This window comes from Raphanus sativus, chromosome 4 (genome assembly GCF_000801105.2).
Source record: "Raphanus sativus cultivar WK10039 chromosome 4, ASM80110v3, whole genome shotgun sequence".
In the NCBI taxonomy this organism is placed as follows: domain Eukaryota; kingdom Viridiplantae; phylum Streptophyta; class Magnoliopsida; order Brassicales; family Brassicaceae; genus Raphanus; species Raphanus sativus.
Window position 1 is genome coordinate 36,468,372 of NC_079514.1, and position 141,827 is coordinate 36,610,198.

General features: G+C 33.4%; 15 protein-coding genes, 3 long non-coding RNA genes and 1 pseudogene across 38 annotated transcripts; 11 read left to right on the plus strand and 8 right to left on the minus strand.

Moving 5' to 3' along the window:
• Positions 1–574: 574 nt before the first annotated feature.
• LOC108853878 (glutamate receptor 2.7-like) lies at positions 575–6,617 on the minus strand. The gene is made up of 5 exons (XM_057008502.1): positions 6,320–6,617; positions 2,513–3,825; positions 2,103–2,415; positions 1,373–1,767; positions 575–1,259 (listed from the first exon to the last, which is right to left on the minus strand). The coding sequence occupies exons 1-5, from the start codon at positions 6,600–6,602 to the stop codon at positions 717–719; spliced, it is 2,847 nt and encodes a 948-aa protein (XP_056864482.1). The 5' UTR covers positions 6,603–6,617; the 3' UTR covers positions 575–716.
• Positions 6,618–8,288: 1,671 nt separating this feature from the next.
• On the plus strand, positions 8,289–9,938 carry LOC108852394 (uncharacterized). Its single transcript, XR_008944072.1, has 2 exons — positions 8,289–9,554; positions 9,717–9,938. It is a non-coding gene; the product is annotated as an uncharacterized LOC108852394 (long non-coding RNA).
• A 1,464-nt stretch (positions 9,939–11,402) lies between these two features.
• LOC130511513 (uncharacterized) lies at positions 11,403–12,575 on the minus strand. Its single transcript, XR_008944993.1, has 2 exons — positions 12,079–12,575; positions 11,403–11,734 (listed from the first exon to the last, which is right to left on the minus strand). It is a non-coding gene; the product is annotated as an uncharacterized LOC130511513 (long non-coding RNA).
• A 2,557-nt stretch (positions 12,576–15,132) lies between these two features.
• On the plus strand, positions 15,133–16,010 carry LOC108850872 (uncharacterized). The gene has a single exon (XM_018624333.2). It carries the CDS (start codon positions 15,228–15,230, stop codon positions 15,882–15,884), a length of 657 nt encoding a protein of 218 aa, XP_018479835.2. The 5' UTR covers positions 15,133–15,227; the 3' UTR covers positions 15,885–16,010.
• Positions 16,011–28,026: 12,016 nt separating this feature from the next.
• LOC108851717 (small polypeptide DEVIL 13) lies at positions 28,027–28,657 on the plus strand. Its single transcript, XM_018625176.2, has one exon. It carries the CDS (start codon positions 28,225–28,227, stop codon positions 28,549–28,551), a length of 327 nt encoding a protein of 108 aa, XP_018480678.1. The 5' UTR covers positions 28,027–28,224; the 3' UTR covers positions 28,552–28,657.
• A 3,659-nt stretch (positions 28,658–32,316) lies between these two features.
• LOC108854517 (pumilio homolog 3) lies at positions 32,317–36,831 on the minus strand. 4 transcript variants are annotated; one of them, XM_018628096.2, is made up of 10 exons: positions 36,678–36,831; positions 35,762–36,411; positions 34,401–35,680; positions 34,174–34,315; positions 33,996–34,103; positions 33,683–33,895; positions 33,501–33,611; positions 33,232–33,426; positions 32,961–33,135; positions 32,317–32,874 (listed from the first exon to the last, which is right to left on the minus strand). In XM_018628096.2, exons 2-10 carry the CDS (start codon positions 36,401–36,403, stop codon positions 32,828–32,830), a joined length of 2,913 nt encoding a protein of 970 aa, XP_018483598.2. In that variant the 5' UTR covers positions 36,404–36,411; positions 36,678–36,831; the 3' UTR covers positions 32,317–32,827. The 4 variants fall into 4 exon arrangements, with proteins under 4 accessions (XP_018483598.2, XP_018483600.2, XP_056864369.1 ...); XM_018628098.2 differs by having other exon boundaries at positions 36,750–36,820; XM_057008389.1 differs by having other exon boundaries at positions 36,769–36,809.
• A 5,596-nt stretch (positions 36,832–42,427) lies between these two features.
• On the plus strand, positions 42,428–43,959 carry LOC108849726 (tropinone reductase homolog At2g29260, chloroplastic). Its single transcript, XM_018623326.2, has 5 exons — positions 42,428–42,777; positions 42,849–43,056; positions 43,153–43,369; positions 43,446–43,552; positions 43,635–43,959. The coding sequence occupies exons 1-5, from the start codon at positions 42,581–42,583 to the stop codon at positions 43,821–43,823; spliced, it is 918 nt and encodes a 305-aa protein (XP_018478828.1). The 5' UTR covers positions 42,428–42,580; the 3' UTR covers positions 43,824–43,959.
• A 189-nt stretch (positions 43,960–44,148) lies between these two features.
• On the plus strand, positions 44,149–46,128 carry LOC108848591 (tropinone reductase homolog At2g29300-like). 2 transcript variants are annotated; one of them, XM_057008414.1, is made up of 5 exons: positions 44,149–44,428; positions 44,808–45,013; positions 45,081–45,297; positions 45,366–45,472; positions 45,579–46,128. In XM_057008414.1, the coding sequence occupies exons 1-5, from the start codon at positions 44,338–44,340 to the stop codon at positions 45,726–45,728; spliced, it is 771 nt and encodes a 256-aa protein (XP_056864394.1). In that variant the 5' UTR covers positions 44,149–44,337; the 3' UTR covers positions 45,729–46,128. The 2 variants fall into 2 exon arrangements, with proteins under 2 accessions (XP_056864394.1, XP_056864395.1); XM_057008415.1 differs by having other exon boundaries at positions 44,149–44,415; positions 45,579–46,125.
• A 5,632-nt stretch (positions 46,129–51,760) lies between these two features.
• Positions 51,761–56,981, plus strand: LOC108848590 (tropinone reductase homolog At2g29310). 5 transcript variants are annotated; one of them, XR_008944902.1, is made up of 9 exons: positions 51,761–52,000; positions 52,092–52,299; positions 52,376–52,592; positions 52,677–52,783; positions 52,878–53,070; positions 56,122–56,213; positions 56,341–56,501; positions 56,625–56,722; positions 56,827–56,981. XR_008944902.1 is itself a non-coding variant. In XM_057008412.1 (6 exons), the coding sequence occupies exons 1-5, from the start codon at positions 51,936–51,938 to the stop codon at positions 53,067–53,069; spliced, it is 789 nt and encodes a 262-aa protein (XP_056864392.1). In that variant the 5' UTR covers positions 51,762–51,935; the 3' UTR covers position 53,070; positions 54,972–55,110. The 5 variants fall into 5 exon arrangements, 2 of the variants coding, with proteins under 2 accessions (XP_056864392.1, XP_018477487.1); XR_008944901.1 differs by having other exon boundaries at positions 56,625–56,981; XR_008944903.1 differs by lacking the exon at positions 56,122–56,213 and having other exon boundaries at positions 56,625–56,981.
• On the minus strand, positions 52,913–58,677 carry LOC108848592 (uncharacterized). Of its 6 annotated transcripts, none has more exons than XR_008944905.1 (5): positions 58,449–58,677; positions 57,897–57,985; positions 57,364–57,631; positions 56,607–56,673; positions 52,930–53,050 (listed from the first exon to the last, which is right to left on the minus strand). It is a non-coding gene; the product is annotated as an uncharacterized LOC108848592 (long non-coding RNA). The 6 variants fall into 6 exon arrangements; XR_001949065.2 differs by lacking the exon at positions 52,930–53,050 and adding an exon at positions 55,010–55,206; XR_008944904.1 differs by lacking the exon at positions 52,930–53,050 and adding an exon at positions 56,140–56,156.
• A 2,681-nt stretch (positions 58,678–61,358) lies between these two features.
• On the plus strand, positions 61,359–64,334 carry LOC108854096 (receptor like protein 24-like). Its single transcript, XM_057008409.1, has one exon. It carries the CDS (start codon positions 61,460–61,462, stop codon positions 64,124–64,126), a length of 2,667 nt encoding a protein of 888 aa, XP_056864389.1. The 5' UTR covers positions 61,359–61,459; the 3' UTR covers positions 64,127–64,334.
• LOC108854099 (3-hydroxyisobutyryl-CoA hydrolase 1) lies at positions 61,709–84,644 on the plus strand. Its single transcript, XM_018627606.2, has 15 exons — positions 61,709–61,845; positions 76,198–76,278; positions 76,362–76,442; positions 76,514–76,582; positions 76,666–76,809; positions 77,142–77,225; positions 77,327–77,411; positions 77,501–77,586; positions 77,767–77,891; positions 78,070–78,130; positions 78,305–78,403; positions 78,488–78,589; positions 78,652–78,693; positions 78,769–78,813; positions 84,334–84,644. Exons 2-15 carry the CDS (start codon positions 76,255–76,257, stop codon positions 84,427–84,429), a joined length of 1,143 nt encoding a protein of 380 aa, XP_018483108.1. The 5' UTR covers positions 61,709–61,845; positions 76,198–76,254; the 3' UTR covers positions 84,430–84,644.
• Positions 84,645–85,422: 778 nt separating this feature from the next.
• LOC108854098 (3-hydroxyisobutyryl-CoA hydrolase 1) lies at positions 85,423–90,682 on the plus strand. Of its 4 annotated transcripts, none has more exons than XM_057008411.1 (13): positions 85,425–85,583; positions 85,661–85,741; positions 85,814–85,882; positions 85,966–86,109; positions 88,266–88,349; positions 88,452–88,536; positions 88,626–88,711; positions 89,313–89,434; positions 89,644–89,704; positions 89,867–89,965; positions 90,044–90,145; positions 90,234–90,275; positions 90,356–90,682. In XM_057008411.1, exons 1-13 carry the CDS (start codon positions 85,560–85,562, stop codon positions 90,494–90,496), a joined length of 1,140 nt encoding a protein of 379 aa, XP_056864391.1. In that variant the 5' UTR covers positions 85,425–85,559; the 3' UTR covers positions 90,497–90,682. The 4 variants fall into 4 exon arrangements, with proteins under 4 accessions (XP_056864390.1, XP_056864391.1, XP_018483106.1 ...); XM_018627604.2 differs by having other exon boundaries at positions 85,427–85,583; positions 89,310–89,434; XM_018627605.2 differs by having other exon boundaries at positions 85,427–85,583; positions 85,661–85,684; positions 89,310–89,434.
• A 3,001-nt stretch (positions 90,683–93,683) lies between these two features.
• Positions 93,684–96,157, minus strand: LOC108851968 (tropinone reductase homolog At2g30670-like; annotated as a pseudogene).
• An 11,412-nt stretch (positions 96,158–107,569) lies between these two features.
• On the minus strand, positions 107,570–109,170 carry LOC108851785 (beta-glucosidase 15-like). Of its 2 annotated transcripts, none has more exons than XM_018625254.1 (6): positions 108,946–109,170; positions 108,467–108,800; positions 108,347–108,378; positions 108,105–108,207; positions 107,930–108,026; positions 107,570–107,779 (listed from the first exon to the last, which is right to left on the minus strand). In XM_018625254.1, exons 1-6 carry the CDS (start codon positions 109,135–109,137, stop codon positions 107,599–107,601), a joined length of 939 nt encoding a protein of 312 aa, XP_018480756.1. In that variant the 5' UTR covers positions 109,138–109,170; the 3' UTR covers positions 107,570–107,598. The 2 variants fall into 2 exon arrangements, with proteins under 2 accessions (XP_018480756.1, XP_018480757.1); XM_018625255.2 differs by having other exon boundaries at positions 108,467–108,834; positions 108,946–109,084.
• A 1,401-nt stretch (positions 109,171–110,571) lies between these two features.
• LOC130511333 (beta-glucosidase 15-like) lies at positions 110,572–115,411 on the minus strand. The gene is made up of 8 exons (XM_057008264.1): positions 115,110–115,411; positions 114,941–115,010; positions 114,326–114,384; positions 114,149–114,224; positions 113,982–114,059; positions 113,425–113,512; positions 113,233–113,264; positions 110,572–110,576 (listed from the first exon to the last, which is right to left on the minus strand). Exons 1-8 carry the CDS (start codon positions 115,254–115,256, stop codon positions 110,572–110,574), a joined length of 555 nt encoding a protein of 184 aa, XP_056864244.1. The 5' UTR covers positions 115,257–115,411.
• Positions 115,412–118,603: 3,192 nt separating this feature from the next.
• Positions 118,604–119,884, plus strand: LOC108852084 (tropinone reductase homolog At2g29320). 2 transcript variants are annotated; one of them, XM_018625571.2, is made up of 5 exons: positions 118,604–118,730; positions 118,839–119,046; positions 119,132–119,348; positions 119,417–119,523; positions 119,615–119,884. In XM_018625571.2, the coding sequence occupies exons 1-5, from the start codon at positions 118,666–118,668 to the stop codon at positions 119,804–119,806; spliced, it is 789 nt and encodes a 262-aa protein (XP_018481073.1). In that variant the 5' UTR covers positions 118,604–118,665; the 3' UTR covers positions 119,807–119,884. The 2 variants fall into 2 exon arrangements, with proteins under 2 accessions (XP_018481073.1, XP_056864393.1); XM_057008413.1 differs by having other exon boundaries at positions 119,632–119,884.
• Positions 119,885–132,316: 12,432 nt separating this feature from the next.
• On the plus strand, positions 132,317–134,129 carry LOC108851868 (tropinone reductase homolog At2g30670). Of its 2 annotated transcripts, none has more exons than XM_057006861.1 (5): positions 132,317–132,462; positions 132,568–132,775; positions 132,866–133,082; positions 133,562–133,671; positions 133,769–134,121. In XM_057006861.1, the coding sequence occupies exons 1-5, from the start codon at positions 132,398–132,400 to the stop codon at positions 133,958–133,960; spliced, it is 792 nt and encodes a 263-aa protein (XP_056862841.1). In that variant the 5' UTR covers positions 132,317–132,397; the 3' UTR covers positions 133,961–134,121. The 2 variants fall into 2 exon arrangements, with proteins under 2 accessions (XP_056862841.1, XP_018480845.1); XM_018625343.2 differs by having other exon boundaries at positions 132,409–132,482; positions 133,769–134,129.
• A 2,232-nt stretch (positions 134,130–136,361) lies between these two features.
• Positions 136,362–139,608, minus strand: LOC108849765 (3-hydroxyisobutyryl-CoA hydrolase 1). 2 transcript variants are annotated; one of them, XM_018623368.2, is made up of 12 exons: positions 138,878–139,594; positions 138,738–138,806; positions 138,511–138,654; positions 138,345–138,428; positions 138,163–138,247; positions 137,987–138,072; positions 137,644–137,768; positions 137,354–137,414; positions 137,074–137,172; positions 136,894–136,995; positions 136,789–136,830; positions 136,362–136,712 (listed from the first exon to the last, which is right to left on the minus strand). In XM_018623368.2, the coding sequence occupies exons 1-12, from the start codon at positions 138,980–138,982 to the stop codon at positions 136,572–136,574; spliced, it is 1,143 nt and encodes a 380-aa protein (XP_018478870.1). In that variant the 5' UTR covers positions 138,983–139,594; the 3' UTR covers positions 136,362–136,571. The 2 variants fall into 2 exon arrangements, with proteins under 2 accessions (XP_018478870.1, XP_056863061.1); XM_057007081.1 differs by having other exon boundaries at positions 136,894–137,172; positions 138,878–139,608.
• Positions 139,609–141,827: the final 2,219 nt, after the last annotated feature.

Genomic DNA, 141,827 nt, shown 5'->3' on the forward strand with positions numbered 1-141,827 from the left:
TTTTCGATTATTTCGCATTGTCTTTTATTCCTAGATCGTCAAACTCTGCTGCAGATTTACTAGCTAAATCTTCCCTCTGTAATATTGGTTCCTCCACAGGATCACTTTCTTGTGACGTTTGATTTAATATAAGTTATGTTGTTGTGTTCCAAAAAAAAGGCTGAAAAGAATACTCCAATTCTAAGAGATAATTTGGTTACAAACTGATGTGCATATAACCTGTTTTTATTAGTTTTCTCTGTTCTCTCAAGCTTGTGACCTTACCACTGGGCCCCGTTAAATATGTTAAAAGAAAGCTATTTAAACCACCCACGTCCTTGAGGCTTGAACCATAGTCTCTTGAAGCTTTAGATACCATTGAAGCACTTCGTATTTCCAAATTTCTAATATGGTTTGGGTCTCGTACTACACAGATGTACGAGACTTCCTAGTCCTTCCAAAAAACAAGTTTGTACTTTTGCAAACATGATTTCAAATTAAGAGTATTTGAAATCATGATTTTAAATTAACTTTTGTAATATGGTTTGGGTCTTGTACTATAGAGCTAAGAGTATTATTAAAACATGATTTCAACTTAACTTTTGAAGGAAAGAATATTTGATTCCAAATATAGAACTCTTATTGACGTAAGTTTGTAAATAAATACACAATACAGGATTTTGCAATAGAAAAAAGAGTAGCAAACCTGTCATGCACTTTTGCAACTTCTCTCTATTTCACATTGAAGATTCATCATCTTCATTTTGTGCCGGTTGCAGGTTCAAAAGCTCTCCGCTTGGGTTGGCAGATACTCTTATTGGCGCAAACTCCCTATTTGGTGACGGACTTCGTGGATATGGTGTGCCCTGCACTGTTGAAGAGCTTGGAATGGCTTGCGTAATAGGCGAACTCACGTTATGAACGACACTGTTCTTGAAAGTATGCGACCTTGCGTCTTTTTCATCAAAGATTCTAAGTAAAAACATTGACTTTTTCCATAAGGAGGTTTCGGAGTCTTGAAATAGCTTTTGTCTATGTTCGTACAAAAAGTTGGCTATGAAGATGAGGAGTGCCAAGAGTGAAGCAAGGCCCGCGATTAGAAACAGACCCCAGAAGCTACAAAGGCTGAGATGGTGGGAGGAAAGAATAGTGTTTTGATCAGAACAATCACTCTGTTTCTTGAACCATTTGTCCTCAAAGTGTTGCATTTCATCGCCTTGAGTAACATTCAAGATTGCCCTTGAAACATCATCCGTTAGAGGTGAATTCCTGGAGAATACCTAAAGAAAAAAATAAATATTACAAACAATGAAAATACCTGAATATTCAAAATACAAAATTCTAATGCTATTTTGTAAATTTAATGTCAAGAGGAAATAATTAAGCAACTTACAAAGCCAAAACCAGCAGTCTTGAAGGTAGGTTCAACCATGGCATATCTGGAGCAATTTTGAGAGAGGATAACTTTAAGGTAGGCCACTTCGTCAAAAGAAGCTGCAATACTGCCATTGGAAAAAAGCTCCTTACATTCTTCATCGGAACCATAAGACTTAAGCTGAGATTCATGAAATCCTTGTTTCTTCAAAAGGTTAACCACGAAAGTGCCACGCTGAAAGCCTACGGATTTGTTATCTTTTATGAGATCTTTCCAATCTGTGACCTCTGGTTGGAACCGTTGTACAGTGAGGAAAGATGTGAGATTCGCTGTATAGCTCTGAATCAGCACAAGAACCACGAAGCACCAAACTGTCACTACAAACCTGGCTAAATTGCTAACCACCTTCTCGCCTATACGCACATGAACAAGTTGTACTATAACAGCAAATAGGAATATAATTTACTATATATAAGCAATATAGACTATTTTCACTCTGCCCATTTTTTTGGTAACCCTAAGTAGAAACTCATACTCAAAAGTTCAAAAATACATTCACTTTTTTTTTTGATAAAGGGCTTTCAAATTTAAATAACATAAATTATAGTTCATTTTTTTCTAACCCTTAGTATACCACTATGGTACGGCTTTAGTTCTCAATGCCAAATATTTTAGAAATGAAACCCTATAAACCACAATACTTATCATTAATTGTTGAATTCTTGATTATTGTTGTAACGTAACTTACGGTGGGCAAAATTCATAGTGGAGAAAGAGAACCAGAAACTTGTGCCGATCTGGTGGTGAGGTGGTCCACGAAAGTCGGTGTTGACTCTGTGCTCTAAAATCCACACGATAAACCCAATGAATACAAAGAAGCAACCAGTTGTGATCCATAGGTCATAGCTCCAAGGTTTAAGGAACACCCATGTGTTCTTGTTCGTGTTGTCTTTGAGCGGTACCATCATAGACACTCCAGACTCTGTGTACGGTAACGTGAAATCAACATAGGAAGACCTGTTTGCTATGATGGTTACATCTCCCACAACAGCATCCCACCTCTGGCTCAATTATTAATAATATGTTAGACATAATCACTATTTTCGTTTGTTACTTTTACGTACAAATAGGAGAGAGAGAGAGAGAGAGAGAGCTAACCCCTTTAAAGACTTGATACACCAAGTCGTCATAGTTCTCATCCGGAGAGTCGAAAGCATAATATTGAGGAATGACGGAGTAAGGCAACTTTTTAAGAGTAGCTTCAAAGACATCTATACAGTAACCGGTTGGGGTCATTGCGTTACTGATTGGATCTATATTTACCTTTACAAAGTTGAAGAAGCCTTTCTTCACTGGAACCCCCACTCTAAGCTTCTTTCCGCTCGATGTAACCTCCCATCCTTTTGGAACAACATTTGACTGTCCCGGCCATTCAACTGACCCGAACAATGTCGTTTGGTTCGATTTTGCATTCACGAGTCCATTTCTTGGTGTCCAGAATCCTATCGTTTTCTCTTTATTTCCAATAATATTGATGATCTCAAATGTGGATGACTGGAGCTGCATCTCAATGAGTTTAAACTCTCCCGCTAAACCCTTGAATCTAACATCTGAGAGTGCCTTTCGAAGACTTGGACCGTAGCGAGAGACCCCTAGGTTCCCAAGATCTGTCCTGTTATTTGAGGAGGAGCTAGGGTTAACATACCGCAAGTTCTTTGTTCTGGTTGTTCTTTCCACGGCCATGGCCAGTGCGGTGATCGAATCATATGCCCATATTGCGAAAACGTTCAACTCTGTATCATCATCCCCCATCAATGGATTCTCCTCGTAGAACTTTTTTTTCCATCTCAAAGTGAAATCTTTGAGCTCTTTCGATTCGGGGATATGACTCCTCACGCCCAACACCCCTTGCATATTCTCCAAGCTGCCACCGCCTTTAGATCTCATCAAGTTCATTATTCCATCAGTCAGTAACCAAACATATCCTTCCTCCATCATCCCGATCTCTCTAGCTTTCTCAAAAAAACGAAAACCAAGATTTGGTGACATGTGGACAACGTATACTCTTGTCGGCATCGTCATTAGCTTATAGAGCTCCTTGAGAATCTGATCATCATTAGCCTTCTGAGGGATCAAACTTCTATAGACTACAAAAGCTTGCACGTCTTGTAAAGCATCAGCCAGGTAAGGTACTATTCCTTCTCCAAATTCGTTGTCCTCGTTAATGGTGATGACGTTTCTCCAGCCGAACGATTTGACAATGGCTGCAACGGCTTTGACCTGGGATGAGTCGTCGACAGTGGCTCGGACGAAGTATGGGCTGTTGATGGATGTCAGAAGAGGGCTTGTTGCAGAGAATGTGATGGCCGGTACTTTAGATTCGTCGGCTAGTCTGATCACAAACTCTGCTTGCATAGAGGTTCTTGGTCCAATGATGGCACTCACTTGCTCGTTCTTGATTAGGTCCAAGGCTGCTTGCAACACAAGCAAACACGAAGAATAAGAAAAATATGAATTTAAATTTGTAATAGTTGTTGGATAACAGTTGAATACTTGACTAGACAGTGTTACAAAAAAAAAAGAAAAAAAACTTGACCAGACAATAATTGCTTTCACATTCTTCTTCGACTATCTATTTGTCTGCCGTCACCCACACTTCCAAGCTAAGCAAGAAAATAAAGACTTTGTCTAATACATCTATGTAGACCACATAAGAGTTTTACACTTGGATTTTGAATTTGAATAGTCAATCGAATGTTTGATATCTATTTCGATAAACCATGTTCACATAAATCGCATCTTTTGTTTTTTGAAAATATAAATCGCATCTTGTTTCATACGTTTAAAAGACCAAGTCCTGACAATATATATATGTAACACATAAAAGAAAAATTATATATATAGGTCTTAGTTGATGACAGTTGTTCCAAAAAAAAGAAAGGTTTTAATTGGTGACTATATATACCAAGCATGTAGAGGGTATATTTATTTGAATAATTGATCCATGGGCCATGGCCTATAAATATAACGGTATATTTTTTTTTGCACTGAATATAACGGTACATTTAGCTCAGTATTTTGTAACAAACGCAAAAGTTTAGTTATATTGTATTGATTTTTTTAACCGAACTTTACAACCGACAATTTTAATCGCTTTACATAGGACAAGACTTAGGGGGTGTTATTGGATTATGTATTTATAAAAAGTTATATAGATTTAGATTTTCTAATGATTCTAGTGTTATTCAATTATGACTTTTCAAAACTATATCAAAATCTGATGTTATTAGTTTATGAATTTGAAATAAGTTGTCATGAGTTTTTAAAAGTCTGGAGTTATTGGATTTGTTATTTTACCAAATCAACAAAAATCTTGTGTTATTCAAAAAAAATGAAAATAACTGTTTTTTCATGACTTAAAAGTCTGTTGTTATTCATTTGTGATTCTACATATTTTTCTTCACAAAATTTGTTTAGCAAAGGTTCACCCCCTATGGTGAACCTTTAAATTCACCACACCATTTATGACCAATAAAAATTACATGTAGATAATTAAATAAAACATATTAAATTTATTTTAAAATAGTTAAAAAAGAATAATGACAATTCTAAACCACAAATCTTAATTTTTAAACCCTAAATAGTAATTTCTAAATCTAAATCCTATACCCTAAATCAAAATTCTATACCTTAAACCCAAATCCTAGATCCTAAATCCAAATCCTAGATCCTAAACTCAAACCAAAATTCTAAACCATAAACCCAAACCATAAATCTTAAATCTAAACCAAGTACCCTAAACCCAAATCGTAGACCCTAAACCCAAACCTTATACCCTAAACCCAAATTCTATACCCTAAACCCAAATCGTAAACCCTAAACCCAAACCGTATATCCTAAACCCGAATCCTATACCTTAAATCCAAACCGTAAACGCTAAAATTTAAATTTAAATTTAGGGTTTACGGTTTAGGTTTAAGATTTAGGATTTGGGTTTAGGGTATACGGTTTGGGTTTAGGGTCTAGGATTTGGATTTAGGGTATTAGATTTAGATTTAAGGTTTATGGTTTGGGTTTAGGGTCTAAGATTTGGGTTTAAGGTATAGGATTTTGGTTTAGGGTATAGAGTTTGGATTTAGAAATTAGTATTTAAGGTTTAAAAATTAAGATTTGTGGTTTAGAATTGACATTATTTTTTTTAAACTATTTTAAAATAAATTTATAATATTTTATTTAATTATCTACATGTCATTTTCATTGGTTATAAATAGTGTGGTGAATTTAAAGGTTCACCATAGGGGGTGAACCTAAGTCTTGTCCCTTTACATATATCACCGTTGTCGGATTTGTCTGCTGCAATCAAAACTCCTCATCTGTCTTTTAGTAAATGTAATCAACCAAAACAATTCAATAATAAGCTTGTTTTAATAAAACCTTTTAGTAAAATTGCAACTAACTTTTTTTTTACATATTGTACTCCCTCCGTTTCATATTAAGTGTCGTTTTAGAGAATTTTTTTCGTTGCAAAATAAGTGTCGTTTTAGAGTTTCAGTGCAAAATTTATTAACTTTATTCTCCATTCTATTTTTCTATTGGTTGAATTGTATCGGTAATGATGTTTTTATATTGAAAATATGCAAAATTAAATGTTTTCTTAATCCGTGTGCACAAGTCTAAAACGACACTTATAATGAAACAGAGAGAGTAGTAAATATGTATGATTATTTTACCAGAAATTCATCAATTCTTAACATCAAACAATGAAATAAGGCAATGATTACACATTCAGTATTCCATTTACAATTATTATAAGAATGACTACCCTTATAAATCTGCAGCAACAGTAAAGTTGCTACCAAAAGAATTTTATGTTTTAAATATTCTGTCAGGCTTAAGTTTAGCCCTTAATTCTGAAGTAGAAACTAATAATAAATCGGACAAGCAAAAGACAAAGAAGAAAAGAACCTGCAGCTGAAGCTTGAACAACATTTTCCAAAGAATCTCTAACGTGAACCACAAGTCGTGTGTTGTAATGAGCACGGTGCTTGTAGAAATTGGACAACGATAGATTAATGGAAGTGAGGCAGATCTTAGAAAAGGGAGTTTGGAGATCAAGCACTACTCCTACTTTGATTTCATTTGTTTGTTTTTTTCCTAAACCAACCTCCACTAACACAATAATCCAAACGAACAGAACAAAATAACCCAGAAAGATATTTTTATTTTTTACAAGGTTCAGCATCTTCATCCAAAGATTGAGGAACTTTATGTGATTCTTTAACTTCCCCTTATATTGTTGGATATATAAATAGGATTCAAAATCCAAGTAGAAGGAAAGTGACATATGTTAAGGTCTACTTTCAGAGAGGGAAGGAAGATCACGGAAAATTCAACAAAAAAAAAACAAACTTCTTGGACATTGTTAAATAATGAAAAATGCAAAATTCAATGTTGTTTTGCGAATATTTAAAATTTTATATCTAGGAAGAGTTCATACAATTTTGTAATATTTAAAACAGCTTTTAAGAGAATTGGTTATGCAATTTTTGAAGTAAAATGGAAAACTAAACCTAAAATATCTTAAATTTAAACCGTGATTTACAACCTAACATAACCAACGACGGGGTCAATGTGAGACAGGGGGGAGAGGAGATAACGGATAGAAGTCAAGTCAATATAATTGCTTAGTGACAGAATGAAAATATGCGACCAGGCTAAAGAACGTGGCTATAAATTTTTTTTCAAAAGGCTTGGTAGTCTTTTATATAACGACCCATTTCTCTTCTTTCTTTTTCTAGACAACAACGACCCATTTGTCTTTGCTACATAAAATAACTGCAAAATGGAAACTTCTGTGCCGAATCCAAACTTTCACTATTTGGTATTTACATACGGATTGAACCTTTCAATAAAAAGATGCATTTTTTACCTTTTCAATGTAACTATTTAATGAAAAATTGTTAACTTCAAAAAATTAAATAGTTCTTATTGAATTTCTATTGGTTAAAAGTTATGGGAAATTGTTATTCACAAAAATAATGCATTTACAATCAAATTTAATGTGTTTTTCTTAATATATTTGAAAATTTTAGGTTATGTATCTTTTTGATATATAGGGAGTATTATTTAAGATATGCTATCTTAGGGCTCGGCAAAAAAACCAAACCCAAAGAAGCGAACCGAATCTGATCTGAAAAAGTAGTACCAAATCCAAACCGAAATTGTTTAAATATCCGAACGGATTCAAATTTTTGGTATTTAAAGAACCGAAACCAAACCCTATCCGAACCAAAATATTTCGGGTACCTGAATATATCCGAAATAATTAATATACTTATATTTTTAGATTTAGTGTATACTAAAAATCATCCAAAATATACATGATACTTTTAAAATTTCTAGAATACTTGAAAATATAATCAGATAGTCAAAAGTACATGTCTAAATAGTTAAAATATACTCAAAACACCACAAATATTTAAAATAGTTATTGATTCTCTATCCAAATATTCAAATCAAACCAATTTATATGTTAAGTTTTGGTATTTTAACACAAGTTATTCAAATTTATACGTAATATATTATTTTGTTTATACATTTTGTGAAGTTTAAAGCATATAATGAATTTTAAAATTTTTAAAATAATTTAAATGGGTTATCCAAACCTGAACCAAACCTGCAAGGATCCGAATCGAACCAAAATTTATAAATACCCGAATGGGACTAAAATTTTGACCCCGAAACCCGAATAGATCTGAACCGAACCCGAATGAGTACCCAAATGTCCACCCTTATGCTATCTTTAGAGATTAAATGCTGAGTCTAAATAAATTCTAGTGAATAAATCTAACAAACTTTTGTAAATAGATTTTTTCATAATGTTTCTTATTTAATAGTATAGATATCTATATATATAAAGAAGGGTTGGTTCCCTCTTGCTGACACATCAGCATCCAGCACAACAATTCACAGTCTGAGCGTCTACCACGTGTCCCGTCTCCTTAATACGCTGCGGTTCATTAACTTGAAAATTTCAGTTGTTTGGGCATATTTCGTAACAAGTCTATTCTGAAGTGTTTTGGGCTGAAAAATCAGATGGCCCAATAGAATGACTCTTGATGCAGAGAAATAAAGCTTTAGTGTTCGTTTCTGGTCTTCGACGGCGCCTCTTGATCTTTATCTTCATTCCAATCTCCGAAACGGTCCGAGTTAAAACTTTTTCGTGTTTAATCCTATTAATTCAATCAACCACGATGAGGTATTGAATGCGTGGTTAACATCCGTGAGTCGGTGTATTTGCAAGTATAAATAGGACTCTGATTCTGAGTTTCTCAAAGAGAAAGATGTTAAGGGAGGATCTTGCTGCGCCACGGCACTCATCAAAGACGGGAATCTCGGTGTCCAATTCCGGCGATTGCCGTGCTGTTTTGAGCGTTGGAGGACTCGCGGAGGCACTGACTTCTGACCACCGCCCTTCTAGAGAGGATGAGCGGTACAGAATTGAAAGCTCGGTAATAATTCCTCTCTATAAACACCTGATGTTCCTACAATCGATCCCAAGGAAGGTAACTACTGGTACTCTTTAACAGTTCCTACAAACGATTTTTTTTTTCATTTTGCTGTAGTGGTTGATGGTAAGCAAATTTGAAGGCCAACCATTGTAGCTCCACCGTTGAAGAACTCTTTCTTCCTTCTCTCTTTCATGGTTCTGTTTATTGAAACTATATCATCTTCATTACTGAGCTGGGAAGCTGTGTGTTCTTCTGTCGACGCGTCAATAGTTTAGAATTTCTAAGATCTTTTAAAGGAATCCTTTTGAATAAAGCCTAAACCTTTGCTTATATTGTTGAACATGATGAATGGTTCCTAAAGGTATTTTCTGTTGCTATTATTGTTGTTATCTCTCAAGTCTTTCTGTATAAAAATGGACTTCACATAGGGAAAATAATGTTGTTATAAGATGAGAACATGATAGTGTAAATTTGGTTTCACCAGTTGACTTCACCATTCTGTTCTTCCTGTACAAGCTCTATGCTATCAACTGGTCCCACTATTTTCATTTGGTTTCAGTCTCAATTCGTTCATTCATTGCAAGAATTCGGAGTAGTATATGTTCAAAGCACCTACAGTTACAGCCAAAATGGTTCTTCCTCTCTGTATGGTTTCATACTCAACCGGCACTGGCCTCTCAATTTGTCATGTGAGTCTCATTACCCAAGCATCTTCATGTATTATTAGGTTAACCTTACTGTCTTGAAACTCTTATGAGTCAACTAGAACATTTTGGTAAATAATTAAAGATAAGTTAAAATTTCTTGATTTGATTTTTAAGCTATGTTTCTCTATCCTTTTTGGCTTACAGAACAGCTCTGTGGTAAAAATGCATCCATTTTCCGCAATGTGTGATTGGCAAGTTTGGCATACCCGCAATTTTGATCACTCCATGAGCTCTTCTTCTTCTTTACTAAGCTAGAACTAAAAATTAGTATGATGTGTGAAGAAACTAAAATTTTTGTGTATAACATCTTCCATATGCTAAATTATCTTATTTGCTAAAACTGAGAAATGACAGGATTAACTAAAAGTCATACTCCCATCAAATTGATATGTGATTTAAGGTTTACTTATTCAGCCGCCTTAAAACATTTTACTTAATATTTTTTACTTCAGTTTGCATCATAGCCGACTTATTTTTCCACCATTGTTCGTCTTGCACGGCAAAGGGTTTCACTTTCAAAATATCCACACCAAGGGAGTCCTTTCACAAACCAGTGGACATGTAAAACCGAAATGTTATCTTTCATGCCTAGATGTCTTTCTTTAATTGTAATTCTAAAGTCTCTAAATAAGTAAATATTCATTTCTGATTAATAATTGTTTTTTAATTGCCAATGTCCACGTCTCTTAAAAATGTCTATTTTTAAACAAAAAAGGTTCGTATAGACGTGAAAGAGTAAAAAAGTGAATTTCTTATAGGAGTTTTTAACACTATAAGTCACTTTTCAACATTTTATTACTTGTTAGGACACTTTATACTACTGGGACAGTTTTTTGTGCTAAAAAGACTAAACTGTCCTCAACTTAAACATTTTCTTGTTGTTCCACGTGAGTTTGAAGTTAAATTTAGTTTGTGTTTTTTCTCACGTTAGATCTCATCTTCTCTCTCTATTCTTCTGGTCTGAACAAACAATAAAGCTATGTTTCTCTCCATGGGTCAATCCTTCTGTGTCCTGGATCTTATATCCTAAACGTGAAAAGAGACAGTTAATTTATGACAGCGGAAAATATATGGCCGGGATCGGAGTTTCTTCAAAATTCCGTTTCGAAACTCTTTTTCTGGGTGGATCGGTTCACAGTCAGCACCCAATACCTTCCCCTCCAATCATAAGTTGCATAATTTCTACCTACAAAACACCGATTAAAGTTTGATCCTTCTGAGAAACTCTTTGTTCTTTGTGAGTTATCCATCTCATCTCATCTGAAAGCAAGTGAACCAAATTTTTTTGGAACTTATGTTTGAACATTTATTTAAAAATCAAAGTCTTGATTCAGTTGAGCTGTGACTATATAAATGTATTTTTTCACCAATAATTTTTTTTATTACAAATCAGATAATTTAGTTCTGAATTTTGTTTTAACTCCACATAACTGAAGAGTATGGAATCATAGGTTACTAATTTTGTTTGAAGATGAGCCTGGGAAACAAGTGAAGATGAGCCTCTGAAAGGTGAATGGGTGGGCTACACACAGAGTTGTGACCATTTACTTATCGAAAATGTATACATATGTACACATATCAATCGGTATACGTGTACATTGTTGTAATTTAATGCACATGTACGCCACTATTAACGCAGTCCACAAAATTCTTTACTTGAATAAAAGTCATTCTTACTGCGGTTCGGTTTTGCTGTTCAGTTCACTTAAATGATTAATCTTTTTAATGACTGAAGATGAGAAGTGGCGTCTATGTGTACGATATGCTGGAGTGTCCACAAGATATGGGCATACATGTGGACATTTTAATGACTAGAGATTCACAGATCTATAACCCCAACGCCATGCGTTTATGTACCGTTCTGAGTTTAGTGATGTACAACACTATGATATTGATGTACATATGACCACCTCTGTACACTGTGATATTGATGTACACATGGATACTATACAACTGACACATTTCAAAAAGGTTACAAAGGTGGCTAGTAAATAACTCTTAAAAGACATTGCATCTCAAACTTGCCTTGTCCTAACAATTTTGTCTCAGAGAAGTCATTGGTGGCTCTAGCTAGCTCTTCTTATGTGAAAGTTCTTTGGAGAAGCATAGCAAAAGCCATGGAAAGAGTGGGAAAAGTACTAGACAATCTGAGTAGTCGGATCCTGCTCATGAAAAGTACTAGACAATCTGAGTAGCTGAAAAACACAAAAACATTCTAAATCTTAAAATAAGATTTTCAATTTTGGAAAAAGATTGAAACTTTGTAACCAAGGTTTTTGAATTGGTCTGATTTTCTTTTTAAAACCTCATAGTCATCTATATGTTTGAAGAACCAAATATTCATCATTCCTAATTTCCTAGAATACTCCATATAAATTGATTTTCAAATCCAAAACATGATACTAGAATGAAACACCTCTCTAAAATTGATATCCTTCTCAAATCCCAGTGTAAATGAAGAATCTATGACTGAAACCTCAATTTTACCCAATCCAAAAGTATGTACCTTTCAAGATCCGTCGTTCCCCATCGGATATTGCAAATGAGACCACTTTCCATGTCTGAACCTTGAAAACTTCACATCCCTTGCACACCAGATCTCCAATAATCAAAGCAAACCAAACGGGAATATCCCCCTTTCCTTTATAGATAAAACTCATCATGCTGGGAAATTCCCAGAAAAACTCTCCATCTTTGTCCCAAACACCTCTTTTCCAAAAAATCCTTTGATACGAATCCATCTCCAATTCCGTCGAAATCCATCCCCTCGTTGATTCTAGTTAAGAGAATCACAAAGATCCTCCCGATCGATTCAATCTTCACCGTGATTAAAAGATCTCATTTTTTATCGCCGCCTAGGGTTAGAGAGCGTTTTTTAAATCTGATATCAATATATTGATATCCACTCAAAATCTTGTGACAGAAAAAAAATGTAAATACAAAATCAATTTAGAAAGAAGGAGGATATCATGGTAATTTTATCTTCCTCTATATGTGTAAAGAGTCGATGAAAGTGTCTTGGTAGACTAAAGTGACCTATAGTGATATTACTAAGATGAAAAGTGACCTTGTATGTAATTCTTTCTTCTTATAGAGGTTCAACAAAAAGTCCTGAAGGCCTGAACTAAAAACGCTATAGAACAAAATTAATAAAAACTGAACATTTTAATCCTAATTGAATAATAAAATATTATTTTAACTAAAACAAATATTTTAAATGATTTTGCAATTGTGTTATCAAAAACACTTTAGAATGTTTGGGTGTAAAAAACAAAAATAACATTTATTTTTTGTTAGAAATTACAAAATTATTCGGCAATTAACAAAGTATAATAGACTTAATAGTCCATATTTCCTACTATGAAACAACACCGCCGTGGGGAGGTTAAGTTAAAAAAAAATATGTAAGATTTAACTGTAAGAACCGAATCATGCAACTCATGGTAAAGGGGAGTTGTGAGTATGAGGTTAAGTCATAAAATAAACGTAATGAAATGCGAGAGTCATGTAGGAGAATAATCAAGCAGACTGATATGTTCGTTTGAAAGTTTGTAAAGTTTATTCGTTTACAAAAAAAAAAAAAGTTTGTAAAGTTTATTTGCCAGGTTATTTTTGTATGAATGATTTTTGGTGTCCATATTATTATATTATTTTTTTTGGACTAAATGCATTGTTTTTCAAATAGAAAAATGTCAAAGTACATATAATACATTATCATAAAACATCCAAAGACCATTATAATATATAATTTTAACCACATTACATAATTAGTTATACTTTTTAATAACTATTTTATTTAAGAAAATAAAAATATTATGCAAATACGATTATATATATATATTGGAAAATATAGATGATACAAATAAATCAAAATATATGTAGGACAAGTTTTAAGAAAAAAATTCAAAAGATAAATGCTAAAAATACGAAATTATTGGTTATAAAGCCAAAGTAAAATTTAACAATTTTACTATACAATAAATAACTTCAAATTAAACAAATAAATCAACAATTCTACACCATTAAAATAAAACAGAAATAAACTTCAAATAAATAATCTTATTAATCGTAAGAAAAAAATAAGTTAATTTTAATGAAAATAAAACTAAATAAAAAACAACAATCAATAAAATAACGATTCATACTAATATAGAACAAAAAAATTAAAATTAAAAAAATTAAATAAAAATCAAAAATATTTACTTAATTATTTAAATTATTTTCAAATCATCATCCCGTCCATAGGAGAGTTGAACAACTACGATCTGTGGATTACGACCAAAATTCTTTAATAACTGCAGGCTACTGAGTTTCTATGCAAAGCCAAGATCGCTTCAATAGAAACTACAAACGGCTGGTGTTACATCTCCTGTGCTAAATGTTCAAAGAAGCTCCAGCATGGGAATTCTTCGTTCACATGCCCCACATGTTTTAATTCCAGTGCTGTTGAGTCGTCAGGTTCTATTCACACATATATAAGATAGATTAAAGTGTCCAGTAACCATGTTAGTGGGTTTAGTTTCGGCTCTAATATATAATATTTCATTAGAACATGTTCTGTTTCCGAGCCATGGGGAGCGGTATATCACAACGGCTCTGTATAGTTCCATCCACAAAGAGGTTCAAGAGATGAGCCATTAGTAGCAGATATAAGAAAAGCCCTTGAAGCAGAGTGTAAACTACAAGTCTCTCTGCAACATGGAAAATGTTTTGGGATAACTTTACAAGCCTAAGCCTATACATGTTTCGGGAAGACCATGCAGGGTTTGGGAGATAAGTAAAACAGTTTTTTTTTCCAAAGATTTTGTGATTTATATAAAACTTGCTTATTAAAAAAACAGGCTTTTGTTTTTAGTACCAACTATTTGTGATAAGAAACACAATCGCCAAGCATCGTGTTGATCTACTGGTGGAGGCGGGTGAAGATAAATCTGTCTTTACACACCACACAAAGACCACATGGTTGAAACATGTAGACTCATAGTTGGTGAAGGGTTCAGAATAATATGTATACATTCTGCACCCATTACTTCGACTAAATCATGGAAGCAGAGATTCTATAATCCTTCATGGTGGAACACATAAATCAAGTTATTGAAACAACATCTACACAATACACATGTCCTACCTTTGTTCTTATATTGATACACACCATTAACTATAACCGTTTAAATTAATTTATAATTCACATTCCGCCCGTAGGGCGGACCAATCCTAGTATATTATAAATAAACAACCAACCCTAGTTGTTTCATCAGTTAATTTTTTTTTTTGCATATCAGAATAATTAAATCTCCTAAACCCTTTGAGTTTCCAGTACAATAATCCCAAAGTACAAATATTTTTACTAACCATCGGTTTCTTTTATAATGAAAAAGGAAACAACTAATTATTATCGATCGGTTTAACCAAAAGAAACGAAATAAGGAAATAACGATCAATAATGATCAAATTTTACAAAAAAAAAAAAGGAAATTAGAAGAACTTTGCAAAAATAAGGAAAATAAAGACCTAGTTTTGCAACATCGCTCTCTCTATATATAACTCGCTCGTTCACCGAGGATCTCAATCTCAAAGTCTTTTTCTCTCCAAAAGACCTAGTTTTTCGGGATTATTTAGGGTTTACTGTCCTTTGAATCTTCTTCTTCTATTGCCATGGAAATAGAAGAAACTAATATAATTGAAGTTGAAACGAAGGTGATGAATCTAGAGCTAGACATGGAGTCTAAGAACATTCTCTCAATCCGTGTACGCAATCTGATTAAAGATTTTACCGAAGACGAAAGTGGAACGGTAACACATATAAGAGAACGTTACATCCCCTTGGAGACACATGGCATCACGCCAAGTCATATCTGTGATCTCCTTCGTGGCCAGCAAGTTAATGAATCTCAGCACATAGGTGAAAAACTCGCAAACGAAATCAATCGTTCACTTACTAATGACAAAACTCTTCGAGAGCCTGTCTTCGTGAGCGTCTATGTTGAACTCGTCAAAGAGAGGCGTTTGTTGGTTCTGCAGAGATTGGTGGAAGAACATAGAGTGGATTTTAAAGGAGATAAAGAAACTCAGTGTTCAATTTGCATCGAGGATTTGTCCGAGAAGAGTCAACAAAGCATCATTGAGATTCCCAACTGTTTGCATATGTTTCATCAAAACTGTCTTTCCGAGTGGCTTCGTCGGAAAAACTCGTGTCCGTTGTGCCGGAGATCCGTACGACCTAGGAATTGGATCAAGAAACAGAAACTCGAAAACTTTACAGCTTCAGGGGTTCGGATTCGATTTATTGACACTCATCCTTATACTAATTAATTCTTATAAGATGAAATTGCTTATAAGTATCATGAATTATTGGCTGACTTACTGAAGGTGTAATTCATTATGTAATCAGATCACAATTAGATTTTTTTTTTTAAATGAAAGGATTGTGATGATTAATCCTTAGCAATTCCAACATCGTTGGACCAATCTTGAAAGTAAGGTAATATACAAATAACTCGTTATATTACACATAGAAAACTCAAGTTGAAGATCACAAGAGTGTCAGATGGACTGGATCTCATCTTCACGTTCTCTCCTCTTCCACCGTTATCCTCTTTTTCGTATGGCATGAACTGTTTTTTCGTTTCTTCATCTTGATTTCAAAAACGCTTCTTTTAACTCCTAAAAGACTGATGATCGTTTCTTCACTCTCATGGTGAGCTACACTAAGATCATCAGTCTCTGAGAAGTCTAAACTCATGGCGTCAAGAACATACAACAATCAAAGCATAAAATCTATTCTTCAGTCCAACTCTCTATTTATAGATCGTCTTCTTCCTTTTTAATCAGGTTTACTGTTTCAACGGCAAAACATCTCATCCAGTTAGAGTATCTCGTCCACTCTATGTCCCTGTCCACATCAGCTTCCTCACTTGCCACGTCTTTAGATAGATATTAGGTATCTATCAACTAGTAACGGAGAACACCCTTTAAAATGCTCCAGCCGTTAATGGACCCATATGACAATCATATGCGAACTGATCGACCCTTTCTTTCAAGAAGGAGCCAAAAAAGAGGATACTATCTGTAAGGCATTTTAACACTTCCAGGATTTATTAATTTGCTTGATGCCCGAAGTCTATATGAGATGGCTAAAGGGCAGCCAACTAAACAAGTATAAAACCTGAATGAGTGGAAGACAATCCCAGTCATAGAGTAGAAAACAGGACAGGATGCCATATTCCAAATCATTGTCGATTTACTCTTACTTTGATCTCATCAATGCTCCACCCACCAGATCAGTGTTTATTTAAGGTCTGACTGGTTTTCTTGCTACCACCCACAAACACAGCTTTTGCGGTTAATAACGGTTGACAGCATTTTAAAACAATCATATCAATCGCTACAAATCGATTCAAACTGTTCCAAATCTCTTAAAATTAAAACCTGGTTCTAGTTACCGTTTGCGGTTGCGACTGGATAAAAAAATATAAATATATTTTTTAAAAATATTTTAAAATTTAAAATTAAAAAATGGAAATATTATACTCCCTCCATTTCATATTAAGTGTCGTTTTAGAAAAAAAATTTCGTTGCAAAATAAGTGTCGTTTTAGAGTTTCAATGCAAAATTTATTAACTTTATTCTCCATTCTATTTTTCTATTGGTTGAATTGTATCGGTAATGATGTTTTTATATTGAAAATATGCAAAATTAAATGCTTTCTTAATCCGTGTGCACAAGTCTAAAACGACACTTATAATGAAACAGAGGGAGTAAAAAATATATACACATCTAATATATTAATTTAAATTCACAAATAGTATCATACTCCCTCTGTTTTTTAAAGATGTATGTTTTGGTGTTTTCACACATATTAAGAAAACACGTTAACTATACATCATTTTTAGAAATTATCAAATTCCAATGAATTTTAACCAATAGTCTTTCAATAAATTCAATCAATTTTATTGAAATTTGCAATTTTTGTATAAGAAACATAAAAAAATACATCTTTGTGAAACAATTTATTTTTTTAAAACATCTATCTTTAAAAAACAGAGGGAGTAATTTTTTTATAAAAACTTTAAACTAACTATTCATTAGAATTTGTTAAAAAATAATATACATACATATATAAAGACATACACATATATAAAACGAAACAAAATATTCTTTTAAAAGTTTTAATATAAATCTTAAAAAAATATATTAAAATTATAACTTCAACTAATTAAAAAAAAAATAAACATAATATTATTTTAATCATATTATATTAATAATTATAATATTTTACACAATAGTATGTTTTATATTTCTATAATGTTGTAATATGTTTATATTGGAAATATATTATTAAATCGCTGTAATATTTCATAATCAACCAGTCACAAATATCCCGCAAACGCAATAATTTTTAAATGTTATGTCTGTCATACAAAATGCTACATAATGTTCGAAATTGTAACCATTCGCATCTACAAACTTTCGCAACCACAACCGCTGCATTTGAATCAGTGAGAACTTAAAAACATGTTTAGAGGCTGGTGTATAATTAGATACAGTTATGAAATTATCAGTTTCAAAAGAGGCATTTTAATAATATATCAGGATATTATGAGGGTAAAAGATAAAAGTGACTCTCTTTAATAAAATAGATTTTTTCACCGCAGTGTTTGCACGTATTGCCATTTGGATCCATAGAATTAATATCACCTCGACATTTTTTTAAATACGTCACCACCAACATTTAAACTCGTAAAACTGTTCTACTTTGTTTTCTTTCTTCATTTTGATTCAAAAATCACTTACCAAAATTACATGTAAAACAGCATTTAGTGTATATTTTCAAATCTCCACAATTTTGTTTTGAGTTTAAAATGGTTTTATAGGCATTTTATTTTTCTAGGTTCGGATATACTTATTAACAAACAATTTTTTTAAAACGTGCACGCTATGCTATGTAGAATGTGAGTTGCTTCTGCACCTGTTACTTTAAAGGTCTCTGAATTGTCGTGAAAGATCCATCAAAAGAAGATTTTATGTGAACTCAATACTCCCATGTCACCTTCAGATTGGTCATTTCTTTCAAATTTCACAATAACCAAATGGATGATGTAACAAGTACAAGAACAAAATCCCACATAAAGACTCTTACATGACGTTGACAAAAAAAATAAAAACTCTTACATGTTTAGTGGAAGTTGATTCTTTAAGTAAATTCTGAATTAAGGGTTTGAAAACAAAACTTTGACATATGCATTCTATTTCTACTCATAAATGAAGTGAAAATGGTGGGGGTTCGCCTTAAGAGATACGACCCACCAGCCGACCTGACCATGTCCTCCTCTCCTACTCAGCTTACACATGTTTCCATGTGGCGTTACCATTTCTTCTATTTTTTTTTTTTTTTTTTTTTGCAAAAGACCATTTCTTCTATTTCACTTTACATTTTACGTCCTACATTGTCGTACAAAATAATAAGTTAGTAAATTTTTTTTACATCTCAGTTGTAAATCTTATACCAAAGATATAGTATCATGCATGCTTTAATAATTTAACTCCAACATCTAAATGCATATCCTTATTAATTTGGAGTATCTCGGGTCAATAGATATGATCACACAAATCTCCAAATAAAATCGAGTATTTGAATAAAGCCTAAAACTATAATTATATATTCACGTGACTACAAGGTGAAATATAATGAGATATCTTTAAATATGGCTTGTTTAACTCCTCAGAATTCACCTACCACTAACCACCATCTTATGGTTAAAAAAACATCTTCTTAGAGCATTTTCGACAAACTATTAAACACTCAAATTTTAATATTTTTTGGTTCTCTAACAAATTCTCAAAATCTTAAATTTTAACTGGTTCTAAATAACAAAATCTCAAATTTAAGGTTTTACTATTCAAAACCTTAAATATAAGATTTTACAATTTAAATATTAAAATATTATTATTTTCATTTTAATATCTATAATTATAATTATGTATTATAATTATGTAACTTACATATAATTTTGCTAATATCATTTTGTATCATTTTAATTATATTCATTTAAAAATTCAAATATATCTTTACATATATACTAGTAGTAGTACATAAAATATACAAATATATTAAAATTAAAACCATAATTAATATAAATTAAAATTATGTAAAATATAAATTAATATTACGTAAAATATAATTATTATATATATGCAGTGAGCCATTTTGTAAGTTTTATTCTCTAGTTTTTTTTTTTTTGAAAAAAGTTTTATTCTCTAGTTGATGCAAGATATATATAGATGAGTTCTAAATATTATGTTTTACATATGAATATGTTTTATTATGTATATATTCAAATTTAATATTTACTAGATTTTGACCCGCACGCCCGTGCGGGTGTATATTTTTATAAAATATGTTATTTTTCATGTCAACATTAGAATTGAGCAAAAATCCGAATCCAAAAAATTAATCTGATCCCGATCCAAAAAAGTACCAAACCCGGATCAAAATTGATTTAATATCAAAATTTTGGTATTTAGAGAATTAAAACCGAATATGATCTATACCAAAGTATTTTCAGATACCTGAATGTATTCGAAATAGATTTATATACTGATAATATATATATATATATATATATATATATATATATATATATATATTATTTTTTAGATTTAATGTATATAAAAACTTTCAGAATATATATAGTAGTTGGTTTAAATAATTGAAAATATCTACAAATAGTCAAATATAAATATCTAAAAAGTTAAAGTATACTCAAATCACCAAAAATATTTAAAATAATTATTGATTGCCTATCCAAATATTTAAATGAAACCAATTTATATGTTAAGTTCATGTATTCTGATAAATGTTATTCAAATTTATATGTAATATATTATTTTGTTTATATATTTTGAGAAATTTAAAATATATAATAAATTTTAAAATAACTTAATGAGTTATCCGAACCCGAACAAACACGCAAAGATCCAAATCATATAAACAATCAACGTTGCCGTATATAATTTTATTTTTAGTTTAATCTGAAAATAAAAGACTGTCAATATGATTTGTTGTTTTTATTTTGTGGTTATCTGGAACTGGCTCATTCCAGAAAAAGGTTATCTGGAGCTGATTAATTAATAAAAAGTTCATGTTACACCTAGAATAAGGATTCCGTACAAACACTTATAAACGTAGATGAGTTTTAAAGCAAGGTGATATTACCCTTATCCTAAACATGAAATTATTTTCACCAAAATGAAAATCCTGATAGCATATCTGACCCTGATTATAACAAAGTGATATATTTCCAATTTCCTAATTCTGGCGTATTTGCTATGTGAATAAGAAAAAACAATGTGACTAAAAGAATGATAAACAAAGCTTCAGTATGTCTGCTAAAGTATATAGACGGCTCTTAGAATTTAGGTTAAGAGGATAGAGATGACGAGTAGCTACAGCTAAGGTATTTTTATGTTCTGTTTTTGAAAAGAAAAAAACTGTATCGTATGAATATATCATATATGTATGCTAATCAAATTCTAATTATTTGTTAAAATCTCAAGCGCAGAATATGGAAACTAATTAGTGATGTTTGCTTAATTGTAGTCAATTTTCAAGGAATATCTTGGGAGGCAAGATTAGAGAGTAAGAACCTTCTACAAATATACCTTGAAAGAAAAAATAAATGATAAGAATAAGGTAATATTCCATTGTTAAGATTGCAAGAGCTATATACGGAAACAACTTTTCTATAGAGATTTTAGATTTGATTATGTTTCCATATCTCAATGAGTATCATTAAACACGCAAGATTAAGTTACATCGGTTTTATTTCGAGATAAAAAAGTAAGGCAAGTCAAATTTAAGTCTTTGGTTTAGTAATTAGATAAAATGAGTTTTATTATTCTAGTGGCATTTCATTGTAATTATTGAGCAAAACTAAGGGTTAAATACTATTTGTACTTCAGTTTTAATAGATTAGATAACTAGTTATTATTAACATTCAGGATTAATATGTAATTATTTTAAGACGTGTGTAATCGAACCAATTATAAAACTTACACCTTTCTAGGGGTTCGTCTACGCTTTTCTCTTAACAAAATAACTAAACGTATACTCCACCTATGTTTAATGCTAATAATAATAATAAAGTTTAGTGATCATTATGTGGATCCAAGATGGAATCTAAGATCCATGATGAATATTGAACTTTGTCTTCATTAAAGAATAACAAAAGAAACTGAGTTTTACCAAAAAAAAAACAAAAGAAACAGATTTATGTATAAAGACTGATTTAAATTGTTTTATTTGCGTGGTGTACAAAAAACTATTGAACCTCAATATTAAAATACCTTTTTAACTCATAATCAATTTGCATTAGCAAACTTGTTTCTCATACAAAGATCTATCAGCCTCTGCATAACTTTTTAACCACATTGGTACTACAAAATATAATTTAGAAATATTAGACATAAATGTAAAAGTTTTTTTGCTATTCTATTAGTTGCTTTGTTACCTTCTCTCAGATAGTACTGCATTTTCCAGTTTTTGAATTTGTGACAATTATCGGTGAATCACCTCGATCATAGACTTCAGTATATGCCACACTTCTTCTTCTCCATTCACCATTCTGGTAAGGGTTAGAGAGTCCGATTCAAACTTTACATTCTTGTACTGGAAGGACCCAATCACACTCACTGTCCATTTAATCGCTTCTGCTTCTATGCTGGATCCCAACCTTGTCACTGCTTTACACCTGCCCATATCACCTGCCCCTTCTCATTTCTGCTTAACCACCTGACTCCTTTGTTATTTCTTGTCTGATGCCATGATCCATTTGTGTTACACTTCGGCCAGTTTGTGTCATGGGGCTTCCAAACAGCTTGATGTTTACTATGATAGGATTTTTACTTCCTCTTTTCTGAGCCTCAATAGATTTTTCCTGTTTCATGTTCTTTCATTCCCCTACATCTTTATTGGCTTTCCTTATTATATATACCCATTGTTTCATAGTCTCTACCCTTAAACATGAATTCATTTATATTTTTCGTAGTCTCCAAAACATCCAAGGGACTAAATCTGCTTGTATATCATCTCTTGGATACTCTTTTTGCATGTTCAATACATGGAAGATGTTTGAGTATAAAGAATTGGACTGCGTACCTCTGGTTCTGGGATTGGTGACAGGGCCCAAACGGTTCTAGCCAAAGACTTTGATATGTATCTCTTGTTCATGTAGCCTGCCACTGGGAGAGAGTTGTTTATACATTCCACATGAAATGATGTACCTTAGGGCTTGTATCCGTGTTCCACTCCAATTGATAGAGGCTACCGAGGCTTGGTTGATCTTCTACCTGCTCGTTTTGTCCCTTTGTTGACGATGTTAACATGTACCCTATAACCTTACTTGACAGTGTGGTGTCCAGTTTTTGTATAGTCCCAAATGTACACATGTCTACTTCTTAATCTTACTGGACGGACCTGCTCTATTAAACTTCTCTCTTATGCAGGAAAGTACTGTTCTAGGACCTCTCTGTTCCACTCCCTTCCTTGATTGATGAGCAGGTCACTTAACTCTCATGTCATGAGGAACTCCATTGTTGGTTACATCGTGTCTCTATCTCGTCACATGAACCTTCCTTGCTGGTTTCTTCTGTATCCATTGAACCTGCCATACCTTGGTTTCTTCTCCACTTCCTATTAACTTCCTAGCCCCTTGCTTGATGAGTTTCTGCGCCGCATGGATACTCCTCCAGGCATAGGATAGTCTTAGACCACAAACCAATTTTAAGTGGATCAGATTTTGCATAGTACTGCTCTTGTAAATTCTTATTAATAGAAAGTCTTGATTATGCATCATTTTCCATAATTGCTTACCTATTAAGACCAAGTTAAAAAATTTGATATCTCTGAAGCCCAAACCTCCTAATGCTTTTGCTTTAGACAATTGCTCCTAACTTTTCTAATGGATTTCTCTTGTTTCTCTTTTGCTTCTCCACCAAAAATTTGATATTATTGAGACTATCTTCCTACAGTTTGTTTTTGGCAGAAGAAAACATGATCTAGTGTATGTTGGGAGAGCTAGTATAACTGTCTTGAGAAGTATTTCTTTTCCTGCTGGAGAGAGGAACCTAGTATGCCATCCTTGAACCTTCTCGCTCATCTTCTCTTCTAGGTAACTCAGAATAGACACTTTTGAGCCACCAAAAGTTTCAGGAAGACCTACGTATATTCCTTCTCCACCTTCTTGCTTGATACCCAATTTGGATTTATGCCTTTATTTAGCTCTTGTGGGATATTTTTGTCAAAATAGATGCTGGATTTTTGGTAATTTATCCTCTATCCCGAAGCTATGTTGTAGTTCTTCGGGATCTGCACTAGATGATCCAGTTTGTCTTAATTTCATTTGCAGTAAAACATGTTGTCATCAGCATATAACAGATGAGACACCGCATGAACTTTTCTCGCCACTTTAAGACTTAATATTTTGTCTTGTCTCTCAGCTTTAACCATCATTTGCACCAACATATATGTGCAATAAAAAATAGATAAGGGGACCTGTTTTAAACCTCTTGTTGGTATGATGTCGCCGTATAGAGTATTGTTTTGAAAAGCATCTGATACTGAGCCGAAGATACACAAGCCATAATCATCTCACACAATTCTGCTGAAAATCTAAGAATCTCCATCGCTTTTTTAAGGAATATCCACTCAATCTTATCGTATGCTTTTGAAATATCTAGTTGAACCGCAACGAATTCTTCAGAGTATATTTTTATCATAGTATTAAATGACCTAATGCAAAATTTAGCATATTTTGTAATGTTAATGGTCAAATCAAAAGTAGTTACTGACAAAACATATTAAAATAAATTAATAGGGAATTTGGAAATGTTTGACTAGTCAAATGAGCATTAAGCCAAAAAGTCTTTAAGATAATGGATCTATTGCTTTTGGTTTTGAGAACAAACAGTTTTTTTTAAACCCCAAAAACATATACAGGTTTTATGTCTAAATACTTTATTTGAAAGTAAGGAAACCACATGGTAGGTCAGCTTTGTGAATCAGCGAGATGCTGTTCTGGCTTGTTTAAAGCACACTAAGAAACACATTTAATGCTCAAAACTTATTTGAGTATCTAAGAAAAAAAATTAATTGTGTAATTGTGAATTCAGTCACTGTTTAATTTAAGATGTCATCCATTTAAAAAAAAAGTTCTAAAAGCACAACTTTGCTATCGTTTCTTTCATGTTTTCTTTTTCAATTTCCTTATATTTAATTATGAATTCTTCTTCTATTTTTCTTTTGTTGGAGTTTACTCAAATTATCTCGTAAGACTGTCATCTATATTCTACCATTTTATTCTAACATCATATTTCAACAACTGTTTGCTAAGACATCATATTAGCAATTGAAAATTGATGCATAATAAACTAATAAAAGATTAATAGTCTCTCAATAATATTATTGTTATATTAATTAAGATTATTCAAATGCTTACTATCCAATTAAATTTTAGATGATCATATTTGTTGACTAATTTTTTAATTGGATTTTATAATAGATCTAAAATGATATTATTTTGACTGGAGAAAAAAATTATTTTTATGTTTGAAGGTAACTTTTGGAGAAAATATGATAATGCCCCAAAAAAATTCCTGTTGTATGTAATGCATCTTTTGAATGAATCCATGATTTTTAAATATTTTGAAGAAAACTTATTCTGCAAAAATTATAAGCACTAAAAGAAAATATTATTTACGGAATTTTACGTTTAAACATTGCAAAAATAATTAATAAAGATTATTAACATTTTAGTTTCAAACTGTGATTTTTATGTTTTTTACTTAGACCCAAATATAAAATTTTACTTGAAACGATTAAAATTATAACCTATTAGTTAAAAATATTGATAAATGCGCTCTAGTTATTTTGCTTGGTATGTTGATTAGTATTGCAAATGAAAACCACAAAATTAATGATGTACATGTGTGGGGGTGTTAGTGTTAAGTGTTAACAAAGGGTTGTTCGTTCACACGAGTTTGAATATCCGTCAAAATAATTGAATAGTTGAGTGATAGGTAGATCAAATTGCTTTTTAGGGTGTTTAAGGCTTTGGCAAAAACAAATTTGAAATATGTGGAGTATAGAAATACAAAACAAAAAATGGGGACAATCTGATGTGGGTTCCTTTTTGCGTAAATCCAGGCTGGTTTCAAGACATAAGTGAAAACATGTAGAATATCATTAGACCAAACCTGTCTATTCTTCCTCTCTTTTAAAAATCATGATCATACGGAAACACCCATCTCTCCATCCCTCTTTGCCCCTCCATTCCAGCCCCCACACAATAATATACCTTCTTTATTTGAAAAAGAAATTAGTTTCCAACATTTTGAAAATAATAACCTTACACTCAGTGGCGGATCTAGAGATGGATATTATGGAGGGCAATATCAAAATTGTTCAAAAAGTATTTTGGGCATGAAATACATTATCAAAATTTTACATAGAATTTTAAGAAATCATCCGGGGCACATACCCACCCCTTCCACCTCGTGGCTCCGCCACTGTTACACTTGTAGAAAACAGTACTTGTTATATTTGAAAATAGTCCTTACTATTGTTTATTTTGGTTAGTTGATTAATATCAGAAGCTATATCTTTCAAAATGTAATAGTTTTACTAAAATACAAGCATGATAAAACATGCCAAGCTGAATAGCCAAGCTCTTTTTTGAGTACTCTAGACGCCTTTTGATCATCTCTAAATTTTCACTTATATAATAACACAATTTCACTTATATAACACATTCATTTCTTTAGCAAAAAAAAAACACATTCATTTCGAGTAAGTTTAGCTCTGCTGGTAACCAGTTTTTAACTATTATATTTCTCCTCCACGTTATTTCTTGAGATTCCTGTCCCACTATGTCAATTATATATTGTGATCCGCATAGATAAAATATTTTATATCAATCAATGAGGTTATTTTAATATATAAAATATGCGTACATTACACACTGATATGAAAGCAATACCGATAAATTTTATCGTGCTCCATGTTGGGATCTCTCTCATGTGACGAGCTGCTTAAATGAAGATTATGATTGTGCATATATATACATATTAGATGTATTATATTGTATTATGCATATAAACGTACGACATTGTTTCCGCCAACATTTATGGCAGATCTCAAGAACGATTTCGACAATGTGTAGATCTTGTGATGGTAGGAATAAGACCTCGAGTTCTAGTAGCTCCACCCAATCGGAATTTGCCACGTTTGCTATGTAATAATTCGCTTTGCAAGCATAGGTTATCTAGTTAATACAACTTTCATTAAATCAAAGCATAACTCAATCGTCAACGCTAAGTAAAAGGCCCCCATCCCCAAACCTTGTGGATTCTGTATAACTGACACCAATTAAAATGATTATTTGTTATATATTAAAAAAGGAAATGCAAAGATGATCATAAAAAGAATATTCATAATTTTTCCAAGCAAGCCTTTGAACTCCCAAAAGCTCCATAACTATTCCTCAGGTCCCTTATAAAAAAGATTATTTTTTCAATAGTATTTGTTCATGGTGAAACTAGAATATAGTAACTGTAGGCTTGCTTTTTTTTGATAAACGGCTTACAAGTGTAGACTTGCTTTTCTACATAAATTCCTGTGTAGTTTAATTTTTCTTTAAATAGTTAATGTTTATGATCTGTGTGTATGGTGATTTGATAGTGTAGTGCCAGAAACAAGTGTGGAAATAGTTGAGTGAATATCAGCTTAAAGCAAAATATATGATTAGAAATATTAATGAAATCACAGTTAATTGTGAAACTACGGGGTAAACATAAAAAAAAACTTGACGATCTTTATTTTCTATATAGATTATGTAATTTTGAGTTGGTTAGTCAATCAACTTATTCGAATTATTATTATATATATATTGTTATAAGAAAAAAAGGAAAAAAGAAAAGAAAATATATTCATAATTTTTTGAAACAATCGGTGAAGAATTGTAACAGTGTTCTCGCTATTTGTTTCACAGGAAGCTAGGTGCACACCACCTTTTGAGATTTAATTTTGTGGATGACGAATTCTTTAGTAACCACTTATTTTAGACTCTCTGAAAACCACTCATTTTGTACATCTTAATGTGGGTGTGGCATGTTGGTATACTTACAAGCTGGTCAATGTAATTTCTACTGATCTTTATCAGAAATTATAAGGGTACTGAACCAAAATATAACATTAAGTTGGCAATAGCATAAGAATTAAGAAGTTTAGATAAATGAAAATAAGTGGATGTTAAGTAGTTCGTAACTCGGCGCCAAAGAAAAATAGTTCCTAAGTCGACGGAAAAAAATAATCATTGGTTTAAAATAATTTTCATTTTTCCCTTTCAACTCGTTTGCCATTTGTTATCTCCATTTATATATAACAAGTATAAAAAGAAGCATCTTATATATAAGCAAAGTGACACTATCAGTCTCTCTACTTCTCTCTTCTCTCTTTCTCTGACTCTGAGTCACTCTCTTTTTGAGTTGAATCACCACAAATTCATAATCAAATAATACACATGAAACACATACAAAATTAGACCAATTCATCTGAATCCGAGTCCACATCTCCCTGCAGAAGGAGCACACAATATTCATGGAGGAGAAGTGGAAGCTGTCGAAGAAAGAGACAACAACTTCTTCTTCCTCTAAGTCAAAGTTCTCAAGAAGCTTCTCAACAAGTGCTTCATCCGCTAAATCTCCACTATTCGCAAGGAGTTCCTCTACTAAATGCTCTGTTCCTTCATCCTCATCTTCAATCTCTAGAAGCTTATCAAGAAAAGAGAGAAAATCGTCTTCCTCTCCATCTTCTTCTATCACTCAAAAATACAGCAGCTTGGCTAAAGAACAAAAGGCAAGGTTTTATATCATGAGAAGGTGTGTGGCTATGCTTGTTTGTTGGCATAAACATGGAGATTCTTAATTAGATCTTCCTTTTTTGTTCCTTGTAATTAGATCAGTCTGATTATTCCATACAAGTTCATTGTAAGAAGATATATTGTTTTAAAAAATTAGGGTTCCAATGCTCATTGTTCCGTTACATTACATTTTTTCCTTTAATTACCTAGCCTCATATGCTACACATTCACAAACATAGACATGTGTATACGTATCATCAATGCAAGTGTTTTATTCAGATCGGGATTAGTTAATGTCTTTTGATAACTAAGAAAATATTAAAATTACCATATCTGGAGTATTAATTAACTGGTCATTGGTGTATCATGGGTACAGTGTTTTTGTTAGGACTTGCAATAAATAGTTAATTCCATTGTCTCTGGAAAAATAAACTGAAATGATAACGTACAATCTTCCATTTTACGTAATATATTAAATCTGTTCGTTACTTTAAATGATTCAAGATACATATTCATCTGGTCAAAGATCTGAAGCTTTTTTCTTTGAATTTGTTATTGATTATGATTAATGAAACACGATAATGGAGTCCACTTTAATGTCAATGTGATGATGATAAGAATATATCAATATTTTGGTCAAAAAAAAAAAGAATATATCAATATAATGCTATGATGCTGTAGATCTTGCAAACACCAATAATGTCTGGAACTCTACTCATATTTTGTTCTTTCTTAGCTTTATTAAATATTAATTTATTCCCTTTGCATTTTATGGTAGTATTTGGTGGCAGTATTTTCTGTTTGCTTTCTGGGTTTTTGTCTCTTTGATTGAAGAAAGATTCCCTCTTGGCAAATGAAAACTATTTAGTACCAACAAATTTTCACATATTATTTTGTAAAAACTTGGGATGAAATTACTATATTGTGTATAAACAGTTAATTACTTAGAAAACTACTAGCCGGCATTATTGAAATGAGATAAAATCTATCTTTTCACTTTATTAGAGGAAAAAGTTGTGATTATTATATAGAGAATCCAATGAAAAGTTGTCAATGACTCTATGTTTTGTCATTTATCATAATATGTTTTGTTTAAACAGATAATGACAAACGATCACGAGCGTTGCAGATTTTTGCTAATGCATTTTTCGTTGAATACCAAAATTGTGTATTTTGCGCCAAAACAATATTTTACAAGAAAGGAGAAAGAATTTAACAACCCGAAATTCAAAAACATCAGTACTACAGGAAATGTAAAAAGAAAAACAAGAAACACATACTGCACAATTTAAGGAGATAGCATTCCAAGAAAGTGAAAGTGATGATGTGGAAACTGGCAGGGGCGTTGGATTGGTCAGAGTCAACAGTTAGGAAAATCTGAGGGTGGAGGAGGGAGCTTCTGATTTGGAACATTGTTGCCCAACTCAAATGAATCTCAATGTGGCAATACATGAACCAGACACCTGGCACCATGAAACAACTATAAAGAAATTAAAAAAACACATAATTTGAAATTTATGTTAAACCATTAAAATTAGGTTAAATTGTTAAAATAAAACAGATTCATGTTTGAGTTTATCCCAATAAGACTTAGTCACTAGAAATTACAGGATTGAAACTTAGACTAAAGTTAATACAATTTAAATCCTAGGCAAATCGAATTAGTAGGTTAACTAAAAAGAAGATATTACACTTTACATTTTTAACAATTTAAATACTATTTGTTACATATGCGAGAAAGCGTTGATGGAACACGAACACAAAGCTATCATCAGGCTTCTATATGTCTGGTTTAAGGAGCAGTTAGAAGCCAACGAGTCAGACTACAAGAACCTCTAATATAAGCACATCGCCTGCGAAGTGTGAATAATGCTATCGCCCGTGATGATCAAACTTTGAATCTTGAGTCACAAGGAAGCAGTTTTCTTGATGATCAGATTGCTTTGGCCTCGTCCTGTGAGATCATTTGGTTTCTAGAAGCCAAGAGAGAGTAACGTCGCTGAAGATTGTGAGTATGAAACCAACTTTGTTGGATCAAGGAACCGAAACACACGGTCTGGGGCAAGCTCGGAAGACAAAGAACAAGTTTCCACAGAGTAAGAAGCCTCTGGAAAAACAGGTTCAACCTTGCAAACAAAAGACTCATCGTATCCATCAGAGAGTGATGAGAACTCTCAAGTCAGTGACTCTATTCGACACAAAAGGAGAGAGAGATCAAGGGAACCTGCCAAATAGAGGAAGAAGTCTAAGGTTAGGCTTAAAAGATTGGAGGAGTCTAAGCCATAAGCTTAGAAGCATTTTTAGTGAAGAAACATCTCTAGAACGACAGAGAGAAACTGGTGGATGAAATCAGAATCTAAAGGTTTGATTACTACACATAAGAACAAAGGTGGGCAGTGTCATGCGCTAGTGGAAGGGTGATAAGAACACAAACGTTTATTGATCAAGAACTGTGATTACAATCTCCAATCTCCAGAAACTAGGGTTTACTGAGAGTCCCTATCTCTCCCACAGATACATCACCACAAGATGCATAATAATTCTGTTACAGTCTATCCTCTATTTATAGTCTCTCCTCTATATAATTCTGTTATTCACTTCTTGACTTCTATCTTGTTAACTCCCTTAAGAGCTCCACGTCATTGTTCTGAACCTCCACGTCACTGTTCTTGTAAACTACTGATCATATCAAAGGGTTGATGAGAGACATCATAGAAGACACTCGAAGAAGAAAAAGCAGAGCCACGTCAGAAAAAAAAAAAAAAAATTGGTGGCAAACCCGTAGACGTCAAGGCAGGGTGGTGTCAAGTTTTTTTCTTTTTGTGTGTGTAATAAGGATCAAGAACTCGTTGCTCATGTTCCTTCCCTTCTTTGTATCCAAACAAAGTTCACCCTTTATGCAGCTACAGAAGCAAGAGAGGAATCTCAGTCAGGCACCTAACGCAGACCTTAAGTGCTTGGAGTTCCGGCTAGGCCTGCGTTCGGGGGCCATCGGTTCCATTTCTTATGGATTCAACTCGGATCGGATTGTAACCAATATTTAAAATCGTCCAAAAATATTTTTTAAACCTAAAAAGTTGACCAAAAACATTTTACAATATATAAATTATTCACAAATACAATTAAAAATTAGTTAAACTAAAAAAGGTATTCAAAATAATAAATAAAACAAATTACCAAAATCTTTCGAATACTATAAAATATCTAAATTACTTTAACATATATAAAATTACCAACATATTTAACTAATTTTGAATATTTTCGACTCTTAGTTCAGATTTCAGTTCAGTTCAGATTATAACCAAGTTCCAAAGTACTAAGTTCATAAATTCTGTTCAGATATTTTTGCATAACAGTTCGGATTCAGTTTTGGATTTTTTATTCTGGATTTTTGATTCGAGTTTAGGTAAAGTACTCGGTTTGGGGAAAAAATGCCGAGGCCTAGTTCTGGCTTCGTTCTCTTGGTGTTTAAGTTAATATTTCAAGAGTTTAAAGCCTACTGATTAAAGTGTTCGCTAGTTAATATATCAAGAGTTTACTTTAGCTTACTGATGTACGCTTGTATGCCTTTGAATTATGAAAGGATTGATGTAGCATGAATCACTTTTTTTTCAGACCAAGATTCCTAACTCCAGCTAAAACCCACCACTTATCTACACTCTCTTAGTCTGTTTAAACGAGAAGTTTCCCAGGAGATGGACTCATGTGTCTGGAGGTGGTCAAAGATGGTTTTGCTTGAGATTACAGAAGTGTTTCTCCCATTGTCGCAAACTGAGAGCCAAAGCTGTGGAAAAGGAGGTTTCGGCCAGAAGTTGTAAAATGCAAGCACATGGACCAAACCAAATATATAAAAAAAAAACAAACAAGACTGCAAAATTCCATAAAAAAACGAAAAAGAGTGCCTTGCGAAATAGAAAAAAAAAAGAGTCGTGATGAAAACAAATTACATGAGATGGGCAGAATATCTCTAACACTTGGGATGATTGTCCTAAAAAAAAGCATCAACATTCTCTCTCTTCTACACATTTTTTTTGGCAAATTGTGTGTGAAGGAAACCCTAAAGCCCACACACCATTTCACCAAAACCCCCATCTTCATTCACACCATTCTCTCATTCACTCATCAGCCTAAAGAGGGATGCTTGGTTCTTCTATGTATCCAAAGCCGTAAGAAACTACAACGATTTTACAAAGATTTTTTTTTTTTGCAAAAGAGAAAACAAGTGCTCTCTCTCTTTCTTCTCTCTCTCACTCTCTTATTTCCAGTTTTTAGATCTTACCTAAACGCAACGACAGACCCCCGTACACCCTAGTTAAGCTGTACAACACTTGCAGCATCCCCTTACACCATCTGAGGCTGGTTTACCGACTGCAAACCCATTCTCCTCTCTGCACAACAACATAACACCCACTTTTAAGACACGGTTACAAAATATAAACCTAGAAATACTCAAAACATGTAACAACATTATTACCTCCAGCAGCAACAAGTTTTTCAACACGAGCAACAATATGCTTCCCGTAAGTGTACTTCTTCAACGCGTTAAGGTGCACTTTAATACGAGTCAGAATCAGCTCACGACGCTGGTCATCGCACGTCTCCAGAACCTTCTGCACTACATAGTTTGCAAACTGATCCTTCATCATCGCCTAAATACATACATACATACACAAAGAAAGAGTTAGTTTCTTTTTTGTTTTTAGTTTCCCCTTTGAAAAATAAAAAAAACAAAAAAAAAAAAGGACCTGAAGAGGCTCGTTTTCATCAGTAGTTCCCAGCATCTCATTCACGAGCAACTCCCTTTCCTCTGGACCTCCAAAAGTCAAACACTTCTCAACAACATTCGACGCAAACTTCTGCTGGCTCATCTGTACAATCTTCCCCGCTAGCTCCTTGATTATCACCGTACGCTCATCAGGCTTTCCATGCTCCAGCACATGCTGTGTCCTCGCAAAAACTTGTAATCAGTTTCGAAAAAAAAACAATCACATCATTACTCTTTTTCTTAACAAACCTGAATAACATAGTTTCCGTACTGATCTTGAGCCAACATACTAACTGTGGACAGGATCTCTTCCATGACCTTGCTCTGTGTATCAGGATCATGGCAGTGTTCCAATACCCTCTGCAAAACGGAACACGAGAAAGCGTTTTTTACAATGAACCATAAGATCAAGAAAGAAACTTATCACTAACCTGAATAACGCGACAGCCGTATGGGTGAGTGGAGAGTGTCACAACTTGACCAAAGAAAGTTGAAATGATGAATCCGATGTTTTCTTCAGGCACACACTCGATGCACTTCTGAACCACGTGGTTCCCGTTCTGATCACGTACGCATCTCATCACATGTCCATCGAGTTCTTTCACCATCTTGATCTTTTGGTCTAGATCAACCACCTCTATTGCCTACAGAACCGTAAAACACAGCACAAAACACTAAGAATGGGACTTACTTAAAGAGAGACAGACAAAAGTAGGAGGAGGAGATGAGAACCAGAGGCTTTACCTTCTGGATCACACGACAACCATACATCTGTAAGCTAAGTGCCAGAACATTGTCAAAGAGCTTCTCTGCCAATTCTCTCCTCTGTGCCGGGAGTCCATGCTCAAAGAACTGTATGAAAAAAAGATCAAAACATTCAGCAATCTTTCTTTGTAACTAATAATTAAATGATTTGATATACCTTTTGAATTACGTAGTTTCCGAAAACATCAGTCATCAGTGCAAGAGCTTGTGGCATGATCTCCTCATACACCATGTTCTTCTCATCAGTTGTTGCCGTCTCAAGCTTCTGCTGAATAAACCGGCTTCCATATTGATCCGCACTGGTTCATCACACACATTAGCTTGGGAACAAATCTCAAATAATACACAAGAATTAAAGGTGAAAAAAGGCTTTCAAGAAAGTACCTGAACTCAACAACATGGGTAGCAATTTCAGAGAGTTCAAACCCTCTTGTTTTGTTACTCTTGAACTCTTCAAGCAGTGAAGAGCCAAAGCCTCCATCAAGACCACCCTCCATGTGCCAAGAATCCATCACCCCTCCTGGGAAGTTTCTTCCTGCGGTTGGATACCGCATATTGACTTCACCTCGCCTCATGGGGCTGCAAGGAGCCATAAGAGAGCTCTGCATAGCATGATGAGCCAACGGGCTTCCAGGGAACGACATGTTGGAAGATCCAAACGTTGGACTCCCATAATAGCTGCTACGGCTGTTGGGGCTCCCGGATTTGTAAGGGCCCCCCACGCCACCGTACTGTGACTTCTGAACACCGAGGTAAGCCGCCCTCTGGAGTTCCAGCATGTTCATGTATGAGTTACCATACTGATGATCGTTGAGAAGATCCAGCGAATCAGCGTACTGATGATGATACATTGGATCGGTCATATGTGACTGAAGAAGACCACCACCGCCTCCTGCCATCATTCGGTTATTCAGCCTTCCAAGGTTATGTGACTCAGGGAGGTTTTGACCCAAACCTCTCCCATGAAGTCTGGAGTCCATTCCGGAGTATCCCAAAGCAGAAACATCTTCATACATAGGAGAGAAGTTGTTAGCCCCAAGTTGGGACGCCATCATAGAAGCTACAGCTGGGTTCAAGGAGTTGGGATAATAGTTTGAGCTTTCAAGATGATGCTGAGGCTGGTAGGGACCAGGTAGTCCTCCACCTCCACCGTTATAAGCAGATCCTGGCGAGCCTCTCATCTGTGAGTTCCTCCACGAATCAGGTTTAAGGGCTTGAGCAGATTTGTTTGGGAAACCGTCGTTAAGTCCACCACCACCACCACCAAACATGTAGTTCCTGACCTTTTCCACATCCTGCTCAGCCTGACCACTGCCTGTCAAGTTCATGCCAGATAAAGCGGCGGCGAGCTCGGAAGACTCGCTGAGACCAGATGTAACACCGTTGAAAGGGCTTTGGTTACTTGTGTTCCTCTTGTCATTTGAGCTCACTCTTCCACTACCAATGGGAGTAAGGCAGGGACTAGGCACTCTCCCAATGGCCTGAGGATCAGGAGTACCGTTCCTAGACAACGAAGAGCCCAAGACAGCTGCATAGCTGAAAGGAGATGGTGCACCAATGCCTTGTGATGCAGATGGAGACTGGTTGTTTGTAGGACTGACCTTTTCATCAAAGGCGTTACGGCTTGCAGGACGTGAGGGATGCTGTGGAACAGGATGGTCAGCCTGCAACAACAGAAGCAATCCATTAACTTTAATTAAAACAGTATCACAATAATCAAACCATGAGGTTAACAACAAACCAACCTGAAAGATATCAGCAAAACTCTTCTGCTTGCCTCCAAGATCCAAACCAATAAGACCATTAGCATCCCACTCAGAGGAAGAAGCTTTCTCTTGCTCAAACTCTTGCTGCTGCTGCTGCTTCATCTGCTCAAAACCAGGGGGCATAGAGAACAAAGATCTACTACCACTATCATCACCCTTCCTCCTATCCCCAATACCACCCAACACATCTCTACTCCCTTTAACCCTCTGAGCAACCCTCAGATCCTCCCTAGACATCAAAGGAGGAGGCAACCTCGGATTCAGCTTCATGTGAGCATAGTAATAAGACAAGTAGCCCGGATCCTTCCTAATCTCATCATCGTCCCCACCAAACCCACTTCCCTTATTCCCTCCTCCACCAAACTCCATAAGCGGAGCCCCACCTCCTCCTCCACCGCCGCCGCTGAAAAGCCCTCCCGCAGCACTGAAGGAGCCGTCTACAGTCGGCGGCGCTGAGCCGCTTCTGTACAAGTTGAACTCTCTCTCGAGCTCATCAGCTTCCTCTTGCCGCCGCTGCTGCTCGCCTAGCAACACACCAATCTCCTTCTCGTACTCATCCCCAAAAGATGGATCTTCGTTACTACCCCTAAGCATCGTCCTTCTTCCCAGCTCTGGAATCATTACAAAGCCTAACAACAACAACAACAACAACAAAAATACCCACAAAATCAATTACAAGATTTTGGTCGTTCAGAGCATAAAGATCAAACCTTTACCAAAACAAAACCCCAAAGATCAAACCTTTATAATAATAATAATAATAATACCTCAAAAAAAGTTGTCTAAACCAAAAACGAAAACCCACAAAGATCAAAGCTTTTAATTCAATTTCTCAGGAAGATTCTAAAAGGATGAATGATGATTTTAATCCATGTGTTGAAGTTGTGAAAGAAACCTTAACAACGACAAGATGAAAGAGATAGCAGCAAAAAAAAGCTGAGTTTTATAGTGTTGACGGAATTATTACGAGACGGCGTTGGAAGAACCTTAGGGTTTTTATGCCATTTAAGTAAGGAGAGGGTTGGTTTTGACCTAGCCGATTGATTGCCTAAAGAAATTAAAAGCCATTTTAATTATTAAAAGAAAATAAAAAAGAAAAAAAGACACTTGAGAAGAAGATAACTACGAACTTTGTGTTATGTTCCTCGTTTAAGCCGTTTTGGAGTTTTGGGTTTGGGTTGCAAAAAGTACACACTTATATACAAGGTTGTCCAATTCCTTTCTTCTTCTTTTCTTTTTTATTTCAAGAAGTGCCATAAGCTTGGAAACTTTCTCAAAATACCATGAAGTTTGGAATTGTTACTAAAATTTGATAGGAGTAATTCCTTGACTTTTTTTTTTTTTTTTTGTAAAACTTCTACAATATCATCATTTAAAATGGAAACTTGATTTCATGTTTTGGAAGAAAAAGATTCGGATATCTCAACTTTTTGGAGGGACTATATTCCTAAAATTATTTAGTAAATACGAAAACTATAAACAATAAAATTTTCAATGGAAAAGATACAAACTATTAATACTTTCTAATACTCATTTCGTTTTATAAAGATGCATGTTTTTAGAAAAAAGTTTAAAAAAAAACACATTTTCTATTCCATTATAATTTTATCAATTAGTACTGATTGATGATGTGTTTTTCCCGCCATGCAGACATAATTATATTACTAAAATTTATTAATAAATACATTATTAATTTAATTATCAACAAAATAATGTATAGTCATACACTTACAAAATCAATAACAAGTTTAACATAAAACTATTTATATATGATTCAGTTTCTTTCACAATATATATAGAAATATCTTTACATACAATTTTGGTTGTGTTTTTTATTTTTAAAATTTTGCTTTTTCATTACTTATCAAGATCTTCAATGATTTTTATCAAAACATAGCTAATATATAAACTTATAATTATCAATACTGTTTAATTGAAGATTTTTTTTAATTCAAACTTTAATTCTTTCACTCAATGAATATATGTTCAAAATTTATATACTGAAGAAATAATATTAGTCTGGATACTATGACATGAATGATTTTGTCAAAAACTTTTTTCTTTTCTTTTTGATATAATTAATCATGTTTGATGATTAACTATATAAAAACTATGTGACTTTCCCATATTTATACATGGATACAAATATTTACTGAGTAAATATATTGTAATATTTATTAATATTTTAATTTTAGTTTTAAACTATTCTGTAATGTATTGTAATAAATATGCATAAATTGTTTTAAATAATATTATGTTATTTCAATTAGACATATGATTTTGGATATATAATATCTCGGCTATTTGGTTATTATTTGGATATATTAGATAAATCTACTTTTTTAATTTGGTTATATGGATTAAAAGTTTTATACATAACTTCTCACCCTTAATTTTTTGTTCTATATATTAACAATTTGATGAATTTTGTTATTTACATTTACTTTGATTCTCTTCTTATATTTGCAAATATATTTTTAATAATATTATGTATAGTTTAATATATGTTGTTTTGAGAATCAAAAAAGTAAAAATAAACTAAAATGTTTCTTGATCGAAGTTACATATATTAATATAAAGTTAAAAAATTATTGATTATTTTTTTATATCAAACATAATCAATAAATTCCAAATAACTTTACTTTGATATCAAAATTAAAGATCTTCACTCAATAAATTAATTAAAATAGTTGTTAGTATATTTTTATATTAATTGAAATTTCATATCTATTTAGTAGTGTGTTGCACCGTTCTATAATTATATCTATAAACATATTACTCTAATTAATAATACACTATTTTAGTTAAATTTTTTATTTTGTATAAAAAATGGATTGGTTCGGTTACTCATTTTGTGGGTATATTATGTTACATATATTATTTCAAACTAAAATATTTATATTTCTAATCTAATTTAACCAGATCGAATTAATTTTATTAGTTTGAGTTTTCATTTTAGGTGAGTAAGTATATTTGTGTTTTTGATAATTTGGTATATGTTAATTTTCAAAAATAAAAATTAGAAAAAATAAAGTTATTACGATAGGTATGAAATTACATAAAACATAATCAATAAATTCTAAAGATCTTTACTTTGATATCAAATTTTTTTTTTGAACTTTCCTTTCTATGAATCACATTATATATAAAAATATTTTTCGTTTTAAAATTTCATAAATATTTTCTTTAATATATATGTTATTCTGAAAAAGGTAAAAGAAAATATAAATGGAAAATAAAAATAAAATACATTTATTCATTATATATATATATATTAATTTTATTACTTAATTTTCTTGTAGAAACATGAGAAACAGATTAATTTAAAAAGTACCTACTACTTTAAAATATATATATATATATATATATATATATTATGTTGTTTAAGATTATCTTTTAAAATGGAAGATTATCTCTTTACTTTAAATTCAAGATTATTCTGTGAACTTTCCTTTTAATGAATTACATTATATATAAAATATTTTTAAAATTTATAAATTTTCTTTATTATATAGGTTATTTCAAAAGAAATCTAAATAAAAAAGGTAAACATAAGACAAAATATTTTTAATAATGACAGTTAGGTATATTTGATTCATTAAATATATCATTCTACTCAACCGTCATGACAATTAACGTGAGCATGACACGTAGGAAACCTACTCTAAAATAATATAATAGAGATAAAATTAATTATATATTAATGATAGCATCGTATTTAGTCAATCTTACTTTTAACCTGAGAGCCTGAATGCCAAAATCACTTCGCAAATGATATCATATAATCGTATAGAATTTAATTTTACTAGATATATTATGTTCAGAAATTAATTTACTGAAAAATAATATTAGTTTGGATAATAATAAAATAGATATTGCTTTTTCACTCGATATGTTTAGAAATTTATTTACTGAAAAATAATATTAGTCTGGATACAATAGACATGAATTGATTTTGTCAAAAACCTTTTTTTTTTACTTTTTCTAATGTTTCTATTATAATTAATTCATGTTTAATGCTCAATTATATAAAAATAAATTTAATTATTCATTATGGATAATATCGTATTTAGCTAGTGTAATTTTTAATGTGAGAGTTCGATTGCAAAAAATTACTTTGTAAATGATAGTATATAATAAAATAGGATTCAATATTTTACTCGATAAATATATGTTCGTAAATTAATTTACTGAAGAAATAATATCAGTTTGGATAATAACACAGTAGGCGCAAAACATTTTTTCTTTTCTTTTTGGATGTTTTTATTATCGTTAATTCATATTTAATGGTTAATTATATAAAAATAAATTTAATTATTCATGAAATATAACATCATATTTAGTTAGGCTAACTTTTAATATGAGAGTTCGAAAGTGAACAATCATTTATAAATAATAGTATAAACAGATTGTAAATCTCAAAAACACAATTGCATTTACTATATTGTTATTGGTTTTGAATTATAGAAAATAAATCATCGTGAAAATTATACATTTAACATTGAAAATTGATATGTTTTATTATATATAGATATATTCTAAAACAAACATCATTTTGAAACATATGAAATATATAGTACTAGGTGTTTTCCTTCACCATGTGCAGTAAATAATTTTAAAATATTTTTAATAGATAAATATAATTATATTTAATTTTTTATTAATATTATAAATTTTCTTTTTTTATCAATATTTTAATATAAATTTGATTTAACTGAACATTAAAATTAAGATAAAAACAATTTTGTTCATCTTGAATTATATTTAAGAATGTGCATCTATATATTTAAAATTATAATCTTTAGTTAGATTTTTCTATCTATTTATTTTAATTAAATATATTAAATAAATATGTAAAATTGCATAATTGTCAAAAATTAAAATTAAACAATATTTATAAAATCTGTAGATATATATAAGAAACTAATGATTTTACGATTTAATTTGATTTTATAATTTAATTTTTATAATTTTCTAAAAATATGTATATATTTTTGAAATATTTAATTTAAATGATATTTCGAAATTTGATCATGTAGGTAATGCCATGGTTGTTGCTTAAGATTCCGCAGGCTGACGCTGATCTAATAGGATAAAGAAAAATAATCTATGGGTGTCATGGTATTTATAGTAGGTTTGGGCACGGATCAGATATCCAAGATTTAAAGGTATTTGTAATTTGCTTCGAATATTACAAATATCTAGTTTTCTGATTTGTTTTGCTTTGGAAAAATACGGATATTCGAAAAAACAAATATCCGAAAAATAAATAGATATTTGCGAATATTTGCGAATACTTATGTATATTTCATTTGTTTTTATTAATGCAAATAATCTTAAAAATCTGATACAAACTTGTTTTGTAAAATATTATTCTTTGCATGATATAAAAGATAAAAATTGAAAGAAGTAGTGAATCTACATATTTTGTAAATTTTAAACTTATTAAAATTATAATAACACAAACTTAAGAAAAAATTTTATAATTGTCATAAAATGTTTTCTCTTCCTTTTATGTAATACTTTTACATAAATAATAATTTGAATAGAATCTGTCAAATCATATGTTAGAATAATAACTATATAATTTTATACATTTAAAATTTTAAATATAATCAAGATATACATGTATTTATATATTGACGGATCGGACCGGTTTGCTTCCCAAAAGTTTAATATTTGTGATTTGCTTCGATTTTACGATTACGATTAGATATCTAAAAGAAACTAATGATATTACAATTTTTTAAAAAAACTTCAGAAAATTTAGAAAATTTTAGATAATAAAAATTTTATAATTATAAAAGTAAAATTATATAATATTCGAAATTAAAAATGTCATATTTGAATATATTTATTTTAGTGATGATTTATGAGTTATTACCATATTCTACAAAGTTTACCAAAAATATAAATCAATATTAAATGTAATATATGAGTTATTGCCATATTCTAAAAAGATTTTCAAAAATATATACCAGTATTAAATGTAATTGTCCATGTCATATTTAACCATATGACATGTCATCAATTTTAATAGTCACGTCACAATTTTTTTGTGAAAACGATTGTAGAGAAGACATGTGGCAAATCACTTCTCAAATATAGACTAGGGGACTAGAAGCTGAAAATTAGAAACCTAAACAAAAAGTACAAAAAGCACGTTGTGAGCCCCAAACCCCAACGTACCATGCATATTGATGTTTCTTGGATTGATTATGGACCCGTGAATGAACTTGGTACTGTTTAAGGGATAACAGTGTGCAAAATCACCTTGGGACAACAACGTCAGGGAAGGAGTCTATCAAGCAAAGATAATTTATTATTGTAATAATGTCTATTACAAGATACGCAACCAAGTAAGCAAATTGTGTTTGGAGACTTGTAGCGATCGAGGCTGGGAGTTGATAAATAATGTTAACTGCGATAGCCAGATTGCATTTGTGTATGGCCAAGAATCAAACGTAGCATGCTTTGAAGAAGCACATAGCTGTGAGATTCATGGAGTTATATCAGCTTCATGATAAAATCTTATTGGGCATACGTCAGAAAATGCAGTTAACATGTTATAACTAATTTCGTTACAGCGAAAAGGTCAAACATTGATTCATGTTATAACATTGGTAGAAACAACTGTGCTTTCCAAGTAGATGAGACTAAAGTCTTAGAGAGAATTTTCGTCAAAACTGAAATTTGTTTTTAGTCAAAATCGAACCGAACCTACCAAACTCGACATGTTTGTTTCAAAAGAAGATAATTGAAACATAAACTGAGCTCTCTCTCTCTCTCTGTCTGGACATGGCTTCTGGCTTGTACACAACAAATCCACCTCAAAACCTTCACTCTCTTGCTTCTTCTTCTTCTCCTAAACCTCAGTCTTTCAAATCCTCCGTCACCGTCCGTTGCGCATCCATTGCCACGTCGTCACCCGCCACAAACAGATGGTCTCTCCATGGAATGTCTGCTCTTGTCACCGGCGGCACCCGAGGCATCGGGTCTCTCTCTCTCTATCTCTGTCTCTCTCTATCAAACTCAAATATTCAGACGTTTGTTTGTGTGTTAACAGGCGTGCGATAGTTGAAGAACTGGTGTGTCTTGGAGCAAAGGTTCACACTTGCGCTCGCAATGAGACAGAGCTCGAGGAATCTTTGAGAGGCTGGAACCGTTCGGGTTTCCAAGTTGATGGGTCGGTCTGCGATGTCTCTGATCGAGCTCAGCGACAGAACCTGATGGATACCGTCTCCTCTCTCTTCCACGGGAAGCTCCATATCCTTGTAAGGAGATAGTGCACACAAACTGTTCGTTGTTATGTCTCTTAGAAACAACTCAAATTATTGTTCTAAGTTTTTTTTTTTTCTACTGCTTTATAGGTAAACAATGTTGGGACGAACATCAGGAAACCAATGGTAGATTTCACTCCTGAAGAGTTTTCAACTCTCGTCTCCACCAATTTCGAATCCGTTTTTCATTTATGCCAACTTGCTTATCCCATGCTTAGAGCAACCGAGGCTGCAACTGTTGTCTCCATCTCCTCTGTTTCTGGTTTTGTCTCCCTCAAGAATATGTCTGTCCAATCTGCAACCAAAGGTGTTTGTTTCACATACTTTCTTTAAGGAACAATCAACCGATGAGGCTTTTGATTTTCCCTTTTGTGTGTGTTTAGGTGCAATCAATCAACTTACCAGAAACTTAGCTTGCGAGTGGGCCAAAGACAACATAAGGGTCAATGCTGTTGCTCCCTGGTATATCAAAACATCTATGGTGGAGCAAGTAATGATTCTCATTATAGCTTAACTTGTTTGTTTTTTTTAAATTGGCTCGTTTAATGGGTTCATGTCTTTTGGTCTCTCAGGTTCTTAGCAACAAAGACTACTTGGATGAAGTCTACTCTGTCACTCCTCTTGGCCGGCTTGGCGAACCGAAAGAAGTGTCTTCTGCTGTGGCCTTTCTGTGCCTACCTGCATCATCGTATATCACAGGGCAGATTATATGTGTTGATGGAGGAATGTCTATAAATGGTTTCTCACCACGACATGATTAGTTACCCACTCTTAATAACATTTATTAGTTTCCTTTGTGATCCTTATCGTCGTCATATGAGACTTTTAACAGCTTTCTGCCTTCTGTGTTTTATGAGAATTGAAGTTGTTTTCATGTTATATGACTTTTAAGCTTTATGTGTTTCTTCCATAAGTCTTCACTGGTTTGTTTCACTATAGATGGGATCCAGAGGTTGCTTCTTTTGTAACCTTTGCTATGCATTTTAGGTGAGTCATACATTTCACAACTGTTTCCCGCAAAATCCGGAGAATAGACATTAATGAAAGTTGGATAGTACTGCTAGAACTAGTATTGGTGTCAAAAGGTAGGTCCCTCCTTTGCTTTCGTGTCAGATCAATCTCTGCAGATATCACTATGAGGAGCTGCATAGTCTTTTATTTTTTTGGTTTCTTATGGATGTAATCTCCTCTATATAAAGAGAGGAGGCTGTTGCTTGTATTAAGTGATCTACCTTCATCCAATATAGTCTCGTTTTGATGGTAAGTCAATAGACAATGATGGATAACAACAACAGATGGAGTCTTCAAGGTATGACTGCTCTTGTTACCGGTGGAGCCAGAGGAATCGGGTTCGTCTTTCTTCTCTGTTCGCTTTATATCATCTTCTTAACTCATTGTTCTCCTTCTGTTCAATGTTTAGGCATGCCATAGTAGATGTTGTGAACAGCCGTCGTTTAGGTTAGAAGAAGAATAGAGAAGAAAATGTATTGAGGCAAATACCCGTTTGGTGTTTCTTATTAATGATGTGATAATAATTTACAAACCCTTAGACCCATATTTATACAGCCTCAAAAAAACCCGATTTCCTTTTCCCAATAGAAATAGTAACTTTCCTAAACCAAAAAGGCATACCGTACCGCGGGGGCCTGCGGCCCCCACACCCCCAGATGTCAACCTTGATAACGAGTGTCGCCCGCACGAGTGCTGGGCATTTTACTGGTACAATAGAGATTTAAGACACACAGATGCAACAGTAGAAGAGTTGGCTAGTTTTGGAGCTAGAATCCATGTATGCGACATATCCGAAACTTTTCTCAATCAGAGTTTAATAGAATGGGAAAAGAAAGGGTTTCAAGTGAGTGGTTCAGTATGTGATGCATCCTCTCGTCCGGAGAGAGAAACACTCATGCAGACAGTCTCCTCCTTGTTTGGTGGCAAGCTCAACGTTCTAGTAAGTTAAACTTGACCTAAAAGAAACCAATCGAGTTAAAGCTGACTCAAAAACTTGTTGAACATAGGTGAACAATGTTGGTGCAATCCGCTCCAAGCCAACAATAGAATATACGGCTGAAGATTTCGCTTTCCATATCTCAACAAACTTGGAGTCTGCTTACCATTTTTGCCAGCTTTCACATCCTCTCCTAAAGGCTTCAGGCTATGGAAGCATTGTCTTCATGTCCTCTATTGCAGGGGTTGTCTCCACCAGCGGCGGATCCATCTATAGTCTAACCAAAGGTACATATTATTATTATATGTACAGCTCTAACCATGGTACAACCGTTTTAAGTATTATATGTACACAGGAGCTCTGAATCAACTCGCTAGAAATTTGGCATGTGAATGGGCAAGTGATGGGATAAGAGCCAACGCCGTTGCGCCTAATCTCATCAATACTCCTCTGTCTCAACCTGTAATCAAAAATAATTTTCTTTTATTTTTCTTTTACATTTGGACTAACAACTTCAAAAGCCACTTCTAGTCATCTCTTGGTTTTTTTTTTTTTTTCGTCGTCTCAGTTCCTTGATGACCTCGGTTTGAAGGATAGCTTGTTTAGTAGAACTCCACTTGGTCGCAGTGGAGAGCCGAATGAAGTTGCATCACTAGTGGTTTTCTTGTGTCTACCTGCAGCTTCATATATAACAGGTCAAACTATTTGTGTTTGTTAGGTTCCTTTCAACCAAAGGCGTCGACTTTCCCCGGTTTAAGACCCCAACAAACCAAGAACAGAGAGTTGCAGAAAAAACAGAGTAAGGAACAGAGAGAAACAGAGGAGTGAACTTCGAAACAGAGTATGGAGGAAGAAGATAAAGACAGTAAGAGAGGGAGCACACACAAGACTTTAACCAGTTCGCGCCCGTTAACGAGGGTCACTACGTCTGGCCGAGTCCTTGACTCGGAATCCACTAGAAACAGATAGCTATTACAAGAGAAGTTACAAGCGACCCCGCCTTGATGCCCTTCACTAGCACTCAAGACTCACTCTGTCAACTTCTAAAGCTAGAGAAAACACAAAGCTTAGACCTTTCTTAGTTTTCTCTCTTCTAGCTATCTCTTTGTACTTATGACTTGTACACTCTAACTCTCTCTCAGTACAACAAGACTCTATTTATACTGAAGTCTTGACCTTGTAAGCTTGACCTAACGCAAACGCTTCCATCTGAACTTGATCGCTGAGATGCAGAGTCCAAAACGCGGTTTCACAACAATCCAAACTTGCTTTTCATCTTTTGGAGACAAGGAGGACAACGTACGAACACTTCAGGCGGCGAAGTAGCCGTTTCCAACAAGTGGTCCCAAAAGAGTGTCTAACCATAGTTGAGTTTACACTTACCGTGGTTAGAACTTGAGTTAACACTTGAGCACACTTTTGAATTGTTGATGTGACTTGGTCATCACGGTTTTATCTTCACAAATCTCCACCTGAAATTGTGATGACAATACCAAACTTCCACAAACCTTGAGAGAGAGAGAGTAACTGTACCATTAGTTTCTAGTTGCAGGATTCCAGGACTCGGTTTCCCTGAGTTTTATTACTCAGGCCTGACCTGCAGCAAGCTCAATGCAGACTGAAACTTGCTAACAGGCAGGGTCTTGGTGAAGATGTCCGCTGGATTCTTCTCAGTCGAAATCTTCACAACATCAATGTCACCACTCGCAATGATCTCCCGAATGAAGTGACACTTGACATCAATGTGCTTGGTCCGCTCGTGATGCACATTGTTCTTAGAGAGTGCAATAGCACTTTGAGAATCACAGAAAATCTCCACGCTTTTCTGATCATAGCCGAACTCCTTCAGCAAACCTTTGAGCCATACAACTTCTTTCACTGCTTCAGTCAGTGACATGTACTCAGATTCTGTAGTAGACAAAGCAACTACTCGTTGCAATACAGACTTCCAGCTTATGGTGTTACCTCCAAGGGTGAACACCAAACCTGTGATCGATCTTCTTCTATCAGCATCTGCAGCAAAGTCAGCATCGCAGTAACCAGTAACTCTGAAATCTGAGCTCTTCTTGAAATGAAGCTTAGTGGTCAGAGTTCCCTTGATGTATCTCAACACCCACTTGACAGCACTCCAGTGATCTCTAATGGGATTGCTCATGTATCGACTGATAACTCCCACCGGATAGGCTAAGTCAGGGCGCGTTCCAATCATGGCGTACATGATACTGCCCACAGCATTGGAGTAAGGGACTGAGTTCATGAAAACTCTATCTCTGTCAATCTGTTCCTCAGTACCAGCACTGAGTTTAAAGTGTGACCCCAGTGGTGTGGTAACCGGTTTAGCCTCCAGCAACCCATAAGTCTTGAGGATCTTGTTGAGATAACCTTCTTGAGATAACCATAGTTCACCAGTAGCTCTGCTTCTCACAATCTCCATTCCCAGTATCCGCTTAGCTGCTCCCAAGTCTTTCATATCAAACTTCACACTGAGCTCCTTCTTCAGCTCTTGGATGGGTTCCATGTTCTTTGCAGCAACTAACATGTCATCTACATAGATGAGCAGATACATGTTTGAACCATCTTTCAGCTCCTTGACATAAGCACAGCTGTCGTATTGGCTTCTTACAAACCCAATCTCAGAGATGTACTGATCAAACTTCTCGTTCCACTGTCTTGGAGACTGTTTTAGGCCATACAGAGACTTGTTGAGCAGGCAGACTTCATCATCTTGAAACATCGATTCAAAACCTTCCGGAGGAGACATATAAATCTTCTCCTTCAGCTCACCGTGTAAGAATGCGGTTTTGACATCTAGTTGTTCTAGTTCCATATCTTCTTGAACAACCAAAGAAAACAGAATCCTTATGGATATGTGTTTAACGACTGGAGCAGAGATCTCGTGGTAGTCGATTCCTTCTCTTTGCGCATAGCCCTTGGCTACTAGTCTTGCCTTGAATCTAGCCTGCTCCACTCCTGGAACTCCAAGTTTATACTTGAATATCCAACGACTTCCAATCACTCTTTGATTCACTGGACGTTTCACTACTGTCCATGTGTGATTCTTAGCTTGAGAGCTCATTTCTTCATCCATAGCGGCTTTCCACTCTTCCCAGTTTCCACTGCGCTGAGCTTCCCTGTAATCCTCTGGTTCTACTTCTCCACCATCCTCTGTAGTACAGTAAGCCTCAGCAAAGTAGTCTTCATCGTCGTACCGTCTAGGAGGTCTTACTTCTCTCCTCTCTCTGTCCCTTGCTAAGTGATAACTTAGAGGAGTTTCACTAGCAAGTTCAGGAGACGTGTTGTCTCTACTGACAGATGAGGATGGGGATGGAGGAGTAGTACTAGATTGACCGGACTCTCGATGGTTGGAGACATCTCCACCTGAAGTGATATCCTCTTCTGCTTCCAGGTCCAGGTCAAGATAGGATTCTGATGAAGTCCCTTCTTCATCAAGTGATTTGTGATCCTTTTTCACATCTTTGTAAGCCGCATTTTCTTGAAACAGAACGTTTCTGCTAACCACAAACTTCCGTTCATCAAGTAGCCAAATCTTGTATCCCTTAACTTCATCAGGGTATCCAACAAGAACGCCTTTCTTAGCTCTAGGACTGAGCTTACCATCATCAGTGTGAACAAAAGCAACGCACCCAAACCTCCGAAGATAGCTATATGCAGGAGCTTTACTGAACCATTTCTTATCAGGAATGTCGAAGTTAAGAGCTGATGATGGAGTTTTGTTGATGAGAACCGCAGAAGTATGAGTAGCCTCTGCCCAAAATTTCTTTGGGAGACCAGAGTCGCTAAGTATACTTCTCACCTTCTCCATGAGCGTTCTGTTCATGCGCTCTGCAACACCGTTTTGCTGAGGGGTGTAGGCGCATGTACGGTGGCGTTGAATGCCTTTAGCTTCACAGAATTCATCAAATCTTCGGTTACAGAACTCGAGGCCATTATCAGTTCTCAGTGTCTTCACCTTCTTCTCACTTTGGTTCTCCACTAGACTGATCCACTCAACAAACCGGTCAAAAGCTTCATCTTTCGTTTTCAGAAAGTACACCCACACCTTCCTGGTGTAGTCATCAACGAAAGAGATGAAGTATTGACATCTTCCATGAGATATTGGCACTGATGGAGCTCCTCATAAGTCAGAGTGAACGTACTCTAACTTGTCTTTGGTATCATGTTGAGCCAAGTTGAAACCCACTCTTCTGGCTCTTCCATAGATGCAGTCTTCACAAGGTTCCATGCTTGAGACCTTCTTTCTATCCAAGAAGCCCTTCTTGAGCATGATGGTCATGTTTTTCATGCTCATATGACCGAGCCTTCGGTGCCATAGAACAATATCGTCTTGTCTCACAGTGAGAGCTTCCCGAGTTGCAAGTCTCCATTGTAACAGGTACAATGTATCATATCTCCTCCCAGTCAATAGGATTTGATCTCCAGCTTTGATGGTAAGAATCCCATTCTCTGACTCAAACTTGTAGCCATCTTTCTCCATAGTTCCGAGTGACAACAGATTCCTATCCATCTCAGGTATATACCTGACATTAGTCAAGAGAACACTGAGACCTGCTTCATTCTTGACCCTCACGGTACCAACTCCTCTTACTCTTGCAACTGTTTGATTTCCCATTCTCACCGAACCTCCAGCTTCTTCATTTAGATCTTCAAACCATTCTTTCTTGTGAGTCATGTGGTAGCTGCAGCCAGTGTCCATCACCCACTCATCTTCTAGATGTACGTCGGTAGAAGATAGAGCTTCTGACACATAGAGCCCTGCAGCCTCCGCAATGTTACCAGTTCCTCCAGATAATTCACCTTTAGGCCGAGCTTGGCCTTTGTTCTTGTTTGGACAGGTGGCTTTGAAATGACCTTCCTCACCACAGTTCCAACAGCCCTTCTTAGATCTTGACTTAGATCTAGATCTTTGGGACTTGTTGCCTTTCTCCCTACCTTCAGACCTTCCTCTGCTTTCACTTTTAGCTTTAGCGTAGAGTCCTTCAGCTTGACCCTTGATGCTCTTCTTGGTAGACCCAAACTCAAGTTCTTTTGAGTAAATAGCAGCAATCACCTCATCAAGCGTCAGTATGGATCTTCCAGTACCATACTTTAGAGTGTCTCTAAGCTGGTCAAAAGGTTTTGGAAGTGACATGAGAAGCAGGATAGCCTGGTCCTCATCAGAGACTTGAACGTTAGTGTTCTCCAGATCTGTAATAATCTGTAGAAACTCGTCAATGTTACCCTCTATGGATAGATTCTCCGACATCTTGAATCCATAGAGCTTTTGCTTGAGATAGATTCGGTTAGGAAGAGCCTTTGACATGTATAGCTTATCTAGAGCACCTATCATCGCAGCTGCAGTTTGCTCTTTCTTTATCTTCCTAAGAACCCTATCTGTCACGCTTAAGACGATGGTACTTCTCGCCTTTCTTCTTTTCTCGTCTAAAGCTTCCAACTTTTCAGCACTAACCTTAGCTTCTTCATCAGTCTGCTTAGTTTCAGCAGATGGGTCCGTCACAGCTTCAGTTTCCACCACTTCCTTGAGAGCAACGCTCAGGCCTAGAATGTCTAGGTGAGCCATGAGTTTCTCTTTCCACATCGTGTAGTCGCCACGACCATCAAACTTCTCAACTTCTATTCGAGCCGAAGTCATGGTTCAACGCTTGTAAGACCGTTGAACGCTGAACCAGTGCTCTGATACCACTCTGTTAGGTTCCTTTCAACCAAAGGCGTCGACTTTCCCCGGTTTAAGACCCCAACAAACCAAGAACAGAGAGTTGCAGAAAAAACAGAGTAAGGAACAGAGAGAAACAGAGGAGTGAACTTCGAAACAGAGTATGGAGGAAGAAGATAAAGACAGTAAGAGAGGGAGCACACACAAGACTTTAACCAGTTCGCGCCCGTTAACGAGGGTCACTACGTCTGGCCGAGTCCTTGACTCGGAATCCACTAGAAACAGATAGCTATTACAAGAGAAGTTACAAGCGACCCCGCCTTGATGCCCTTCACTAGCACTCAAGACTCACTCTGTCAACTTCTAAAGCTAGAGAAAACACAAAGCTTAGACCTTTCTTAGTTTTCTCTCTTCTAGCTATCTCTTTGTACTTATGACTTGTACACTCTAACTCTCTCTCAATACAACAAGATTCTATTTATACTGAAGTCTTGACCTTGTAAGCTTGACCTAACGCAAACGCTTCCATCTGAACTTGATCGCTGAGATGCAGAGTCCAAAACGCGGTTTCACAACAATCCAAACTTGCTTTTCATCTTTTGGAGACAAGGAGGACAACGTACGAACACTTCAGGCGGCGAAGTAGCCGTTTCCAACAAGTGGTCCCAAAAGAGTGTCTAACCATAGTTGAGTTTACACTTACCGTGGTTAGAACTTGAGTTAACACTTGAGCACACTTTTGAATTGTTGATGTGACTTGGTCATCACGGTTTTATCTTCACAGTGTTGATGGAGGTCTCACTGTTAATGGCTTCTCCTATCTACAACCGGCACAGGCTTGAAAATGGTGTTGTCGTGTTTTTTTTTCTTCTGCAGCTGTCTTTAAACTCTCAAAGTCTCCTGTGTAATAATGCTTTTATAAATATTAAGGTGTTGTTGGTTTGTAGATTTTAACTGATTTAGAAAACTTGGAAGCATTTGCATAATTTGTTGACTATTTCGAGACCTGGTTCGGTTGCCTCTTGCGAGTGAAGTTACTATTAAAGGAGACAAATGACTAAAGTCTTTTTAGTCGAAGATTGGTTGTAAAGTCAAAATTTTCTGTGTCTTGGACCACCATTTTAGATATTTTAGTCTCTTACGAGTGCTTGCTATTTCCACCACACAAACAGGCAGAATCATTCATTTGCTGTATATAATCTGTGGCGATTCTGGTCGTTACTAATCACACCTGATATAGAGATTAAAAAAAAGATGGATAAGAGATGGAGTCTTCAAGGTATGAATGCTCTTGTAACCGGTGGAGCCAGCGGAATCGGGTTTGTCTTTCTTCTTTGTTAGATCTATATCAGCTCATCCTCTACTGAATGGTCAAGATTTCAAGGAATTTAAGTTTGTGGAACGTTTTAGGTATGCCATAGTAGAAGAGTTAGTTAGCTTTGGGGCCAAAGTCCATGTATGCGACATATCTGAAACTTTGCTCAATCAAAGTTTAAGTGAATGGGAAAAGAAAGGGTTTCAAGTGAGTGGCTCAGTCTGTGATGTAACCTCTCGTCCCGAGAGAGAAACACTCATGCAAACTGTCTCCTCGCTGTTTGATAGCAAACTCAACATTTTCGTGAGTAAAACGACCCTTACATATATTTGTTTAAAGCAAAATTTGAAAATATCCTCTTTGTGGTGGTAAAACAAAGGTGAACAATGTGGGTGTACTTCGGGGAAAGCCAACAACAGAATATACGGCTGCAGATTTCTCGTTTCATATCTCCATAAACTTGGAGTCTGCTTATCATCTTAGCCAGCTTTCACATCCTCTCCTAAAGGCTTCAGGCTATGGAAGCATCGTCTACATGTCCTCTGTTGCAGGAGTTGTATCCATGAGCGGCGGATCCATTTACAGTCTAACCAAAGGTAACCACACATCTATTACTAGCTAGAATTGAAGCAGTTTTTTTTTCTTTTACTTAATTAATGTTATGTTGATTTCTTTTGAAGGAGCTTTAAATCAGCTAGCTAGAAATTTGGCATGTGAATGGGCAAAAGACGGCATACGAGCCAACGCTGTTGCACCTAATATCATCAAGACCCCGTTGGCCCAACCTGTAATAATAATAAAAATGAGTTTCATTTATTTTTTTTGTTTGAATTTAGCTATCTGAATTCCTCTAATCATCTCTCCCTTTCTGTTTCTGGAAGTATCTTGAGGACGTCGGGTTCAGGGAAGAACTGTTCGGTAGAACTCCACTTGGTCGAGCTGGAGAGCCGAATGAAGTTGCATCACTAGTGGTCTTCTTGTGTCTTCCTGCAGCTTCTTATATTACTGGTCAGACCATTTGTGTTGATGGAGGCCTCACGGTTAACGGTTTCTCCTATCAACCACAAGCTTGAGGTTGGTACTGTCACGTTTTGTAACTGTAATGTTCTCTTTCGAATAAAATTTCCACGCTATATACTAGCCATACCTATTTTCTCGACCTTATACTAGTTGTATCAGTTATACTAGTCTTACATGATCTATTTTTCTTATTATTTTGCACCTTATCGGCTTTCATTCTCTTGATGAAAATACAACAAAAAATGATATATCATCTATTTATATCGAAATATGCAAATTTCATCATATTTGTGTTATATATGTGTTTGTAATTGATATATCTCTTATCTTATTTTCATATCTATATCAATAAAATGGATATTGGGGTAAAAAGTTTACCACCCCGGTGTTAAAACTACACATCTCAAGTGCTGACACAATTAAACTAATAATACAACTACCATAGATAAACTAGTTTTGGGATCTAGTTATTTCTTTGGAATTTAATCATTTACCATGTAGTTTGAGGATACGGGAATTTGCGGTTTCAAGCGTTATATAGCATTTTGTATGACTGGCATAACGTTTTAAAATTGTTGCGTTTGTGAAATATTTGTGACAAGTTGATTATGAAATATTGCAGTGGTTTAATAATAAATTACCAATATAAATATATAATAAAATTTTAAACATAAAAACATACTGTTGTGATAAAATATAATAATTATTAATAAATATGGTTAATAACAATATTACAGTTAGTTATTTATTTATTTTAATTAGTTGAAAGTTATAATTTTAATAACTTATTGAAGATTAAATAATTTATAATTATATTGACCCCATTAGTTAGACTAACACCACATAATTCAACCTATATTTAAGCAGGAGTAATATTCCATACATTAACTCATCTATTATATTAAAACAGAAGTCACAACCTTGATTCATGTGTGATATTTTAAAAAATGAACCCTTAACTAGAAATGACTTACCATTCATTAATTACTAAACATATGGTTCAATAATATATCATTTCTAATATATTAATCCTAAAAATCAGGATTGGTTAACATACACATATTCTAACAGTTTAATTATAATATCTTTTGATATCTTTTCATTTAAAATTTAAATATATATATATATATATTTTAAATTTCGAAAATCTATTAAAAATATCTTAACAAGATGTTAATTTTCAAAATTATATATAAATTTTTTAAATAATTCTGAAATTAGTTTTGAAATATTATACATTAATATATTCAGTTGTCTTTTATAAAATGAAAAATAAAATATTATATCTTATTTTATCCATTATATAATCACAATCAATCATGTTATTTTTTTCATATTGAACTTAATATGATAAAACTATATTAAATTGATAAATTTTTAATTTTTATTTTTATAAAAATAAAATACTTATCTAAAACTATAATATAATGACAAAATAGCTTAACATTAACAGACTATATACTACATGTACAAAAATTAACATATCTTTCACTTTTGTAAATATAATAATATATTGTGTAAAATGAATAAATATAGAAAATACTGCAAAAAGAAATTCAGTTTTGAAAGACGGGTAAAAATTTAACATAAATTAAATAAAAATAATTTTCAAATATGTTTTTCATGCACATATTAATAACTAAATGTAAATACAATAAATAAATATATAATAAGAAGAAAAAAATACGTACAATAGTTTAGACAATTGATTATTTACAACATGCAAACTATATACTATTGTATTTAAAATAGCTTTATTTATATTTTAATTATATGATTAAAATTAAAAATGTACACTACTAATGATCTAAATAAATATATCTATACTTTAAAACACAATGCCCTTTTTTGAGGTGCCCTTCTGCTTTAACAATATTTACAGCTTCATGCCACTAGAATATTTTAATGATATGCTTTTAATTTAATTCTGTATTTTCTGTTTTTTTTTAATTCAGGAAAATCACGGAGTTTCATTGACAGATACACATCGACATTTTCTTTTTTCTGAATGACACATTCATATAAAAAATTTACAGATGATAGTTACATATGCTTTAGAACAAACTTCAGTTGCTAGAAAACACTGGTTTTCGTTTATTAAATAGTATATGTATCAATTCTGCAGTAAATTGATGATGATATTCCATGCACACTGATCTTTCAACGTTTATTAGAATCTGCAAAGTTCCACTTAAAAACAATACATTGATATGTTAATATCGGTTCCACAAACATTCATCACTTCAAATCAATTTTTTGTTCATCAGAAAACATAATACCAAAGCTTCAATGGTTTTGTAACAAACGATTTGCATAATTCAAAATTATTAAATCTTACATTTTAATTTTTGTAATTGCTTTTGTAGATTGTTTTCTGATATGTATTTATGTATGGTATGCAATACAAATGAAATCATAAAATCCAATTTTTTTTTATATATTTGTCACCATTAATAACAACCAATCAAAACAAAATCGCAAAAATTGGTAACTTAAATATTGATTATAGAATAAACTTTTACATGGGAAATACACATAATCAAAACAAGAAATCGCAAAGCTTTACGGACCAATAACAATAAATATAAACAACTATTTCAAACGCCAAAAAATTTCTAATCAATTAAATTTTCAGAATTTCCATACCTAACAATATCGAATATTCTAAATATAAATATCAATCTTTTTCGAATCAGTAACCGTCTATAGACTAAAAACTTACATAAAATTTTAAATTTACTAAAATTAACTAAAATGTCGGAAAGTTGTTAAATTAACACAACCGAATATAGTAAATTATAAATAGCTGAGCAATCTAAATATTTTCATATATTCTAAATATCAATAACAACCAATTGCATAAAAACCACAGCATTTAATAACTTAAATCTATATTATAATAAACAAGAAAATCTAATTTACCATAACTTGAATACACTTGATCTTCAAGATATAAAATTTACTTAAGATACGGCGAATTTTGCCAAACAATATTGATTTCGAATATCCTAAACAGTTGACCTTTTGTTTTCCTATATATACAACATTTTAACTTCAAAGAAATAACACAGAATTCAAAACATTTCTCATATAATGTCTTCTAAGAGAAAGATGGTGTACGAAGAGGCCGGGGAAACCAACTTGGATGATTGAAGCCAAAGTCATACACACATAGAAACCATCACATTATAACTTTGGTGAGAATTTAGAGATCATACTCGCAGAAAAAAGTATATATTGCGATTTTTTTTGTCACCAGTTTATGATTTGTTTAACTGTATTCGTCTTCTAATGTATTTTTCTTTAAAAAAAAAATTCTTCCAGGGGATCAGAGTTCATGCTACTTATAGGAAGAACTATTTGAGATCTTTGGGGGATCAGTGCATTCTTTAAGCCCTGTGATTTCCAGAATGATGACATGTTTCTATCCTTACCAGAATTTGATTCTGTTTTGAGTGGAAGATTAGAGAATGGCTTTTTAATTGGTACCTCTTTTTACTTATTCATATTTTACTATATTTATTTTAACAATTAAAGTAATAATATTTTACTATATTTATCTTTACATCAGTCAATTATATTAATCTTACTGTTTTTGTTAAATGTAGACATCGTTGGACAAGCCATAGATGTTGGGGAGCTTTGAATTTCTTCAATCTATGGAAATGAGTTAAAAATAATCAGAGTTCACCTTAAGAAACATCAGGTAGCTAATTCTAATCTCATAAATTCATCCGTGAATTTTCCTATTATTTTGTTCAGTTAAAGACTCTCGCAGTATAAGACTAAAAAGTTGACATAAATTCACAGTGATGAGAGCGTAGTGTTGTTTGTGCACTTGCTAAAATCGGTTCATTTAGAGGTATGATTTATATATATACATTTATTTTTTTATTTTTTTTTATTTAACTGTGATTTCTAATTGTTACTAATTTCTTTGGTAATCTCCAAATATCAAATGCTTATGATTCCTCCAAATTGGTTTTCAACCCTATCATAAAGGAAGTGTAAATGTTTTAAGAACCTTTCTTTGAATTATTAAACTTTATTGCTATGCTAATCAGGTTCTTATTATTTTTGGTTCTAATGTAATGTCAGTTACAAACTTAATGATGATTGAGTATTGTTGAAACAAATGAAGGGAAACAAGTTGTTCCTGAAGCAAACTTTGAGACTCAACCGAAAGTTGATCCTTGGAATGAATTTGGGTATAAAACCATTTCTGAGATACTGACATGCACACAGGTTTACGTTTTACATTATCTACTCTTTTTTTTTTATACTGACATTTGTCTACAGCCACCGCATCCCTAATACAGTACTAATACGAATTGAGTAGTATATTACCTGATTTATGTAATAAACTGTTTCATAGGCATGCTTCATTTCAGAACGGTTTTTTCCATATCTCCTTTGTTGTTTCTCCTTGCGTATATTAACTGTTTAAAAAACATTGAATTCTGCTTTTAAAATAGTATGATTATTATATATTCTTTAAATTTGTTTTCAATTAAACCATGAATGGGTATAAAACAGTATAGACTATATTCAGGACAACACTTATCTTTTTCAGATTGGTTGTAGTTCATGCCTTGATGACAACATCTGGTAATTCCTGCAGTTCACAATATAAAATAGAGGACAATCTATATTATATAAAAATATTACAAGATTTACAGTAAAATATATAACACTTTCAAATAAACACAACCGTGATAGTGCTTACTTTTATCAATGTTTAATGAAAAATATTTCCATTTGAATGAATTGTTTCAACACTACCGTTGACAAACCTCACAATTTTTTTTTAAAAGACACTAAGAATAAGGGAAAATAGCTTTATAGAAAATTAGTTCCATTCCTAATGTGTTAATCTATACCCATGTATTCTTCGTTTGATCACTTCTCAGCTGTTCCGTTATGTTCCTTATCTCTTAGGTGTTTCTCCTGACCTATAAGGCTATAACCACTGTGAAAGAAAAATAAAACATTAGTTTCGTGTGTTTCAAGTAGTTAAAAATTAAATTACCATTATCTGTTCCATTCTGTTCCTTATCTCTTAGGTGTTTCTCTTGATCAAGTACACTTATCTTATCTCAGTTTGGTTGTATTTCACTTCTTAGACAACAAAACTTGGAACTCAAACAAAATATAAATTTTTTATCTGTTTCTATATTATAGAGGACGTAAATACATAATATATACCAAGTTTAACAAACGTATGAATACACGTTGTAAGTATCGAAATCTAAACAAGTCAGTTTTCTTCGGAGTCATCACAACACCTTCAATCTCTTAGCAATAATAATATAAGTCACTGGATCCAACATGCAAAACCGATTAAAAAAAACTATTTTTTGCTTTCTTTTCCATTAATCATTTAAACAGAATGAGATCAAAAAGAAAGACAAATATGTTTAATTGGAATTTACCTTATGGATTTGTTAAAGTTCTTCTGTCATAACTCTCAGCATCTTCGTCTCTTTTCCAAATCGAACGAGTACACCAAGATCTGGGTTTGAATGTCAGGGTTCGGCTTCTCTTTTATCGGATCCATACCATTCAAACTAATCAAATAAAAAACCAAAAAAACATCTCATTAAGAAATATACCCGCCCTTTCAAAGGGCGGGTCAGAATCTAGTATGCATATAAAACTGAAAATAAAACCCGCACGATTGTGCGGATCGAAATCTAGTAATTTCTTTAATGTCGTTGAAAAGATATCCTAACAAACTTAACAATATTCTATGTACATATTTTATTATTATTCACTTAATACATAAAAAATACTTAAGGAAATAATCACGCTATATAAATAATCGAACATAATACAAATCATTTTGATGTATACCATTTTAATACAAACTTAACAATATTCATTGTACTTATTAAATAATAAAAATCTACCTATGAAAAGTTATTAAACCCATTAGTTAGACTAACACCACATAATTCAACCTATATTTAAGTTGAAGTAATATTCCATACATTAACTCATAATTTCCTTAATTTTGTTGAAGAGATATCCTACCAAACTTAAAAATATTCTACGTACATATTTTATTATTTTTAACTTAATACATAAAAATATTTAAGGAAATAATCATAACAAACAGATTAATATCAATGATATTTTTTGGACGCTATATAGATAATCAAACATAATACAAACCATTTTGATCTATACCAATGTAATACAAACTTAACAAGTTTCGTGAGTTTTTTAATGGGTTTCTCAAAAAATAAATGTCCATATAGACCTATTTAGTTTAATCGGTTTTAAATGAGTAGTTTTGTTAAGACTCATTTAATAAATGAGGTTTTACTTAAAATTAGTAGGAACCCTATTTACCCATTTAACTTAATATAATTAATTAATTATCTTTTGTGAAAAATGTGATTTTTTGATGGAAAAATCGTAAAAATCGTAAAATCGATTTTAACGGAAAAATCGATTTTACGATTTTGGCGGGAAAACTCGATTTTACGATTTTGGCGGGAAAACTCGATTTTACGTTTTGGTGGGAAACTCGATTTTACGGTTTTTAGCGGGAAAACTCGATTTTGGCGGGAAACTCGGTTTTACGGGTTTGGCGGGAAACTCGATTTAACGGTTTTGACAAGAAAACTCGATTTTACGATTTTGACGGGAAAATTCTGTTTTGCATTTTGGCGGAAAATTTTGATTTTACGTTTTGGCGGAAAAATTCTGTTTTGCATTTTGACAGAAAAAATCGGTTTTGCTGTTTTGGAGGGAAAACTCGGTTTTGCGGTTTTGATGGGAAAAGTCGGTTTTATGGTTTTGGTGGAAAAACTCGGTTTTACGGTTTTGGCGGGAAAACTCGATTTTTTTTACAATTTTGGCGGGAAACTTGATTTTATGGTTTTGGTGGGAAACTCGATTTAACGATTTGACTGAAAAACTCGATTTTACAGTTTTGGCGAAAAACTTGATTTTATGGTTTTGAAGGGAAAACTTAATTTTTACGGTTTTGATAGAAAATTTGATTTTACGGTTTTGGCGGAAATAAACGATTTTACAATTTTACCATGACAATTTGATTTGCGTTTATATAATAAAAATCAGTTAATTTTTTTTATTTGTTTTTCTTTAATTTTGTTAATATAATGAAAAATTAAATCAATAATAGTTTAAATGTGTCTAAATAGGTCTAAATGAGTTTATGTAAATTTTTGGATTCTAAATGGGTACTCTAATAGACCTAATTTTAAATGTGTCTAACTGTGTTTGAGTTCGAGATGGGGTGTGTCTTAGTATTTGTTCAATACAAAATTTGAAACTTAAATATTTATTCATTTTATATATTATATAATTTAATTTAAACAATATTAATATTAATATATATATATATATATATAATTTATAACATTTATTAAATAAGACATCTTACTCATACAATTTTATGAACATTTGTATCTTCTTATAAATAAAAATTAAACCATTGATAAAAAAATTAAAAGTGAGATTTCTTATAATTTTATTAATTTATATTCGATTAAAATTTTAAAATATAACATATATAGAAATATCGATTTTTTATTTGGTTGATTTAATTGTCTAATTTATTTTAATAATATTATTATAAAACAAAATGATAGAGAATGTACAAATTATTAACAAATCTTTATTATTTAAACTCTTTAATTATCATATATATTTTGATCAGATTAGATAATCCCGTATATTCTATTTAAGGAAATAATGAAGAATAATTTTATATTATAGTTAATTATATGATTAGGTTAATGAAAAGTATACTATATGTTTAGATGAATCAAATTAAGTTTTCTAAAAAAATTAAATTGATTTTCATGATGATACATGTTAATGATTTAAAGGTTGTAGTGTTTCTCTTTTAATCTACCGGGAGTATATGCACTATCATTAAATTAGAAACATTATTGTAAATTGAGTGGCAATTAGCCACTTAGCCGCCATACTTTACCACAAAGCCAATATACAGAGACTTCACTCTCTATCTTCTTCTAAGTCAAGTTGCATGGGTGACGTAGCTCAAGTTGAAACCCGCATTATTCTGTTTTTGATAAGCAAGTTACACAAATACTAGAATATGTATGTATTTTAAAACAGAAAAAATAATGAAAAATTGAGGGATTCATTATGAACACCATTATTCAGAGCATGTAAACAACATGTACATAATAACTTTAAAACACAACATGTGCATAGTTATACGTTAAAGAAGTAATATATGTGCACAACAATCCATTCTTGTACAATTGGCAATTAGCAACTTAGCCGCCATACTTGACCACAAAGCAAATATACAAAGACTTCACTTAGCTCTATCATCTTGCAAGTCAAGTTGCCTGGGTGACGTAGCTCAAGTTGAAACCCACATGTCTTTTATTTATACCATCAACCGTCTCTCTCAACCAAAATAATTCTCCCTTCATAAATGTTCATAAAGACCATGTCTGAATCTGGTGTGCGTTTGCATTTTCTTTCGCTAATCTTGCTCTGTTGTGTCTCCCCTTCAATCTTTTTCACTTTAAACTTGGATAATAGTAGATATGTTGCCTGTGGTCCCCATCAGACTCAAGCTCTCACTGAGTTCATGAACGAATTTGATAGCAGCCAATGCAACCTCACTGATCCCTATAATGGAGTCTGGTGCGATAACTCCACCAGTGCCGTCACAAAGCTACGACTCAAGGCCTGTCTCAGCGGAACTCTAAAGCCCAACAGTAGCCTATTCAGGTTGCATCATCTTCGCTACCTTGTCCTCCGTGATAACAACTTCACCTCATCTTCACTTCCTTTGGAATTAGGCAATCTCAACAGGTTAGAGATCTTATTTCTTCCCAATAATAGATTTGTAGGCCAAGTTCCTTCCTCCCTTAATAGCCTAAACCTTCTTTCCTATTTAGAACTTTCCCAAAATGAGTTCACCGGTAGTTTCCCACTTGTACGGAATCTAACAAAGCTCTCGTTTTTAAACCTAAAGTATAATCATTTCTCCGGAACTCTGAATCCCAACAGTAATAGCCTGTTTGAGTTGCGCCACCTCCGTTACCTTGATCTAAGTTACAACAACTTTAGTTCATCACTCCCTTCTGAATTTGGAAACCTCAACAGGTTAGAGGTCTTGGATCTTTCCTCCAATGACTTTTTTGGGAAAGTTCCTCCCACTATTAGTAACCTAACCTTGTTAACCGAATTGTGGCTTGACCAAAACAGACTCACTGGTAGTTTCCCAGTTGTACAAAATCTAACCATGCTCTCATTTATATATATGAATGATAATCAATTCTCTGGAACCATTCCTTCTTCTCTCCTCACTATGCCTTCCTTATCAATTCTCCATCTGCGTCGAAACGATTTCACCGGATCTATTGAATCTCCTAACTCCTCTACCCCGTCTAGACTCGAGGAAATGTACCTTGGGCATAACCATTTTGAAGGAAAAATCATAGAGCCTATCTCAAACCTCATCAACCTCAAGATTCTTGACCTTTCTTCCCTTAACACAAGCTACCCGATTGATGCAAGCCTCTTCTCCTCGCTAAAAGATTTGCTGCTCCTTGATCTTTCCGGTAATAGTATATCTCCGGCCAGTTTAGGTTCAAAGTCAGGCATCCCAAAGAACCTGAAAACTTTGTGGTTAAACGATTGCGGCATCAACAAGTTCCCAGATATCTTAAGGATCCTCGAGAAGTTGGAGAATATAGACATTTCAGGAAATGTAATCAGAGGGAAAGTCCCCGAGTGGTTATGGAAGCTTCCTCGTCTAAACACAGTGTTTCTCACAAGTAATTCATTTACTGGTTTCGAAGGTCCGGTGGAAGTTTTGGTAAACTCATCGATAGTGAATTTATTTATGGAGCAAAACAGTTTTGAAGGGGAAATTCCTATTCTGCCATTCTCTATCAACGTCTTCTCTGCTTCAGACAACAGATTTACAGGGAGAATACCTCTTTCAATCTGCAACTACAGGGATCTGACACTTCTGAGGCTATCTTACAACAACCTCACAGGTCCAATTCCTCAATGCTTGAGTAACTTGACGTCTGTGAATCTTCGGAAGAACAATTTGGAAGGAAGTATTCCTGACACCTTTTATATCAGTTCTTCTCTACGTTCACTTGACTTCGGACACAATCGACTAACCGGGAAGCTTCCAAGATCTCTTCAAAACTGCTCATCTCTCGAGTTTTTAGTTGTTGATCACAACAAGTTCAAAGACAAGTTTCCCTTCTGGCTCAAGGCTTTACCGAATTTGAAAGTCCTTATCCTCAGTTCAAACGAGTTATATGGTTCTATATCTCCGCCTGATCAAGGTCCTCTCGGGTTTCCAGAGCTTCATATATTTGAGATATCTGATAATAAGTTTACCGGAAGCTTGCCACCAAGATACTTTGTCAACTGGAAAGCAGCGTCACTTACGATGAACGAATATGCTGGTCTGTATATGGTATACACAAAAACTACTTCCGAGGGACTGTCTTATGTCATTCTAGAAGGTATAGATTTGCAATACAAAGGTCTATCAATAAAGCAAGGGAGGGTCCTTAGTTCCTTTGCCACGATTGATTTTTCTGGGAATAGAATTGAAGGACATATTCCTGAATCAATTGGTCTCTTGAAAGCATTGATTGCACTCAACTTATCAAACAATGCCTTCACAGGCCGTATTCCTCTGTCTCTCTCCAATCTGAGCAAGCTCGAGTCACTAGACCTATCAAGCAACCAACTCTCGGGAACTATACCTAATGGAATCGGGAGCCTCTCGTTTTTGGCGTACATAAATGTGTCTCACAACCAACTCAAAGGTGAAATACCACAAGGAACACAGATTACGGGGCAAGCTAAATCTTCATTTGAAGGGAATGCAGGTCTTTGTGGTCTTCCTCTCCAAGAAACTTGCTTTGGGAGTAATGCGTCACCGACACAACAACGTGGAGAAGAAGACAAAAAAGAGGAACACGTGTTGAACTGGAAAGCTGTAGTTATTGGGTATGGACCCGGACTGTTGCTTGGAATTGCAATAGCACAATTCATTGCTTCATACAAACCGGAATGGCTCGCCAAGATAATTGGCCCGAACAAGCGCAGAAACTGTTAGGTTTGTTTTTCAGTTTGAGTATGATCCTTCAATGTATGTCCAGTGGTTGATGATTCCTCTTGTATGAGGCGGCATTTTCTTATGTTTGTTTTTATTATCTGATGCTTTGTTCTGTTTCATTTTTATGAAGTAAAAAAATTGTGTTTTGTAGTAATTTTCACACTGGATTTGCTCGTCAATCCTAGAAATTTTATGATTTTTTTGGTTTTGCGTTTGATCTTTTCAGTTTTCAGTAAACAGTAAACAGATGGGTATAAAGAAACCGGTTCAGAAAAAAACGGTTCAAATATTGTTTTGTATTTTGGTCAGCATCAGTTGACATAGTACAAAAATTGGGCCATATAGGATAAGTAAAGTGGTCCTTTTTTTTTTTGAAAACTTAATCATTTTTGACCTGTGGCTAGCTGTTCAACTTATAATATCTAATCTATATTGACTCTTTCTCTTTATATGCTAATCCTGTATGTGGTATTTCTGGTCACTGCTAGCCACAGGTCAAAAATGGATAAAAGCGGAATCGCGTTTGTCTTTCTACTCTATATCTAAATCATATATTTCTTACGCATGCAACGTTCTGATTTTATTATTATCTTTTTTTTTGTAACTTGCTTACTTAAATTTAAATAGCTCTAAGTTGTGACCAAGTTGTGAATAAGTAGCTCTAAGTTGGGATAAACTCTCTCTCTAGAAATCTCCCCCTCTTCTCTCTAGTTCCTCCTTCGCGATTTCACGACTCCGGCCGGCGGTTTTGGCTCTCCTAGCCACCGCCGGTCCGGCAAAGCTTTGCTCTATCTGGTTTTATTCTTTTTTTAGTTCGGCTTTTAATCGGTTCGTTTTTCTACGGATCGTTTTTTTCTTGCTTCCAGCCATGCACTGCTCTCTGTGGTGGTGGTCCGGTTTTGGTTTCCGGGAGAAGGTGGGTCATCCATCATTCATCGCCGGCGGTTTGATTCTGGGGCCGTGCCGTTTCTTCTCGGATGGTGGTCTCCGGCTTTCGTTCCTCGAGGATGTGTTCGAGCTGTGTTCAAGTTTGTTCTTTGTGGTGGTGCGTGGCCGAATTCGCATGAGGTCTCGGTGGAACCGATGGACGCTTAGCTGAAGTTCGGGCCGATGTTGAGTGACTCCGGTTCCTATATCTCCAATACAGTCGTTGGAGATGGAATCCGGTGGTCGTGGTGTTTCTCCCGGTGGATGTGTTCCGGTCAAGTACAGCGTCGACTCTTTTGGAGGAGGAAGTGGGTGAGTCGAAATTCCGGTGAGGTCGCGGTTTTCGATCTCGGCGACGACCGACAGCCTTTTCTGATGACGAAGCCTTCGATCTTGACACGCGTCCCATGAGTTGTAGCGGTGTGCGTACACGTGGGTAGAGTGGAGATTGGGTGGGCTTGTGTCTCAATTTTTTGTGGGCTTTCGGTTTGGGTTTGTTGTTTGTATTTTATCGTTTAGGCCGGGTTTGGGCCTTCCTTTGTATGTTTGTGTTTATATATATATTACTTCAGATGGAAAAAAAATTAATTTTTTATTATTATTATCTTTCAAATAGAAATTGTGGGTTTCTAAAATGAATTTTGGTTTGATTTAACTTATTTGAAATTATATGGTTAATGATAAACCAATTAAACCATGGTCTATGGATAATTAAGTTTTTAACTATCGGATCGGGGATAAATAAATTTGAAATTGTTAATTCGTGGAAAAATAAGTTTATAATTTTCAAATCATGGATATTTAGTACTAGGTCATAGTTCGGTGAGGATCTAATGTTATATGATAGTTCTCATGGGAAAATAACTAACTGTATGCAAGACTAAAAACAAAAAGTCTGTAGATCACAAAAAAATTGATACTGTTAAAAAACCCCAATAAGATTTTTCAAAAAGAAATTTTAAAATCATACAAACACAAATTGTTGGATCTTACAAGTTTATTGGACCTAGTAAAAATATATGTGTGTGAATAAGACTTTTTAAACCTAATGGACCAAGTAAAAATATAATTTAATCATCTTCTCTATTAAAAGAGAAATACAACTTTTATCTACCATTAAAGAGTCTTACTAGGTCCATTTCATTAACTACATAATATGACATAAAATTCAATATGAATATTAATAATAATCAATTTTATCTATAAATTTGAATTTTAACTTTAGTTATAACAAAATCTGTTGAGAAAATATCTAACAAAATCCCACTAAATTTTTAAATATTTTTTCTTAAATAATGCATTAATTAATTCATAATTAAGTAATATAATATTAGTATAAATTTATATTAATTAAATTTTATTATAAACCAAAAACTAAAAAAGATTTATATTTTTTTTTTGTAAATTTGTAATTATAGCCTATAATATATTAAAACAGAAATATTATATAAATTAAATATGATAAAATAATATTAAATTAGTACATTAACCTATTTATTTATTTAAAATGCTTTCATTTAAATAAATTATTAACAACCATTAAAACGGGTTCAAATTTGTTAACCATATCATATTTTATACAAATAAAATTATTAACATATATTAACATTTTGTTTCTACAGCTATATATTTTCAAAATTATCTATTGAGAATATTTTTTATTTGATTATTTCAAATTATGAAAACTCGAAAATGTAATAACAATTAATAAAAAAGGAAAAATGTATTAAAATTGCTATATTAAAGAGTTATAAAATACATAACACTAAGATATAAATCATATATATTTAAAATTTTATAATAATAGTAATGTTAAACATTTATAAAATAAAATTATACCCGCACGAATTTACGGATTAAACTCTAGTTTATATGTTAATTAGGAAGCATTACAACTTATGAACTATGTCAACTTAGTTTAATAAGAAATTTATCATATGTTTAGATGGTTCTACATATTGAGTCTTAGAACCATCTAAACATATGATGGTTAAAAAAATAGCTAGTAGTCTACAATATGATAAATTTCTTATTAAATTAACAATAAAATTAGTTAGTAATCTACAATAAAATCTTCAATCCTTTTGTTAAATAAATATTACAAAATTACCCAATATTATTAAAATATATATGCTAATTAATAATAAATATTTGATAACAATTTGTGTATCTTCTATCAATAATAATAATTTAAACGATCATACTAATTATATAATAAAATTTAGATTTTTCGTATATGTTATATTTTAAACTATAACTATTAAAAGTCTCAATTTGAAAATTTTGTGATCATTGATTTAAATTTTTGGTTATAGCAAAATAAAAAATAAAATCATACGAATAAGAAGTTTCATTTAATAATATATATTTGTAATAAAATATATATCTCCCAGACTCAAGGTTTTCATAATTTTCAAAAATATACATTTTATCTCTCCACTAGTGATACGACAATTCTTACCTCTCCATTATTGAACTATTTACTATAAATGTAAATATACGACAATATCAAATATTACAAAATATGTTGAAAATGATCTACTTTATTAAGTTAAATTTTCACATTTTAAAAATTTATATTTTCTTAATATTTCATATAAATACATAATAAATTCAAACCCTCTAATATCTCACTGTAATTTATTATGTTGAGATATTCACCCATGTGATAATGATAACAAATTTAACATTTAATTTATATTATTTTAAAATAAAAAGTTCATAATATGACTACTAATATCACATGTCAGATATTTTTAAAGTGCAATTTTTTCAAATAAATTTCAAAATCTTAAAACAATTTTAAATTTATTCAAAATGCTTTATATTAATTTAAACGGATCTAAATTAGCCAAAATAATTATTATTGATCTGATATACAACTTTATTAGGTATTCAAATAAAACATAAATAAACTTAACTTAAAAATTAAAAAGATTAGATCTTAAGTGATACAAATTTAAATAAGACGGATTTACGCATTTAAACATCCCTAATAAAATATTTGATATATTTTTATTAAATTTCACAATATAAATATTTAGCATTTTAAAAACATGAATCAAAATCTAGTTTCAATTAAAAACGATGATATCAATATCGATATGGCCATAGCATCAAAATACAACTAGATTATGACCCGTCTTTTTATATTTTTTCTGTTTTACATTTTCTTATACATTAGTTTTTGTATTTGTGTTTTAATTATATTTATGTTTTCTTTGTATAATATTTTTCTTAAATGATCAATAAAAAGTTTTGATAATTGTATTAAAATAGTTAGATTATACCTATATCAATAGATTATGATGTTGTTTTAATAGAATAGATCACGGGTAATTCGTATCAGTAATACGCCAGGGGATCTTATCTTTACTGAAAAGGATCGGTGTACGTCCCGGCCCCTTATGCCGCGAGTAAAACTAACTAGAAAACAAATCAAGGAAAACATAATTACGAGGCTGACAAAAGGATCGAACATCTCGTTATCTTTTACCTCTTGATTCCGAGATATTTTCTCTTCTCTAGCCATTTATATATATACTTTCCTTTTAAAAAAAAATGAACACAAATTATTTGAATTTGAATTTGAATTTGTATAGAACGAAGACAAATTATTTCAAAATGGTTATTGCTTATAAGGGAAAAGTGAAAACTAAGGGGATGTATTCAATTTAGCATTTGATGTAATTTGTTTTTTAATGGAGTTTTAGATGATTTTAATAAGTTGCAGAGATTTAAGTGATTTTTGTTAAACTACTATAGAATATCACCTAAAATAATGGGATTTGAGTTTTATTTTCTTAATTAAGAAACTCCATCCAAACACCCTAAAATCACCTCAAAATTTTAAAATCCCACAACTTAAAATATTTTCAATAACAGTGGATTTCAAAGTACTTTACGAAATGTTAAGTTCAATAATAGTGGATTTTAAATGAGTTTTTAAAATTCATGTTTGAATAAACACAAAAAAACATCCCTAACATTACAATCAGCTAATATTTGTTGGGTTTTTTTTTTTTTGCTAAAAAAAAAGTTAATAACCAACGAATTGTTGGGTTATTTGGGTATGTAAGTAATGACAATAGGGATCACGTGTCCACAGGTAATTATTTATAAGGTAAATGATTTGTTGGGTTTTAACTTAGTCGTTTAGCTTTATTTATTTTCAATCATCAAACCTAACCAATTATATAGCAGTTTTATTTTTAATGTTAAACTGTAATTTTTTTAACAATTTGTATCAATCATGCAGTTTTTGTCTTAATTATACAGCGAATTTGTTTTCCTATGTGTCTTAGGCAAAATCCTACATCAGTATTATTTAGGATGTAGAAATGTACTATAGAAAAAATGATTCATAATATTAAATAAATTATCGTACGTAAAAAAATTAGAAAATGTACTATACTTTTCTTTGATTTTGAATAATTTAAAATCATATGTAAAATAATTTAGAAAGTAATATTTACTGTAATTTAATAATATAATTGATAGTTTTATTTTGAGTAAATAAATAAATTATTAAGATTTTAATAATATAAGTTTTAGTTACATATTGCAATTAATAATAGTAGGTATCGTAATCTAAGTGTTTTGTTATTAATATAAAGTATTTTAATCAATAGAAAAGTAATTAAACTACATATTTTATCTGTTTTATTTAAAATATCTACAATAAAATATTTACTGTAAAATTATCATAAACAATTTGTACTTATATAAGATTGTCAAGAAATTTACTAAATGGAATATATCCCAAAACTAGAAGATATTGCGATAGATGAATGAGTTTTGAACTGAACTGTTGAAACTCCCAATGTTTGTATCTTCTAAATAATTTGCAAAAGCTGACCATTCTTCTTGTTTCGAAATTATATTCGCCAACCGAGAACAATCTGTCGTAAAACTAACATTAAAATGTTTTAGATTATTACTCATACGTTAAACTGGTTCCTCATATAAAACCATTAAGCAAATAGCATTGACAGAGCATTTTGATTGGATGATAAAAAGCACAGCGCTTGTATAAAAGCTCTACCAATTAAAGTATTAAACAAACCACTGCAGAAACAACATGAAGAAGTAGAACCAAACTCCTTTTCAAATCTTTTCAAAAAGCTTACCCCTTCTGTAAGTTACCAGCGGGTAATACCGGTCTTCTCCGGCGGAGAAGCTCGCCGTAGGTCAGCGACGCCGTCACTGAGTCGACAGCATTCCTCTGTGACGGGTCTCTCAGCTCCCTTGACGACCCTCTTCAGATCCAACCGACGCAACAATGACCACCTACTCTTCCAAAGAATCACGTTTCTCTGCAAAGGAACCACAACGACGCCGCATCAAAGCTCCTGACCTTGATACATCAGCCCTCATCAAAGATAACGCACTGACCCTCATCGGGCGTGTAGTGAATCCAGCTGAACAGCGAATCGAGCTCCTTCTCTCAGCCCTACCGCGTGACTGGACTTTAAAAGGCAAAGTCTTCGGCTCGGATCTAGGAATGGACTGCTTCCAGTTCAGGTTTGAGCTTGAGGAAGATCTCAAAGGGGTACTTGCAAACCGACCATACCAATTCTGCAAATGGATGGTGGTACTTCAACGCTGGGAGCCTATAATCTCACCCACGTTCCCATCTCAGATCCCATTTTGGATTAGACTCCACGGACTCCCACTCCACTACTGGCATGAAAAAGCCCTCTACAATATAGGCTTTGACCTAGGCTCGATGGACGACTACTCCATAACCAAGTCTGCGGTGAAAATCCGGGTGGTTCTTGACGTCTTCAAGCCTATCGAGAAAGAAGTTCTGTTTGACTTCTCATCCGGTGAAGAGCTGGTACTACAACTGGAATATGAAAGACTGGGAAGACACTGCTCGGTGTGTAGTAGCCTACTCCACGAGTCAAAACATTGCCCCACTGTTAACAAGGATAGGGTAACTCCTACCTCAACTCATCTCTTGCCTAAGCCAAGGCCAGAAGAGGAGCAGATACTCCTCGTACCAAAAAACAATACTGCTCCACAATTTAGTCAGCGACTAGACCGCCATGGAAGGCCCTTTGGAGACAGACTACCACTGACGAACAGAGGCGCACCTCTGCGTAACAAACTCACCCCGTCTGATGGGAGAGCCCCTCGCGACAAATCCCCTGATAGGCACGAAAGCAGACAATACAGTTTCCGTTCTCCAATACGGTCGCGAGCCTATCATCAGGAAGAACGACAACAGACTTTACGCTCCCCACCACATAGACCTCGCCCAGCTCAGTTGCAGTGGAGAGAAAAAGACAGAAACATCGCTAGCCTCCCGACTATGCAGCAAGCCCAACCATCACCGCCAAGACTGCGCGATGAATCACCTGCAGGCAGACTTCCATTAGAGAGGAACCTAGCTATCTCTGACTTCCCACAGCTGCCAGCTCTACCTCCGATACCGTCACGAGAGGAGGTGTTAAATGAACTACACGAAGTTACTCTACAATACACGAACTGCGCAGATCCCACTGAAAGTGCAGCCCGCAGACAACAGGTTATTCAAAGTGACCTGGAAGGTTTGGAAGAAAGGACAGCAGATTCCATTATTGCAGCTGCAACGGCGGCACACAATGCAGTGCTTCTCGGTAGCTCTTCAAGAGGAGATGACCTTCAATTGGAAAACATGATCCTGCCTACTACTGCTGCGAAAAATCTCCCACCCACTGGCACAAAAACCACAAAGAAAAGAGGAAGACCAGCTAAGAAGATTGCAGCGAGCCCTAAAGTCTTTGCAGGAGCTGGCTCAAGCAGGATCTTGCTACTACAATCCCAAGCCTCTCCGGCGGGGGCTCGAAACCAGGAGCCATCTCCCAGAATCCGGCGAGCTACTCTTCCCCGAGGAGGACCTGTTGTGTCAATCAGAACTCGAAGTACAGCTCCCCCTGGTGCAGTACCGGCGTCTGGCTTAAGAGATCAAGCGCCAGGTCCCCCCCGTGGTTCGCCTCCCAATGACCAGCCTTCGGGTTTTCGGGTGGAGGAAGACCACCTTCCTTAGGCATCTTGAGCTGGAACTGTTGTGGTGTCGGGAATCCCAGAACAGTCCAAAGGCTCTTAGACCTCAATAAGAAATTTTCCCCTGACTTCATCTTCCTCCAAGAAACAAAAAATGCAGACTCAGTGGTGTTGAAGAAGTTGGAGGAACTGCAACTCTCATCGCACTTCCTAGTTCCTCCGGGTTCTCCAGGCTCGGGAGGACTGGCTCTCTTCTGGAAGCCTGACATACAAGTCGATATCCTCTCCTCCAACCCCAACTTCATTGATACTAGAATCTCCTACAAGAAAGAAAACTTCTTCAGTACTTTCGTCTATGGTGCGCCTGAAGTTTCCAATAGACAAGAAGTTTGGGATCAACTTACAGACCTAGCCCTTCTAAGAGACACCCCGTGGTTCCTTACGGGTGACTTCAATGAAATCATAGATAATTCGGAAAAATCTGGAGGGAAGGAAAGATCCGAGAGCTCTTTTAGCAGCTTCAGGACGTTTCTCGCAGCAAGCGATCTGTTCGACCTGAGGCACTCTGGAAACTTTCTTTCCTGGAGAGGCACGAGACATAAACATGTTGTGCACTGCAGACTTGACCGTGCTCTCGCTAACAGTAGCTGGTCAGATAGATTCCCTTTGGGCTGTTGCCAGTATCTCCCCTTTGAAGAATCTGATCATAGACCTATCTTCACTTCTTTCACTCCCATTAGTAAGAAACGTCGCCGCAGCTTCAGATACGATAGGAGACTACGTCACAACGAGGAGGTTCGACTGATAGTGGAACAGGCTTGGGAGACTTCGCAAGAGTGCTCAGTGTCAACACGAATATCAAACTGCAGACGAGCAATTTCTAAATGGAGTAAGACACACTATCAAAATAGCAAAAAAGAGATTGTCAAACTACAACAGACCTTAGATGCAGCCATGTCTGATCCCTCTGTGGATGATAAGAAAATCTCTTCCATCAACCAAAATCTTCTGCTGGCCTACAAGGCGGAGGAAGAGTTTTGGAAGCAACGCAGCAGACAGCTCTGGCTGGCTCTCGGAGATCTCAATACTGGGTACTTCCACGCCTCGACGAAGAGTAGACGAGCTCGCAACCGCCTCTCTGTCATTGAAGACGACAATGGGATTCAGCATGTTGAAGAAGGAAAAATAGCAGCTACCATTTCGCAGTACTTCCAAACCATCTTTACCTCTTCTAACCCGCAAGTATCGGAAGTGGTTAATAGAGCCCTCAAGCCCTGTATCTCCCAGACGGTAAATGAAAAGCTAACTGCTTTACCATCAGACGAGGAGATCAGGGAAGCGATGTTTGCAATACATCCGGACAAAGCCCCCGGACCTGATGGCTTTTCTGCTAGCTTCTTCCAGTCGAATTGGGAGGCAGTGGGGCCGGCTATATGTTGCGAAATCAAGTCATTCTTTGTGTCGGGCTCCCTACCAAACAAGATCAACAACACCAATATCAGATTAATCCCCAAGATAACAACACCGATTAAAGTCTCTGATTACAGGCCTATAGCACTGTGCAACGTCTACTACAAAGCTATTTCCAAGCTATTGGCTATACGACTAAAACCGGTTCTACACGATATAATCTCAGAGTTTCAATCAGCATTTGTACCAGATAGAGCTATCTCAGACAATGTTCTAATCACTCACGAGGTGTTACATTACCTGAAGTCATCTGATGCTGAGAAGCATTGCTCCATGGCCGTGAAAACTGATATCAGCAAGGCGTATGATCGCTTGGAGTGGTCCTTTATCAGGCAGGTCTTCGAAACACTAGGCTTTGACAACATCTGGACAGACTGGGTACTCGAGTGCATATCAACAGTCTCGTACTCCTTCCTCATTGATAATGAGGTGATGGGGGAGGTCATCCCGCAGAGAGGGATCCGACAAGGTGACCCCCTGTCACCATACATCTTCATCCTCTGTGCTGAAGTACTCTCAGGCCTCTGCGTAAAAGCACAAGATGATGGCTTAATGATAGGTGTTAAAGTCGCTACTCATAGCCCTAGACTAAACCACCTATTATTCGCGGACGACACAATGATATTCACTAGGACAAACCATCAAAGCTGTTCTACACTCCTACAGATCCTACGTGACTACGAGATGGCGTCTGGCCAAAAGATAAATCCAGATAAATCCTCTATCTCTTTCTCTAACAAGACACCTCAAGTGGAGCGAGCACGGGTTAAAGCTCACTTAGGTATCAACAGAGAGGGAGGTGTAGGTAAATATCTGGGCTTACCTGAGGGCTTTGGTCGAAAGAAGAAAGATCTCTTCGCTTCTATCATCACACGTATGAAGCAGACCGCTCAAGGCTGGTCTTCGCGCTTCCTCTCCACCGCAGGAAAGATGGTTATGCTGCAATCAGTCCTATCGGCCATCCCATCCTACGCGATGTCTTGTTTCAGACTTCCTGCAGGCTTATGCAATCAAATTCAATCAGTTCTTACACGGTTTTGGTGGGATGATAGCAAAGGCAATAGGAAAATATGTTGGCTCTCTTGGGACAAGCTAACTAAGCCTAAAAGCCTAGGAGGACTCGGGTTTAGAGACATTCAACTTTTTAACCAAGCGCTACTGGGGAAGATTGCTTGGAGGATTCTTACTAAACCAGAAAGCCTCTTAGCCCGCATCCTAGCTGGCAAGTATTGCACTAATGAATCCTTCTTATCTCTAAAAGCTAGCAAAAGCTCATCTCATGGTTGGAAAGGTATCATTTGGGGGCGAGATCTATTGATCAGTCACTTAGGAAAGGCTATAGGAGATGGCAACTCAACGAGAATTTTCAAGGACTCATGGATCAACCCCAAAGAAAACCTACGCCCCTTTGGACCTACTTCTATCGATGATCAAGACCTACTGGTAGCAGACCTCCTATCGAGAGAAACAAAAGAGTGGAATGTACAAAAAATCAACAAACTTCTACCAGAGTTGACTCACCTCATTCTACAGATCAAGCCTAGTGTGTTGGAAGCCGCCGATACATACATTTGGCCTTTGCAAAACTCGGGGCAATACACCACAAAGTCTGGTTACTACTCGGGAATGCTATCAACATCAGCTGGGATTCTCCCTCTCCCAGCTGAACCTCCTTTGGACTGGAAAAAGCTAATCTGGACGCCACGACTATCCCCCAAGCTTAAACTCTTCCTCTGGAAGATCCTCAATGGAGCGCTTCCTACTGGAGATAACCTGCAAAAAAGGGGAATGCTAAGGAACACAACTTGCACGCGATGTGGAGAGACAGAAACGACGATGCACCTTTTCTTCCACTGTCGTTATGCACAGGAGGTATGGCTACAAGTCCCCTGGGAATCGACTCTTGACTCTTCCCTGAGCACATCCTTTGTCGAAGAACTTTCTCTGGCTAACCGGCGAAGACTCCTTCCACCTACAGGGATTACCATTAATATTTTTCCCTGGATTGTCTGGTCCTTATGGATGAGTCGAAATCAACTGACCTTTGAACGCAGGCATTCCACCCCAAACGAAACGGTAACCAAAGCTCTCCGAGCGGCTCTGGAGTGGGAACAAGCTCAGCCAACGATCTTTCCTACGATCCAACGAGGTAAACATCTATCACCACCGACTGCTCCCCCGCCAAATACGATTCTCTGTAACACCGACGGAGCATGGAAGGCGGAAAGTCGACAAGCAGGTACAGGCTGGATCTTCACTACTCCTACAGGAGCAATCACGCGGGATGGAAAGGCCCATCACAACGTCTCCTCTGCTCTAATGGCGGAAGCCCTAGCGGTTAGAGACGCCCTCATGCATGCCTCTGCTCTTGGATTCACTTCAATCTGGCTTCGCTCAGATGCTCAAGCGCTCACCAAAGCGATCCTCTCGAACCAAGGACCGACAGAACTCCACGGCGTTTTGTCGGATATTGCTTCGATCTCTTCTTCTTTTGATTTCTGCGTTTTTTCGTCTGTCTCTCGTGTTTTGAATGGGCCTGCGGACCAAATTGCAAAAGCCCACCTTGTATTAGCGAATGTTTCGGCAGCCCACTAGGGCCTTTCTAATATAATTCCTGTTGATCAAAAAGAAGTAGAACCAAACTAAGAAGAATAAAAGCTTTTCAATCTGAACCTCACTCTCAGGTCTCCTTTATGTCGTGGAGGAAAACACGAGTTTGACCCGCAAGAAAGAAGAAGATAATGGCCTCTGAACCTCACTCTCAGGTCTCTCTTCTCTTTTTTTTTTCTTTTACTGAAGCTGACAACGATCAGTTCTTCTTTTTTTCTCTGAATCAATTTGATTACAGGTTTTGGTGGACGAGACGTCGAATGTAAGAATTTTGACACTAAACAGACCAAAGAAGCTGAATGCTTTGTCATTGAACATGGTACTGAATCTTTCCCCTTGTTGTTTCTTCCTCCATATCGTACATATTTGGCTTGAAGTAGTCTTTTCTAGATCAATCGGTTGCTGCAACTGTTCCTTGCATATGAGGAGGACCCTAGTGTCAAACTTATTATCCTAAAGGTAATTTAGCTATCCTTATCTCTTTCCGCTTATGCATATGAGGAGGACCCTTTGTGTCAAACAACTGTATAACTTTGGCACAGGGTCAGGGAAGAGCGTTTTGTGCCGGTGATGATGTTTCAGCTGTTGTTCGTGACATCAGACTAGGCAAATGGAGACGCAGTGCTGATTTCATGTCACTTGGATATACTCTCAACTATGTAATGGCCACGTATAGTAAAGACCAGGTCTCACTTCTTCTCAGCATACCTCCCCTTTTAGTAGATGTGCTACTTCTTGAAAATGTCATATCCAAATCGTTTTAGAAAGCATAGAAAAGAGAATAATTGAAATCATAATGCATGCATTCAGATTTTTAGGTGGGATTCGGATCGGTTCTTATCAGACTTTATTTGGATCTGTAGTCTTTTGAATAGAAGAAAATTTGGACCCATGAATATCCCTATAAAGTTTCGGATCGGTTTTGGTTCAGTTTTCATTTTCGATTTTTGGTTCGGGTAGAATGCCCAGGACATAAGAAGTGTGCTGGCTTTCACAAGTTCGTTTTGAAAAATTGTAGGTTTCAATTTTGAATGGTATTGTCATGGGAGGCGGAACTGGGGTCTGCGTCCATGGTCGATTCCGTATTGCAACTGAGAACACGGTCCTCTTCTCCTTAAAAAACATGTTCATGTGGATGACAAATAGATTGGTCTAAAACAGAACATAGTACGGTATTCCGATATATTTTGAGTGTTCTGCAAGGTTTTTGCCATGCCTCAGACATCCCTAGGGATATTTCCAGATGTAGGCGCCTCCTACTTCCTTTCAAGGCTCCCTGGATTTTTTGGTAAAAAAGAAAATATGCATTCGTTTTTCCATCTCCTTCAAAATTTAAGGCTGTTCTATTATCTCATTCTTCATGTCTTTCTTGCTCAGGAGAGTATATTGGCCTAACAGGAGCTAGGTTAGATGGCGCTGAAATGCTTGCTTGTGGTCTTGCAACTCATTTTGTGCCTTCAACGGTATCAAACTTTCTTTATACTATAGTTTTTATGTCTTTATAACATTCTCTGGCCTAATGGCTTGTTATGACACCTATAACTTACGGTCAATAGTGTCTTTGTTTCCTCCGAGTAAATTTTCCACTTGTGATTTTGTTTGGCTAAAGATTGTTACTCAGTAAAGGTTACTTATTGTCACAGAGGTTGACTGCCTTAGAAGCAGATCTTTGCAGAATTGGTTCAAGTGATCCAGTTACCTTTGCCTCAACAATTCTCGATGCACATACTCAGTATCCACATCCGAAACATACGAGTGCCTGCCACAGGCAAGTGGTATCTAATTTGATCTTGTTTACTCTATCTACTTCTACTAAAACAATTTATATGTCATTCATCATAACTACATGACATGTTTTATAAAATCCAACCTTGTATCTCAGTAGATCTTCAATGGAAAAATTTGTCAGCTGTTTCTTAGCTTTCCATTTACTTCTTTTTATGCAGGCTAGATGTTATTGATAAGTGCTTCTCGCGAAGAACAGTCGAAGAAATTATATATGCACTTGTAATTTTTTGCCCATCTTTGTTTCAGTAGATTTTTTGAAGTGGCATGTTACAGTCTTTTCCCCCATTAATTAGAAAAAGTGAACTACCGTTCAATTAATATATAGGTTATGTTGATCTTGTGATTATGAGTTACAGTTTGACAATGCATCCTGCCATAATATGTGTTGATTAGGAGAGAGAGGCCACTCATAAACCAGATGATTGGATCTCAGCTACCATTGGAGCATTGGAGAAAGCTTCTCCAGCAAGCCTTAAAATCTCTCTTAGATCGGTTCGTTTTGAAGATGCATCACAATCACAAGTATGCAATGATGGGAAAGATAAGTTGACTGTGATTGTGTTGTATAAATTTCAGATAAGAGAAGGACGTTTGCAAGGGTTGGGGCAGTGTCTTATCCGTGAGAATAGAATGGCATCACATGTGTTGAAGGGAGAAATAAGCAAAGATTTTGTGGAGGTTTGTTTTTCAGTTTCACCGGTTTAAATGGTTGTAGGTCATAATTAAAATTCCTTGTGCAGGGGTGTAGAGCAATGTTGATAGACAAAGATAGGAACCCAAAGGTTTTAACAAATCTCTCTTTTCATGATTTGTGGTTATGTACACTCTGTTTATGTAATGCCGTATTTATATTTCAGTGGGAGCCAAGGCGACTGGAGAATATGAAGGATAGCATGGTAGAGCAATATGATAAGTTTGAAAGTGTAATCTCCCTTATCTCGTTTCTCTCTCGATTTGTATGTAACGACAATGAAAGTTCTTCCTTAATAAACGCCTTTTACAAGAGAACAAGTACGAAATCTCCCAAAGGACGAATTACAAGAGCGATGATGCTAAAAGTACTACGATCTCATGGCGATCGTTCTCAGAGGACTCATGACGTCACTCTTTTGATTCATACAAAAAGCATGACGAAAAAGTAAAACAAACTCTCTACTTTATTCATTATTCCTTGTGGCAAAGCCTCTGTCTCTCTCCGAGTCTTTGCCCAACTCCAAACTCTCTTTCTCCCCCAGAGTATTTCCTTCCTTCTCTGCTTCTTCTTCCTTATCTCCCTCCAACGGCTCTGTTCCCACTCGACTCTGCTCCCCCTGATCCATTCCTCTGCTACGCTTACGGAAGTAGACCCTGTGGAACGTATCAATACCCCGCCCAAGAAGACGCAGCTTGTCCTCAAGCTGAAACTCTGGAAACTGACGTGAGAACTCCCAACCTGAGACCCAAGTATTCTCATGAGCAGGCAACCCTTTCCACTGAATCAACACCTCAAGGCGACCATCCACTGTATAGCGAGTATCCAGAACTGCTTCAGGTAACACCACGAACTCCCCTGAAGACGAAAACGTGTTAGGTAACGGTGTGACCGGTAAATCACGGCCCACAGCTGCTTTCAACTGAGAAATGTGAAAGACAGGGTGGATGCGTGATGAAGCCGGTAAGTTCAAGCGATACGCCACCTTCCCCACACGTTCCACAACCTCAAATGGCCCAAAGAACTTCGCTGCAAGTTTCTGACAGGCGCGACGCGTGACTGAAGACTGACGGTAAGGCCTGAGCTTCAAGAACACCTGCGACCCAACCTCAAATTCAACGTCACGACGATGCTTATCAGCGCTTCTCTTCATGCTCTGTTGCGCTTTCTGTAACAGCTCCTTCAAGTGACCCAACATCTCATCTCTTTCACGCAACATACACTCCAAATCAAAGTTCCCTGTTGACCCTTCCTCAAATGGAATCAAGGAAGGAGGATCGCGACCATACACCACACGAAAAGGAGTGGTCTGTAACGCCGAGTGAAAACAAGTGTTGTACCAATATTCTGCCCATGACAAGTACTTGAACCATGTCTTTGGATGACCAGAAGCGAAGCATCTCAAGTAAGTTTCCACGCAACGATTGAGAACCTCGGTCTGTCCATCCGTTTGCGGGTGAAACGCAGTACTGAACTTCAGCTTAGTGCCCGACAGACGAAAGCATTCCTTCCAGAAAGCACTGAGGAAGATACGGTCCCTATCGGAGACAATTGACTTAGGAAACCCATGCAGGCGCACAATCTCAGTAACAAACTTGGAAGCCACGTCAACTGCTGTGAAAGGGTGATGTAAGCCGATGAAATGGCCATACTTACTCAAGCGATCAACCACCACCAAGATTACATTCACACCTGAAGAAGACGGAAGCCCCTCCACGAAATCAAGACTGATATCACTCCATATGGCGTCTGGTATGGGCAACGGCTGCAGCAAACCCGACGGGGAAAGCGTCGAGTATTTATGCGTCTGACACACTGTGCACTGAGCTACATACTGTTGCACGGTGCTGCGCATATCAAACCAGAAGAACGCTTGCTGAATGCGCTTAAGCGTTTTGAGCACTCCTGAGTGACCCCCAATGCGACTGTCATGATATTCAGAAAGCAGCAAGGGAATGAACTTGGAGTTGCGTGGAATCAGCAAGCGCGTCTTGTAACGTACATAACCCCCAATCAACGTGAACCCTTTTCCGACAGGTGCTCCAGTCAACAGTTGTTGCTTGATGGCCCCAATGTCTTCATCTTGCTCAATTTCTGCATAAATATCTTGCAAGTGAAGAGACTGAGGAATCACCAGAGACAACAAGGTTGCACACACACCGCCCTCCGAGTTAGCCATCTGTCTCGACAATCCATCCGCTGCCTTGTTTTCAATCCCAGGTTTGTAAATGATATCAAACTGAAAACCAAGGAGGCGAATCAACCATTTCTGATATTCCATCGAGACCTCACGCTGTTCCAAAAGGAACTTGAGACTCTTTTGGTCTGTATGAACAACAAAGTGATGACCAGTGAGGTAGTGCTTCCATTTCAAAATGGCAAACACAATGGCCATGAGCTCCCGTTCGTAGATGGGTTTGAGCTGTTCGCGTGGTGTTAGAGTGTGACTGTAGTAGGCAATCGGGCGTTTCTTCTGCATCAACACGGCTCCCAACCCGACGCCTGAAGCATCAGCTTCCACCACAAACTGCTCCCTGAAGTCAGGAAGAGCTAGAACTGGTGTAGTCATCATCGCTCTCTTCAACACATCAAATGCCTGTTGAGCGAAAGAAGACCAACAGAACTGCTCTTTCCTTAGCAACTCCGTGAGAGGCTTTGCTAGAGTTCCATAGTCTTGCACAAAGCGACGGTAATAGCCAGTAAGACCCAAGAACCCGCGCAGAAGCTTCACCGTCTTCGGAACAGGCCAGTGCTGCATAGCTGCTGTCTTAGCCGGGTCCGTAGCAACTCCCTCTTTAGAAATAATGTGACCAAGATATTCCACCTTCAGCTGACCAAACGAACACTTCTTCAAGTTTGCATACAGCTGATGAGTAGAAAGTATCTCAAGCACTACGCGTAAGTGGTGTGCGTGATCTTCAATCGACGAGCTGTAAATGAGAATGTCATCAAAGAAGACCAACACAAACTTCCGCAGGAATGGACGAAACAACTCATTCATCAGAGCCTGAAAGGTAGATGGAGCGTTCGTCAACCCAAAAGGCATCACCAGAAACTCAAAATGACCCTCATGAGTGCGAAAAGCTGTCTTAGCAATGTCCTCTTCACTCATCCTTATCTGATGATAACCGGAGCGCAGGTCCAGTTTTGAAAAGTACACTGCCCCGTGGAGTTCGTCCAACAATTGATCGATCATAGGAATGGGAAACTTGTCAGGCACGGTAGCTCGATTCAAAGCCCTATAATCGACACAAAAGCGGTGAGAGCCGTCTTTCTTCTTCACCAATAGGACGGGACTAGAGAAAGGGCTTGTACTCGTGCGTATGATACCCGCTTCTAGCATCTCCATCACCATTTTCTCCATCACCTCCATAGTCGCTCGTGGGTATCGATAAGGACGAACAGAGACTGCAGACACGCCCGGTAGCAACTGAATACGATGATCATGACTACGCTGAGGAGGCAGAGTAGTCGGCACCGCAAACACGTGAACAAATGTCTCCAGCACTGTCTGCAAAGCTGAATCAACCACTGGAGGAGTCACAGATTGAGTTCTCAAGTCACCTGTAACCACCGTTAATGATTGCAACGAGAAACGCCGCCCTTGTAAGTCAGGTTCTCCCACCAAAGTAACCATACGACCCTCGTGTTTAAAGCCTAACTCATGAATACTCCAATCCACCAGACACTTCCCAAGAGTACGTAACCACTGAACTCCCAGCACCACATCAACACCACCCAAATCCAAAGCGATAAAGTCGTTGACAAACGCTTCGCCCTGAACCGCAAAAGACACTGCTCTACACACTCCAACTCCATCAACAGTGACGCCAGTTCCCAGCCTGATCTGCAACTTGGTACCACTGATCAAAGGTAACTTAGCATGCTCCACAACGCTTGGTGTCACAAAGTTATGCGTCGCCCCACTGTCGATGAGAATCACCACCTCACATTTTCCAAACTGCCCACGGACCTTCATAGTTGTAGGTGTGTCATTTCCCAAAAACGCATTCATTGACAACTCCATGATCTGATGATCGATAGGCAACTCATCATCCTTCAGCTCAATCATGTTAGTGTCCAACACCTCCACCTCAAGCCCATTTATCACCGTAAGAATCCGCAATTCTCGCATAGGACACTCGTTAATGTGACCTTTAAAGTACCGCCCTTTGCACTTGAAACACACCCCATTGCGACGCATGTCATCAAGCTCTGCATCTGTATGTTTCTGACGAGGCTTCAAGTTCGCAGCTGTGCCTGCAGTTGACGTGGAAGACTCGCCTTTCTTAGGTGTAACAGAGGATGCTGCAGACTTGTAGTGAGGAATCGGATCATGGCGACGTCCCCCACCCGATGAAGTACCTGCAGCCACCACTGATTTGCAAAAACCACTGTCCTCCATACCCATCACAGCAGTAATATGTTGAGTCAAACCCCTTGGCTCCTTCATCTTAATGACCTCTTGAAACTCATGCTTCAACCCGTTATAAAAAATGTGTTCCAAGTTCTGCTCATCCACCCCCACAACAATACTCTTCAACTCCTCAAACTCATTGATGTAATCTGTCAACGAACCCGTCTGACGTATCCTAAACAGACGCTTAGCTGGCTCGTCCTCCAAACGTTGACGGAACCTAGAGAGCAAGCGTCGCTTAAACTGACCCCAGTCTGCAAACGGCGCGTTGTCCATCTCGGAGTTGAACCAGTTCAACACCGGACCCTCCAGGCTAACTGCAATCAGATCCAAACGGTCTCTCCCATGATAGTTACCCAAACGAAAGTACCTTTCAACCCTGGCGATCCACCCATACGGACCCGAACCAGAGAAGATGGGCATCTCGATCTTCTTCACCAGACTCTCCCGTGTCTCACACGCCGGGTGATGATAAGTAGGAACACCTTGCATCCCCGGTGAGCTGTACGGAGACGCCGACTGCAACCCTTGCGGAGGTGACACTGAAGATCCCGCAACCTCTTTGCCGGGAGCCCGCAACGGCACCTGATTCTCATCCAACCTGTTTAAGACCGTCATCATTTGATCGAAACGACGATCCAACGAGTCGAGACGTTTTTCCGTCGTCAGCAAGCTACGATCGATGGCTGTCAACTGCACCTCAGCCCCCGTCGCAAACGACGAAACGCGAGCCCACTCCGTCTTCATGAACTCCACCTGATGAGAAATCTCCGCGATCGTATCGTTCACCTCCAAAATATCCTCCGATGTACTCGCCATCTTCAACAACGGCTCCGATCACTGTCACAACGCACCAATTTGATAAGTTTGAAAGTGTAATCTCCCTTATCTCGTTTCTCTCTCGATTTGTATGTAACGACAATGAAAGTTCTTCCTTAATAAACGCCTTTTACAAGAGAACAAGTACGAAATCTCCCAAAGGACGAATTACAAGAGCGATGATGCTAAAAGTACTACGATCTCATGGCGATCGTTCTCAGAGGACTCATGACGTCACTCTTTTGATTCATACAAAAAGCATGACGAAAAAGTAAAACAAACTCTCTACTTTATTCATTATTCCTTGTGGCAAAGCCTCTGTCTCTCTCCGAGTCTTTGCCCAACTCCAAACTCTCTTTCTCCCCCAGAGTATTTCCTTCCTTCTCTGCTTCTTCTTCCTTATCTCCCTCCAACGGCTCTGTTCCCACTCGACTCTGCTCCCCCTGATCCATTCCTCTGCTACGCTTACGGAAGTAGACCCTGTGGAACGTATCACAATACTTCAAGAGAATGGAAGAAGAGGATGGATGGGAGGATCTTAAGCTTCCTCCAAGGAAACACTTGCCTTCTTCAGCGATCGCAAAGCTGTGAAGTTTACAAGGTGATGGAGCTCATCTTGCACCGTCTCGACCCTATTGTCTCTAACTTCGTCTTCTTCTTTTTTTTTTAATTGGGCTAATTGTGTTTCGGCTTCTAATGAACTTAATTTGGGTTTCTAATTTCACTGGACTGGGCTCAAACAACAGTTAAGCTGTGGTTTGTAATATCTTTTGTATCTTAATAACACACCAAGGGATCTTATCTTATTGAAAAGGATCGGTGTACGTCTCGGCCCCTTATGTCGTGAGAGTAACTAATTAGAAAACAAATGGCATAAAAAAACGAGGGTTGAATATTCAACATCTCCTTGTCTTTTCCCTCTTGATTTCGAGATATTTTCTCTGCTCTAGCAATTTATATTTATATGTTCCTTTAAAAATGATTTAATGTGATCATCCTAAAAGAAAAAAACTACGATCGGTCATGTTGAATTTGTATTAACGAGCACAAATTATTTCAAAATGGTTAATGCTTTTAAATAAAACTAAGATACAATCCGCATTAAAACGTGGCTCAATTTTTTTTTTTTATTTGTTCTATAAAACACAAAATAGCACCCTTAACATTAGAGTCAGCTAATATTTGCTGGGTTATTTGGGTATGTAAGTAATGATAATAGGGACCTCGGGTCCAAATAAATTATTTTTTTAGTTTAATGAGAATTGTAGAACATATGTTCAACGTGAACCAAATAATGAAAGACATGTATTGTCATTATTCAGGTAATTTAAATCTATTTTTTAAAGATTCTAAAAATTATTCTAGTAATAAGACATGACATAACTTATATGTTATAATGCCTCTCAAATTAATATATAAGAGATGATTTACCAAAACCATTTATATAAAAGCATTAAACAAATATTATTTCGGAGAACATTTGCATCTTCTAAATGTTTCGGTAAATGCTTTTGTAAAATAATTGATTGGATTACAAAAAGCATAACACTTGTATTGGTATAAAATCTCTACCAATTAAACACTCAACCACTGCAGAAACAATATGAAGAAGTAGAACCAAACTAAGCAGAATAAAAGCTTTTCAGTCTGAACCTCACTCTCAGGTCTCTTTTCTGTCGTCGAGTATAACGCAAGTTTAACCCGTAAGAAAGAAGAAGATAATGGCCTCTGAAACTCCCTCTCAGGTGTCTTTTCTTTTTCTTTTTACTGCAAAGCTCACAACGATCAGTTCTTCTTTCTCTCTGAATCAATTTGATTACAGGTTCTAGTGGAAGAGATATCGAGTGTAAGAATCTTAACACTAAACAGACCAAATCAGCTGAATGCTTTGTCATTGAACATGGTATTGAATTTAATTCCGTTGTTGTTTCTTCCTCCATATCGTACATATTTGGCTTCAATTGGTCTTTTCTAGATCACTCGGTTGCTGCAACTGTTTCTTGCGTATGAGGAGGACCCTAGGGTCAAACTTGTCATCGTAAAGGTAATTTCTCTAGTCTCACCTCTTTCCGGTTATGCATATGAGGAGGACCCTTTGTGTCAAACAAGTGTAAAACTTCGACACAGGGTCAGGGAATAGCGTTTTGTGCCGGTGGTGATGTTCCTGCTATTGTTCGTGACATCAGACTAGGCAAATGGGGACGCAGTACTGATTTCATGTCACTTCAACATACTCTCAACTATGTAATGGCCACGTATAGTAAAGACCAGGTCTCACTTTTTCTCAGCATCCCCTTTTAGCATATCCAACCTTACTTAATAATTTACTCTAGAATGGACTTTGGAATAATAAATCTTCTAACTCTACTCAATTTTTTACTCCATAATAAAATAAACATGGATTTACTTCATAAAGAAAATAATCTTCTTATCTATCTTATTAAAACAGAAGTACACATATAGAAATACCTTTAATTTTCAAATTTAATTACATTTTCATGCCACTGAGAATTAAATTGAGTTTTCTATTTTAATGCTTGTCTTTTTCAGTTAGATTAATGTGTTTTCCAAAACTAAATACACAATTAAATAATACTTCATATTTTAATGCTTTGTCTTTTCCACTTACATTAATGTGTTTTCCAAAATTAAATTTGAATTAAATACATTTCATTTACTTATCCATTAAATCAATTTTGAAATTCAAAAAAACATTTTTAATTGGACAAATAATTCATGAAAATTATAATATTAACTCTTCATTTAAAAAATCTGAACGAAAAAAGTATTACCAAATTTAAACCGGAACTAGATAATATCTAAACGGATTTACCATTTTGGTATCTAAAGAACCATAACCAAACTTTTTCCGCACGAAATATTTTAGATATTCAAATGTATCTAAATCATATATATATATTTCAATATGTTAGCTATTTTTCGAGTTAATATCCAAGATATAATCTATTTTAAGTTCTTTAAAATATTTGAAATAAAAAATAATCAAAAATAAACATCTAAAGTAGATAAACAATAATCAAAACACCAAAAATACTTAAAATATATATTTATTTTTCATCCAAATATTCAAGTTAAACTTATTTTTAATTTCTAATTTAGGTATTTTGACTTACATTACTCAAATACATATTATATTATTTTTATTTTTAGATTTAGGGAAATTTAAAGATATATAAATTTTGAAAAATTAAAAATAGTTTAAACGGGTTATCAAACCCGCAAAGATCTGAATCAGACTGAAACCAAAATTTATAAATATCCGAATAGAGCTAGAATCTTTAAACTCAAAAATTTCAAACCCGAATAGATTTTAACCGAATTCGAGTGGATATCCAAATACTCACCCCAAGCTTAGTCAATATAAAACGATCAAATATTACAAATATACTATTTAGTATAAATAAATAAAAACTAAAATGGAAATTAATATCCGTGCGGTCGCACGGGTCAAGATCTAGTTTTGTTTATTTCTTCAATTTTCACTCCAAAAATAGAATAAGGTTGGAGTAAACCCAACTCCACTATAAAATTATTCTATTTTTAAAGAAAAAGAAAAATAAATTTTAATTGGAAATGCTTTTAAAATATACAGATAGAAATTCAATTTTACTGAATCTTTTTAAAAAGTATAAAAAGAAAACATGAAATCATAATCTTGGGATAGGATTCTGATTGGTAAGGACTGTTACTTTAGACTTGGACTTTAGATTTTTAACTGTACAGATTCTGACTTTAGAAACTTTGGCTGAAATCAAAAGCTGACGATGATAATTATCCATTTTTCAATTTATTTATTTATTATAAGTAATTGTTTATTTTTTAATTATTTTCTTTTATGAAATAAATAATAAAAAGTTGAAAAATGGTAGACAATATGGATCTTAAAATGACAAGAAAAAAACGTAGTTGATTGTTTCATAAATAAAATTTGTAATATAACTGATATAAGTTTATATAAAGATTTTAGTTATGATGGGAAAACAAAAAAAAACATTTTAAGAAAAGAAAAATTAAGTTTCTGTTTTGAAAGCCATGTTTATGAGGCTTTAGAACAGTGAAAAATAAGAAAGAGAAATGAATCTTGACTTTGAGCACTTTAGATTACTTAATATTTAAAAAAGCTCGGTTGGGGAAAAATAGGCTGTTGTGGCTGTCAAACTTTCTAAAGCCTTCGGATCAGTCTTATCGAACTTTTTATGTCGGTTTCGGATCAGTTTTATCAGACTTTTTCAGATCCGTAGTATTTAGGATATAAGAAATTTTGACCCTTGAATATACCTATAAAATTTTAGTTCCGTTTTGGTTTGGTTTTGCTGGGTCGGTTCGTTTTGGATTTTCAGCTTCGGTAGAATACCCAAGATTTAAGAAGTGTGTTACTCTCACTAATTCGTTTTGAAAAATTGTAGGTTTCAATTTTGAATGGTATTGTCATGGGAGGTGGCGCTGGGGTCTCCGTCCATGGTCGATTCCGTATTGCAACTGAGAACACGGTATTTTTCTTCTTAAAAAAGCATGTCCATGTGGATGACAAATAGATTGGTCTAAAGCAGAAAATAGTACGGTATTCCGATATCTTTTGAATGTTCTGCAAGGTTTTTGCCATGCCTGAGACATCTCTAGGGGTATTTCCAACTGTAGGCGCCTCCTATTTCTTGTCAAGGCTCCCTGGATTTTTTGGTAACAAAAGAAAATATGCATTCGTTTTTGCATCTCTTCAAAATTTAAGGCTATTCTTTCTATCTCATCCTTCATATCTTTTTTTTCAGGAGAGTATGTTGCCCTCACTGGAGCTAGGTTAGATGGCGCTGAAATGCTTGCTTGTGGTCTTGCAACTCATTTCGTGCCTTCTACGGTATAAAACTTTCTTTATACTATAGTTTTTATGTCTTTATAACATTCTCTGGCCTAACGGCTTGTGATGACACCTATAACTTACGGTCAGTAGTGTCTTTGTTTCCTCCGAGTAACTTTTCCACTTGTGATTTCCTTTTGTTTTCATAGCTACTATTTGCTTGGCTAAGGATTGTTATCCAGTAAAGGTTACTTATGTAGAACTTTGAACTCTCAAAGTTATTTAAGGATCAAACAACACAGATTTTACTCTGTTTTATCTCTCTTTCTCTCTGTTCTTGCTTTACACTCAACTTATTATTCTTATTCTTATTAAACGAAAATCACATGTATTTATTAGATCTTTAGAATGTATTTATAGTTTTATATGAGACACTAACTAAGGGACATGTTTCTTGAAGACATCCCAATGCAAACCAATGCAAAGACACATATGTGTAACTGTTTTACAGTTAATAATTCTATTCCTATCTTTTTGGTGTGTGATAAGAATAGTTTAGTTTATACATAAATAATTACTTAACTATATAATATATGACTCTTCTAAACTAATAATATAAGATGAAGATTTGATCACATCCAACAACTTATTGTTACAGAAGCTGACTGCCTTAGAAGCAGATCTTTGCAGAGTTGGTTCAAGTGATCCAGTTACATTTGCCTCAATAATTCTCGATGCACACACTCAGTATCCACATCCGAAACATAGGAGTGCTTGCCAGAGGCAAGTGTTATCTAATTTGATCTTGTTTACTATTTCTACTTATACTAAAGCAATTTATATGTTATTCATCATGATTACATTACGTGTTTTATAAACTTCAACCTTGTATTGCTGTTAGCTTTCAAACTTAGGTGATTTATATCTCAATAGATCTTTATTGGAAAAATTTGTCAGCTGTTTCTTATCTTTCCGTTTACTTCTTTATGCAGGCTAGATGTTATCGATAAGTGCTTCTCTCGAAGAACAGTCGAAGAAATTATATCTGAACTTGTAAGTTTTTGCCCATTTATGTTTCAGTAGATTTTTTTTTCAGTGGCATGTTACGGTATTTTCCCCCATTAATTAGAAAAATGAACCACTGTTAATATACATGATATGTTGATCTTGTGTTACAATTTGACAATGCATCCTACCATAATATGTGTTGATTAGGAGAGAGAGGCCACTCATAAACCAGATGATTGGATCTCAGCTACCGTTGGAGCATTGAAGAAAGCTTCACCAGCAGGCCTTAAAATCTCTCTTAGATCGGTTGGTTTCGAAGATGCATCACAAGCATGCAATGATGGGAAAGATAAGTTGACTGTGATTGTGTTGTATAAATTTCAGATACGAGAGGGACGATTGCAAGGGGTGGGGCAGTGTCTTATCCGTGAGAATAGAATGGTGTCACATGTGATGAAGGGAGATATAAGCAAAGATTTTGTGGAGGTTTGTTTTTCAGTTTTTCTCGATTCTAATGTATCTTCCCTCTAGAAATTGTTTTTGTTGTAGGACATAATTATGATTACTTATGCAGGGGTGTAGAGCCATATTGATAGACAAAGATAGGAACCCAAAGGTTTAACAAATCTCTCCTTTTATGATTTGGTGGTTATGTCACACTCTGTGTATGTAATGCCGCGCGTACTTATATTTCAGTGGGAGCCAAGGCGACTGGAGGATATGAAGAATAGCATGGTAGAGCAGTACTTCAAAAGAATGGAAGAAGAGGATGGATGGGAGGATCTAAAGCTTCCACCAAGGAAACACTTGCCTGCTTCAGCGATCGCAAAGCTGTAAAGTTGACAAGGTGCATGGAGCTCATCTTGCATCGTCTGTACCCTACTACCCTCCAAAATCCTTAGTTCTTTCATTGTTTCTGGCCATGCTTCATGCTTGACACCACATATTATAAGAAAATAAATCAGTACCTTATGGACTCATCCAAATGTCTTCGGTTTGGTATTTTTGTTTGGTTCGGTGCTATTCAGTTTGGCATAACGATCACATTAGTTAGGAGCACTATATTTTATGTTTGAAAAAGAGAAACAAATGTAGTTTGCAAAAAAAAAAAAGAGAGAACAAATGTGACAACGCTTATATTGCATCGGCCTTGCACGCATAATGCATAATGCAAAACAGGAAAAAATATTATGTCTCTCTAGTTATGTCTTTAATTGTGTTCTCTGCATATATATATATATAAGCTAGAGATGACTGGCACTAGAGAATTATGTCTCTCTAGCAGGTCCGGCCCTGATAGGAAGCTGTAGAAGCATAGGCTTCCAGCCCTTAAAATATGTATACAATTTTGGCCACTTTTGAATAAATATTTCATTAGCACAGTGGTATTATAAGTGAAGCAAGAATCCGTGCACCTAGGGTTCGAACCATGAGTATGTCATCAGCGGCCATTTCTAAAAAACAGCTTCTGGTCCTTATAAGGTCAGGATCGCTACTGCTCTAGTTATGTCTTTAATTGGGAAAAACGTGTTATTTTCCTACAAGAAGTATCATATCCTATATCATATGCTTCCAAACTATGATCTCATTCCAGATGTTCCCGAAATAAAAGTTTGAAACATATCTCTCCATGAAACTATATCATAACTCTTATAATTTCCCGAAATAAAAGTTCGAAAGTCGTAACCCCATAAAACTAAATTATTCGGTTTAAACCTATAAACTAAAACTATTATGGTTAATTAAACCAGTTTTAGACCTATAACAACCCAATTAAGATCCGATTAAAGCAATCAAACCAGAAATTACAGTGAAACCTCTATTGATTAATAATGTTGGGATTACATCAAAACTATAGGTTTTTATTAATTTAAAAAGATTATTAATTTACCGATATACTAACTGAACCAAAAACTTAATTTGAGACTATAAAATTATATTATTTTATAGAGATTTTTAGTATATATTAATTTACATATTATTAATTTAAAGAGGTTATACTGTATATGTCTCTTAATTGGTTCGTTATTAGTCTAAAACTGTTTTAATAAACCAAAACGGAATTAGTTTATAGGTTTAAACCGAGTAATTTAATTTTATGGAATTATGGCTTTTGAACTTTTATTTCTGGGAGATATAAGAGTTATACTATAGTTTAAAGGAGAAATAGGTTTTGAACTTTTATTTCGAAGACATATGAGATGAGGTCATAGTTTGAGAGACATATGAGAAGATACGATACTTTCGTGAAGAAATAACACGTTTTCCTTTTAATTGTGTTCTCTGCATATATATATATATATATATATATATATACCTTTGTACCCAATAATAGTAATACACATAAATATTTTTCATTATCAATATTTAACTTTTTTGCCAATGGTAAACTTCATTTCTTTTTCAAAATATGAAGTTTTTCGCAAAAAATTTGAAATAACATGTTCTCCAATGGTTAACTTCATTTTTTCTTTAAAAAAAGGAATATTCAAATATATTATCTTTCTTGTTTATCATTATTTATCAATAACTCCTTTTACTTTTGCTAATTTACTAATTTACCCAATTATTTAGTTTTAACAAAACTCAACACAATTGCTAATTAATATAGATTAAGCATTATCATATAATATAACTAGTAAACATAGCATAAGTAAAATATACACAAGAACATTAGATTTTATAAGGAAGCATGAGATATATATTTTCCCCACATGTGATCAATTAAATTGCTCCGAAGAGCGAAATGAGTTTCTTGATCTTTGATTCTTCTAAATTGAGCCAAACATTCTTGAAAACCAATGTTCGTGCATACATTTAATCTGAACAAAATTGAATTTGTATAAAAGGACTGGACAACAACAAGCTCAACAGCCTCATCAAGCAACAACTTCATTTAGAATTTTTTTAAATAATGTTAGTGGATCTGATAGTGACTTGCCAGATTATTTGTTAGTTTAAGATGTATTAGGTTTTAATATATTGTGTTTGGTGTTAGTTGTGTCTTTTAGTTTCTATATTAATTGTGTAATTTTACTTCATCTAATTGTTTAAAATGGATAAATAAAAATAATAGTATAAACTTTAAAATAATTGGATAATATCAACTTTCATAATTTATTTAAGTAAGAAGTAAGAATAAATTGAAGTTAGAGGATCAATCTATAATCAAAAAAGTTTTATCTTTAAAGAGATGAAGAACAGAACACTATTTCTTCAAATATGAAAAAATATTATTTAATAAAATTCTATTTTTAACCGGGGGTTTTAACTCTGGTGGTAAATGGCTCACGGCTATTAGTACCATCATTTAGATTCGAATTTCGGCCACTAGAAAATTAATATTTTGGTATCGTTAGGGACAGAGAACTGATACGTAACTACACATGAGTAGTCTGGACCATTTTTGTGAGGGTAGGATACCTCTGTATAATTCAAAAAAGAAAAAAATATTATTCAGTTCTTCAAAATTTGAAGAAATGAAGAAAAAAATAAAGCACTAACGGAACAAAAATTGAAGTAAAAAGTGCACAATGAAGTCCAATATGGAGATGGTCTTACAAGATATAGAGAAAATGCATAAGCACAAATCCAACACCTGTTCTATTTTATTTACAATAAATCTTTGATTGGGTTCCTCGTCATAAATGGCGGCATTCTATTAGATCACGAACAATTATCTGTCTTTTTCGCATAGGATATCCAGTGGAAATATTATATAAAGAAAATGTTCACCTGAGTGGTAGTTTTTTTTTTTGGTCAACTACATGAGTGGTAGTTACATCTAAATAACATGGTAAATATACACACAACCCCCTTTTGGATCAAATATGACCCTTCCAAAAGAGTGATAAGTCAGGTCGTAGGTTCAGTACTTTAGAGGTATCTTGAAATGCTCATTCCGACCCAAGAAGGAAGATGTATTCGCTTAAGGGTCCAGAACTCTTGATTAATAAAAATAAAGGTCTAAACAAAATGGTAAATAAAAAACAACTAATTTGAACACAAAATAATAGATGCAAGATATTGATAAACATTGATTTCAGAGATAACTGTTAACCAAACCAACACAAATCTATTGAATTCTCAAAGAGTGCAATAGTAATGGAAAACTAGAGTTTCTTATTTTTGTTTTTATTATTGATAGAAAGCAAAGGTTAAAACAAAACCCGACACCAACTTAAATATACTTGTACGCTGCATCACCAACACACACAAGTCACCGCTCAAGCCTTAGCTCAAGCCTTTGGCTGATAGGAGAAACCATTGACAGTGAGACCTCCATCAACACAAATGGTCTGACCAGTAATATATGAAGCTGCAGGTAGACACAGGAAAGCCACAAGTGATGCAACCTCTTTTGGCTCTCCAGCCCGACCAAGTGGCAGAGGCGGACCCATGTGTAGGGTAAGGGTGTCAGCTGACACCCCTTAAATAATTTAAATTTCATTTGTAATGTAGAGTTGTATGTCGACAGCAGCAGAATTGGTTAACATGCTAACTTCTGACACCCCCAAAATCTGTGTTCGAACCCTGCCTGCACCCATTTAACTTGTTTTTAAAAAAAAATCGGGCTGAAAGCCCATGTTTTAGATTAACTTTTTTTCTGTTGGGTCTTAAATTTAGTTTAGTCTGTATGTTCTTTTTGGGCTTAACTTAAAATTTAATCGAATTATTTGTTTGTTTATATATGTGGGCTTATAAAACCAAATTCAACATATGTTTTGTTTATTAAAAATCTGATCATAATCACTTAGTGATTTTTTTTACATATAACAGTTTTCACAAAATAAAATATGTTAAAATCTATAATATATATAATAAATATTTTCAATAATATTTAATTTTAAATTATTAAATTAATTTATGACACCGGTAAAAAATATTTCTGGGTACGCCACTGCCAAGTGGAGTTCTGTGTAACAAACTCTTCTCGTAATCAGCGTCCTTGAAAAACTGGTTGTTCACAAGATAGACATAAGAATGAGAAGTGCATAGCGTAAATTGAAAACTAAAAAGAAACAAAGAAACAAAGAAACTGGAGGGTGTCTTTAGTTACAGGTTGAACCATAGTAGTATTGTTGACAAAATTAGGAGCAACAGAGTTGGTTCTTATGCCATCTCTTGCCCATTCGCACGCCAAATTTTTGGCTAGTTGGTTCAAAGCTCCTTCACATGCACACACAAAGAATATGATAAATTAGACTGAACGTTACACAACAAGGTTTTACAGAAATGAGTGATCACATCAACAAGCAGTTGGAAGTAAATTTTGGAGAAAATAAAGGATCAACTGTCGAGCTAATTAAATAGCTTTCAACAAATTCTGATAAACCCTCTATATTCAGACACTGGGATCATACATATTTGGGAAAAAGTGCTTGCACTTGCTATATTGGGAATCTCATATATAAATTATAAGCTCTAAAATAGTATATGTGCCAATCTAACCATTCCAACTCTAAATCATACCACTTTAAAACAACTTATTAACGTTAACTCAAAATAAAATATATTTTTACCAAACATCATTTGGGAATTATACACGTAAGTGGAAATTCGCCTAATTTACGTAATGAAGCACATATAAATTCACAATAATATTGGGTCTAGTATAGCTGAAAATTTCTCTACTGATTAGAAGTTAATCGTTGTACCTTTCGCTAGACTATAGATGGATCCACAGCACATTGACACAACCCCTCCAACCGAGGAAATCATGACAATGCTTCCAAATCCAGAAGCCTTCAGGAGAGGATGTGAAAGCTGGCTAATATGATATGCAGATTCCAAGTTTGTTGAAATTTGGAAGGAGAAATCGTTTGCATCATATTCGGTTGTGGGCTTGGTGTGAACCATGCCAACGTTGTTCACCTATGTTGAACAAAAAGAGTTACTTATATTCAAAAAAAAAAACAAAAACAAAAAGAGTTACATAAACCTTACTATATATTTCGCAACTTAATACATTTTTTCCTGTGAGAATATTCTTAGTTTCTTACAAGTATATTCAGCTTGCCATCGAATATCGATGAGATGGTTTGCATAAGTGTTTCTCTCTCGGAACGAAAGGATACATCACATATTGTACCACTCACTTGAAACCCTTTCTTTTCCCATTCGCTTAAACTCTGATTGAGCAATGTTTCAGATATGTCGCACACATGGATTCTAGCTCCGAAACTGGCTAGCTCCTCTACTATGGCATGCCTATAACATTTCACAAAATCAAATCAAATTAATTTAGCGAAATCTTGATTGAATTCAGAACAATGGGTAAGAAATATAATGTAGTAATAAAGTAGTAAGGCAAACCCGATTCCGCTGGCTCCACCAGTTACAAGAGCAGTCATACCTTCAAGACTCCATTTTTTATCCATGTTTTGTTTGGTTATGAGTAGGAATGACCAGAGATGCTACGTAAGATATATATAGCCGAAGTATATCAAACATACGTACGTAGCTAATGACGTTTCGGAGAATGGAAACATTGAGCATTGTTTAAAACAAAAATGTGTTAAATGCAGGCAAGAAATTAGTTGGAGGAAAATTAACCACTACATGGTGGTCCAGTGGAAAGCGCCAAAGAGAAAACGCCCTGGATTCGACATGCGGTGGCCACCGAGGTTAGCATTAAATCGTAAGAATATGTGGATTGTCGTCGGTTTCGTGGATTTAGTCTGAGCGAAACCTGGGACCACCATGGTTATCAAAAAAAAAAAGTTGGAGGAAAATTAGCGAAATATCAATTAGATATAAATTAAGTGAATAAAAATGAAAATATATTTTAATTTTCTGGTTTTGATATTTCATTAAATGTTATAGGACATGTGATTTTTTTCCATAACACATATATACACACATATATATGATGTTGATTTTTTGGAATTGTTTTCCTAACAAACCATGAATCTTAAAGTACAAGATCCATTAATTAGTAAATTAGGTGCTTACACCAACAAAATAACATACTATGAAGAAATATAATAAAAAATATAGAAGGTGAAATCATCCCAAATAACCAAAAAATGGTTTGCTTGCTTCCATGGCAAATGAAAAGCACATATTCCAAACTTTTGGGTTTTACCATTCAATTAAATCATAATGGGACGTATGAATTTTCTTTCTGTAATAAGTTACTTCTTATGTCAACATTGAATTTTCAAAATTATTCATGTCATCATCTATTTTAACTAATAACAGAATTTAACTTACCTATTCTTGTCTCACATAATGTGAGTCACACTTTCATTCAAATGTCAGGCATGTGGTATTCCGTAACATATATATTTATACGAATGTTGAATTTTGGAAAAGTCGTTATAATAAACCATAAATCCTAAAGTCTAACCTCCATTAGTAAATTAGGTTTTTAGACAACAAAATAACATACGATAAAGAAATATAACCAGCATGTCCAGGGCCGGGCGTTCAGGTACCCATTCGGGTTTCGGTTCAGTCCATCCGGGTTTCGGGTTTTCGGAGTCAAAGATTTCAGCCCCATTCGGATATTTCTAAACTTCGGTTCGGGTTCGGTTCGGATCTTTGCGGGTTCGGTTCGGGTTCGGATAACCCATTTAAAATATTTTTAAATTTTCAAAATTCATTATATACTTTAAATTTTCAAAATCTATAAGAAAGATAATATATTACATATAAATTTTCATAACATATATGTCAAAATACCTTAATTTAATATATAAATTAGTTTTCTTTGAATATTTAGATAAAGAATCAATAGATATTTAACTATTTTCGTGTTTTCAGTATACTTTAGCTATTTTAAACATTTACTTTTGACTATTTGCATATATTTTCCGAGTATTTTGGAAAACTTAAAGGTATCTTATATATTTTTAATATTTTTAATATACATTATATATAAAAATAATGTATATATTTAAGTATATAAATTTATTTCAGATACATTCGGGTACCCAAAATATTTCGGTTCGGATCGGGTTCGGTTTCGGTTCTTTAAATACCGAAATTTTGAACCCGTTCGGATATTTAATCAATTTCGGTTCGGGTTCGGTGCTACTTTTTTGGATCGGGTTCGGTTCGGTTTTTCGGGTTCGGATTTTTTTCCCAGCGCTAAGCATGTCATGTGATTGTTAAATACATAGAAGGTCAAATAATCCCAAAATAACCAAAAAGAAAATGTTTGCTTGCTTCCATGGCCAATGCAAAGCGAATAGTTCAATCTTTTGGTTTTACTCTTCAATCAAATCATAATAGGACGTATGAATTTTCTTTCTGCAATAAGGTACTTCTTGTGTGAATACAGAATTTTCAAAATTGCATCTCCTTTAACCAACGATAGATTTTAACTTACCTATTATCGTCTCACATTTTCATCTTGTTTTTCGCAAAGTTTTACTGGTACTCAATTCATTTATAAATTTCGTCATGTTTTTTTTTTTCATATGTGACGCTAAATGTTGAACAAGTGTTGAGTCTCTTCTATTATTTTGATTGGGTTGGGTGTGAACAAGTGTGGATTATTTTCTAGTGACCAGATCGAGTATTTTCCTAATCGTCTGGTTTTTTTTTAAATAATGTTAAATTAATTCAAAAAAAAATTGTACAATGACTGTGACTTTAGCTGAGAGTTCTTAAAAACTAAGACTTAAGACTTTGATTCCAACAAATCAAATCATCGAAAGAAAAACTATATCTCCATGGCCAGTGCCGTGCGAAGCTAGTCGGGGGGCTTAGGGCCGAGAAAATATTTCATTATTCAGTATAAAATATTTATTATATAAAACCTTAAAAATATATATTAAAATAAATTTAACAAAAGATGTATTAAACTGAACGAAAATAGAAGGTATACATTTTGATTAGAAAAAACAAATTACAATAAGATTATTTATGATTATGTTGTATGTGAAGTGTATGTTGATTTAGAATATTTAAAGGAAAAGTTAATAATACTAAGATAATATTCTAGATATATAGAATTATATGAATGAACAAGATTAATGATACAGTTTTTCAAAGAACAAGGAGTTGCAAAAAAAAAAAAATTCAAAGAACAAGGACAAAAATATGTAAAAGAAATAATTTTATGAATTTAGATTAAACAGTAAAATTTCAATGTCTTAAATAACTGAACGCGTAATAAACTAATAAGTAATAACTGACTAGTTAACAACTTGCACAAAAAAATTATAGCATACTATATTTATTAGTTTACAGATTTGAAACTAAAATAAAAATTGTATACTAGTTTAACCAACTGAAATAAAGATTTTAAATATGGGACCCTAAGATTGATGGGGCCTAAGGTGGTGGCGCTTTTCATTACATGGTGAGCACGGTTCTGTACATGGCTTTAGTGTATTTCGATCCTCCATCATTCTTAGACTTGAGATGCGGTTTTTGACTAGTGTGGCCTAATACTGCAGGGGTATCAGGCTTATCTCCATGCCGTCTCCCATTACTTTCATACCAAATGGTTGATATTGTGGCCTAATACTGTGATTGATGTATTCATATTGATTATTGAGTATCATCTCGTCAATGTTACTAAATTTTTATTTTTATATGACTAACCAACTACAAATAATTAAATGTTGCAGCAAAAGAAACAATAAATAATTAATTAAAATAAGCACGTTTGAAACGTTTTGGATTCTTCCAAAGAATACGTAATATAGAAATGCATTCGATTAATAACATATTTATTTTTTTATCTATTTAAGAAAATGATTTTTTTTTTTTTTTTTGCTAAAATTAAGAAAATGATTTTAAAGTATTATTGATATAATACTTCCATATTGAGGGTCATTTCATCAATTTTTATTATCCTATTGTTTGTTTCCATCATATACCTTTTTCTTAGTAGCTCCATCACATACTTTATACTGTATATCACATTATTTGGGAGAATCGAAACCGTTACAAAAGTGTCCGGTTGGTAATGTACCGCATCACGTAGACAGAAAGTAAAGTAGATTAGACGTTTGACATTTTGGGGGATGAAGTCGTTAATTAAGAAGCAATTAAAATATCGTCTTTTGGAGAGTGGAGACATAAAACATCAAACTGAAACTATTTAGTATCTCTCTAGAAAACCTCTGACCTCTCTCAAGAACAAACTCCGCCGTGATTTCTGATTCCGGCCGATGGGTGGGCTCCCACAGCCACCGTCGGTTCGGTTTTCCGTTTAAAGTTTTTTCTTTCGTGTTTAGTTAGTTTGTATCGGTTCGGTTGTTCCCGAACTTTTGCCTCCGGCGGTGTTTTATATCCGGCGAGAGTCGTCCGGCTTTGACTCTGGCGTCGTCGCTTCTCTTCTGGTGATGACGGCCGGCGGTAGGTGTTGTTTTACCAAGTTTTGTTGACTCGGGTCTAGGATGAGACGATATCTCTCGATGCTCTCCGATGAAAGTGGTGGAGGAAAAGAAGATAGATGCGTAGAAGACGCATGCTATTGATGTGGTCCGGCGAAATGCTGCTTACATTTACGGCGTATTTCTCCGGAGTTAGGGTTCCGTCGCAATTCTATACCTTCAATACAGTCGTTGGAGGTGGATTCGTCGACAAAAATGGTGGAGAAGACGATTCTCCGGTATGGATCTGGTGCTTTGCGGGGGAGCGGCGGCCGTAAAAGTTTCTCCGGCGTTTGGTCCCTGATTCGGTGGAAGAGAGACGTGTGTCTTGAGCGGTGACCAGATGGGATACGTGGGCTGATACGCGTTGTTTTCAGACACGTGAGTGGGCGCTTTCACCGTTTGGTCTCTGGTTGGGCTTGGCCCATGTTTTAATTGCCCTTATGTCGGGCTTTCTGTTGTAAGTGTGGGCTTTTGGGCTGTTTGTATCTTTTGGGTTTGATCAGTTTGGACTAGCCCTTTAATAATAAAATCTTTAGATGGAAAAAAAAACATCAAGCTGAAACTAAAATACTTCATCTGTTTCGTAATAAGTGTCTTTCTAACTTTTTTATTACACAAAATGTCACTTTATAATTCCAATACAAATTATATTTACTTTTACCTGAAAATTAATTACAAACTGCGTTGATTTTATAACTAACTTTATTTATTTCAAATATTATTGGTCAGAGAGATGTAGTTAATAACAATTTACATATATATTTTCATCACTTTCTTAATTAGTGTGAAAAATATCAAAGTGATATTTATTTAAAAACGGAGAAAGTATCAAGTAAATTAGAACGAGCTTTGTGGTCAAGTAGCATTAGATGGGCCCGAGACGCTAACACGTTTTAGGTTCGATCCTCTTGGTATTTGAAACTAAACCACATTGTTCTGTTTACCTAACACAGATATAGATCTATACTTTAAGATCCATTTGAGAATTTCATTTTAATAATAACTAATAATAAAGTGAGAGAGTAATTTAGAAAATAAAATTGAACATTTTTATATTATAATACAATGAATAATAATAAGTCGGCTCGTGAATCGCCAAATAGATATTCGTTGTTTCCCTTTTTCGATAGATTATAAATCAACAAATCCAAAAGAAAAAGTAAGTGGACCTAACCCGTCGAATCATGACTATATCCACTATTCTGATATTCAAATTCGATAGAGATAAAATTGAAACAGTAGATTTGTTTTATTTCATATTTTTTATATTCGGAAATCTGTCGATATCTCTTATTTAATCTTCTTGTTTCTATATTTCATAGAAAATATAATGCGTTCCTGCCTAGAGAAAGAAAGTCTTATTCTAAAGCAAATCGACTTCGATTCTTGAATAATCCACATCACTTCTGCTTCTATTGTAACAAAAGATTCCCTTTTTATGTGGAAAAGGCCCGTCTCAATAATTCTGATTTTACGTATGGACAATTCCTCACTATCTTGTTCATTCACAACAAAATATTTTCTTCGTGTGGTGGTAAAAAAAACATGCTTTTTTGGAGAGAGATACTATTTCACCTTCGTCAATCGAGTCACAGGTATCTAACATATTCATATCTAACAATTTTCCACAAAGTGGTGACGAAAGGTATAACTTGTACAAATCTTTCCATTTTCCAATTCGATCCGATCCATTAGTTCGTAGAGCTATTTACTCGATTGCAGACATTTCTGGAACACCTCTAACCTGAAAAAAGAATTCATCTACGGGCTTCCGACTCTCCAAAATTCAACCAGGTTAAAAAAGAATTTTCTCAAAAAAAAATATCAAGTAAATACTCCCTCTATTTCATATTGTTTGTCGTTTTAGGTCTATGCATACAGATTAAAAAACATTTAATTTTATATTTTTCCAAAATAAAAATAATATTACCAATACACCTAACCATATATCAACCAATAGAAAAATAGAGTAGAGAAAATTTCAATAAATTTGCATTGAAAACCGAAAACGACACTATTTTAAAACGAAAATTCTAATCTAAAACGACAAATAATTTAAAATGGAGGGAGTAATTTTCTCTCTTCCTACTTACATCAATTTAGGTCAAATTAATTTTAGCTGTCGAACGTCTATCCTTGTATTTGCCGTCTTTGTGTCTCTTTGTTTGTTTCGTGGTTTTTCTTTTCTATTACGGGTGAAATGTTTTTAAAGGTAAATAGTTTTAAACAAAACATTATTTTTATTTATTGAAGAAAAAGAAAAGATGAAGCTTTTTAGATAGAACCAGTGTTTTGGAATTCGATTCGGATCCGCAGTTGAACCGGTAAATCCGGCGATCCAAGACAAATTTGATCTGGATTTAAAAAAAAAGAAGTAAAATTTAAAAATTTAATAAAACCCGTTAAAAACTACTAAAACCAGACACAATTACTTGTTGAACCATTGATTGAACAATAGACAATTTTTACACTTTATTTTAGTTTTTAATTATGTTTTTAATTAGGAAATTAGTTTTTTTAGTTTTGTTATCAACAATTTATTAATAATGTTTTACTTTTGGTATATTTTGGATTTAAAGTTTAATTTTATTATTTACATCACATATATAAATATTTATGAATTTTTAAATTTTGATATTTTTCGTGAAATGTCATAACTCTTAAATTGTTACATTTTTTAAAAAGATAATTTAAACTATTTTGATATTTGGCATGTCAAATTAGAATAAAAATAGAAACTAAAATTAAATATTTTCCAAAACATAAAATATATACATATCCAAAATATTATTTTATGTTTTATAAAAATATTAGAAAATGCTTAATTTTAGGTTTTATATATTTATTTCATACCTAATATATTATTATATAATAATAGTTTATTTATTAATCTACAGTTTATTTACTGTCAATCCGATGATCTAGAAAGTTATCCAATTTAGTGTCTAGATCGGGTTCAAAAAATTGGATAGAACAAACAATGGAGAATAATCGAATTTCGTAAATTATCAATAAAAAAATTTGGTAAAGATACAATTTTATAATATCTTTGTTTTTAGTTTAAATAGACCGAGAAAATAACTAAAAACTTTCTGAAAAGAAAAGGAAAATTATTTAAAATAATCTGATTTATTGGATTAGACATGTACATGGCGGTGTTTCATCGAAAATGAAGCCATAAGGAACCATGAAGATAGACGTTATATTGGAATATTGGATTGGTGTCGGTGGAAGTTGTCGTCAGTTTTGACCATATCAATCAAATAAAATACGTAAAGAGATAAGAATAACATGGGACAACAACATGTAACACATGTCCCCAGATCCACAATACCAAAACATTTTGCACTATATCCAGACTTAGAAGCAACATTGTCGGTAAACCATAACGAGTTAATTTTGATGATAAAAGAATTAAGGTTGTAACTTTCGAGTTAATTTTGATGATAAAAGAATTAAGGTTGTAACGTTCCTTACCAGAATTCTCTTATCGCTCTAAAAGATTATTTACAATATTGGATTCTTATAAAAAATGAAAATATTCTTTTTATCAAAAATATTATAAGTAAACTCACTATCTGACTTTTATATACTAATAAAAAAGGAAAAATTGAAAAAAGAATGTCAGAATGTATCTGAACCAAACCAGCAACATACTCATCAGATACTCTAAAAAAGTGTATCATGCAAATTAAATAAACAGAATACGTTTTCAATTTAACAAAAATGAATTATAATATTAATATTAATTTTTTTATATAAAGTTATTAAAACCATCAGAAATGGTAAAAAAACTCTTCTTGGTTCCTTAAGAAATATTTTGACATTACAGTAGTAGTTTCTATTATGAACATGACAGGCAGGACTGGACGAAAAAAATCCAAACCTGGAAAACCGAAACAAATTCGATCCGAAAATAGTATAAAATTCAAATTGATTAAATATTCGAATATGTTCAAAATTTTGATATTTAAAGAATCAGAACCGAATATTATCCATATCAAAATATTTCAGATATCTGAATATATCCAAATCAGATTTATATACTTGAATATGTTAGATATTTTTTTGTTCTAATATCCAAAGGATATCTAAAATGTATAAGATATTTTAAAATTGTCTAAAATATTGTAAAATATGTACAAACAGTCAAAATTAAATATCAGAAATAGGTAAATATATTCAAACCAAAATATTTTATGTTAAATTTATGTATTTTGGTATACATTATTCAAATTTATATGTTATATATTATTTTATTTTAAATTTTGAGAAATATAAAACTATACATGAATTTAATTTTTTAAAAAATAAATTAAATGGGATATCCAAACCTGAAACCTCGACCAAACCCACAAAGATCTGAATTGAACTCAAACCAAAAATTTTAAATACTCAATGAGGCTAAAATTTTCAACCTCAAAATCCTGAAATGCAAATAGACCCAAATCAAATTTGAATGAGTATAAAACTGTAAAACATTTTATTTTCAAAAACAATTTAGTTATTTTAATATTTTATATATTTTTATTATTAATTTTCAAAAAATTATATATTTAAGAATATTTTTATAATTTGTAATTTTTTTGGTTTACAATTTCTAGAATTTTTATTTGGGTAATTTGTCAGATTAAGGAAATAAATTATAAGTTTTTACTTAAATTATTTTTTTATAATTTATTTATATTCTGGTATATTTTATTAAAATTTACTATTTTCTTAAGTTTTAGTTATTGGAAAAGTTGTTTTAATTTTTTGTTTAAGTTTTTGAATTTCCAATAAATTCTTGATAAACTGTTCGTCGAAAAATTCCTGACCAAAATAGTTTGTCAAAAATAGTTGAATTTTTTTAATAAATTCATGTACGAAATTTTGTCCCAGCAAAAAGGATCCGACAACACGTTTTCATTTTCTACTGATTCTCGACGAATATGCAAATTAGAAAATGAGCGTTTCTTGTAGGGTATGGTGGTATAAATATCCAAAAACAAACAAAACCGAATCTCTAAATGCTCTAAATTTTAAATTTTACATCTTATGCTCTCATTTTTCACACAAATTTGTTTATTTTGCATTTTTTTCTCATTGTATACAAAAAACTAAACTTTTCAATTTCAAAATCATTACATTTTCATTCTACCTCTAGCTTGATGATTTTTAATTATTAACAACTGGGTATTTCTCGTCTATCTTATTAAAACAGAAACATTCTAACTTCTTTTAGGTGGATTTTAAAGTTGGACATCACATTATTATTCTTAATCTAACATTTCATTTAAATATTTCCTTATAGAGTTTAATATCAAGCACCTATTATTTAACTCCACCGTAATTAATATCCTATCATTTAACTCCACCGTAATTATCAGTTAACATCACCTCTTTTATCTATTCTTTCATTTAACATTAACTCCATCGAACTTTCATATGAACGTAAATCATTTGACTATAATTTAACTCTACCGCAAATTATTTACAAAATATCTAAATCATTTGACTATCATTTAACACCACCGTATATATTATATAATAGTACAAATATAACAACCCTCTCTTTTATTATAGTCAAATGAATACAACAAATGTCTCCAATATAAATATTACACGAGTCTGAGTTCTTAAAAATAATATATAAATAAATAGAAATAAAAATAAATGTTACACATGTTATTAAAAATATAAACGAGTCCAAAACATGTCATTGTCCAGTTTTTAACTATATTGATCCAATTATCTCCCAACCCAATGGATTGAATTAACCAAATAATTTAACAACATGTTTCAACCACATCAGTACTTTTTGTTGAAACTCAATACTAAAGATATCATAATATTTTTTCCTTGATGCTCAAATAATGAATATACACTAAATAGAAACATCAATTTATTCTTTAAAAATAATCAATTATGGGAAAACCCCTTCACCAAGTTAAAATATATTCTTATTTCAATAATAGAAACATCAATTCAAACTTTTAAAAAATCGATTAAAAGTTTACTATACCTAAAATCTCGGTGGCAATCAAATATTCACAATCAAATTTATAGATTTGAAATATCGTAAATATGGAAAACCCCCTTTCTCCAAGATTAATCTACTATACCAAAAATCTCGGTTTCATAGGATTTTGTATTTATGTATATCTAACTTAATAGGTAACTTGACGTATTATGGGATTTTAATAACAGAAACATCAATTTTAACTTAAAAAAATCAATTATGAGTCTACTAGCCTAAAAATAAATTAAAGAAAAGGAAAATAAGATGTAGCTATTTTTTCTCTTTTTTCTGGATAATTTGTTGTTACTAATAGGCTTATTAATTCTATATGGACATGGACATTTATAATGAAATTTTTCTTTCTTGGGCATAATAGTTATTTTGTCAATAAATATAAAACAAAAAAAGATTGTATATTTTTATTGCACTTAACTTTCTAAAAAAAACACATTGTCATTTTTAATTTATTGAATTTTTTGCATACACATTCAAAATACTATTCTTCTGATAAAAATTTGAATCTATAATTGTTTTTGGATTAATACAGATTCATTTAAATTATTTTACTAAACATAAAACATTTATGTATCTGCACGTTTAATCTTTCTTACTATTTTTTCCATTAAATTTTCTGTTTATCTATCTTATAATAATTAATAACTATTTTATTGAAATTATAATGAAGATTTCAGTTTTGTTCGTCTAAATCGTATTGATTAATATTAGATTAGTGTCTCCATCTTATGTCTATATCTATAATACACTATTATGTTAGTCCAAATCGTATTGGTTACTATTAGATTAGTGGTTCACAATACATCTGTAATACAGTGTTATTTTAATCCAAATCGTATTGATTAATATTATATTAATGTTTACACCATATAATTATATCTCTAATACACTAATGAAAAACTATTAATACAAAAAACAGTTTTCATTGTTTTTAAACAATACGTTTTGGACCAATTCGAAATTATATAAAACTACATTATGTGAAATAGACAAACTCTAAATTGTATTAACTGCTATAGAATATATGTTATTTGTTAAAATAAAAATAAAATCCGCGCAGTCGCGCGGGTCATGATCTAGTTCAACTTAAATTAGAGCATTAGAGTGGTTGTAGAAAGTACACGAAATCTATGTAATTATTCACTTGAGTTTCGAACTTTTTAAATATGCTTTGCTAAAGATATTTTAGATGAAGTTTCTTGCTTAGTGCACAGGTTAGTTCTTTAACTGACATTTTAAAATTTTTTCATAGCAAACTATTCATACTAATTATCTTTTTTTAAAAAAAATTGAGTACGAAGTTTACTGCCAGCTAGGAGATGCATCTCTATGTCACATGAAGTCTCTGATGAATCATAAGAAATATGTTCAAATCAGTTTTACAATTAGCAGAAATGTTGAACGTTTAAAAAAAACAGACTTTAACTTTAAGTGATATCCCATATTTTAAAACAGAGTAGACTTCACTGAATATTTCTTTATTAATTCCAAATAAAAAGTTAAACCTTTAACAAAAAAAACTAAAAAGTTTAACCAACTTTTTTTTTTGTCATCAAAAGTTTAACCGACTTATTTTATTATTTCCGTCAGCTGTTTTTCTTTGGATTCAAAAACTTTTTGAACCAATCAGCAGATTTTTTGGGATATCTCTTACATCCATCTTTGAAATCCACATAAACCAGCCCGAAACGAACTGTGTATCCATTTACCCATTCGAAGTTGTCCAACAACGACCACGCAAAAAATCCCTTCACATTAGCTCCAATCCTATTTCATAATTCAACAAAAGCATTTGCAGCACCTTTAGACAAGTCTATACGTTTTTTCTTTATGCAAACGTATATACGTTTGTCTATGTTTAGGTCCACTTATACATGGGAAAGTGGAATTCTTAATATTAGAGATAAGAATGCTTACGAGATCGCGTCTTGAACCATCTCAAGATGTCGAGCGTAGAAATCGATTCTGTCGCCGTCGTTAAGAAATATTTTACCGGTATTAAATTCATCTCTGCCTACAATTTATAGATCATCCAGAAACTAAAACTCATTGTCAAATATATAAATATATAGCTCATGGCTTTGTGAATTACCATTTTCGGTTATGTACATGACTGGATCTTTGAACTTGTATTTTGCATAGAGGAGAAGATCACGAATTCCCTTTGGATATACCAAAATCCAATTTGATGCAGCCTATAAAAAACACATACACATACAGGGCTTTGTGAGACTAATGACTAGTCTATGATCTCTGAACCTCGGCTGGTCCATTAGATAATGTAATTTTCACCAAAGTTTTGCAAGGTTTTATGCCATTAGTCTAGACAAGTACCTTTGGACCGATGGGAACTCCTTCTCTTTCACCTGTAAAAATACTTGTAGGCTCGTAAAATTTCAATTTATTTATTTATTTTAAAATGATAAAAGTAACTTGGATGATGAGAAAACCGACCTGTGACGTTGGCACAAGGATCAGAGAAGAGTGTAACATTTTCGGTAGAGCAGGGGACATCCTTTGCATAAGCGGAAGAGTAATAATTAATGCCAATGAAGTCATATGCGCCCTTAAGCATCTTAGATTGTTCTGCAGTGAATGTTGGCAAACGACCGCCTTTCACATTGTTGACCATGTCCACTGGGTATTTACCGGTCACAATTGGTTCCAGAAAGTAGTCAATTGTGAAGGCCATGACTCGTGCCACGGCTAACCTATCTTCGGCTGATTCTGTATAGGGCAAGTACCAACCCACGTTCAGAGCGATACCAACTTGACCTTTTTGAGATCCCTGTTGAACGACGTTCAAGAGCAGATTTCTCATACTTCGCAAAGATATAAACACACAAAGAATCGATGATTGTGGTTATGAACATGGTTGATTTTGGTAACTTGACTTTCAAGAATTAGTGTGGAACTTATTTTCTTTCACTTACCTTGTATTTTTCTCTGTAGACTTTTACCGCGGCTCCGTGAGCAAGGATGAGATTGTGACCCACGATATAAGGCTCGGTGGCTCCATCTCCGCCGGTGCAATTAGGGTTTGTGAATTTGGAACATCTTCCTGGAGCCAATCCACCTGCAACATATCCTTGTTGCACTACTGCCAATGGCTCGTTCAATGTCATCCAGTGCTTCACTCTGTCTCCAAAATTGTTAAAGCAAATCTATACTATTATTTGCGAAGTGATTTTTCGCAACGGAGCTCTCACGTTAAAAGTTAGAGTGGCTAAATACATTACTACCCTTAATGAATAGTTAAAATTTTAATATGTTATTAACCATAAATTCAAAAACGAATTTCAGTAAATTTTTAGTTATTATTATCTAAAATAGCTTTTATTGTGTTTATCTAAAAAAATATTTAACATCATATTAGAAAAAGATAAACGCTTAATAAATAATTTGATTTGTTAGTATATAATCAAACATAAATTAAAAAGAATTTTAGTGATTTGATAAATTAATTATCTAAAATAATTTATACTGTGTTATCAAAAATATTATAATTATCCAATATTATTTATATTTTGTTATAAAGTCTTTATTTATTACCTATTATTTGCGAAGTGATTTTTCGCAACTGAGCTCTCACGTTAAAAGTTAGAGCGGCTAAATACATTACTACCCTTAATGAATAATTAAATTTTTAATATGTTATTAACCATAAATTCAAAAACGAATTTCAGTAAATTTTTAGTTATCATTATCTAAAATAGCTTTTATTGTGTTTATCTAAAAAATATTTAACATCATATTAGAAAAAGATAAACGCTTAATAAATAATTTGATTTGTTAGTATATAATCAAACATAAATTAAAAAGAATTTTAGTGAATTGATAAATTAATTATCTAAAATAATTTATACTGTGTTATCAAAAATATTATAATTATCCAATATTATTTATATTTTGTTATAAAGTCTTTATTTATTACCTATTATTTGCGAAGTGATTTTTCGCAACTGAGCTCTCACGTTAAAAGTTAGAGCGGCTAAATACATTACTACCCTTAATGAATAATTAAATTTTTAATATGTTATTAACCATAAATTCAAAAACGAATTTCAGTAAATTTTTAGTTATCATTATCTAAAATAGCTTTTATTGTGTTTATCTAAAAAATATTTAACATCATATTAGAAAAAGATAAACGCTTAATAAATAATTTGATTTGTTAGTATATAATCAAACATAAATTAAAAAGAATTTTAGTGATTTGATAAATTAATTATCTAAAATAATTTATACTGTGTTATCAAAAATATTATAATTATCCAATATTATTTATATTTTGTTATAAAGTCTTTATTAACCTTTAAGTATAATTAAGTTAATTACATATAGTTAAAATGAACTTTAGTGGTTTAATCATTATTATTATATAAAAGCAGTTTATATTGTGCTATCCAAATAATAATCTTACATAATTTTTATTAAAAGATAAGTTTCTCTATATATTATTTAATTTATTATTAAATATTTGAACCAATTAACAGTAATTTATCATCATAATATTTCAATTTAATAATATATTAATTTATAAATATTTGAAAAATTATTTAATCTGCATATTCGGATAAAACACCGAAAAATAATATATAATCAATTACTTGATGGTGGTATCTTGATTTTTTTATGGTGGTATCTTGATTTTTATCCACACGTTATTATTTGAGAATTGATTTTTCACAAAAAAAAGTTTCAAATTAAAAATTGGAGTGACTAAGATCATTTACATTCTTAATGAATAAAATATATAACTTAACTAAAAAATAAAAAAAATTTATTTATTTGATTAAAATATAAAACTATACTTTAAATAAAAATATAATTTCTATATATTGTGTTGTTATCTAAAAAATCTTTTAATATTTGTAAAAGAACATAGAACAAATAACTAAATATTAATCCAGTAAAAATTTTAACTTTATATAAATATAAAGAGGATATTGGTGACTTTTAAGATTTATTTCTCTATAATGTATATAATGTACAAGGATATTTTCAAAAAAAATTATAATATTTTAAAAAATCAAATGGACATCAAAATAATAAATTATTCTTTTGATTAGTAATATATATACATATATATATTAATAAATATTTTAAAATGTTTAAGCCCGCATGTGCGGGCACAACACCTAGTCTATACTATTATTTGCGAAGTGATTTTTCGCAACGGAGCTCTCACGTTAAAAGTTAGAGTGGTTAATATCAATATTACCCTTAATGAATAAAATATATAATTAAGGTAAAAATAAAAATGAAAATTACTTTATTTAATTATATAATTGATTAAAATTAGTAATAGTAAGATTTATCCAAAATCTAAAAGTATTTTAAAATATAAATATAATTCCTATATGTATGTTGTGTTGTTATCTGAAATTTTTTAAAATAAAGTTGAAAACATAAAGTATATAACTAAATATAATTAAATGATATTATTAATTTTATTTAATTGAAAAGAGAATAAGTGACTAGAAATATATATAATTAAGCTAAAAATAAAAACGAAAATTAATTTATTTGATTAATAATTGATTAAAATTAATAATAGTAAGATTTATCCAAAATCTAAAAATATTTTAACCAAAATAATAATATTGATGATTTTTTAAAAAATAAGATAATTCTCATATATTGTGTTGTTATCTTAAAATATTTTTTAATTATAAAATTAAAAATTAGGTATAAAACAGTTTATAATAATTAAGTGGTTAAAATCAATATTGATTTTTATTAATATTTTTTTTTTAAATAAGATAATTCTTATGAATTTTCTTTTTATACTAAAATATTTTTCAATCATAAAAGTTAAAATAAGATATAAAACAATTTATAATAATTAAGTGGTTAAAGTCAATATTACCTTTAATGAATTTTATATATAATTAATTATATAATTAAAAACGATTTTTATTAATAATATTAGAATTTTTTAAATATGATGATTCTTATATATTGTGTTGTTATCTTAAAATTTATTTTTTCAATTATAAAAGATATAAAATAACATATAAACTATTTATAATTAAATATTAACCAACTAAAACCATTTTGTATAAATATTTTTCTAAGATATTTCTATATATTAAAAACAAATTTATATTAATCAGATTAATTTTTAATAAAATAAGATAACTTATATATTGTGTTGCTATCTTGAAATTATTATTTTTGTTATAAAAGTTAAAAATAAGATATATAACAATTTATTTATATCTTTACTTTTATATATGAATTTATTATATAGTTAAAACAAATTTATATCAATAATATTAATTATTTTTAAAAATAAGATAATTCTTATGTATTGTGTTGTTATCTTAAAATAATTATTTCTATTATAAAAGTTAAAAATTAATATATTAAACAATCTATCTATCTAAACTATTATTTGAGAAGTGAATTTGTTTATTTGTGATGCTATTCATAATTATACATTTACTCATATTTTTTGCTTAATTATTAATATTAATTAATAAATAATTTTAGTGATTTAACCGATAATTGGTCATTATCTTAAAAATAATTAAAATATGCTAAAGATAATATCATAGCTAAACTTATACATATAATTTAGTAATATTAAAGTATTACTTATATGTTTATAATTACCCATAAATAATTATAAACTTAGATAAAATTACTTATGTATACTATTATTATATGTTTAAAATCACTTATAATAATACAAATATCAAAAGCATTGATACAATAATAATTTATTACTATATATAATAATAAATACATATAATAATTTATTATTATATGTTTAAAATCATTGTGATAATTTCCGAAAAAATTAGCGGAAGATTCAAAATTATTTATACTATTATTTACAAAATAATTTGTACGCTCTCACGTTTAAATTTAAAACGTTAAATTTGTTATTATTCTTAATAAATAATTAGGGTATATTTTTAATATATATTTACCCATAAATAAAAAAAATCATGGTATTCATCATTATCTAAAAGATTCTATATTATATTATTTAAAATATTTTACATCATATATTTTAAAAATAAATATAATGTATGTATATATGGATATTTTATTAAAATAAAAAAAATATTGAATATAAAAATTAATATTTAGTTAATTATTAAATATTTCAAAAGCATGAGAATAATTTTTCAATAAGGTTTTTAATTTATAGTAGATTTGTTTATAATTTTTTTTTAAACTATTAAGCCCGCAGGTGCGGGCAAAACATCTAGTATCCGCATAATTGCGGAAATCGTTTCTGTTCCATCCACCCAAAAACAAATACAATATAATCAGCGGATTTTGTTGTAAATATATATGATATATTCTATCATGTTATCAATATATCTATTTTCCTTTCTTTTTTTTTCTGTGATAGTATTATACATGCTAAAAAAATATAGGTTTACAGAACTTACACAATTTCTGCGCCAAGGAATCCACCGTAAGCAGCTTCAAGGCTTTGTGGTGTGTCCCAATGGAAAATGGTGACAAAAGGCTTAATTCCTATAGACAGTGAAACAATATTTTCAATACTGCTTAGGTAGCCTTTATCACAAAAAAGTATATCTTCTATTTGAAGGGTGTGGAATAAAACTTATTAGTCGATATCTCGCCAAGATTGAATTCTTAGTGTGATGAGTTTCCGTTCGAAAAGTGTTATAGATAATTCAGTGGCCAACATTTAGTTTTTCCAAATCGGTACGTGAAATCAAACCAAACCACTTACTTTGAAGTCAACCAACTTTGGTTTTATGATTTTATCTGGTGTATTTTGAAGATATAACTTAAGAAATGTGCATCTTCAGTTAGAAGTCATTAGAAGAAAGTCTTAGTATAAGCATAATAGTGTGGAACAAATTTGTAATCCAATATATCACATTTAGAAAGTACACATACATAAGTCCAACTTTGAAAAACATTGTTTTACTAAAATCTTAAATCAAAGTAATGTGAATAAGAGAGCGTATTTTACCTTTGGACAAAAGCTCATTGATCAAGTTGTTGTAATAGTTAATACCAGCTTGGTTGATTCCTCCTTTAAGATTCCCTCCTAAATAAGAAACCGCTCATTAGCATTATTAGTTCTGGGAACAAATCAAATCACATGTCAACAACCTCCAAAGAGAAAGAAGAACTTACGAGGCAATATTCTCGACCATGAGATAGAGAATCTGTAAGCATTGAAGCCAATTTGATGCAATAAAGCCACATCTTCCTGTAATCCAATATTTTAAAATAATTGATATAATCAAAGCATGTGGCAGATTTTGAGGCCAATGCCAACAAAATTCACATAATGCCAAAAAACACAATTACCTCGTACATATGGTAAGAGTCATCTGCAACAGACCCATTGCTACCATCCTTTATCTTCTGTGGTTAATTAAAAATAAAATAAAATCATTAGTTGAGTTTATAAACTGTTATTCAAAAAAATAAAAAAAGTTTATCAACTAGACTCCCATTACTACCATCCCTTTTATTCTTTTCTGTTTCAATGAAATTTCACATTTGGTCCTTTTTCAAATGTCATGAAAGAACAATCAACTACTCCTTTTATATCATTCTAAATGGATTTTAAGATTTTATCACAAACATAAAAAATACAAAATTTTATGTAATTTATATTGGTTATATAAAATAACATTAAATAAAACTAGTTCAACCAATAAAAATACACTATTTTATAATTGAATGCAAATTCTAAACGATATTTAATTTTTATCTAGAATATCACTTATTTTAAAATAAAATTGAAATCCTTAAAATCAAATAAAGTGATACGAAGAGAATATTAATTAGAGTATATTAACACACACACACACACATATATATATATATATATATATATATACTAAATGCTTGGATCTTCAACCTATAAACCTGTATTCTCTAGATCCTACAAACCTGAGATTTGAATTTAAGTAAAACCTGGGTATTTTTCAGAGAATGTATCCCAGATACTTGGTCCTCTACCATCTTCATGGGCAGCTCCTTCAATCTGAGAATTGTTAAAACAAAAACCGATAAATTATCTAATCAGTTATCAGATTTATTTAATAAATGAATAATAACATTAGAAGAAACCAAAAAGAAATACCTGGTAAGCAGATGTCGCAGACCCAAAAACGAAATCTTCGGGAAAATCACTCCTCCTTAGTTTAGGAGTTGAAGAGTTGTTCTTGGCATGTATTTCATTGAAGGCCAAGACAATGAGCACTAGTAAAAAAATATGTTTTCCTCTCATTAAATTTCTTTCGGTTTTCAAATTTTCTTTTGTTCAGCAGACGATGAAGTTGGTATTTCACTAGTTGAGTGATTCTATAAGTACAGAAATTTTATAAAGATAATCTGAGAGAGAGGAAAGGGGGAGGGATGCTGAGCGAGAGAGGGAGAGGGAACGATTTTATGTGTGTTTTATCAGCACATATGGTAGGTGTGTGCACTTTACCCGATATCCGAAACCGCATCCGAATCCGACCCGGAAAAGAAATCTGAACCGAAGTAACAAAATACCTTAATGGGTATTAAGTTATGAGAGATTGGATATCCAAACCCGAATGGATAATATCCGAATCCGAATAGATATCCGAAGATAACCGAACATATGTATACTTATCCTTATATTTTTAGTTTACATCTCCTATTTTATTTAAAATATTTATATTGATGTTACACATACTATAAGATCATATAGTATATATATAATTATGAAGAAACTCATTTGACATTCATTTAAAATGCATGTCAATTTTTTTGTTTCATGTATTAACAAAAGTTAAATCCAAAGTTAAAAAAAAAATAGCCAAATCTATTAATCATTCAATTTATAAAAAAATAAAAAAATCAGTTAAGTGAAATCTATATATTTAAATACAACACTTAAGAAATGAATTTCTTTTTCTTTTAAAATCCAAATATCCGAACCCGATCCGAAATAATCGAACCCGAACTAAAAATATCCGAACCCGACCCAAAGTACAGAAATACCTTTCTATATCCTATACCAAAATACCAAAAAAATCAAAAAATCTGATCCAAACCCGAATAGGTATCCGAACACCCACTCCTACATACTGACATAATTATGTTACAAATATTTATTATTCTATTCATTATTAATTCATTATTAAAAACTATAAAAAAAAAATTTCTCAGTTAAAAAGTGTTTATACATCTTTCTATTTCTTAATATAATAATTTATGATTAAGTTTTTTCCGGATAACAGCATAGTTTGTATAAGAATTATATTTTTAGGTTTAAAATATGATTTTATTAAAAACAATTATTTACTAAGTTAATATTTATTATTTATTAATTTTATAAACGATATTAAATAATTTAAATTTTAGGGTGAGAGTTCAAATGTGAAAAATCACTTAGCAAATAATAGTATAAATAACTATTTATTATACAATTATTAAAATTAAATACAAGTATCTAATTATCTTCTTATGTGCTGATAATTAATTTATTTGCATTAATCAATTATCTAAAACTGGTTCATTATAAAATTTATTCATAATAAAGCTAGGATATGATATATTAAATTCTGTTTTATTTTTATTTTTTAATTTAAAAGCTGTATGTTTAAGATCAAAATGTTCTTTAATAATAATTAAATCATCAATACACAATTTGATTTAAAACTAAACACTTCTTGCAATTTGTAGTTGTGTTTGGAAAGAATCTCAGTGATATTAAAAGCATTAGAAACAACTATAATTAATAAAACAAGAACAAAATACTAAACAGCTAATAATAATTATATGTTACCAATAATTTAAATCTTATAGACTACATTTCAAAAAAAAAAAAGAAATTACAAAATATGTACTATATATATATATATATAACCAGTTAAGTAATACTAAAAATATAAGATAAATAAAATTAATTATGGTATTATCGTTAGACTTTATTATACACAAATTTAACTAAAATTATATATTATAGTTAATTAGAACTTGACATACGCAGATGTTTGTGTAAAATAGATGATTGAATCTAAAATTATGAATAACATTAATTAGTAAAAAATACCTTTAAGTATTATTTTTAAAATTTATGGAACTCAAACTTAACTAAAATTGTTTACTAAAATCACGAAAACATGACATATCATCAGAATCACTCTTAAATAATAGTATAAACAGATATATTTGTAATTTTTAATTAAATTTCTAAAACTATAATATAAAATAAATTATATTGAAATATAACATATTCTAAATATTCTAATTTATTGAAGTATTTGAATTTGATTACATTATTCAATAAATTTGACAAAAATAATACTATAGTCTATACGATAGAAAATTAAGAGAAGCAATAATTTAATATTATAAAAATTATTTTGAATGTAATTGAAAATAATAACTAAACTTTTAATAGATGCTCTTTTCTTTTTTTTTTCTTTTTTTTTCTTTTTTGTAACAAGGCTTTAGATGCTCTTTTCTTATTATATATCAATATCAATGGTTCTTCTAAGTTCTAACGGCTACTTTTTCAAATTTTATTGAATTATTTTCAGGTTCAAAGGTTGCTTAAGATTTTTGTTAAGTAAAGATATTATGTACTTATATTATGTTAATGATACTCTGTACCGGTTTAGTTATCCAAAATAATGAGCACTAGAAATGCACTTGACGCCCGAAAATAAAGAAGAAAAGCAAAACTAGCAAGAAATACTCCGGCCATGCTTTTCTAAATACATTTGCATTCAAAAGCAAAAACAAAAAAAACTGAGTGGTACTGATATTTTTGATATTTTTTACACAGATTAAAAAAATCACAGAAAAATATATGTAAGTTGTTATTAATTACACTTTTCTAATCAATAGTATTTGAAATAAATAAAATTATTTATAAAATTAATATAACTTACAATTAATTTTCAGGTAAAAATAAATATAATTTGCATTGTAATTGTAAAGTAACATTTTTGTGTAACAAAAAATATTAAAATGACACTTATCATGAAATAAAAAGAATATTATGTACATGTAATTGTTGTCCGTATGTTACTTTATTTTAGTGACATCTAAATAGAAACTTTCGGATTTAAAAATGTCTATTTAAAATTTGATATTCACATAAATATAACATTTTATCAAGAAAAATCATATTTAAATAAAGGAAAAATAAACGGTTGGAAAATTATTTTGTATTTTTGGCATATACTTAATTTATGTTTGCCTAATTTCATTTACCTAATCAACACGTTTCCTAATTGTTTTTTGGTGTCTCTACTCTCCACCACATAGAGAAACATCATCAGCTAGTAAATTAGTAATATTCTTATATATCTATCATTGGACTTGCAATCCAAACGAAACAAGACGTGTTATTAGCCTTAATGGAAGACGCGTCATCAGTTACGTCATCATCACTCGGTCCATTAGACATGATTAATCCCGATTTCTTAGTCGGAATTTTAAATTCATGATTTAATATTTTTCCTTTTTTACATTTTTCGGTTAAAAGACGGTTCTTATATCTCTTATTTAAAAGATAATTCTTAATTTTTTACTAGAACCGTTCTTAACCAAAGGTAAGAAAAAGTGACCGGGTTAATGATGGTCTGTCATATAATACTTTATTATTCTCCTTTTGCAGCATTTCTTGACATTGCTAATGACGCAAAAGAAAAAAGATGAATAAAAGATGGAGTCTTCAAGGTATGACTGCTCTTGTAACCGGTGGAGCCGCAGGAATCGGGTTTGTCTTTCTTTTCTCTTAATCATGTTTGTAAACTAAGGTTCTTCTTCTGTCTTACATAAACTAATGGTCAAGATTTTAAGAAACTTGAATCTGTGAAATGTTTAGGTATGCCATAGTAGAGGAGTTAGCCAGTTTTGGGGCCAGAGTCCATGTGTGTGACATATCTGAAACTTCGCTCAAACAAAGTTTAAGTGAATGGGAAAAGAAAGGGTTTCAAGTGAGTGGCTCAGTCTGTGATGTATCCTCTCGTCCCGAGAGAGAAACACTCATGCAAACGGTCTCCTCGGAGTTTGATGGCAAGCTCAACATTTTCGTGAGTAAAAGGCCTAATATAGAAACAAATAAGCATATATTTTTAAAGAAAATTTTGAAAATGTCCTCTTGGTTTTGCAACAAAGGTGAACAGTGTTGGTGTACTTCGCGGGAAGCCAACAACAGAATATGGAGCAGACGATTTCGCTTTCCATATCTCAACAAACTTGGAAGCTGCTTACCATTTTTGCCAGCTTTCACATCCTCTCCTAAAGGCTTCAGGCTATGGAAGCATTGTATTCATGTCCTCTGTTGCAGGAGTTGTATCCATGAGCGGCGGATCCATTTACGGTCTGACCAAGGGTAAGAGTCACTAATCAACAAGTGCTTTGTTTTTTTTTGCTGACTCCTTTATCCTACTACAAATGTAGGAGCTCTGAATCAGCTAGCTAAAAATTTGGCTTGTGAATGGGCAAAAGACGGCATACGAGCCAACGCTGTTGCACCTAATATCATCAAGACTCCTCAGGCTCAACCTGTAATGAAAAAAGAACTTTCACATTCTTTTGTATTTGTTTTTTTTTGTTCATTCCTCTAATCATCTTTCAGTTTTTTTTTGTTTCTTAAAGTTTCTTGATCACGTCAGTTTCAAGGAGGGGTTGCTCGGTAGAACTCCTATTTGTCGAGCTGGAGAGCCGAATGAAGTTGCATCACTAGTGGTTTTCTTGTGTCTACCTGCAGCTTCCTATATCACAGGTCAAACCATTTGTGTTGATGGAGGCCTCACAGTTAACGGTTTCTCCTATCAGCCACAGGCTTGAAAATGGTGTTTGTCATGTTTTGTCATTGTAATAATTTCTTTCGAATAAAAAAAAACTCACGATATGAGTTCACAATTCCGTTGTGGAGATGCTAATCTAGCTTGGATAAAAAGATTTTGTTTTGGATAAAAAGGATAAAAAGATTTAATAATACCTGGCAACGTACAGTGAAAGATCAAGAGAAAGCTTAGAAGAATACTTGTTATCTACTTCAACGTAGGTTACATCATATATATACATCGGATACTCGACACTAGATAGACTCAGATATTACAACAACCTTATCTCAATATATTACAACTCCTATAATCTCTCCATCATATTCTCTTCCGTGTATATCGGTTCTAGACTCTTAGAACCTTCCTCAACACTCCCCCTCAAGTTGGAGAGTGTAGATCACACACTCCAAACTTGGATAACAAGTAACGAAACGCAGGCGTCCCCAATGCCTTCGTCAAGATGTCAGCTAACTGCTCATTCGTCCGTACATGACGTGTAGCAATGATCTTAGCCTTCACTCCATCTCGTACACTATGACAGTCCTTCTCCACATGTTTCGTACGCTCATGAAACACTGGATTTGCTGCAATGTAGATAGCCGACTTACTGTCACAAAACAAATCCATCGGACCCTCATGTATCACTCCAATATCCGCAAGTAGTCTCTTCAACCACAAGAGCTCCTTTAACGCATCCGCCATAGCCCTATACTCAGCCTCTGCTGACGAATGCGACACGGTGTCTTGCTTCTTTGTCTTCCAGGCAATTGGTGAATCTCCCAACAACACCATGTATGCCGAAAGTGATCTTCTAGTACGAGGACAAGATGCCCAATCCGAGTCACAGTAGGCCCTTATACGCAAGTCGCACTCTGCTTTCAACATTATACCTTGTCCTGGAGCACCCTTAAGGTATCTTATGATCCTCATAGCCGCATCCCAGTGATCTTCTCTCGGCTCATGCATAACCTGAGAGAGCACATGTACTGAGTAACACAAGTCCGGTCGAGTGATAGTCAAGTATACTAGACGTCCCACAACCCTCCGAAACTTCGCAGGATCCTTACACAGTGGACTTTTGTTCCTCAGTAACTTATGATTGGCCTCCATTGGTGTAGCGACAGGTTTACTCCCAAGCATGCCAGCCTCACTAATGATGTCGATGGCATACTTTCTTTGTGACAGATACATTCCCAACGGACCTCTTGCTATCTCTATGCCCAAAAAATATTTTGCCTTTCCAAGATCCTTCATATGAAAAATCTCACTCAACTTCTTCTTGAACTTCTCTATCAGCATGAGATCATTACCTGCCACGATCAGATCGTCTACATAGACTAGGACTCGTATACTCTTGTCTCCTCGTATGTAAAAGAACAGTGAGTAGTCCTCATATGACTGCACAAAACCAAGCTTCTCCAATGCCTTTGATAACTTCTCAAACCAACATCTTGGAGCTTGCTTCAACCCATACAAAGACTTCCTAAGTCTGCATACTTTGTTAGGATCATCCGACTTGAAACCTGGTGGTAATCTCATATACACCTCCTCTTCCAAGTCTCCGTGCAAGAAGGCATTGTGTACATCCATCTGGTGAACCTCCCAGTTTTTGGCTGCAGCAACTTGCAGTAGTGAACGCACCGTATCCATCTTAGCCACTGGTGCAAACGTCTCTTCATAGTCCTCACCTTCAGTCTGGTGATTACCACAACACACGAGTCTCGCCTTATATCTCTCTATTGTCCCATCCGCATTGTATTTGATAGTAAACACCCATTTGCTTCCGATAGCCTTCTTCCCAGCAGGAAGGTCTACCACATCCCAAGTTCTGTTTAACTCTAGAGCAGTCACTTCTCCTGATACTGCTTTATTCCATCTCTCGTCATTGAAAGCTTCCTTGTAGTTTTTCGGAATCACACCAGCGCTAACAGCTGCAAGAAAAACTTGGTGGTGGTCTGAGAAGAACGCATCAGTTACAAACTCTGTAATAGGATACAAGGATTGTTTCTTACCTGACCGTTTTGAAGGGGTCTCTGATCGGGAGCTAGCGACAGTGTTATGTTTATCAGAACTCACTTTTGCATTGTAGGTCACGTAATCCTTCAGCTTAACCGACGGAACTGATTTTCTATGACCCCGACCCAGAAGTTCTTCATTACTCTCCCCCTGAGTACTCTGTTTCTCAGCTCCATCTGTTCCAGTTTCTGCAACTCGATCAGTACCCCCCGAAGCACTCTTCTCCACGATCGTTACAGCTTCCTCAGCCTCTACATGACTGCTTTCTTCATCGGCCATCTCACCACACTGGTCATCTTCTTCGTGTTCCTCACTCAGCACACGCGGAACACAAGAAGTCTGCTCCATCTTCTTTTCTTCATATGGATAGACTTCTTCGTCAAACACCACGTCTCTCGAGACAAAGAACTCCTCTTTGTCAAGATCATACACCTTCCACCCTTTCTTTGCATATGGGTAACCTACAAAGATGCACCTCACACTCCTAGAACCAAACTTATCCCTGTCTCTTCTCGTCTTGTGTGCAAAACACAAACACCCAAACGTCTTGATATCACGGTACGATGGAGCCTTGCCATATAAAAGTTCATACGGCGTCTTACCATTAAGAAGTTTCGTCGGAGTTATATTTATGAGATGAGCTGCAGTCAACACACTTTCTCCCCAAAAGCGAACCGGGAGATTAGCTTGAAACAGAACCGATCTCGCAATGTTCAGAATATGGCGATGCTTTCTCTCCACTCTTCCATTCTGCTGCGGCGTCGCAACACAAGAAGTCTGATGCACGATCCCTACTTCTGCAAAATACTTAGACAGACACATAAACTCTGTCCCGTTATCACTCCTTACCGTCTTAACACTTTTGCCAAACTGTCGAGACGCTAGTGCAATGAAGTTCGGTAGGACTCGCTTGACTTCGCTCTTCTCTAACAAGAGATAAATCCAAACTGCCCTGGAGAAGTCATCTACTATTGTAAGAAAATAGATAGCACCACAAGAAGATGGGACTCGATAAGGGCCCCAAAGATCTACATGTATCAACTCGAATGAAGATGAACTTTTATTAATACTTGTAGAAAACACTTCTCTTGTTTGTTTGGACTGGAAACAAATGTCACAACCACCAAACTTATTCGAAACATCTTTAACACCAGAAACAAAAGGCAAAGAACTTAAAACACCAAACGCAGGATGTCCGAGACGTCGATGCCACAAAGTCTGATCCTCTGAAGCCTTAACTCTGTGTCCTCTCGCCACTGTGACATCCCGATAAACATAAACACCATCTTTAACTTCACCGGCTCCAATCAGAGTCCTCGTAAAACGGTCCTGCAAAATACACAAAGTATCTGTAAATACAGCCAAGCAACCAGTTTGACGAAGTAATTTTGCAACTGATAACAGAGTACAGTTCAAATTTGGAACAAAAAGAACATTTTCCAAGGTCAGTTTCATCGACAACCGCAGACTACCACTCTTGGTAGCCATCACATGACTCCCATCTGCGAAGCTTACTGGGCAAGGTATGATACTCCGGACATCACTAAGCAACAATAAGTCTCCCGTCATGTGATGGGAAGCTCCGGTGTCGATGATAACTTCACCGGTCTGTACAGTACCATTCAACTTATCCGGAATAGGAGCAGGCCTTTGACGCTCAATCAGGGAAGCAAGTGACGCCCACTGCTCAGCACTGATGTTCGGTATTGGTAAGCCTTGACCTCCAGAGGATGAAGTGCCCGCTGTCTGCACTGCATTGACTCGTGGTGAGGTACTTCTGCCGTGACCACGACCTCTTCCACCTCTTCCACTCGTCTGGTTTCTCTCAGTAAACCACTCCGGGAACCCTATAAGTTGCCAACACTCCTTCTTCTCATGACCAGTACGACCACAATGTCCACACACAACAGAGCTACGACCACGAGCAACCGCCCCTGTTGCACCTTCTTCTTGTGACGACCTTGCCACAAACCCTACTGGTGCCTCCTTGGTTTCAAGACGCGTACCCCCGAGCCTCTTCTCTTCTCTAACAACTCGTTGGTACACAGTGTTGAGATCAGGGAGCACCTCCGATCCAATGATATGCGCACACACATTGCTAAATCTCGCCTCATCAAGTCCTAGAAGGAATTGGTGAACTCTCTCTTCCTCATAATCCTTCGCATAGCTCTCAGCTGCATCACACTTGCACGTAGGAATCGGTTTGCAGTTCAACAACTCCTCCCATTTTTGAGAAAGCCTTCCAAAATAGTCCATAACAGTAGAACCATCTTGTTTACAGGAGGCTAACTCCGACTTGAGCTGATGCACTCGTACCGCACTTCCAACTGAGAAGCGCTTCCTTAGCTCTGTCCACATCTTGTTGGCGTCCGGTGAAAAGGGAACCGTCGATCGTATCGTCGGTGAGATAGAAGCCCTGATCCACCCCACGACCATAGAGTTGGCTGTTCTCCACATCTCAGCCTCCACCGGCTTCTCCACTTCATCCGGCATCTTCAAGCTTCCGTCTACAAGACCAAACTTACGCTTGGCACGCAAGGCGTTTTCTAGTTCAGATGCCCACTCGGCATAGTTTTCTCCATTGAGAACCACCGGAGAGATCGAAATCCCTGGGTTATCTGACGGCGCAAGATAGTACGGAGACCTCCGTTCTTCTGCTATACCCGATGAACTCACAATCTCTTTTCCAGTCATTTTCTTCTCGTTCTCTTGTCTACGAACTCACAGAAAGTTTTAATTTTCTGTTGGCTCTGATACCATGAAAGATCAAGAGAAAGCTTAGAAGAATACTTGTTATTTACTTCAACGTAGGTTACATCATATATATACATCGGATACTCGACACTAGATAGACTCAGATATTACAACAACCTTATCTCAATATATTACAACTCCTATAATCTCTCCATCATATTCTCTTCCGTGTATATCGGTTCTAGACTCCTAGAACCTTCCTCAACATACAGCAATACCTTGCAGCAATGTCGCTTTCAGATATCAAAGTGCTATATTTTTTTTTTTGAGAAAAGGCATACAAAGTGCTATATTCAATCACTTGTTTTCTACTAAAACAAAATAGATTCTTAACTGACCATATAACCAGGGGAAATAGACTTTTGGACTGATCACCCTGATTCTCTGGAAACATTTGGTCCTTTCAGTGTTTTTGTTTGGAAACAGAGAGGCATAATTCTCAAAATTCCAATTTGCCTCTGTGAAGAAAAGCTTCTTTGTACTGAGTATTCATTCTTAGTAGGTGACGTGACAGGAGCCATTGAGACTCAGACTTTGAAACAAAAAGAGGAGTCAAACCTTCTGTCCCATTTCGAGTCTTTGCCGTTAGAACTCACCTCGAGGAAGAATACTGAGTTAAATAAGCAAGTTGATTTGACCAAAAAAAATAAGCAAGTTGATTGCATTTGTGAGTTTTATGCTTTGATGTTGTTTGTTAAGGACGATATGAGTCTTACCATCCGCTAGCGAGTGTAAATAAGATTCTACTTCAAAGCTTTGTTCATTGTTCCTTATTGAGATTCAGAGTATAGAGTTCACAGTGTTTCGGATATCTAAACTCTATCAAAGGTTTTTTCTAACTTTCTTTTATTTTATTTTGTGGAATGTTTTAGGCATGCCATAGTAGAGGTACCAGCCAGTTTTAGGGGTTAAGTCCATGTGTGTGAATCTGTGGTCTATCTATCACTCTGCTCAATCAAAGTTTATGTGAATGCGAAAACAAAAGGGTTGCATGTCTGTGATGCAACCTCTCGTCCCTCCCCGAGAGATATCTTTTGCACAAAATGTCGCGTCTCTGTTGGATGGCAAACCAAACATTCTTGTAAGTAAATTGATTTGAATATAGAAACAACTAAAAATATATGTTCCAAGACTTGTTACAAAAATAAAAGATTTAATCATAGACTACTTTTGTGAAGAAAAAAAAACTCCTTTTGTTCATAAAAGTAAACAGCAGAATATGTGGCATCAATTTTGCTTTCCATTTTCACCAACTTCAAATCCTCTCCTAAAGGCTTCATGACATGGAAGCTTATCTTCATTTCATATGTGGAGTATTAAAGCATGTTTATTGGGGGTTCTTAGGGTTGGGTTCTTATATTCCGCTAAGAATTTCATCCTAAGAACCCCCAATAAACATGATCTCAGTTGACTTCAGGATATGGTAACCCCATGTACTACTAGATGCAGACTTTTTCCCCCTATTCATGTTATGTTGATTTCTGTTACAAGAACTCTGAATCACATTACAAAATTGAGAGATTCAATCTTGGGTTGAAACAGATGTAGGGATCAAGAGGAAGCCGACTAACTATTATAAAGACTATATTCATCTCGATCACGTCCAAATGATCATAAGGAAGTTCTCCTGCGGGTTTGAAAAAAACCGATAATTTGAAATAAACTCAGCCATCCTCGGATTGGAGATAAAGAAAAGATCTCTCTTTGACATAAACTTGGAGAAAATACATGTCTAAACTGAATGAAAATTTATTCTATGAAAGATTCAAATAATATCTAAAACTAAACTATAAGTATGATTAGATTTTTTTCTAGGCTTAAACCAAACTATTATTTCGGTCATCGCCGTACAGTGCAGGCCAAATAAAAAGTTGCCGTAGGGAGACATAAACAAAGAAACTTTAAAACTAACTAGATCATTACCCGCTCGACCGAGCGAGAGTCATTTTGTTTTTATCTTTGTTTTTACTAAATGTTATACATGATCGCCAATGTGTATTAATATAAAATTTTGATAAATAACAATGTGTACTAATGTGTTTAAATAAGCAATGTGTTTAATTACTAAATTTGATTTTTAAAATTTATGATAACGTAAAGTAGATTTTTTATATTATTTAAAATATATAGTGCTATATATTTTGTATTTTCAACATTTATCATACAAAACTTACATTGGGGTACTATTTATATGAAAATATGCATAACATAATATATTTATATATTATATAAACATATGCACACCTGCACGGGTTTTATTTTTAAAATGTATTCTATATTGTTTAGTTTTATGTAGTATCGAGTTTGTATAATTCAATTTTGTGTTTAAAGAACAATATCAAAAATGTCTTTCATATGTAAAAATAACATTTTGCAAGCACGAGTTGTGTCTTTTTATTGTAACACAAAATTTTATATAAAACTTATGTTTTTTTGTACATTACGAAATTTAATTTTTTAAAATAATTATTATGTAATTTCAAAGTGAATTTTATCTCTGAGGTCTAATATATTTTGTGTGTAATGGTTCAAAGCATTTTCGATATATATTATATTTCAGTTTGGTTTGTTTTTAGTTTTATTGTATAAGTATAATACTATACAATATTACTATATTCTATACAATATATGAAGTTATGTGTTATTTGTTTTAGAAAATAGATTAGGCCCAACGTAGTTATAAGAATAGTCATATCTTTATGTATGTGTCTATGACTTATCTACATAATGTTATTCGTACTAATAAAATTAATATGGCCAATGAAAGTATACTGATCAATTTAAAATGAATTGTATAGGGTAATTATAGAACGATTAATATTTTTAGTATTCTTAGTATATATCTTATTTAAATCGACATGTAATAAATGTAAAAATCATATATGGAATATGAAAAAAAGAAGAACTGTATTTAAGGAAATACATCAATGCAAAGTTAGACTATGTTACGTATTATATATAAAGAATGAGACATTTAATTTAAATATATGAGGTCCACTTTTAAAAATCCACCTAGAAGAAGTTGTAATGTTCCTGTTTTAATAAGATAGATTAATTTTTAAAAAGCACAATTGAATATAAATTGCATGGCTGTAGAAATTGTCAAAGCCTATACAGTCTTTACAGTTTAACAATCAATTATTAGGACCTCAGGTACTGTTTCTCTTGTCAACTTACTGTTTACATCCGTCTACATCACATTGTCAAGTTTTATCCGTTTTATCTACGACTCTTGGTGACGAGGACAGGACATTTAACATTTAAGTTTGATTCGATTTGTTATTTATTTTGATTCGATCCAAAAATTTCGTATATTCGTAAATTTTCGAAGCAAATCAAATACTAAAAATCAATATCCATTAAAATCGAAGCAAATGAAAACTATTAAAATTTTGGAAAATGGATCTCTGTTTCGATCTGGAAATATATAAATACAAGTATATCTTGATTATATTTAAAGTTTTAGTGTATAAATATAATCCAAAAAATTCTATTCACATTATTATTTATACAAAAGTATTAAATAAAAAAAATATGTATCACAATTATAACTTTTTCTTAATTTTTATGTTATTATAATTGTTATCTACGTTTAAAAAATTTACAAATATGTAGATTCACTACTTTTTTTAGTTTTTTTATATATATCATACAAAAAAATATTTACAAAACAAATACGTATCGTATTTTTAAGATTATTTGTATTAATCAAAACATATGAAATATCTGTAAGCATTCGTAAATATTCACAAATATCTATTTATTTTCCGGATATTCGTTATTCCAGATATCCATATTTTCCTAAAGTAAATCGAAAATTAAATATCAACAGACGAAGCGAAACACCAATACTTTCAAAAAAATACGGATATCCCATCTGTGCAAACGCTTATCATAGAAACGATGGCATTCTAGAGTTCATGATTTTATTTTTACTAATTCGAGCGCGTTTAAAATGGTTGAGTCTCACTTGACTTCATGATTTTTAATCCAGTGAGATCATAAATTGTATTCCTAAGCAAATCTTTTTAGAAGAAGTATGTTGATTTATGATATATTTTGAGAGCCTTAGTTTTTTGGTATCTTTCTCTTCTCTTTTTTCTCTAGAAGAAGTATGTTGATTTATGATATATTTTGAGAGCCTTAGTTTTTTTGGTATCTTTCTCTTCTCAAAGCCCAATTGGCAACATGATTTTACAAACTGATCCCGAGTGCAAGTCTTCTTGAGGAGGGAGCTTTAGTTGTGCCATGTTATTCTAATCCCTGTACGTATTTTATTAGAGTGATATGGTCAAAATTGATGACATCTTCCTCCGACACCAATCCAATATAACGCCTATCTTCATGGTTTCTTTTTTTTTTTGTAAAATAAAGGGTTAAACCCGGATCACTAGTGGAACCAAGCCTAATCCCCGAATGGGAGGTGTAACCCACGAATAGATCCTCTCCCGGGTATTCAAATGAGTCCTAAACAATGGACTCATATCCGTGTGGCCACTTAAAGGTGTTTGCAGCTGCGGAGATTCGAACTCGGGAGTGTTAGAAATCTCATCCTCAACCCGAAATCCGTCCTACCACTAGCCCACCTATAAGTGGTTTTCATGGTTTCTTATCTCCTTTTTTTCTTCAATAAATCAAAGTAATGCTGAAACTAGTTATCGTTGAATTATTGGACGACGGCAAATACAAGGATATGTCAAGCAGCGACGCAAAGGACACTGGCTGCCACGGAGAAATTAAATCAAATTTGACCTAAACATAAGGGAAATTAGAGAAGCTAGGGGAAGAGGGAAAGTAGTCTTTACTTGATATTTGATTCCAGCATGTGATGCATTATGTCTCAAACATTATATTTTAATTGCTTCTTGATGACTTCATCCCCGAAACGTCATTAGCTACGTAGCGTTTAATCTACATTACTTCTATATACGTGATGGTACCAACTAGACACAGAATATGTAAAAGTTTTGGGATTTCCCAAATAGTAAGTGATATACAGTAAATGTTATTTGATGGAAACAATATTGTGACAATAGTTCAAATTATTTAATTAAATGTATAAATAAATAATAAATATTTTATTAGTCGAATACATTTCTATATTACTTAATATTTGCAAGAACCCAAACCGTTTCAAACGTCTATATTTTAATTAATTATTCGTACTTTGTTAGTCATTTAAAAACAAACATTTTAACAATCATTTTGGAGATGGCTCTCAATAATCAATATGAAGGATTATATAACTGGCAAAAATATTTTGTTAGATATATAACTAATAAATGTATTATTTATTCACTGAATAGATCTTAGTCTTTAAGATTTGAATTTATGGTTTTAGGATATATATTAGGTAATTTAACATTCATAAAAATATTTTTTCTCATGGAAAAATCACCTGTTCCGTAACATTTGAATAAAAGACTTAAAAAAAATTTGAATAAAAGACCAAAGTCAGAATATTAAAACATTTGTAGCGTTCAGACGAAAAAACATATGTGATGCATTTTTCCACTTACTTAATCTATACCCAGTTGCCAATTAGCTAATCTATTATCTCCGATTCTTCCATCGTTTACTTATAATTTTTTTTTTATAAAAACTACTTAAAATTGATGCTTAATGTTTCGACTTTCGGAAACGCACTGGGAACATGTTTGATTTTGCTTCTACAAATGTTGTGTGGCCTCTTTATTGCTACTCACTTGCAAACAAAAATGGAAAAAGCTCTTGCAACTAGTGGAACCTAACACGTTTTTTTTTTTGACAAAACCTAACACGTTTGTTGATAGATAAGAAAACTTGTGTATTCAATATATAACCATAAAACTAGTTATCTACGCAAATTGAATATACATATATATAAGTATCTTTGCATGCTTTCTATTCTCAAGTACAGTGATTAAGTTTTCTTAATTTACATATACCATCTTAACTAGTATTTGAAAATATAAATGCAGTAGCAAATAGCTTCTTTTTTTTTAACTAGTAGCAAATAAATTCTTGATATATGTGAATATATAAAACTACCAGAAGTTGTTACCGTGATCGTTAACTCAATTGAAAAACATCTTGACAAGTTTGAATGATCACTGAAACAAAATTAATAATTTTTTCAAAAAAAAAAAAAAAAACTAATATTACATGTTCTGGTCTTTCATCTATGGTATTACAGACATCGGCCATGAATCCCCCAATATAAAACATATATAAAAAAGATCTGGTAACTAGAAATGAAGAGAATATAATACACGAAAAATAAATTACTGAAAACAAAAACTAGAAAAATATATCAATAAAATAAAAGACCCTATTCGTTTATATGTCGTGTCACATGTGACTAAGTTCATGTTTGTTTAGGAGTCGCGTGATCGGACCTGCGACTATGACCGACAAGCTGAGCCAAATGCTGTTCGTACGTCTTTGCAGGTTTCTTGTGACTGCAATATTCGACCAGTCGCATAACACAAAAAATCAACTTTTTAGTTGCTGTTTTTAGCAATTTGAAATCAAGATTTACTACTGGTCTTGCGTCGGACGACACCAAACGATCAACCTGCAACCTATGACTAATGGAAGGTCGCATGCCCGCAGGTCGCGACACGTTATTGAACATGGCCTAAGTCAACCAATTCAATGCGCATTGCCCCAATTTAATAATGTAAGAACTTTCTAATAGTATACATCAATCAGAACATTAGGAAAAGACTCACTCTAGTCATTAATATCTACAATCAAATTAATAGATGATAATACTCCACGCTTGTTCACACCCAAATCAACCAAATTAATATAAGAGACTCAACACTTGTTCACACCCAAATCAGAGAAACAAAACAATCAACATTTAGCATAGCATATGAAAAACATGACCAAATTTATAAATGAGTTTACCAGTTAAACTTTGCGTAAAACAAGATGAATATGTGAGACAATTAATAGGTAAGTTTAAATCTATCATTGTCAGGGGCGAATCTACCCTTTACAGCATGGGTGCAGCTGCCCTCAGTAAAATCTACAATTGAGTTAAAATACATAGAGATTGCTTAAGATTCCGTAGCCTAGGTGGTTATAACTCTTCCCATGCCCCCACTGAACCAGGGTTCGAATACCTTGCAACCCCCCTTTTACCTTGTTTTTTTAACTTTTTATGTTTTTATGCCTCCATTTAAAAAAATTTCTAGATTCGCCACTGATCATTGTTAAAGGAGATGATGAAATCAATAATTTTGCAAATTCAATATTTACATAAGAAGTACCTTAATACAGAATGAAAACTCATATATTATGATTTGATTGATGGGTACCATAAGATTGAAATATTTGCTTTGCATTTGCCATGGAAGCAAGCAAAAAATCTTTTGGTTATTTTGGGGTGATTTTACATTCTATGTATTTAAGAATCATATGAAAGCTTGTTATATTTCTGCATAGTATGTTATTTTGCTGTGTAAACACCTAATTTACTATTGGATGTTAGACTTAGGCTTTATGGTTTGTTAGGACGACTTCCAAAATTCAACATTACTAAAAGATATGTTATGGAAAAAATTGCATGTCCTGTAACATTTGAATGAAATATAAAAACAAAAATATATTAAAATATATTTTTCATTTTTATTTACTTAATTTATATCCAGTTGCCATTTCGCTAACATTTCTCCAACTTTCTTACATGTATTCGACACATTTTTATTTTGAACGATGCTTATTGTTTCCACTCTCCGACACGTCATTAGCTACATAAGTTTGATATACTTTCCCTATATATATGTATGTTATGTAGCATCAATGGTCATTCCTACTCACAGCCAAACAAAAGATGGATAAAAGATGGAGTCTTGTAGGTATGACTGCTCTTGTAACCGGTGGAGCCAGCGGAATCGGGTTTACCTTTCTACTTTATTGCTACATCATATTTCTTACCCATTGTTCTGACTTTAATCAAGATTTCGCTAAATTAATTTTATTTGATTTTTTGAAATGATATAGGCATGCCATAGTAGAGGAGCTAGCCAGTTTCGGAGCCAGAATCCATGTGTGCGACATATCTGAAACACTGCTCAATCAGAGTTTAAGCGAATGGGAAAAGAAAGGGTTTCAAGTGAGTGGTTCAGTATGTGATGTATCCTTTCGTCCCGAGAGAGAAACACTTATGCAAACCGTCTCAGGGATATTTGATGGCAAGTTGAATATTCTTGTAAGAAACTAAGCATATTCTCACAGGAAAAATTCTATTAAGTTGCGAAATATATAGTAAGGTTTATGTTACACTCTTTGTTCAACATAGGTGAACAACGTTGGCGTGGTTCACACTAAGCCCACAACCGAATATGACGCAAACGATTTCTCGTTCCAAATATCGACAAACTTGGAATCTGCTTATCATATTAGCCAGCTTTCACATCCTCTCCTGAAGGCTTCTGGATTTGGAAGCGTTGTCATGATTTCCTCTGTTGGAGGGGTTGTATCAATGTGCTGTGGATCCATCTATTGCCTGGCGAAAGGTACACAGATTACTTGACGCTATATTATTGTGATGTGAATGCGAACTCCATATATTTGATTAGGCGACTTGCATGTATAATTCCCAAATGATGTTTGGTAAAAATGAACTATATTGAGTTCACGTTAATGAGTTGTTTTAAAGTGGTACGTCAAAATTAATTATTGGAATGGTCAGATTGGCACTTGTATATTATATATTATGTTAGATTCTGTAATTTATATATGAGATTCCCATTATAGTAAGTGCAAGCACTTTTTATCAAATATATATAATATATGATCCCAGTGTCAGAATTCGTTTAAAGCTAATTAATTAGCACGATGGATAATCCTTAATATCTCCAATGATTGCTTCCAACGGCTAATTGATGTGATCACTTATTTCTGTAAAATCTTGTTGTGTAACGTTCTGTCTAATTTTCTTTGGGGTACTTAATTAACATATGCTAGTTTATCACTTTTCTTTGTGTATGTGCAGGAGCTTTGAATCAACTGGCCAAAGTTTTGGCGTGTGAGTGGGCAAAAGATGGCATACGCACCAACTCTGTTGCTCCTAATTTTGTCAACAAAACTACTATGGCTCAACCTGTAATCAAAGACACCCTTCAGTTTCTTTTTCTTATTAGTTTTCAATCAACGTCATGCACTTCTCATTCTTGTGTCTTAAAATCTTGTGAATGACCAGTTTTTCAAGGACGCTGGTTACGAGAAGAGTTTGTTAAGTAGAACTCCACTTGGTCGCGCTGGAGAACCAAAAGAGGTTGCATCACTTGTGGTTTTCCTGTGTCTACCTGCAGCTTCATATATTACTGGTCAGACCATTTGTGTTGATGGAGGTCTCACTGTCAATGGTTTCTCCTATCAGCCAGAGGCTTGAGCTGGGACTTGTGTGTGTTGGTGATGCAGCGTACAAGTATAAGTATGTTTCAATTTGATGTTGGGTTTTGTAAACCTTTTCCTTTCTATCATTAATAAAAACCAATAATAAGAAACTCTAGATTTCCATTACTATTGGCACTCTTTGAGAATTCAATAGAATTGTGATGGTTTGGTTAACAGTCTCCTCTGCTTTAAACGCTATCAATATCTTCCCTCTATTATTTGATGTTCAAGTTAGTTAGTTTCTTATTTACCATGTTGTTTAGAATATTTTTTTCTATTAATCAAGAAGTTCTGGACCCAAAAACTTATACATCTTCCTTCCTTCTTGGCTCGGATGAGCGTTTCAAGATCCCTGTCAAGTATTGAACCCAAGACCTGACTTTTCACACTTTTGGAAGGGTATTTTCCATGTTATATAGGTGTTACTACCGGCCGCGCAGGTCAATTTTTTTTATAAATATATTTCCACTGAATATTTTATAAGAAAAATGCAGAATAAATTTCGTGATCCAATCTAATGCATTTATAATGATGAACACAATGGAAATAAAATACAACAGTGACAGATGTTGGATATGTTCCTGTGCGTTTTTATGACATTTTCACCTTATGAATATTAATAATGAATACTATTTATGAATTGTGTTGTATATTACTAATATTGAATACAACTGTATAGCTGATATATATGCATAGAACAAAATTAAAGACAGCATATTGGTTGTTCAAGGGTTCCAACCATCCTTAATATGAAATTCTGTTTTTTAATTGGAAATTTCAAAAGCTGATTTCGGACCTGTGGGAGAACTTCTATGGTAAAAACATAACAAGCTAATTAAGATGAAATCGAGAGCGAGAATTCTCTAGTACCTCTCATCTCTAGCTCTTAATTGTATGGTTGATTTATTTGTTAGTTTTTTCCCAAATGATATGACCCTTAGTCAAATCCTTACCGAGCTTTTAGAATTTTAATTTGAAGAAACCTTTATAAAAATATTAAAGATTTGAATGAGAGTCAAAAACTATATTTTGGATCTGACTCAATGGAAATAAAATAGAAACTCTATATATTAATACTCAGTAAATAAATAAATAAATAAATAAATATGGTAATAAATTATTCTGGTCTCATGTTGGGCCAGAATAAAATATGACATAATTCGATAAAATAATAAGATAATAATATTTAAAAAATTTCTAACTAAATATATATTCTCATTAAAATAATAAATTAATAACTACGATATATAAATCTATATATTCATGAATAAAACATTCTATTGTTATTTAATCTTCAAAATAAATTGTATCTCTAATTCTTATTTTTATTTTAATATTTTGATGTTAATTTATCGAATTACATATATAGCATAAAATGTATCAAATGATCTCATCAATTAGATGAAATTCAAATCTATAAAGTTTTAATTAATATAAAATATTATGAAATAAAAATTCTTTCCTTTTCTAAATAAAATATAATTTTAAAAAATATAAATCTAAAAATATAAACTTTTTAAAATTAATAACTCTATAAATTATCATAGACTAACATTATTAATTTATAGATTTTTACTGTATATAAATGAAAAATTCTAAAACATTCATACCAATAAAAGCAAACCGAACAAGAATACGGGATTTTAAAGCCATGACCAGGGGCAGACCCAAAGCATGAGAGAGTGTGACATGTGCTTCATCCTAATTTTTGGTTTTCATTAATAATTACTGTTAAGTTTATTTACACTAAAATGTGAGTTATAAAGCAAACTAGATCTTGATCCGCGTGCTAGCGCGGTTATAAATGTTCGGTTTTTGTTTTGTTTTTTGTTAATCCTAAATGATGTATCTATATATTTGATCGTATTACATTGTTTTCTTGTTATAATTTTTTTCGTGTTAAACCATGTATTTTATGACGAGTATTCAATAACAAAAGAACAAATTCGAGAAAAATATATATAGAAAATTATATACACTATATGAAAAAATATTGTTATAGGTTAGAAATATAAATAAATAAATAACTATTTATTAGGATGCTATATTAAAAATTATAAATTATGTATACATGTTTATAGAAAATACAATGGTTTTTAAATTTTTATATGTAAGTTTTAAAATATAAAAAACAGGATATACGAGCCGAGATTGTCTAATTAATAAATAGGCTAATTTGTAGGAATCAAGTATATTCTTATAATTAGCAAAAAAATTGTATACAGTTCTAAATTGGATACGACATTGAATAAATTTTGTTTTGATTAATAGAAGATATTATGTTTTGATTGAGTATTTATTGATTTGGTTTATTTAGAAAGCTAAGCTAAATTTTATAAGTGGTTTGAATTTGAATGTTTATGTATGTATATCATAAACCAAAATCTGTAAGATGATTTAGGAAATCGATAGGTTTAGATGATTGGTTTGTGGATTTTACTTGTTTTAGTTATCTCTATTCGCAGGTACATCACAGATCACATTCTTTTAGGTATTTCTATCTGCAAGTACATAATTGTTCATGACACAAGTCGAGTTGATTCTCTATGTTGGTTTATGGGTTTAGTCCACGCAATGCAAGATGAGCTCCATGCACCTTGTCAACTTCACAGCTTTGCGATCGCTGAAGCAGGCAAGTGTTTCCTTGGAGGAAGCTTTAGATCCTCCCATCCATCCTCTTCTTCCACTCTCTTGAAGTACTGCTCTACCATGCTATCCTTCATATCCTCCAGTCGCTTTGGCTCCCACTGAAATATAAGTACGGCATTACGTAAACAGAGTGTGACATAACCACCAAATCATAAAAGGAGAGATTTGTTAAACCTTTGGATTCCTATCTTTGTCTATCAATATTGCTCTACACCCCTGCACAAGGAATTTTAATTACGACCGACAACACTTTAATCCGTGGAAACTGAAAAAACAAACCTCCAATAAATCTTTGCTTATTTCCCCCTTCATCACATGAGACACTATTCTGTTCTCCCGGATAAGACACTGCCCCACCCCTTGCAATCGTCCTTCTCTTATCTGAAATTTATACAACACAATCACAGTCAACTTATCTTTCCCATCATTGCATTCTTGTGATGCAGCTTGGAAACAAACCGATCTAAGAGAGATTTTAAGGCTTGCTGGAGAAGCTTTCTTCAATGCTCCAATGGTAGCTGAGATCCAATCATCTTGTTTATGAGTGGTCTCTGTCTCCTAATCAACACATATTATGGTAGGACGCATTGTCGAATTGTAACTCATAATCACAAGATCAACATATCCTATATATATATTAATGGGAACAGTGGTTCACTTTTTTCTAATTAATGGAGGAAAGGACCGTAACATGCCACTCTAAAAATCTACTGAAACAAAGATGGGCAAAAAAACTTACAAGTGCAGATATAATTTCTTCGATTGTTCTTCTCGAGAAGCACCTATCAATAACATCTAGCCTGGATAAAGAAAAGTAAATGGAAAGATAAGAAACTGGTGACACAAATTCCCATTGAAGATATCTACTGAGATATGGATCATGTTGGATTGAAAAGTGACACCAATACATAGTTGAAATTTATAAAACTTATCATGATGAATACTATTTAAGTGTATTAGTACAGGATGTGGATGTTGAGTGTATGCATAGAAAGAGTAAAAGAGAAAAATAAACTAGAGAGAACTTGCCTATAGAAAGCACTCTGAGGTTCCGGATGTGGATGTTGAGTGTATGCATCGAAAGTTGTTGAGGCAAAGGTAACTGGATCACTTGAACCAACTCTGCAAAGATCTTCTTGTAAAGCAGTCAACCTCTGATTAGATAAAGAAGATGCAAGTCAAGAAAGGAAAACGAAAAGTTAAACGTTGTGTAACACATCAAGAAAAAATAAAAGACATTTCAAAAGGGGATCCAATGTTGACGCAAAGAGTAAAAGTCTCGCTCTCTTGTCTTATTTCAAGCAAAAGTCATCAACTGGAGAATGTTATAAAGACATATAAAAACTATAGTATAAAGAAAGTAGTTTGATACCGTTGAAGGCACAAAATGAGTTGCAAGGCCACAAGCAAGCATTTCAGCGCCATCTAACCTAGCTCCTGTGAGGCCAACATACTCTCCTGAGCAAGAAGACATGAAGGATAAGATAATAGAATAGCCTTAAAACTTTTGAAGAAGATGCAAAAGCAAATGAATGTTTATTTTGTTACCAAAAAATCCAGGGAGCCTTGACAAGAAGTAGGAGGCGCCTACGTCTGGAAATAGCCCTAGAGCTGTCTCAGGCATGGCAAAAACCTTGCAGAACACTCAAAAGTTATTAACATCGTACGATGTTCTGTTTCTGACCAATCTATTTGTCGTACATGTACATTATTTTTAAGCAGAGGAATACCGTGTTTTCTGTTGCAATACGAAATCTACCATGGATGCAGACACCAGCTCCACCTCCCATGACAATACCATTCAAAATTGAAATCTACTTTTTTTTACCAAAAGGAGTTAATGAGCATATAGTACACTTCCACTAAAAGGACAGCATGCAGAAGAAGAAGTGAGACCTGAGCTTTACTATATGTGGCCATAACATAGTTGAGAGTATATTCAAGTGACATGAAATCAGCACTGCGTCTCCATTTGCCAAGTCCGATGTCACGAACAACAGCTGAAACATCACCACCGGCACAAAAAGCCCTTCCCTGACCCTGTGTCAAAGTTATACACTTGTTTGACACCAGGGTCCTCTTCAATATTCCTAACAGGAAATGGACAAGGATAATGAAATTACCTTTAGGATGACAAGTTTGACAGTAGGGTCGTCCTCATATGCGAGGAACAGTTGCAGCAACCGAGTGACCTGTAGAAGATAAATTTAAGCCAGATATGTACGATACGGAGGAAGAAACAGCAAGGGGAAAGATTCAATACCATGTTCAAAGACAGAGCATTCAGCTGTTTTGGTCTGTTTAGTGTCAAGATTCTAACACTAGGTTTCTCTTCCACTAAAATCTGAGAGTGAGATTCTGAAGCCATTATCTTCTTCTTTCACACGGGTCAAACTTGCGTTATCCTCCACAACTTATACCAGAGCAGCGACCTGATCCAGATCCAGGGAGGAACTATTTGATTTCACAATAAGAAAATCATATATCAAAATAGTTCTAATTTCTCCTATGATTTACATAGTTTTAAAACAATTTGTTAAAAATGTTACGTTTAAATGTTACAGTTAATGTACCCAATATTTAGCATGCTTAGCAAAATATGTTATACTTACATATAATAATTTAAAATATTTTAAATAACATAAGAATTTCTTGATTCAGTTTTCCAAACAAAAAGGAAAATAATTAGCTAAATTACTTTTAGCTGATTGCCCCCATCCATTTCAAATTAGTTATCATTATAATATGTAGTTTTCATTTCTTCTTCTATTCCTAGCTAAATTAATAAAATAATAAATATTTATAGAATTTCAATAATTAAATATGAAAGAATTGAATATTTAATTATTTTATTTATTTTTTGAAAGTATTTAAATAATATTTAAATATTTAATCTGGATCTATACAAATCAACAGCATATTATCATATATCAGATTTAATTGAAAACATATTTGGTCGGTGGAAATCTTAAAAATGATAGATAAATTGGTAAGATGATTTTTCCCTTGTTGATTTGAATGTGATGAAGATATTGTTCTATTATACATAGAAACAGTTTTTCTAACAAATTCTAAAAAAACAAAACAGTTTTTTAACAAAATTTCCTCCAAAAATAACGTGCATTGAAGTGGTCTAGTGGTCTACAGTGTACTAACTAATAAGGGTGGAACCAATGGGGCCGGGAAGTTTAAAAGTATATGGATCTAGATTCTTATCCAGCGGATACATGATGCTTTTATTATCCATATCCAGATTCGGATCAAATATCTTTAATAAAATTATAATATATAGTAGATATTCTAATACGTGGAAGCACCGTACCCTAGTGGTTAAGGTTTAAAGACTTCTATACCTAGGTAATTATCCAGATTTCAAGTTCCGGACTATGCAATTTCTTGCAGATAAATCCAGGTTTCAAGTTTCGGAGAAAACGGTTCATTAAACAATTATGCAGATTACGGAAGAAAGGCTTATAAGAGATCTACAACATGGTGCAAGTTAATCTGGTCAGACATGGATCTTCATAGAACGACTCAGGTGATGCAGTTAGGCGTAGATCTCATAAGACAGATAGTATTGTCGGTTGTCGAATCGTCTATGTAATCTTTCTCATATCATAATTGTAATATCATAATGAATCAGCGTTAAAAATAGTAGATATTCTAATACGGATTTAGATCACTAAAATAAATAAATAAAATATTAATAAATATTTTTTTTAGTTATTTCTATATATCAAAATTTATATATATTATTATAAAATGAAAATATAATAAATAAAATTATTTTGATATATAGATATTATATTACTACTTTTTAAAACAGTTATTAATAAAAACTACATATCTGAATATCCAGACTAATCTAGATATCTGAATCCATATCTTGTTTTGACGGATCTAATATTTCATTATTTAAACCCTTTTTGGAAATCTGGATTTTTAGAATGGATCTCGGAACAAATCCGAATCTCAAATAATAATTTCAGCCCTACCGTGTACATAGATGATTTAGAGATATATTGGATCTGAAAAATTGACAGTTTACAAACCAATTTTTTGATATATATTAAAAATATCAATTTTTTATATGTATAAGATAAGACAATTGAAAAATTATTCATGTGTTATAATACAAAAACTATATTTTAAACCGTGCAACTCTGCATATGTCTTTTCAAATTAAGAAGAAGTTTGTGTGCGTAGTCATTGGTGGCTTAATATGGGATAATCACTATCCCTCTAGATACCTTTGGCGGACTCCCCGACTGGCAATGCCCAGACTTTTGGTAAACGATCATTAGGCTAGGCGCTAATCGAATTTTTTTCAGGACACCCGGATACCAAGATCATCAGAAAAAAATGAAAATTACATATACAAAAAAAGAAAGAAAACATGTTTTATATAAAATATGATTTCATAAAAAGGAAAGTTCACAAAAAAAAGTTGTAATGTTAAAAATATTCATCTTTAAAAATAATATTAAACAACATAATATATATTAAAATTAATAAAAATGTTTTTTTATATCAGTCTATTTTCTAAGATTAATTTTAAAAAGTAATTTAAATAACATATACTAAAATATCATTGATGAACTAGAAATATTTTATAATTGCTAATATTGAGATATTAAAATATCATTTTCATAATTTATTTTTGTTAAATTCCTGAAGGCTACATATTTTTGATTTTTAAAATTTATATATTAATTAAAATAATAAACCAATATGAACTTTTACGGTTATGATTATTTTGATATTTTAATTTATATTTTCTCCATCTTAAGTATAAAGTTACATTAAATTTACACATACAAACATATTTTGTAAATAATGATATTCATTTATGAGTTTATAATTTTATTGGTAATGTTCGTTTATGAAACTTCATACTTGTCATCATTTCAATTTTTCCTACTATTTCTACAAATCCACAAATATCAAGATATATACTAAGACGAAGAATTTAAGTGATGCAATAAATAAAACTAATCAAATTTAGTTTAAGTACAAAAGTTATTATACACCTATGTGAAGAGATATGTATATCTCAATATAATCCACAAAATAAAAAAATATAAATTTAATGATGAAAATCAAAAGTGTAAATGCAAAAAAAAAAAAATCAAAGTTTTAGTCTATTTCAACAAAAAAATACTATTGTTGAAGTTGGAAAATTAAATACAGTTCAATACATTAAATAATAACCA

Coding starts and splice junctions, on each gene's coding strand:
- LOC108853878 (XM_057008502.1), bottom strand. CDS start 6,602: ATGAAGATGCTGAACCTTGTAAAAAATAAAAATATCTTTCTGGGTTAT. Junction 2,416..2,512: donor TGTATCAAGTCTTTAAAGGG/GTTAGCTCTCTC, acceptor TAATTGAGCCAG/AGGTGGGATGCTGTTGTGGG. Junction 1,768..2,102: donor CACTATGAATTTTGCCCACC/GTAAGTTACGTT, acceptor ATGTGCGTATAG/GCGAGAAGGTGGTTAGCAAT.
- LOC108850872 (XM_018624333.2), top strand. CDS start 15,228: ATGGAAATAGAAGAAACTAATATAATTGAAGTTGAAACGAAGGTGATG.
- LOC108851717 (XM_018625176.2), top strand. CDS start 28,225: ATGGAGGAGAAGTGGAAGCTGTCGAAGAAAGAGACAACAACTTCTTCT.
- LOC108854517 (XM_018628096.2), bottom strand. CDS start 36,403: ATGATTCCAGAGCTGGGAAGAAGGACGATGCTTAGGGGTAGTAACGAA. Junction 33,612..33,682: donor ACGGCTGTCGCGTTATTCAG/GTTAGTGATAAG, acceptor TCCGTTTTGCAG/AGGGTATTGGAACACTGCCA. Junction 33,427..33,500: donor ACGGAAACTATGTTATTCAG/GTTTGTTAAGAA, acceptor GCGAGGACACAG/CATGTGCTGGAGCATGGAAA.
- LOC108849726 (XM_018623326.2), top strand. CDS start 42,581: ATGGCTTCTGGCTTGTACACAACAAATCCACCTCAAAACCTTCACTCT. Junction 43,057..43,152: donor ACGGGAAGCTCCATATCCTT/GTAAGGAGATAG, acceptor ACTGCTTTATAG/GTAAACAATGTTGGGACGAA. Junction 43,370..43,445: donor TGTCCAATCTGCAACCAAAG/GTGTTTGTTTCA, acceptor GTGTGTGTTTAG/GTGCAATCAATCAACTTACC.
- LOC108848591 (XM_057008414.1), top strand. CDS start 44,338: ATGATGGATAACAACAACAGATGGAGTCTTCAAGGTATGACTGCTCTT. Junction 45,014..45,080: donor GTGGCAAGCTCAACGTTCTA/GTAAGTTAAACT, acceptor TGTTGAACATAG/GTGAACAATGTTGGTGCAAT. Junction 45,298..45,365: donor CATCTATAGTCTAACCAAAG/GTACATATTATT, acceptor ATATGTACACAG/GAGCTCTGAATCAACTCGCT.
- LOC108848590 (XM_057008412.1), top strand. CDS start 51,936: ATGGATAAGAGATGGAGTCTTCAAGGTATGAATGCTCTTGTAACCGGT. Junction 52,001..52,091: donor GGTGGAGCCAGCGGAATCGG/GTTTGTCTTTCT, acceptor GGAACGTTTTAG/GTATGCCATAGTAGAAGAGT. Junction 52,300..52,375: donor ATAGCAAACTCAACATTTTC/GTGAGTAAAACG, acceptor GGTAAAACAAAG/GTGAACAATGTGGGTGTACT.
- LOC108854096 (XM_057008409.1), top strand. CDS start 61,460: ATGTTCATAAAGACCATGTCTGAATCTGGTGTGCGTTTGCATTTTCTT.
- LOC108854099 (XM_018627606.2), top strand. CDS start 76,255: ATGGCCTCTGAACCTCACTCTCAG. Junction 76,279..76,361: donor CCTCTGAACCTCACTCTCAG/GTCTCTCTTCTC, acceptor ATTTGATTACAG/GTTTTGGTGGACGAGACGTC. Junction 78,404..78,487: donor TTAAAATCTCTCTTAGATCG/GTTCGTTTTGAA, acceptor TATAAATTTCAG/ATAAGAGAAGGACGTTTGCA.
- LOC108854098 (XM_057008410.1), top strand. CDS start 85,560: ATGGCCTCTGAAACTCCCTCTCAG. Junction 86,110..88,265: donor CCACGTATAGTAAAGACCAG/GTCTCACTTTTT, acceptor GAAAAATTGTAG/GTTTCAATTTTGAATGGTAT. Junction 90,146..90,233: donor TAAGCAAAGATTTTGTGGAG/GTTTGTTTTTCA, acceptor TTACTTATGCAG/GGGTGTAGAGCCATATTGAT.
- LOC108851785 (XM_018625254.1), bottom strand. CDS start 109,137: ATGACATTGAACGAGCCATTGGCAGTAGTGCAACAAGGATATGTTGCA. Junction 108,027..108,104: donor CATGTACATAACCGAAAATG/GTAATTCACAAA, acceptor TATAAATTGTAG/GCAGAGATGAATTTAATACC. Junction 107,780..107,929: donor ATGGTTCAAGACGCGATCTC/GTAAGCATTCTT, acceptor ATTATGAAATAG/GATTGGAGCTAATGTGAAGG.
- LOC130511333 (XM_057008264.1), bottom strand. CDS start 115,256: ATGAGAGGAAAACATATTTTTTTACTAGTGCTCATTGTCTTGGCCTTC. Junction 115,011..115,109: donor CTGCGACATCTGCTTACCAG/GTATTTCTTTTT, acceptor AACAATTCTCAG/ATTGAAGGAGCTGCCCATGA. Junction 113,265..113,424: donor TTCCTTGGCGCAGAAATTGT/GTAAGTTCTGTA, acceptor TGGATGGAACAG/AAACGATTTCCGCAATTATG.
- LOC108852084 (XM_018625571.2), top strand. CDS start 118,666: ATGAATAAAAGATGGAGTCTTCAAGGTATGACTGCTCTTGTAACCGGT. Junction 118,731..118,838: donor GGTGGAGCCGCAGGAATCGG/GTTTGTCTTTCT, acceptor TGAAATGTTTAG/GTATGCCATAGTAGAGGAGT. Junction 119,524..119,614: donor AGACTCCTCAGGCTCAACCT/GTAATGAAAAAA, acceptor TGTTTCTTAAAG/TTTCTTGATCACGTCAGTTT.
- LOC108851868 (XM_018625343.2), top strand. CDS start 132,409: ATGGAGTCTTGTAGGTATGACTGCTCTTGTAACCGGTGGAGCCAGCGG. Junction 132,483..132,567: donor GTTTACCTTTCTACTTTATT/GCTACATCATAT, acceptor GAAATGATATAG/GCATGCCATAGTAGAGGAGC. Junction 133,083..133,561: donor CATCTATTGCCTGGCGAAAG/GTACACAGATTA, acceptor GTGTATGTGCAG/GAGCTTTGAATCAACTGGCC.
- LOC108849765 (XM_057007081.1), bottom strand. CDS start 138,982: ATGGCTTCAGAATCTCACTCTCAGATTTTAGTGGAAGAGAAACCTAGT. Junction 137,769..137,986: donor CTCATTTTGTGCCTTCAACG/GTATCAAACTAC, acceptor TTATCTAATCAG/AGGTTGACTGCTTTACAAGA. Junction 136,713..136,788: donor ACAAAGATAGGAATCCAAAG/GTTTAACAAATC, acceptor CTTATATTTCAG/TGGGAGCCAAAGCGACTGGA.